The 116,762-nt window shown below is 47.3% G+C and overlaps 5 protein-coding genes across 7 annotated transcripts in view; 3 read left to right on the top strand and 2 right to left on the bottom strand.

Annotated features, from left to right (window-relative positions):
- Positions 1–8,127: 8,127 nt before the first annotated feature.
- Positions 8,128–42,953, top strand: AGPAT1 (1-acylglycerol-3-phosphate O-acyltransferase 1). The gene is made up of 7 exons (XM_044419392.1): positions 8,128–8,183; positions 32,387–32,576; positions 34,305–34,438; positions 35,271–35,446; positions 38,797–38,892; positions 40,137–40,209; positions 41,775–42,953. Exons 2-7 carry the CDS (start codon positions 32,392–32,394, stop codon positions 41,915–41,917), a joined length of 807 nt encoding a protein of 268 aa, XP_044275327.1. The 5' UTR covers positions 8,128–8,183; positions 32,387–32,391; the 3' UTR covers positions 41,918–42,953.
- EGFL8 (EGF like domain multiple 8) lies at positions 37,795–67,475 on the bottom strand. Of its 2 annotated transcripts, none has more exons than XM_044419389.1 (8): positions 67,354–67,475; positions 66,447–66,566; positions 63,210–63,322; positions 61,509–61,604; positions 59,118–59,282; positions 51,682–51,758; positions 50,874–51,015; positions 37,795–38,353 (listed from the first exon to the last, which is right to left on the bottom strand). In XM_044419389.1, the coding sequence occupies exons 1-8, from the start codon at positions 67,428–67,430 to the stop codon at positions 38,295–38,297; spliced, it is 849 nt and encodes a 282-aa protein (XP_044275324.1). In that variant the 5' UTR covers positions 67,431–67,475; the 3' UTR covers positions 37,795–38,294. The 2 variants fall into 2 exon arrangements, with proteins under 2 accessions (XP_044275324.1, XP_044275326.1); XM_044419391.1 differs by lacking the exon at positions 37,795–38,353 and adding an exon at positions 47,161–47,687.
- A 3,512-nt stretch (positions 67,476–70,987) lies between these two features.
- Positions 70,988–87,144, top strand: GPSM3 (G protein signaling modulator 3). 2 transcript variants are annotated; one of them, XM_044419397.1, is made up of 5 exons: positions 70,988–71,142; positions 75,206–75,355; positions 78,420–78,570; positions 82,155–82,330; positions 84,682–87,144. In XM_044419397.1, exons 2-5 carry the CDS (start codon positions 75,275–75,277, stop codon positions 84,859–84,861), a joined length of 588 nt encoding a protein of 195 aa, XP_044275332.1. In that variant the 5' UTR covers positions 70,988–71,142; positions 75,206–75,274; the 3' UTR covers positions 84,862–87,144. The 2 variants fall into 2 exon arrangements, with proteins under 2 accessions (XP_044275332.1, XP_044275331.1); XM_044419396.1 differs by having other exon boundaries at positions 75,203–75,355.
- A 4,394-nt stretch (positions 87,145–91,538) lies between these two features.
- Positions 91,539–98,911, top strand: LOC123017807 (vesicle-trafficking protein SEC22b-B-like). The gene is made up of 5 exons (XM_044419395.1): positions 91,539–91,678; positions 94,266–94,375; positions 95,373–95,533; positions 96,450–96,596; positions 98,512–98,911. The coding sequence occupies exons 1-5, from the start codon at positions 91,604–91,606 to the stop codon at positions 98,667–98,669; spliced, it is 651 nt and encodes a 216-aa protein (XP_044275330.1). The 5' UTR covers positions 91,539–91,603; the 3' UTR covers positions 98,670–98,911.
- A 2,428-nt stretch (positions 98,912–101,339) lies between these two features.
- Positions 101,340–116,762, bottom strand: part of NOTCH4 (notch receptor 4) — a 40,094-nt gene continuing 24,671 nt past the window's right edge. The window contains exons 15-26 of the mRNA XM_044419347.1: positions 116,270–116,503; positions 115,806–115,918; positions 114,217–114,635; positions 112,360–112,689; positions 110,270–110,433; positions 109,385–109,607; positions 107,678–107,768; positions 107,424–107,547; positions 106,858–107,099; positions 105,676–105,823; positions 103,446–103,543; positions 101,340–102,385 (exon numbers count right to left, since the gene is read on the bottom strand). Coding sequence (XP_044275282.1) covers positions 102,008–102,385; positions 103,446–103,543; positions 105,676–105,823; positions 106,858–107,099; positions 107,424–107,547; positions 107,678–107,768; positions 109,385–109,607; positions 110,270–110,433; positions 112,360–112,689; positions 114,217–114,635; positions 115,806–115,918; positions 116,270–116,503 — 2,564 coding nt within the window. The 3' untranslated portion in view covers positions 101,340–102,007. The remainder of the gene's footprint in view (positions 102,386–103,445; positions 103,544–105,675; positions 105,824–106,857; positions 107,100–107,423; positions 107,548–107,677; positions 107,769–109,384; positions 109,608–110,269; positions 110,434–112,359; positions 112,690–114,216; positions 114,636–115,805; positions 115,919–116,269; positions 116,504–116,762) is intronic.

The raw sequence follows: 116,762 nt of genomic DNA, 5'->3' as shown, positions 1-116,762 counted from the left end.
CTCAGCTTCCAGGAATGTTGTGGCCACCATGACAAGTCACACGTGCATCTGCCACTAGCATTCCAGCAACACACATTTCCCAACATCACTGCAACACGTTTTCATTCCCATCCCCCCAACGGCCACACAAAGGCTAGTCAGACATTACTACACACATCCACTGAAGTCTGTTAGGGTTGACTTGGTTAGATACTCTGCTAGACATACTTACTGGGAGCTTAAAACCAGTGAATTCAGTGAGATTTACTGCTGCCAGTTTTCCAATTGGCCTGTTAGAATGAGAATCATCCCTGCTATTGCCATGGCAACCCACAGCCATCCCACTTTATCAACTCTCCTTAGGCCAAGAGTGGAGGACGGAAGGGGTGAACATGCCTCCCTTCCTGTGTGCTCCTGAATCCTAAGAGAGCACAAGGCAGATCAATTGGTAACTCAGGGTAAGAGAGCCAGTGTGGTGCAGTGGTTAAGAGCATGGGACTGGGACTCAGGCGATCTGGGTTCTAGTCCCCGCTCAGCCATGGAGCCAACTGGGTGACTTTGGGCCAGTCACAGACTCTCAGCCCAACCTACCTCACAGGGTTGTTGTTGTGGGGATAAGATGGAGGAGGAGAATGATGTAAGCTGCCTTGAGTCCTTTGAGGAAAAAAGGCAGGATATAAATCAAAATAAATGAATAACTCAGACAAGGGCTGGGATGGAACAGTTGGTGCAAAACATATTGAGCACTGGAAAATGAGTCAGTCAGTTGCCTGTGGTGGCAGCTGGGGAGTGACAGCAAGGTGTTGCCAGAGAGATCTCGGGGGCCTGCCTCAGGCTTGTCACCTTCAGGTGTGATGGGGACACTGCCCCATCCCCATTAATGACTTAAAATTCAACTGCCAGTCCGAATGGCTTTTGTATATGGAATGAGTGGGCAAGTCATCTCTCTCTCTCTCTTTTTTAAACTTCAGGCAGCCAGTGACAGCCACAACTTAATTTCCCCGAATACCCCAGAATAAAACAAACCTGGCCATCATGGAAAATTGCAATAGCTGCTCTGTGCTGATCCCTAATGCTGTCACTACCAGTCAAACCAGGAGGGCACAGCAAATTAAGATGGGGGCCATGAGAGGGCACTTTGCAAATCTGGAACTAACTCTATTTTCATAAAATTTTATAATCTTTCTTCCCCTGTATCCATTACTGGATTGTAATTCTATACATACACAGCCATATCCAGTTGAAAATAAGGATATGGCTGGTATCCCACATACAATCAACAGTATAAGTTTACATGGAAGTTCTATTGAATTCAAAGGGTCCTGCATAAGTGTGCATAGGATTGCATTATTAAGCAATAGATGGGTAATCTTGCCTGAAGCACCCAGAGAGCTTTGACTCTCAGGCAGTCTAAAAATGTGTAAACAAATTAATAAATAGAAATGATCTTATGTACATGGACAGCCTGATTATGCAGAATTAAGTATGCTAAATCCAGTTATATTGCACTGCTAGTAATTAAGTCTGCTACACTGATTGGCTGAATATGAATGGATCTGTAAGTTTCTCAATGAACTAAACTCTAGTTCAATATTTGTAGGAGAAGGGAAGATTATTAGTTTGAGTAGGATGCAGATCCCACATAGAGCCAAGAGGAGGGCTGGAAAGAGGTGGTATGACTAGGTAGCCTACTTTCCTGAGGACAGCTCTTTATTTGGAGGATTGTCAGAGGATAGTCCTCTATTTGAAGGGATGTTAAGTCCAAGTCTGGTTTAAAGATAAACAACCATAAGAAGGGAGAGCTATAAGGACCTTGAGGCCAGCCATATACAGTACCTGCACAGTCAGACTAAGTAGGCATACAAGTCACTGGGTCACAGTCTGCTTCTCTACATTTAAATTCTGGTCAATTTGCTTAAGGAGCCCAGATCCCATCCATTTATACCAGCCTTCCCCAACCTTGTGCCTGCCAAACACGACCGGACTACAACACCCAGAATTCCGTCAATGGTCCTGCTGCATGGGAGTTCTGGGAGTTGCAGTCCAAATACTAAATGCACCAGGTTGGGGAAGGCTGATTTATACCAACTGGGAGGACTGCATGTCCATTGAAGAGCCTTGCTGGATCAGACTAAGGGTCCAACTGTTCATGGAATAGTCAACCAGCTGCCCATGGGAAACCCTCAGGGGCAGCATGTTAACCATAGGCAATTGGAACACCAAAGCAGAAAATAAAGCAAAATCAGATGTTGTGGGAAAACAGGGCCTGGGGTCAGAAGCAAGGCAAGAGAATGACTCACAGAACTGTGAAGGCAACCATCTGTTAATCACAAATATATCAGACAACCAATCTGATGACTGTACACATGGGAGAGCACCAGACAACCAGTATAGAAGTAAGTAAGAGGTGGGAAAGCTCCATTCTTGCTGCTAAAACAAGACTGGGAGCAGATTGTGGTAGTGACCCTGAACTATTATTATAAAAAAATCAGAGTAATGCTGAAAAAATTCTCTAAGAGAAACAGAGTATCAAAATACAATTTAAATGGCATTCCTGAGAAATGTAAAGCACACATAAAGATCAGCTTTGCATTACTAAACTCAATTGACTGTGAACCAGAAGAACCGTTGACTGAAACCAGTGGCAATATTAGGGAAGAATGTAAAAAGATAATTCCTGAAGCAAAAACGGAAGCAAAAAGCCTAGATGGATCAAAGAGAAATTCAAACCTCAGTTAGGGATGCTGAAAGACCAACAAGGGAACATACTATCTGACCAGGATAAAAGAAGGCGGAAATAATATTCAGAAAGACTATGCAGAAGAGATAAAAACATGGCTGGTTCCTTCAAAAATAACACCTATGAGGAAGAGCCTGCAATACTGAAGAGTGAAGTGAAAGCTATCTTGACAGGACTTGGAAGAAACAAACCACCTGGAGTAGGGAGGATGCCAAAAGAACTATTCCAAGCTGCAGAGACTGAACCAGTCCAAGTTCTTAAAAGGTTTTGCCAATGTGGAAAACAAAACCATGTTCCACAGGCTAAATACTTTTAACATACATTCCAATCCCCCAAAAAGGGCATGCTAAAGAGTGCAGCAACTATAGGGCCACTGCACGAATTTTCTATGCAAACATAGTGATGTTCAAGCTTAAAAACAAAGGTAAAAACAAATAATTTTACCCTATACAGAATGAAAAATGCCCTGATATTCAAGATTAATTCCTGAAAGGAAGAGGCACTCAAGATCATGTTGCAAATATACATTGACTACTGGAGCGCAGCAAAGCATTTCAGAAAATCAGTCTTTATATTATAGCAAAACCTGTGACTATGTGGACCACCACGTCCTGAAAGAAATGGGTGTGACTTGGTACTTGATTGTTCTGATGCAAAACCTGTACTGCGGACAAGAACCTACACTGAGGATGGAATATGAAGAAACAGAAGCAATGGTGTCAAGCAAGGGTGTATTTTATCTCATCTGCTCAATTTGTACACAGATCATACCATAAGAATAGGTGGATCTGGATCAGAGAAAGCAGGAATGAAAACTGGCAGAAGTTACTTCAATAATTTCAGATAGGCAGATGATACTATATTACTGGAAGAAAGTACCAATTAACTGAAAGGACTCCTGATAAAACTGAAAGTTCAAAAGCAGGAGTGCAACTGAACATTAAGAAAACAGAAACTACGAGTATGAAGAATTATAGAACTTTACTGTTAACAATAAAGAAATTGAAAAGATTTCACATACCTTGGCTCGTTCATCAATTCAAATGAAGAATACAGCCAAGAAGTTAGAAGATTGAGACTTGGAAAGGTAGCAATGAAGAAACTAGAAAAAACCAAGAGCAAGGTCATCCACAATATTTTATTGCCGATCACTATGTATGGGTGTGAAAGTCAGACAATGAAGAAAACAGACAGGGAAAAAATGATTGATTGATTGATTGGAGCATTGGAGAACTTTGTGAATACCCTGGACTGACAGAAAGATGAACAAGTGAGTGCTAGATCAAATCAAACCAGAACTTGTCCTGGAAGCAAAAATGATGCAACTGAAGCTCTGGTTCTATGGGCACATTGTGTGAAGTCAAAACTCATTGGAGAAGACAATAATGCTCTGAAAGTTGAAAAGGATGACTAAATACAAGATGGAACGATTCCACAAAGGAGGCCACAGCCTAAAGTTTACAAGAGCTGAGCAAGGCTGTAAATATAGGACATTCTGGAGGATGTTCATTCACAGGGTTGCCCTAAGTTGGAGATGACTTGATGGCACACGACACCAAACACATGAGATTCAGATGTGATAATTAGCATTGAAATATGAAATCCCTTATTTACCAGGCATTGGACATTCATTTTTAACGATGTATACTAATTCATGTTTCAACCCTATGCCTGCTTACTTAGGAAAAGATTCACTGAACTCCTTGAGTATCGTTCCAAATAAACACACATATTTTATTCGAAGCAAATGTCAAGAAAGTCTCTGGGCAGTTCAAAGAGGATATGAAGTTTATTGCAGCGTGAGCTTCCACAGACAAAGTAATCATTTTCATCAGAGGTCTCAAGGAAGTGTTAATACAACCATCCCCAACTTGGTGATCTTTGGATGGATTGGACAACATCCAACTTTGGATGGATTGGGCAAGACTGGGCATTGTAATTATAAATGCATAGAATAGATACCAAGTCACACCATCCCACTCAGATTCAGTTTTGCCTTGACCACCTCTCTTGGCAACTGGTTCCACTATCGTACCGCTCTGACAGCCAGGAAACTTTTCCTGATGTCTGGCCTGAATCTGGTGTGTTGCAGTTTAAGTTTGTTGTTCCATGTCCTACACTCATGGATGAGTGAGGGGTGAGTGAGAATATAACTTTTCCTTCCTCCTTGCCTTTGAGGTACTTGTAGAATGCTATCATATTGCCTCATAGCCTTCTCTTCTCAAGGCTAAACATGCCCAGCTCTGTCAGCCTCTCCTTGCAGGGCTGTTTCCAAATCCTGGATCATTTCTGTTTCTAAATCCTCTGAACTCTTTCTAGCTTTTCCTGCATCTTTTTCAAACCTGGGTGTTCAGAACTGAACATAGTATTCCAGATGAGGTCTGACTAGTGCATTGTAAAGAGGAATTAGTACTTCTCTTGTTCTGGAAGTTATGCTTTTATTTATGCATCCCAAAATAACATTTGCTCTTTTTGCAGCTGCGTTGCTGGCTCATGTTTAGCTTGTTGACTACAACTACTTTAAGGTCTTTTTGTTTTTTAGTGCCATTGAGCTGAGTATTCCCCATCTTGTATTGATGCATTTGGTTTTTCCCTCCTTGGCATTTGTCCCTGTTGAATTTAATTCTGTTGCATTCTGACCAATGTTCTGGGTTGTCTAGGGCATCCTGGATCTTCTTTTTGTCTTCAGGGTGTTAGCTATTCTGCCTAGTTTAGTGTTGTCTGCAAATTTAATTATTATTCCCTTGATTTCCTCATGTAGATAATTAAAGATGTTGAGGAGCACTGGTCCCAGGACTGAGCCCTGTGCAACCCCACTTGCTACTTCTCTCCAGCTTGAGAAGGTGCTGTTGATTCCTGTGCCTGATTTTGTAGCCAGTTGTGGATCCACCTAATAATAGTTTTGCTGAGCCCACTTTTTGCTAGTTTACTAATCAGGATGTCATTAAGCACTTTGTTGAATGCTTTGCTAAAGACTAGGTAAATAATGTCCATCGTATTTCCACTGTCCATTTGAGAGATTACCCAGTCAAAAAAAATAGTTAGTTTGGCATGACTTATTCTTAAGAAATCCATGTTGGCTTCTGTTCATCACTACATTTTCTTCAAGGTGCTTGAAGACTAATTTTTTAAATAATTTACTCCAGTATATTCCCAATGATTGATGTTAGACTGAGTGGTGTATAGTTCCCCAGTTTCTTTTTTCCCCTTTCTTGTAGATGCAGACAACATCAGCTCTACTCCAGTCATCCAGCACTTCCCATTTTCCAAGATTTCTCAAAGATTATAGATAGTGGTTCTGAGAGTTCTTCCACCTGTTCCTTTATGACTCTAGGATGGAGCTTGTCAGATCCTGGGGATGTGAATGCATTAAGCTCATTCAGATGATGAATGGTGCTCCTTGACCATTCATCTGTTCATCTTAGGCTGCCATCCGACCTTTCCTCTTGTACTTCCTCCTCTGTAGGCAGGTATTTTCTCATGTGGGAGAAGACTGAGCCAAAGGAGGAGTTAATGAACTCTACCTTTTCCTTGTCATCCGTTCTTTTTGCCACCCATGTCGAATTGTTGAGCTTCCCTCTCTTTTGTTTGTCTTTTGTTTTGGATGTAACTGAAGGAGACTTGTTTGGTTTTTAGCAAGCGTTGCTTGCTAGTTCATAACCTGCTTTAGCCTTTCTCACTCCGTCCCTGCAAGTCTTTGCTGTCTGTTTATACTCTTCTCTTGTGGCATGATCTCCCTTCCACTCCCTTTATTGTTTTCATGTTGTCTCTTAACTTTTTGTGGAGCCATGAGGGCTTCCTCTGTTGACTTTTCCACTTTTTGGGGTTGAAATTAGTCGTTGTTGTGCTTTGAGAATTTTTTTTTAAGATTCCCCATCCCTCTAGGAGTCCCTTTCCCTTTAGAGTGAGTTACCAGGGGATTTTAATTAACATTGATTTGAATTTCTTAAGGTTGGGCCTATTGAAGTCAAGGATACCTGTTTGGCTACAGTTGACTGTTATCTTCATAAATGAGAATTCAAGAATAGCATGGTCACTTTCCCCCAGGGAACCTGTGACTTCTACTCTGTCCACTAGATCCCCCCTATTAGTAAGACAGATCCATCCAGAATACGTCAGGTAGGAGAAGGCTGTGGTCAATTGAGCAACCCTGGTTGCCGGTAAAATCCAACTTGAGTCCTACTTAGAACAGTCCCATGAAATGAATGGGACATAAGTTACAACTAGGGTACAATAATTGAAATTAACATGCCTTCGATTAGTCATGACTAACTTAAGTCCCATTCATTTCAATGGCTCCACTCTTGAGTAGTCATATGTAAAGTGGGATTTTATCCTCGATGTCATTTATGTAGACTTAACCTGGCAGATTTAACCTTAACTCAAATACTTTAGCCACCTAATGAGAAGGATGGACTCCCTGGAGAAGACTCTAATGCTGGGAACAATAAGATGGCAAAAGAAGAAGGGGACGGCAGAGGATGAGGTGGCTGGATGGAGTCACTGAAGCAATCGGCGTGAGCCTAAGTGGCCTGCTGGGGAAGGTGGAGGACAGAAAGGCCTGGAGGAGTGTTGTCCTTGGGGTCGCGATGGGTTGGGCACGACTTCGCGACTAGCAACAACCTGGCAGCAAGCTCTTCTCCGGCTCGATGAGGGCGAGGGCTTTTACTTCCGAGTAGGCCAGTGGCTGTCGTGCGTTGTCTCTTCCATGCGCAGCTCCGTGCTTACCTCCACTGGAACAGAGAACCCGTGCCCAGTTCCACACGTACACGCCAAAAGGGCAACAACAACGCGGCCGCCTGTGCATTCTTTTCCTCGACGGAGGAGGAAGAGGAGGAGGGGAAGGCAACACACACAGAGAGAGCAGCCCCTGCCACGGCCGGATGGATAGCGGCAATGAATGAACGCGAATGAATGAACGACGCTCAGCGAAGGGGAGGAGGAAGAGGGCGAGGAGGAACAGAGAAGCGAGGCTGCGCGAGAGGCGCCAGCGGCAGAAGAAAAGCGGCGGTGCTGCTGAGTGAGCAGAGTGGTCACGGGGTGGGGGGGCAGAGCGCGCGCGAGGGAAAAAAAAGGAGGGAGCAGAGCCCGGCTGCCATTGGCGGCTGGGGCTGCCCATCAGCTGCCCCCTACTTCCTGCCTTTCTCCCCCAACCCCCGAGGAAGTGGCCCGCGCCGGTAGCGGCATCAGTTGCCAGCCAAGCTCGCGCATCCGACACCTGACCCTCCCCCTCCTCCCCCGCCGACCCCCCCTCCTCGGGAGCCTTTTCCTCCTCTCCTCTTTTTATTCCCCACCTTATTTTTTCCTCCTCTTGCAGCGCATCCCTACAGCAGCAGCAGCGGCAAACGCTGCACCACCATCTCCACCATCATGGCCTGGTCCAGGAGGCCCAGGGGGTAGCCGGGCGGGGGCCTTCAGGAGCCCCGCGCCCCGCGCCCCCAGCAAGGGGGCCCCGCGCAGCCAGGTGAGGCGAGGGGCCATTGTATTCACGCTGGGCGGGTTCGCTTGCGGGAGGAGGAAGGACGCTTCTGGGAGGCTTAATTTGGGGTGGGCTGAGGAGGGGCGCCTTCTAGGGTGTCGGGGTGGGAGCTTGAACTTGGGGCAGGTATCCTTGGTGGGGCTAGGCTACATTTTTTGGCCCGAAAGGGGCTCTCCCTCTTCAGATGGGAATGCGCGTTACTTGAATTACTTCTAGGGTGGGAAGGCAGCCCTGCCGTGTTTGGGAGCGGGGTGGGGCGGAGATGGCTTCCCCTCCTGGCCAGGCTGCCCCAAAGACCGACGCCGATGGCGCGACAGCTGCTGGGTTTTTTGGGAAAGCGGGAGTGGAATGAGAGGCCAGGGTCACTGAATGCTGCATGTGTCGGGTGGGGGTTGTTACAGTGATGCGGGGAAGGTAGGGATTTTTGGGGGGAAGAGTGGATGGGAAGGATGCTTGGGGGAAATCTCGGGTGGCTGTGATGGGGATGCTGGAGAGGTACAATGTGGGGTGCTTGTGGTGGAAGAGAGCTGCGAGGTCCAACTCGGAGGAAGGAGGAGGGCCTTGGATAGGGCCTGGAAAGTTAACGTGTATGGGGCGGCTGTGATGGAAAATACAGATTGGGGGTAATTTTCAGTGGGGAACAGCTTGGAGATAGGGTATGTGTTCATAGGGAAAGCAGGGTTTGGAATGATTCCTACTATGATGAATGCTACAATTTGTGGGAGGGAAAGAGGGGAGGGGGAGGTATAATTGCCGGTTGGGAGGAGGGAAGAAAATTGAGGTGCTGGCGGTGGTAGGGGTTTGCAGCATGGAGGAGCGCCCTGAGCTGCTTGTGATGGGTGAGAATTGGAAAGCATGACTGGATATGTGTGCTGCGAGAAGAGAGAATAGCCCCTGGGTGTTAAAGCTGGGCAAAAGCTATACAGGAAGGGATGTTTGACATATTGCTTTGGGTGGAACCTTTCCGGAAAGGACTTGTGATAGGAAAAGCTTGGGGGCTATGATTTTGAAAACTTATTTGGAAGATACGGGTTGAATGAAGGTGCTTGAGTCAGTGAAGGGTGTGAATGTGTAAATTTGTTCTGGGCTAATTTTTATAGCTGCTGTAGAAGGCAGGCCTCTGGTATTACTTTATTTTTTGTTTTAATGGTTGGGAGGGCTTGTAGCTCAGTAGCAGAGCAGCTGCTTTGCATACAGAAGGCCCCAACTTGGAGCCCCTGTTCTGAAACCCTGCAGAGCCACTGATAATCAGTGCTGGGTGGACCAAGGGCCTGTCTGCCCATCATTAGCATTGCACGGTGGTTATAACCCGCTTTTTCCTCTTGTGAGGAACCCACAGTGGCTTATATAGCTCCATTTTATCTTTACAACAACCACCCTACTGGCAAACTACCATGGATGAATTAACCTGGAGGGCTTTGTGACATATGCTAGCTGCCATTTTCAATATGCAAGCCACTGCAAACACATGTCTTATGGGTTGTTCCAGGGTTATACTAGAATTTTTAAAGCTTCCCATAACCCACTGTGCCTGTCTGCTGCGAATTACATATTCAAAATGGTGGTTGGAGCACTCTACCAGTCATTGGGACTTAAACAAGTCACAGTGGGGTGTGGTGATTGTACAAGGCATTTGTTTCTATGATGCTGCTGTATTGGGTATTTAAGTCTTGTGAATCCCATTGTATGGATGACAAAACTGAGGCTGAACTGTCGTGGCTGAAGAGGGGCTTCAATTCAGGGCAACTGGATTTATTCCTGTCCCTCCAACATGGGATATGTTCACATGTTGCACTAGCCCAATGGCAGTAAGCCACAATGGGTTGTTTCTGTATGAAACAGTCCACAGGGGTTTGTCAGACAATTGGGTTCCCTCACCCTCCTCCTCTCCCACCACAATCTTGACCTGTCTCACACATGCCATGGCTTTTTGTTCCCATTAAACTTTTTTTTCCAGGAGATCATGAAAGCTAACCATTACACCAACTGCTGTAATCCTTTTTTTAGCAGCAGGCAGTCCCTTCAAATTTGTGGTTGTCAAATATTCACTTAATTACTTTATACAAAATGTTTTTGCTTGAAACAGTTGCATTTTATTTTGTTTTTGTTTTAGGCACAATTGTGCAACTGCAGGGATTAGAAGCATCAGCTGAGGCAATGTCCTGGGAGGTGCCTGCTGGACAAATACAGAAGGTACAGTCTTGGACATTGCCCAAAAGAGGCTCCAATTGCTTTCCCCTCTTTTGGTTTGTCCAGACAGCTAACAAAAAAAAGAGCTTACCAAGAAAAGAAATGAGATGGATCATTGAATGGAAAAGGTTAGGATTTGGGATTCTTATCTCCGCCACATGTTATCTCCCATTATCTCCCTCTCTTGGTGCACTTCCAAGCCTTTAGGTGCTCTGAAAAGTGCAAAAGTGCACACTCCCTTTTTTAAGGGAAGACATTCTGACAGCTTTGACAGCTTGGAAGGATACCAGCCTTTTGTTTATATGAAGATTCTTCGTGCCTTTGGTTTCGCTTGATAGCCCATGTTTTACCAGCTCTCAAGAAATGGAAGCAGGGAGAAAAATATTTGGCGCTTCTCCTGGGTAATGACCATGGTCGACAGCAGACACCCACCATATCAGAGCTTCAGTTGAGACATGAAATCTGCACAGTTGTGCAACTGTGTATAATTTTTAGATGCAATGTTTTTCCACAAAACAATAATAGAAAAGTTTTGGCAACCACAACTACAACCACAAGCAACAGCTGTCTAACGCTGTCAAAATGAGGAGAAGAAGCTAGCTTAGAAGCTGACCTTTGTCATCTCTCCCTTGGAAACAGTTTAAAGAGAAAAAAACCTCAGGAGATTCACTGTTGCTCATAATTAAAATTGGGAGAAATGCAAGCTGGTGGGGGACATTTCATTTGGGTGCTTTGGGGACAACTGCAGTGGTGCGTGCCAAGAGGAGGTTGTCACTCGTGGCTTTGTGGCCAATTCCTAGATGACACAACAACCCATTGTGGGTACAGCAACCCTTGGAAGGGTAGGATCTTGCAAATATAATTAGAAGTGAAAAAATAGAGCAATATAGAAATGTAGGAATTGTGTATAGAACCTTTTCAACCCTGTTTTAGCAATATTTGGCCAGAGTGGGGGAAGAACCAGTAGACCAGAGTTAAGTAATCTTTTGGGGCTATGGACACAATTGGTAATTTGACAAGTGTCAAAATGGCTGCCATGGGAGGTGAGGCAAAGACAAGTAATCTCACAAGAGGAAAACAAGTAAGATATAGATGCAATAAGCTTCCCAGAACACTTGAATTACAAGGTAGGGAAAGGGTCTAGGACCCAGCAGCTGAGGCTAAACTAGTTTAATTCCTAGTTTCAGCACCAACAGAAACCTATTTCACAGCTAAATGTGTTTATTAAAAATAAATTAGGAGTTAAGGCACCCTAAGGGGGAGCATTGGTGCCCCTTGGGCGTTGCCAACCATTTGGTTTGGCTGGACTGCAAGGAGGGGGACAAAGTGGTTACGACAGTCAGCATTTTTATGCTAGTTTTTCAGGTCTTCAGTGTGCTTTGCCTACATATTTCAGTCATTCTTATGATACATAGGGGAATCCTGCTGCCCTTGTGCTACAGATGGGAACACCGAGGGTGAAGACCAGTAGGTCCCTGAAGCTGCAATCCTACACCCTCTTCACCTGCTTCTGAGTAAACACAGACTCAGCTGCATGGCATTTGTAGCTCAGGGCAGAATTTCAACAGGAGCCTTGAACTGGAATTTGCAGTGCAGCACAATGATGAATTAAGGTGGGAGGAATCCTTCAGAGATCACTTGAATGGAATAATGATAAGGAATATGAGCTGAAGTGACTGCTTAGATAGGTGGTATTGTAGGAGGCAGAAACTGGGCAGATTGCTAGTAAAGTAATACCTGGGCTCTAGAGCTCTTTGCATATGACTTTTAAGTAGATATGTTTGCACAAGGTGGTGTGAACAAATTCTCTGGATATATAAAGGGTTAGGTGAGAGGAGAAAACTGCAGAGAGAGGGCTTTCTGATTATTACCACAGGATTTATTTATGATTTATATCCTGTCTTTATTGTCCTCTTGCAAGGAACTCAAGGCTGCTAAGAGGACTCATCCTCCTCTCCATTTTATCCTCACTGTAACCTTGTGAACTAAGTCAGGCCGAGAGTCAGCAACTGTCCCAGAATTACCCAGGCAACTTCCTAGTCAAGTGGGGACTAGAACCTGGACCTTCCGGGGCTGTGTAGCCACTAGGTCGCACTGCATTTTTGTTTATTATTAATTTATTAGTTGCGGATAAGTGATTTCTCTCTGCAGTCCTCCACCAACCTTCAGGAGCAGTAGCAGACAACCACTGTACCGTAAATTGCTGCGTCAAGGGCAAACTCCTGTTGATAAGATCATGGCTGCAAAGAGCCCTGCTGGACTCGACCAAAGACCTGCATATTCTAGTGTACCCATTGTTCCGCTTTGGGTATTAGACGAGTGAGAGGAAAGTGTGTCTGCCTACTTTTTCCACATCTGTATCATGTTTCCCCTTACTTGCCTTTTCTTTAAGCTAGAGAACCCCAGCTGTGCTAAGCTTTCCTCATGGGGACTTGTCGCAGCCCCTTGATCGTCAGGGCCTGCCCCTTTCCACCTCTGCAATAACCATTTATAAATATGATCCCCCAAACCGTACACAGCATTCCCACAGTGCTCACACTGTAGATTTGTGTAAGGGTGGTATGATATTGGCAGGTTTTTCTTTATTCCTTTCCTAATTATGCCCAGTGTGTCAGTCTGTCTTTTCTACGCTGGTCGTGGAGGAGGCGGCGGCGGCGGCTTCCCTCTTCTGGCAGCAGCCTACTTGGCTTCTGTGCATGGTGCACGGGAGGGGCCGCATGCTCCGTTCTTTCTCTGGCAACCCACTCGTTTTGCAAGCCTTTTCTTGTCACCTGTGGCTATCAGACTAGCACTGGAAAACTCCTTTTAGGTACTAAATTGAGCAACATTAAAATAAAAATTTCATTATCCTTTAGCATACCCTTTCCAATAATATATGGCCTGATTTGAACCTTTGGACAGAGCAAAAGAAGGGTGGGAGGAAGGGGAAAATGTGCTTACATATCAAATACTCCAATAATCTCGTTGGGCTGGCTTCATGAGTTCTCTCATTCATATTTGACTGCCTAACTTCTGCTATATATACCCATGCAACCTCTAAGATCTTCCAAGGAGGTCTTATCAGTCATTCCACAGCCAGGTGTGTTCAGAAGAAACAGTACATGAGCAGGCTTTCTCAGCGGTTGCATCTGTGCTTTGTAACAACTCCCACACTTGTTTCAAGAGCAGAAAGTAAGTTGAGGTTTTAATTGACTCTGGAACTGCTGTGCTTTATGGTGGTCTTGCTTCAATGCTTTGAGGGATGTATTGCTCTCTCACTGTTTTGATGGTGGTTTTATGCTGTGTGTGTCTGTGGTGTGGGTTTAGGATATCAAGGGTGCAGTCCTCTGGCTTCCTGGCATTGCCAGGAGTGACGGTTGTAGGATTGCTCAGAGTTTGAGATCCTGCAATCTCAGCACTGGAACACTTGAAGGCCAAGCCCCTTTTCCAATTCCCTTGCATCCAGTGCAGAGCAGACCACACTGGCCACGCTCTCATACATTAAACTGGGCCTTGGAGAGAACAAAAAGGGTGTTCTTGGGGGCAGGGCAGGGAAGGGGTGAGGCTGGAGCCAAGAGTATACACTGTACCTACTGGGGTCCCAGCCTCCTTCCCTTCCCCACCTGGAAGCTTTGCTAGATAGCTGAAAACTACCATCTAGATAAAATACATGGTGCGAAGCACAGCGGCATCACAGACTTTCCACAGCAGCTTGTTCTAAGTTTGGAGGCTTATTAGAGGTGAGGGCACTGGGTTGCTCCATGAGTGATATAAAAGTAATGTAATAACATAAACAGAAAGATTTCTATACAACGCTTAAGCTTGCTGTCCTAGCCACAACATGGGTATAAAGGGGGAAAATCCTTTGAATGTTTTCTGTGGTGCTGTTGTCCTACTTGGGGTCTTCCTTCATGTGAATGTTTAGAAGCCTGGTTTAAATGGTAGGTTTTCCCTGCACAGCCCGCCCTCCGTTAGTTTTGCTCCAGGCCAGCAGTAGAAGAGACGGCTGTGCCTTGCCCAGTGACATATTGCCAAGTGCTCTTGCCAGATGATGCCTTCATTCATATCCATCTCTTTGGGGAGTTTGTGTGGCATAATTCAGGGGGACAGGATGTGACCCAGGGCTGGCAGTTCCTGACCACAGCTGACAGCAAACTGAGAAGGCCTCATCTGTGTTCGTGATGGTGGGGCAAAACCGCAGGATGGGTGCATTCTTCTGGATTGGTCGGCAGAGCCTTGGGAAGGCCTGAGTACGGTGCATCAGTCAGGCACCAGGCTGCAGTGGACTGTTGTTGACTGAGTATGCTTTCAAGCAGCCTTCCCCAACCTGGTGGCCTTTAGAGGCATTTGGACCACCACTCTCAGAATTCCCATCCAGCAGGGCCAGTGCCTGGGGATTCTGGGTGTTGCCGTCCAGATGTGTCGGGAAGGCTGCTTTAGACACTTCTGTGACACATAAATGTCCGACTCTGAAGCTAATTGGGCGAGCTTGGGCCAGATGCCATCTCTTAGCCAACCTCCCTTCTAGGCCGGTTATGAGGATCTGATAGGGCGCAGGGAGAGAACTTGGAGGAAGAGCAGGATAGAAATAATACACCAGTGTTGTGATAAAATGACAGATGGCATCTGAGTTCCAACATGCAAGGCCACTCCTTTGAACCCACCCTTTCTGACTCCAGCTTTCGTTCCAGAAGACCCAGCTGTTGGGCCTGAGGAACCTGGGACCCAGTGGCATAAATAAAGATGGTGCTGGAGGCAAGCGCTTGCACATGGCAGCCTCTGCATTGTTGCACCCAGAGAAATGTCTGCAGGCACATTGAAGCTAATGGGTGCCATGCTGGAGATTCTAATAGTAGTGATACTACCCATGCTAATAGTGACAATGGTGACATAGTAATAATGTGCATAATGACTATTATTGCTATTGTTTAAGTGGCTGAGTGCCCATCAATATGGAAGCCAAATAGAACCATTAATAATAGTATTATTGGGCTGTGTATAATTGTAGTACTTTCTAAATGTGCAGAAGTTTCCAAGTTTGTACATTTAAAAGAAGAAGCGTTTTATTTAAGTTTTTATTTTACTTTACTTTGAAGCTGCCTGGGTAGTTCACAAAACAAAACTTTAAACCATATAGTACTATAATAAGGTAAAACACAATATAAAAACCTTAAATTTAAAACAAAACAAAAGAGAAGACCAGTGTAAAAGCCTTGAAGTGCTAATGCAATTCTTAAACTAAAGGACTAAAAAGCCTGGAAAACAAGAATATATTTGCCTGGTATCAGAAAGATCTCGATGTTAGTGCCAGGTGAGCCACCCAGGAAGAGCATTGTATAGCTGGGGTACCACCACTTAAAAGACCCTCTCTTTAGTAGCCATCTGCTTCTTTTTGTGTGTGTGTGGGCGATACCCAGAGAAGGATATCTGAAGGTGATCTTGGGCTCCAAGCAGCTATATATGGGAAGAAACAGGTACATTCAGGTACATTGACCCCAAATTGTTTAAGGGTTTATGGGTTAATAGCAAAGCTTTGAACTGGGCCTGGAAACAGCTTGGGAGTAGTACAAAACTTAAAGCACTGGAGTAATATGATTGTGTTTTGGACCAGCAGAAGTTTCTGAACCACATCCAAAGGGCAATCCTGTGTATGATGCATTGTAATTCAAGCAACAAGGAACCAGAGTGTGGAAAACTGTAGCCAAGCGGCCTTGTTCAGGTAGGCTCACAGTGCTGGAGGGAAACATTCAGTTTTGCAGCATGCCAGCCTCTCAATTAAGAAAAATACTAAGAGTTGTTTTAAAAAGCCTGAGAAATAAAAATTGAGGGCAGGGAGCCTGGAGGACATGTCTGTATGTGGGGTCACAATGGTGCCTGCAGACTTGATGTTACAGATCTCAGCAATACTGGTATTGCCCAACAATTGATTCTGGATTTTTTCCTCCAGCATTGAGTAAATGGCCTTCAATCGAGGCCATCGTCTTATTCTTATTAACGTCATTATTGTGGTTGTTACTGTGATTGTCACTTGCAGTAACAGCCACTGAGGGCAGTAAAGATTTGTGCCATTGTGCACACATACATGTATACATACATGGATACATGATTTGTGCCACAACATACATTTGAACATGCCAGATGTTTGTATGCCTCTTTGCACCATAGCACCACATATCCCTATTCCCACTTTCGTAAGTTGGGAGGGTAAACCAGAGGGAAAGTTATGTTCTTGGGGCAGTTTCATTTGGAAGTGGTTGCACGAAGTGCCACAGAAGCTCCCAGATGAGAACTGCAGGGTGTTCTGGGCTGGCTTTTGCTGGGGGTGGAAAGGCTGTATCTGGGGTGTTTACCAGATACTAGTATAATTCATTTGGGATTGTGTCATCCTGAGATGAGTGTGAGTATTGGTGGCTGTGGGTGCACATACTGTGTACGTCTCCAAGCCAGATCTACAGAAGATAGTATTGCCTCCTTGAGAGATTTACATAAGGTCTGTCAGCTGGGATACGTGCACATCGTTATTACCACATGTGCCCTGGGTGCCTTTCCCCACAGGGCTTTTCAGGTCAGAACTGTCTTCTAACCAGCCATGGCCTGGCTGTCAAGCACTGAACTGGCCATTGACAAAGCTCCTCTTAGACATCATCTAAGCTTTTTGCGTAATTCCTGCTGGGGCAAATGGTCTGTCAAGGCTAGAAGCCAAGAAACTTGGTTAGGAGTGGACTTCTGTTTGTTTGTGGATTCAGCCTTGTAAGTAAGCCTGCAAAGATGACAAGTCCCTACTTCTCTTCTTATGAACCATCTTGGAGATGAGTAGTCCACATTCCTTTGTAGGCTGCAGAGGAAGAAAAACCCATTTTTGCAGCCAGCAAGCCTGGAAAGGGCTACTTCCCTTGTTAGTAGGTTAGTGAAAACAAATTGCCTTGTGCCAAGTAGACTGACAGAGAAGGGATAAAACAATTTGTTCCTTGCCCACTGCCTGCCCTTGATTGTCTTAACTTGGTTGTGGATCTCAGTAGATGACTTTGAGCGGGTCACTGATGTGCAGACTCACCTACCTCACAGTGTTTTTATGAGGTTGAAATGGAGAGGGGAAGGCATCTTATCCTTCCTGGAGGTAAAGGTGGGATGTGAATGTAACAACAACAAGAATGTAAATACTTCCATCCTGTTTGTGAAGGAAGAAACTTTCCTTCCTTTGCAGTTAACAGAAAGAGCAAGTTGGCTGGTGAAGGAGGAATGGAGTGATCTGTCTTTGTTCTGCCAGGCTGCTCACTTGCCTATGGGGAATTTCTGGTTGCCTCTGGTGACCTGGAGAATGTTATCAAATACAAGGCTGTGTGTTCTACCCTTTGTATGCATTGCTGCTTTTCTGCTAATGCACTTAAAATTTACAATGTATGATCTAACACTGATGTATAATCTGACAGACAGCATTAAAGGATTGGGAAGCAAAACAAACATAAGCAACTCTGAATACCAGTTGGCTACTCACTAGCATTTCTGGGAGATGGCAGTTGATCCCAGCCAGGCAGATGGGGTACAGTTGCTGTTTTACTTTCCCCCTCAGGTTAGCTAATGTTGTTGTGATTAGGTTAAAAATAACATTAGCCATAAAATCAGGTATCCAAAAGCATGATCAAAACATGGATGCAACTTACATAATAACATCAAAAACTGTATCAAAGAAAGAAATGATCCATTGCAGGAGTAGTTGAATTCAGAGGCCTGCTAAAAAACAGACTGGTTTTGAGTACATGAATACATAGAGAGCCTGATGGGTCACGTTGAATCATTGAAAAGGACCTCTGCCTCTCGTTCCATTTGGTTCTATCCAGTGCTTTTTTTGTAAAAAAAAAAAAAAAAAGTGCCAGAACTCACTTCTTGAAGTCACACTTTTACACTAAAAAAGATTTTCAATTCACCAACTTTTTTTGACATAAAGAACTTATTTACCTTTTGCACGTAGCCAGTCACTCTACACACACATAAACATAATGGTAGCCACCGGCAGTAAGCACTCAGTGCGCAACCACACCACCAATCCCAAGCTGAGCAGCGCCCTCACAATCAGCGCTGACACACAAGCAGCCCGCAGGCACTGTGTTAATGATTGTTGCCACCGACCTGCTAGCCCAACAGGGCTATTCACAATCACTTGAAAAAATCCGTCAAAAAACGGTGCCAGAATGCCCTTCCAGTGCATTCTATGACAAAAAAAAGCCCTGGTTGTGTCTCTACCGGTGGTTGGTGGATGGCAGCTGGGGGATGGTGAGGCTGGCCGTTTGCTGGCATATCAGAATGGCTGTGTCATCTCAGTAATGCCATCTCAGTGGCGCCATCAATTTTTAATTTTTTAAAAAAAGAATCTGCTTGTGACCTGCACTTCAGTAGCTGTTGTGGTTTATGTTCCAACTTCAAGATTTTATAACCTGCCCTGGATGTTATATGAAAATACAAGATTCAGTTTTTAAAAAATAATTACAAAAAGACTCTCATGGCACAACAAGAAAAATGGAAGTCATGTGAGTGCTCCTCATGTCATATGGTCCCCTTCCAGATTAAAGAGGTCCACTGTAAGGGTTGTGCTTGAAGATCCCCCCACCAAAACAAAACAAAAAAAGCTGAGCTCTAATGACGCAAATCCCACCTATTCTATGCATTTCATGGCATTGTGTTGGACAATTCTTTTAATTCCAGTCTTTGGCTGTTCTCATATGTAACATTAAGCCATGGTTTATGTTGGCCATGGCTTGTTGATTTAGCCATGAATGGTTTGGCATGCATACCAACAGATGCCTGCTTTGCCATGCACCTGCTCCTTTTTCCCCTCTCCTGCTCATTTTACCAGCCTTCAGAGCACTTTTATTTTCAGGCTGCTCTTTCCAAGTACCTCCATTTCAAGACAGACAGCTGTATGAACAGGGATAAGCCATGATAGTAAGTTCAGAAATAATGAGATGCCAGATCTTGTAAATCAACAACAAACCGTGGGTTCTGTTTCTGTAGCTGGTGACCAACCTGTTGCAATTATTACGGTGATGCAATAGGAGGACTTTCCTGTGAACACTTGCTGGAAATGTTGGAAGTCACAGTCCAGTATACTTGGGCAGCTGGGCTAGGTCTTAAGAGCAGCGGGGAGGATGGGTTAGAACTAAAGCTCAGGAGCTCTTTGGGGGAAGTGCAAAGGACCTTGTAAATGAGAACAAGAGCCCATGTGGGAACTTAGGGACTGGAATGTGTACTCTGCAGTGATGGGACTTACTCCCATGACTTGGAACAGTGGTGGGTAGAAGAAAGGTCTCCACAGGTTTGGGACTTCAACTCACAGCTAGCCATGCTGGCAGAAGCTTCTGAAAGTTGAAATGCAGAAGCATGTGGATTTCTTTCTGCCTGACCTAGAACATTGAGATTACTTGAAACCAAGGGCCACTTGACACATTTTAGAATCCCTCCATGCCACTTGAGCGCAAGGAGCAGTGTCTGATACTTGGGCAGATTGGTCCCCGCACGTGATGTTGACAGATGCACACATCATGTGCTGCCTACTGGCTCACTGTCGGCCTGGCACTCTTAACTGTAGGAAAATGCTGTGTGGAGTGGATGCTGCCTGGACAATGTAGGCTTGTGTTCCTGTCTGCTGCGTTGCACCCTGGGTGCCCGAGGCCATGGAGTTTCCCATTCTTGTGGCTTTGCCTCAGCTTGTAAACCATAATTCTTTTGTCTCTGTTGAATTACCTCTTTGATTGGGCGTTCGTGCATGCCTGGGCAGAGAGGGCTGGCACGGCATGATATGCGAATGAAACCAGCCCAGCCGCACAATGAATCTGAATCTAAGTGGCAGTGGCTGCTGTCTTGGAGTGGTGGGAGTTGTTTAGTTCAAGGAGGTCTGTTGGGACTGCTCTTCTGCAGCTGTGGCACTTAGACATTGCCACGGGGGCCTTCAGGTGAGGGCCAGGGATGCAGAAGAGCATGAAAAGCCGGATGGCCCACATACCCAGGGCCGCCAATCCTGCACTGTGCAAACCTGAGCTCTCTTCTCTGAAATCTGCCTTTCCCTGTATTGTTGTGAGTGAGTTTTCAAATCAGAAGAAAGCATATTAATGTAAACAGTGTTCTTTAAAAATCACTCTGTTGGAGAGCATTGCTTGTAAAGAAGTATAATAGTTAACATGCCTACAAAAAAGTGTGCATTAGCAGAAATGTGTGGCAAACTATTTATACATATTTGTCTTTTTTAACCTCTCAAGATTGGAATGAACAAAACTTCATGTTACATGCCATCCATCTCCAACTTAGAGCAGCGCTATGAAAGAATGTCCTCCAGAATATCCTGTCTCTGCTCAGCTCTTGTAAACACACCAGACTTAAGCCTGGAAAAATGAGCAATGGGAAGAGTCATCCATTTCTACTCTGAATAGCAGTTGTTGCCAGGGAGCAATGGCAGGAGAGACGGATTGTGTTCCTGTCCATCCCATCAGGCCATCTGCTTGGAAGCTGGGCTCCAGAGACATTTGGTCTTAACCAGGATGACTCTTGTTATGTTAACGAATGTGTCTTAGATACCCATAATCAGGATTTGAAACAAATGGCCCCCTCCCTCCTATTCCTCACCCACCCCAAACACCTCAGGGCTGCATTCCTGTTCTTCATCATTCATAACTTTGCATCTCCCATCACCAGTGGCCATGCTGGCTAGGGATAATGAAATTGTAGTCCCAAGACATTTAGAAGGAACCAAGCTGGAGAAGGCTGTTCCTTGTGCCTGCTTCCCTCTCTGCTTCTTTCTAAACTAAAAAGCTCCAGAAATTGGCTTTTCTTTGTACAGAAAGTGGTTCAAAACCCTGATAATTTTTCGTTACTCTCTTGTGCACCTCTTCCAGATCTGCAGCATGCATTACATACATTACAGGCTGTTTCATCCTGAATTCACATTCCCATTGTGTTATCCTGAGAGCTTTTCCCAATTCATAAGTAGAGTTAGGATTTCTCTGTCACCTACCCGTTTTTCTTTGTTCATGTGTTTACTTTTCCTTTAGTGATTCGGAAGGGTGGATGGTCTAAAGTCACCACTTGCTGCTAGCAGCGTGCGTTGCTGTAAGTCAGCGAGATCTGGCCACAAGCCTGTTTCTTGCCCTGTGGTTGCTGCCAGGCTCTCTTAAGGCAGTCTGATTGTCCTACATTGACCTTTTCCAAGCCCAGGGCATGTTTGGGCAAATTCATTGAAGATGCTTTTGCACTGAATCAGACAGCCAACCAGTCTGGCTAGCAAGGTCTCTTTTAGACAGAGTTTTCCTTATCCCCTCCTTTTAGTAACCTGAACCTTCTCACTGGATCTGCGGGTGGTAGAACTGGGGGCTTCACACCTCTTTCCTTGCAGACCTGTTACCACATCCAACTTTTAAGAGACCAGCTTTGTTTTCCCTGTCACTTGGCAACATCTCTTCAATTCTTCTCTCAGAAGGAGGCCCAGTTACAGCCAGAGAGAAGCAGTTTTCATTTTATAAAGTTTGTCAGGGTATTCAATAACAGCAATAAATAACTTCTAATAACCAGTACTTTCTGGATAGTTTGCAAAAGTTGTTGTTGTTGTGTGTCATCAAGTCATCTTCAACTTACGGCAACCCTATGAATGAGAGCCCTCAAAACGCCCTGTCCCTCACAGACCTGCTCAGCTCTTGTAAATTCAAGCCTGTGGCTTCCTTGATGGAGTCCATCCATTTCCTATTTGGTCTTCCTGTTCTTCTGCCTTCAGCTTTCCTTAGCATGATTGTCATCTTCTGTGAGTCTTGCCTTCTCATGATGTGCCCAAAGCATGACAGCTTACAGCGTGATAAAATCATAAAACAAAAATCATTTAAAGTTTAAAACAGAATAAAACCAGAATAAAATTTCAGGAGCAGGTGATGATCTAAAACACAGCAACATATTTAAAAATAAAAAGAACGAAAAATCTTGGAAAATAAAAAGGGTTTCACCTGGCACTAAGACGACCTCAGTGTAGGTAGTAAGCAAGCATTCCTGGAAAGGGCTTTCCACAAATTGTGTAATGGGGTACCATCACTGAAAAGGCCCTATTTTGACTGATCCCCTGCCTCTCCCCATTCAGCCAGGACGCCCAGAGGAGGGGCACCAAAAATGATCTTAGGGTCTGTGCAGGTATATGTAGGAGGAGACAATCATTCAAGTAATTTAGCCTGAGACTTTAAAAGTTAACGCCAACATATTTACTGCTCACTTGTATTGAGGGCAATTTCACTTATGAGCATAAACATCAAATCAGTTAATATACATCAAATTCAGAAATCTTCTGAACAAACACGAAGAGAAAAATGCAATCCATATTTTAACCAAAATATATGGATTATTTTCTTATTCTTATCAATGTTTTATCCATCAAAATTCTGTGGTTCAGGTTTATTTCCTGGTATTTGCTCTCAGTCTCCATAGTCCTGCATTTTTCATCCCAGGCTTGTTGAGCCATGCAGACTAATTAGTTTTTTCTTTTTTGCAACAGCCTTCAGGCCTTCAGGAATCAGTGTTTCCCATTTTCTCCATTGCACCTGTTGGAAGAGTGGAAAACTTACTCTGTAGCAAACTGCATGCAATTCTTCCTGTTATCATTAGTGAACAGCCTGATATCATTGGCCACTATCAATCTCCCATTTTGACAAGCTGGGGGGGGGGCGGGGGGAGCAGCTTATCGACAGCCATATGATGAGTCACAGCAAAAAGATTTGCGATATGAAATTAGGACCGCCCATATTTATATATTTCAAATGTTATGTTAGAGGGCTTGATAACGAAATTTTCTGGTCGATTTCCAAAGTAGAACAGGCTCTCCCAGCTTAGATGAAGGGACAGATGGTAGAAAACGGTGAGGAAGAGCAGAACACTTGTTAGATGGGAGTAGAATGCAAAATGGCATTGACAGAATGGGAAATGGCTGAAACAAAAGCATTCTGGCTGGGTTGCAAGGAGGAGATTGATTGATTGATTGATTGATTGATTGATTGAATTTGTATGCTACCCCTTAGCTTGAGGATTCTTTGGGTAACTCACAGGAAGACATGAACAGCAACATAACATGGCTGTAATAAAATAAGGACAATAACATCTAAAATCACGTAAAATCCAGTTAATGTAATGTGCAAAACAGGAAGATAATATAAGCAACAATAAAAGCAACAATAAAACTTGCAGCAAAAATAATGAAACCATAATTCTTAAAGCAAGTACTAAATTTAAAAAGTCTTTACTTGGCGGCACAAAACAGAATAACGAGAGTGCCAGTTGCACCTCTTTAGGAAGAGAATTCCAGAGTTGAGGTGTGGTAATGGAGAAGACCCCCTTTTCTTGCCAGTTCCCCCTCATATCATTTGAGATGGGCTTATGTAGAAGGGCCTCTGTTGAAGACCTAAGTGTTCTGGTAGGGATATATGGGGACAGGTGTTCCTTTAGATATCCTGGTCCCAAGCCATTTAGTCCCCAAGTTGTGTTTCTCCTGATGATTTTCCCTTCTACAGCTGTCACCATCCCTAGGCAGCACTGCCAGTGGTGAAAACTCATGGGAGTCTTGACTAAAACCCTTGCAGGGGCCACAAGTTGCTCGCCTCTAATTAAGGCAATGAATAAACAGACAAAAGTAAAATGCAGAGGGCCATGAAAGGGGGCGTTTAGCTTGACAGCAGCACATGTAAAAAGATTGGAGGGTTCTGGCTGATTGCAAGCAGAAAACAAGAAAGTATGATTAAGCAGCCAAAAGGGCAAATGCAATTGTCGGTTGTATTAATATTCATCATTTCCGAGTCATGAGAAGTAATCACTGCACTCTCTTCTGTGCTAGTCAGGCTTCACCTGCAGTACGGTGTCCTGTTCCGGGTGCTGTGTTTTGAGAGGATACTGAGCAGCCTCTTCCAACCTCACAATAGTCTGTTGTGTTGGACTCTGACTTCTGTCATTCCCAGCCCAATGCCCCCGAGATGTGTTAGATGACAATTCCATCAAGCCTAGCCAGCACAACCGATAGCTTTGTAGACTGGAGCTGGTGGGAGATGTAGTGCAAGATGTCTGGAGGTTACAGTTTGTTGGACTGATAGAGACAGACCAGAACATTTTCAAGAAGGTGTTTGTGGTGTGACCATTCTAAGATAGGAGGGAACTTCGAATTTGGGCAGGACTAAGGCACCACAGAGCCTTTCTAAATTGGCACATAGTCAGAGGAAGACAATGAAGATGGCACGAAAAACAAAGCCTACGAGGAAACGTTGAAACAAATGCGTTATGTGTAGCCTGGACAAGATATTTATTTATATATTTACAGTATTTCTTCCACTGTTCAGTCAGAAAAGGCTTCCAGAGCAGGTTAAACAGGTGCATAATGGAAACCTTCCTTGCCCTCAGGCTTACAAACTAAAAAAAAACCATGACATGAAAGGAAAAGGAATTATGAAGGAACAGGGATAGAAGCAAAATGCAGGCATCCCAATGCTTAATTTCTCAATTCTAAATGTTCTTTCTGGCATGGAAGGGTAAAAACAAGCTTTCTGCTGCTGTATCTTCTCTGGCTGATGTGTGGGCCTAGGCTGGCCTCACCATTGCATTAAGAAGTGAACCCAACAAATTGCTTACACAACCCTTCCTGGGTGCAATTCACAGGAAGAATGCAATGGACTGTCCTTACAAGTAAAAGGCAAAAAAGTGCAACGAGGAAATGTATGTAAGAGTGCAGGATGCTTCTGATCTTAATTTGTGGGGTCGTGGGAGTGGAATTGCTAAGCTGCAAGTACTTACATTTAAAGGATGCTGTTCAAACTTCTAAAACTGGGTATATCAAGAAATGTCTTGGTGATCCTTAAATTGTCTCTTTGTTGTTGACATTCTCAGTACTGCTTCTTTTTCTCACTCTTGTGTGCACACTGCTGTCCCAAAATTCAGGGAAATACCTTTGCTCCATTGTGCCAAGCCCTTCTTTTAAAAGCAGTCTGAGCTAGGGACGATTTCCGCATCATCTGGGGGTAAATTCTTCCAGTTGTAATTGTAAGTACCTTCCTTCTGCTTCTTACATCTTGCCCAGAGCACTGATTTTTCCACTCATCTGTCTGCATTTTTCTCCCTCCCTGCACCACCCCCACCCCGCCAGTCTGCACCATTCCCCAGGTCACATGAATCCACCCCTTTCTCTCAGCAGCTTTTGAACTTTTGAGTATTTGCTCTTGCAAGCCATGGCTTCCTTTTCTGTATCTGGTTTCAGCTGAGGACTGTTTGGAGAGGCAGGTCCTTTGTGACTGCAGTCACCTTGTTGTTTGGAAACCACTCTCAGGAATTTGATCAAACAGGTCTGGCCTTTCCTGGACTTACGCAGGAAAACAAGGGCTGCTTCCGCCTGACACACTATGGAATTAACCTAATGGGACAAGTCAATTCCTCTCTGCAGCTTTCCCCACCCCCGGTTCCCCAGCAAGCTTTGGAGTGGAGCTAAAAAGTTCTGTCTGTAGGAGACGTGGGTGAGGAATTGAAGCCAGGGACCCCATTCACACGGCTACTCTCCCACACTGAATTCCCCACTCCGACAGCCAAAGGATCCTTGGCATGGCCCCCTGTTTTGAAATGGCTTAGCTCAGCGGCAAAGATGATTTCGGTGCATTTAAGCACAGAGCATCTCCTGCAGCAGTCACAATGACACTGTGTATTCAGAAGTAAGCTCAGTGGAAACTGTTCTGAAATACACCATCCTTCCCCAACTAGCTGCCTCCCAGAAGGCCTGGACTGCAGGTCCCATCATCCCCTGGGACTTCTGGGAGGCAGCTACTTGGGGAGGGACCATGTGTAGAACTACAACCTTAAAGGATGTCTTCTCCCCGCCACCCTAACCATGTTTCATTCTTCCTGATAAGGGAAGGTACAAATCAAAAAAGTAACTAACCCGTAGGTCTGCTGCATTTCACTAGGAAATCAGACTAGGTCTGATTTTGACAGAGGGGTTATTTAGAGAGGAGAAGCCCCCCCGTTTTTTTTGAGCACTCATCTCTCAGTTTAGGGCAAAGGCCAAATGGAGGGTGTGCTCTGACTTGGGTCAGGGCAGTGTTTTCCTTCTCTTCGCTGCCCCATCCCAGTCAGGTTCCAAAAGTGGCAGTAGGGTCTCGGGGGCACAGTGATTTGGAAGGAACCGGTGAGTCCTGGGAGGTTGCGCACTCGGTCCTCTTGCTTATAGATTCTCCCTTGCAGAGCCTCTCCTGTTCTTGCGTCAGCCCGAGAGGTTGCTGTGTCCTCCAAGCTTGCAAGTTCAGGCTGGACTGCCCAGGAGTTGTGGGCTGCCTCACTGTTGGCCTCCCTTTCCTGTCTTTTGCAGGGGAGGACAGGACAGCTGGCATCGCCATGTGGTGGCTTCAGCTGCCTGGGAAGCCAGATGTGGCAGCCTCAGGTCATGCCCATCTGTTCTGCCAAGTCGGGTGGCGGGCAACCAGTAGGGAGAAGTTGGAAGACAGAATACCCTGCGTATACCCTATGGCCTGCCTTGGCCCCCACAAGCTGCCTGTCTGCCCTGAGGTACTGTGCAGGATACTGCCCTCATACCCAGCCTCTTAAAACTCAACTGCCAAGCCGGTTGATTTTTATGTGTCGAGTGGTCTTTGCCTCAGGTACCAAACCTCTTCAGCTGTGCCACAAGCAAAGTCCTTGGGGCTGGCAGTCGTGAACTACCAGCTGCGCTGCTTGCATGGTGACCAGGCTGGAAAAAGAAGGCTGTCAAACTAGTGACTGCTCCTCTTGTCTGCCGCCCGGGCACTTTGATGGGGCTGTCACTAGCTGTCAAACTGGAGATCATGGAAAGTGATACCTGGAAAAGCAAAATAAGAGGGTCAGGAAGCTGTGACGAGTGCCAAAGTGCTTGTTGTCATGTGGGAATCACGGAGCCTTGGAGTGGTGGTCACCCCACGGTACTGCTCAGATACTGGTGGGGAGGCAGCCGCCACTGGCGGTGTGTGGCAGGGGTGCCAACAGGGTTTTGCCGCTCTTGCCAAGAGGCTTCTCGGCATTTCTTGACACCCACAATGGTTCTGGCGAGGGAGCGCTGCTGTCATGCCCCCTTGCCTAAAGGATGGTACGCTTTTTCTGTCTGGGATGGTCATCCTTTTTTACCAAGTGCGCAGTTTCAGGAGGGATGCATATGGAGTGGTGAGGGAGGAAGGGGACCCCTGCCTGGCCACATCAGGGTGATGAGCAGGGTGACAGATGTCGCAGCCAGATCACCCTCACATCCATACCCACAGTGGTGTCAGTTGCCTCAGGCAACACGACCACCCATTGTGGGAACAACTACTCCTAGAATAAGCCATGGATTGCCAAGGAGGCCTGATGCCTATGAACAAGCTTTTCTGTAGGAAATGCTCTGGGTTCACATGATGCAATGACTCACCAGGGTTCAACATCCGCTGTAGGTTGTGATGGCACGCAAAGCAGGCCATTGAGGGTGTCTTGTGCAAAGGCCTTAAACTCAGAGCAGCACCGGGTCTTCCCTTAAACTTTGCTCTTCAACTGTTAGCAAGTGACTCGAAGCAGCCAGAAGGCAGGAAGTGATAGGGCAGAATAGCACAACCCTGAAATAGCCAAGCATCTCTTCCGGATGTCCCAGCCAAGTGTGTGAGAAGTGGTGGTGGTGCTTTTTCTTTCTCGCTGTTGCCTCCCAGCATCCTTCCAGGGAAAGATTGCTACATGTTTGCACAAGCGAAAAGGCAGGAGATGGGCCTCAGCCACAGAGGTCAAGACTCCTAGGGTGGGTGTGCAAGGACCCTCTGGGTCTTGCTTCAGAGCCCTGCCTGTCCAGTTCCTTCCTGAGCCTGGCCCTGCCCTCCCCGAATCCCAGAGCCATGGCAACCCTGCCTCCTGCAGCAGATGATTTATTCTTCAGACTTGTTGACCTGGGGGAAGTCATCCAGTGGTTTGGACTGAATCATTTGTGGACACACATTCTCCTCAGCTTCTGGTTTCTGTTCGTGCATCCCAGGAAGGCAGTGGAACCAGCATTTGTAGCCAGTATTAAGATGGGTGAGGGGGAAGCATCTGCAACTTAGTTCCAGCAAGGTGGAGGTACTGTGGGTTGGGAAACCTACCACTCTAGGTGGGAGCATTAGACTTCCAGAACTCCTCCTGGAAGAGCCCAGCACATGGGTTGGGGGTCCTGTTGGACTCGGCACTAATGGAGGAAGCTCGGGTGACTACAGTGTCCAGGAAGGCGTTTTGCCAGCCTAGGCTGCCGTGCCAGTCATGGTCTAGTCTGGTGAGGATGGCTTTGGCTCGGTCGTCCATGCAATAGGTACACTGCGTTACAGTAGTCCAGCCCAAAGGCATGTGAGCCTGCCTTTGAAGTCTGCCCAGAAACTTTGGCCAGCAAAGAAAGCAACTTCTCCAGTGTTGGTGAGAGCCAAGTGATGCCTAAGCTGCACCTGCTTTGCTGTTTACTGGTATGTTGCCAGCCTTGCATGCCTTGAATGAGAGTGTGTTTCTCACTTGCCTTGTTTGGAGGACATTTAGGTGGCTAATAAGTACACAAGGGAGGGCCTTTTCTGCTGTGGCTTCACATCTCTGGAATGGGTTGCCATCCAGGGTCCATCATTTAATAGTCTTCTTGGGTTCTTTCCTGATTGTGTTTTATTGAACTGTTCTGATTTTTAGTTTTAGTCATGTTCTCAGCTTCAGTACTGTCTGGCTAGATGGTCTATTGTTGATTTTATTGTTGCTTTGTTATAATTACATAGGTTCTTATTGTATAAGCCAGTGCATATGAGCATGGTGGCTCTTCTCTTAAAGGCAGCTGAGAAGTATTTAAAATAAAATGGAAAGCTGCTGCACCACATGTCTTCTGCTCAGCAGATCCTCTGATTGTCCATTTATTCTTAGCCACTTATTTATGGAAGTGGCTGGGCTTGGGGAATATGCCTGAATGGTTATAAAGGATTATCCAGTTACTTGAAATGTTGGGGTCCCACCCAAACCTGTCCATCTCTGGCATCAGATTCCAAGCTTATTTTATTGTACTGATCTTATTTTCCCCCTACTGTTTGCTTTGTGTTCAATCGCACTGTGTTAGCTGCTTTGGGCTTTTTTTTCCCTTTCTGAAGGAAAAGCCAGTACAGATGTGAAATGGTATAAATGGAAACGGCTACGTGACTGTAGGAGGCAGTGCTCAGCCTTAATGCCTGGAAAAACATTTGCACATAAGGGTCAAAGCAGGCATTGCTTTGAGCCTGTGCCTAGCAGCTGCATCTCCCCACCCCATTTTTATCTAGTGTGGATGTGGGGTCATGCTCCAGATCAGAAATGTCCCCCCCTTCACCATGCTGGAGTCCTAGTCAGTGGCCCTGCACCTCCCCTAGAGTAAAAGTGAAAAAAGTCACAGCTGCTAGACACAGATTTAAAGTATCGCCTGGTTTGAGCCTGAGAGACAGCGATGGAGACAAAGCACACCAAAGAATGTTGGGGAGAATCAGACTGACCTCCTCCCAACACAGTTGGGTCACCAGGCTGAAGGCTGGAAAAATACTTTAAATTCCTAGATGCAGCTATGCAAAACCTCTCAGCTCCCAGGCAGCTGGGCAGCTTGCCAGCAGCCATGAGTTTTCCCCTCAGTCATATCAAAGATTGTACCTATTTCCATGCCCTTTCATTGTTCATTGAGCTTGACTTAACGTGATGGCCAGGCCCAAGTGTATTACGCTGTGGAACGAACAGAGATGGGTTTCTTTTCCTTCTTCCCTTTGCAAAGGATTATGAGGCTGGAGAGTCACTGGAAATGTGCCTGGGGAACTTCCAAGCTGCATGCATATACCTGTGTGTTGCTTCAGGCTATGACCTAATAACCACGCCTTCCTCAAGCTGTTTTCCTGTAGGTGTGTTGGATTACAACTCCCATCACCCCCCATCCAGCATGCCACAGACACAGCAGTGGGGTGTAGTGGTTAGAGTGTTGTACTGGGCGGGGCTGGAATCAGTTCCCCTGGCTTTGGGCCAGTCGCTGGCTCTCAGTCTAGCCTGCCTCACAGAGTTGCAAGGATAAAATGGAGAGGAGGGTTGTGTATGTGTGCCTTAGAGGATGAGGCGGGGTGTAAATGTAGCCCCAGTTCTTCCTCGTGTGCTGCTGCTGATGCCCACTGAACTTACTGGAGAAGCCTTCCTGGAACCAAGTTGACGACAGAGGATTGCACCACTGGACCTGCATGGGCTGCTTGCAGTAGGAGGAGGCGCTGTGCAAAGCTGCACAGACCGCCCTGCATGCTTAGCCAGACAGGCCTTGGGTTCTCCCCAGAGAGGGAAGGCTGATGATCGACAGCCGGCCAGCCATGGACAGCTGCGGTCCAGGCCTGTAAAGCCCTCCATCGCTTGGGGCCAGCCTATCAGCAGGAGTGCCACCTCCTGTGACCTGGCGTGAGCGACCAGTGCCATCGGGCGGTGCCAGTGCGCACCGCACCTGATGTGCAAGGGGGTATGTAGATATGCCGGTGCAGAACCTCTTTCAGCTGGAGGGCTGTGTCCCACATCAGGGACGCCTTTGGACCACCTTCCAGTGGTGGGCAGGGCCGAAACATCAACCCATAACTCAACCTTCGGAGACGATTTCCACCTTAGAAAAGGTGGGCAGAAACTCCACAAAGAGACCAGATGATTGGTGATTTGAGGATATGGCAGGGTCATTTGAACAGGATGTAGCCATCTGGGGAATGCTGAGCGGGTGGTATCTGGCTTGTGGGCCTGAGGTTTGGCACCCTCATGTTAGGAGGTGGATGTGCCCAGTTCAGATCCCCCGGTAGAGCTGTGGCTAACCAAGCCCCTATTCCCATGGGGTACTTTCCCAGCAATGGTAAGACCAAGCTGAGAAGTAAAGTGGGAAGCTCCTTGTAAGTAAAGCACTTATCCTGGCAGGGTTGGGGCCTTGGGCACAATGGCCGGGCTGGCCCAAGCCATTTGCCAAGCGAGGCAGAAGCTCCCCTCCCGCTCTTTACAGGGAAGCTGGCTGAAGTGCAGCTGCCTTTTACCTCAGTGACGGTGACAGGGCAGCATCTTCCCCTGCCACCTCTGAGAATACTGCCAATATCAGTCTGCCCTTACAGGAGTTCGCAGTACAGCCATACTGGGAACATGTGTGCCGTTCTCATCATGGCACTTAAATAAGGAAATTGTAGAACTGGGAAAAATGCAGGAAAGGGCAACTGAAATGGTCAAGGGGCAGGAGCAACCCCCCCCCATGAGGAATGATTACAGTAGCTGGGATTGTTTAGTTTAGGAAGAAGTCAAGTAGGGAGAGACGTGAGAGAGGAGTACAGAGTTATGCCTGATGTGTACAGAGTGGATGAGAAGACATTTCCTTTTTGCTCTCATAATTCCCGCACCCAGAGGGGTCAGCCCATGCAGTGGATTGGTGGGAAATTCAAGTCAGAGGAAAGGAAGGAGTTCTTCACACAGTGCCGAATTAAGCTGTGGCATTTATTTCCAGATGATACAGTGATGGCCTCCAGTTTGGACTGGTTTAAAAAGGGAGAAAATTCCTAGAGAAGACTATCAATGACCACTAGCCCCCATGTTTATATGCTGCCTGCAGTATCAGAGAAGGTGTGCCTAAGTCCACCCATTGCTGGGGAACATGGGTGGGAGGGTGCCCTTGCACTCCTGTCCTGCTTGTGGGTTTCCTGTGGCATCTAGATGGCAATGGATAGAGTGAATAGAAAGCTGGGCTAGATGGATCCTTGTCTGATCCAGTAGAGTTTTCCTTTTATTCTTAAACCACAGGGAAGAACTCAGTGGGAGATTAGAACTGCCTTGATGGGAAGGGTGGCTTGACAGGGGAACTGGTTACCTAGAAGTAATTCCAGTAGAGGCTGCCCAGCGACCTGCTGTGGGTAACTCTAGCTCTGAACTTCCTGCACCAATGCAGAGGATGGGCAAAAGGGTTTGCATGGTTCTTAGGCCAAGAAAGGGGACATTTTGCGATCGCACGCCTCCCTTCTCGCTCTGCTCCCCGACCACAGGGACCATGGAGATCTCGCTGGGGCAGTGGCTCCTCATCCTGTTCCTCGTGGTGGTCCCGCTTCTGTATGAATGGAGTGCCACCTTCAAATACTTCTGCAAGATGGCTTTCTACAACGGCTACATCCTCTTCCTGGCCATCCTTGTCATCCCTGTCTGCGCTGTGCGGGGACGCAATGTGGAAAACATGAAGTAAGTAAGTGGGCGCCCGTGGGCTGGGCCGCGCCCCTTGGGCGCATGCAGCTTTGCGATTTGTGCACAGCAGTGTGTGCGCTTGAGCTGGGGCCGGGCTGCGGGCCGATGGATGCTTTTCCGTGTTGCCCATGCAGGCAGCAGGGGTGGGGATCCTGTCTTCTTCCGAGGGCCACATTCGCTTGGGGTTGGTCTAGCGGGATGTCTGCTGGGGTGCGTGAGGTCAGAGCCACGAGTGGGCTTGGCCACCGGTCCTCATACTTTGGGTGCCCTTTCCCTTTCTTGCTTACCCCTTCCTTCCCCCACCAGCAACTGGTCATCCTCTTTCACTTTTTCTCTCTGTTTCTCAATGACCGGCTCCTTTTTGCACCTTCCTCCCTGCTCAGGAGGCTTTCGGGAGAGGAGAGGGACAGCTCTGTCTCATCAGGTGTTGTGTGACTTTAAAAAGTCAAGTTCGTCTCCCTCTCTAATAATAATAGTCCTCCAATGAAGTTGAATTATGAGAAATTCAGGACTGATAAAAAGAAAGACTTCTTCATGCAGCACTTAATCGAACTGTGAAATCTGCTACCTCAGTAAATCAAGATGACCACCAATTTGGATGGCTTTAAAAGGCAACTAGACAAAAAGGTATTCAGAGTTGTACCACTTGGGTGAGGAGGTGGCAGCCAGAGCGTTCTGTGGCTTTTGCCCTGTGCAAAACCCGGTTCCACAAAGTGTGATGATGGCCAACAGCTTAGACAGCTTTAAGGGGGGATTAGATAAATTCCTGGCAAAGGCTGTCGGGGCCTGAAGACCCTGATGTCTGTGTATTGCCACCGTTATTAGTGGCAGCACCCCTCAAACCCAGTAGCGGCCTATGGGGGTGCCATTGCACTCGTGTTCTGCCTGTGGGCATCTTACAGGCAGCTGGTTGGCCTTTGTGTGAGCCACGTGGACTGGCTCACGGGTCTGCCTGGCCCCGTGTCCTGCTCACACAGTGGCCAACAGGCTGTCCACGGGGAGCCCACAAACAAGGAGGGAAGGGGCTGCTTTGGGTTTTGGGTGCTTTGTTTTGTTTTCTTTCTGGAGAAGTAGCGTGGACACCAGAACCACAATAGTAGTGGTTGAAAGAAATTTGGGATGTGTTTTGAAAAAAGGGAGAGCCTTAATGGTAGCAAAGAACTGGGAAGCAAAATTTGATTATCAGTTACATGATTGGTCTAGAGAAGTTTCTGGCGGTTCTGGAAGGGGAGTGGGACTGCCTGAGAGTGCAAGTGATCAATCATGTAACCAGTGGAAGAATGCGCTGTCTTTGTTATTGTATAGTTTTGTTTAAAAAAAATCCTCCTCACACAAAAATAGTTAACAATAAAAGTATGTTAGGAATTCTTTGTTTTTGTTTTTAATAGATTTAATAAAGATATTTTTAATGTAAAAAAGAAAAAAGAGAGAGCCACAGCAACAGTGAATTGTGAGTCTTCCCCCTCCTTGAAAAGTGTCAGGCATGCTTTTAGGAGGCAGTTCTAGAATTAAACAGTGCTCCTTTCTGGACATGAAAACTTTACTGTGTGCCACTAGGGGGAGCCCTGGCGCTCCAGACATCCTGGTGCCTCAAACGTGGCTGCTTACAGCACATGGGCAGGCAGTGCTTGTGACTCTTCAGTGGCTGCAGTTTGACGAGGCGTAGAAGTCCGAGGCTAATCACATTCCTCCATTCTCCCCCACCCCCTTCTTCAATCTCTCTAGGATAATTCGTTTCATGATGCTGCATGTGAAATATCTCTACGGTATAAAGATTGAGGTGCGGGGGATAGAGAACTTCAACATCAAGGAGCCTTACGTGATTGTATCCAACCACCAGAGCTCCCTTGACTTACTCGGTATGACTGGAGGAAGGGGCTGGGAGGCCGGAGGGTGGGCAGAATACTGGCTTTCGTCCATTGGCTGGCATCCCTGAGCCTCCTGGAAGTTGTAGTCCAAACACTTCTGGAAACATCTGCTTGAGGAGGGTAGATGTCCAGGCACATGGGTAGGAATGGAAGGCGGGGCCATATTCTAGGTCCAACTATTTTTCCATCTAGCCCTGTTTTGTTGTCTTCTACTCCTGACTAGCGGTGTCTACCCAACTTTTTGAGCAAGAATATTCTTCCTAACCACCCGCAACCTGATCCTTTTATTTACCTGGAGACAGTGCTGGGGATTGGACCTTGGATCACGGATTTTCTACATGTAGCTACAGAGAAGTTTGGTCATGGTGCCTTTATGTACATGTTTCTCTTTTGCGTTTATGTTGGCATCACCTTCTGGCACTTGGGCTTAGGTATCCATTTTGCTCATCGATCCTGCTGTGGTCTCCTCCAACAGACAGTCTCAGGCAGAGAGGGGTCCTTCTCAGTGCCGAGGACACAACGGGCACAACTGGAAAATATCGAGAGAAATTTCCCCCCAATTTTTCCAAAAATACCTGGGGAACCTCCCATTGTCTCTCTCGTCCCCTCATTTTTTCTCTGATGCCCCCCCCATTTTTTCCCCTCTGATTTCCTGCCCCATTTTGTTTCCTCTGATTCACTTTCACTCCACCCAAACTTTCCTGTTTGCTTTTTCCCCAAGGCTTCCACATCTCTGGAGCTTCTGCCACTGATTTGAGTCCCATCCTGTTCTGACAGACACCCCGATGCTCCCGCCAACCTCTGTTTTCCTTTCCCTCCGCAGGGTTGATGGAGGTGTTGCCGGGCCGGTGTGTGCCAATTGCCAAGAAAGAGCTGATGTACATGGGCACCGTGGGGCTGGCCTGCTGGTTGGGGGGCATCATCTTTATCAACCGCAAGAAAACGGATGATGCCATCAGTGTCATGTCGGAGGCTGCCCAGACCATGCTGAGCAAAGATGTGAGTCCTGCTGGGGTGGTGGGTGGGAATCCTGGAAGGGCTGGAAGTGGGTAGCGGGAGAGAGGAGTGGATGATGGAGCCCGTAATGCCACCAGGGCTGGCCTGGGGGCCTGACTCCAGGGTCTCCTGGTCCCAGCGGCCCCAGATGGACCACCCAGCAAGTGGCAGGGCATGGGCTGGTGGTGGGTTGCCACAAGTACTTCCTCCTGTTGTTAAAAAAAACCTGCTGTATTCAAGGAGGCAGACAATCAGGCTTGAGCATGGTTAAAAATACTAATTCTTGTTACTTTTACTTTAATATGTCAAGTCTCTTTCTATAGCAAAGTGGTGCTTATTCTCAACCCAGCATGTTTAGCATCAGGGCAGCAGAAGCAAACTCCATTTTATGCTGTTGTGACTTAAGCGAGTTTAAAGGGCAAAATTGCCCTTGCTCAGAATGGGTCAGTTTGCCTGTCTTTCTCTTCCTCCCTTCCTTGGTCAATAAACAGGTTCTGTGTTATTTTACTCCAGTGTATCAGAAGCTGTAAAGTACAGACTGTTAGTGGGGCAGAGTTTCATTCTGTGGCCACCTAACACCCCCTGCCTCTGTAAGTGCCGCATCAAAAATTGCATAGCTGCCTGTGCAATGGCTTGGCTACTAACTGAGGTGCCAGATGTTGGACTACAACTCCCATCATTGACCAGGCAGCTAGGGCTGACAGCAACATCATCCCCAGCCCTAGGAACCAGGATGGAGTACAACATAGTGAAATATACAGTGGCACCTTGGCTCACAAACCTAATCTGTTCCAGGACTCTGGTCGTGACTCAAACTGGTTGTTAGCCAAGTCAAATTTCCCCATAAAGTTCAATGTAAATAAGGTTAATTCATTCTGTAACTTTTTTTTATCACAAAAATTTGAAGCAAAGTGACAAAGAACAACAAAGATCGTGACCATCTCCCCCCCCCCCGCCCCCAGCATGACTGCGATCAGGCCCATGTTCCCTGCCCAAGTGTGACCATGATTGCGGCCATAGGCGGGCGCGGGCGCGCTTGGGCAGGGAACACGAGTGCAATCCCCCCGCCCCTGAGCACGACCGTGGCCATCTCCCCCCCCACCCTGTGATTGCAGTCGCACTCGTGCGGGGAAGATGGGCGTGATTGCGGTCGTCACCTGATGCGGGGTTCACGACCTGAGGCAATTTTTTTCTGAAATTTCTGTTTGCGACCCGATTTGGTCATGAACTGAGGCGTTTGTGAGCCGAGGGACCACTGTACTAAACTCAGTGCACTAAAATGAAAAATATTACAAGAGCCTTTGGAACTTGTGCCTTGCTCTTGAGATTTTAAGCCCAGCCAGAAGCCAGTGCCAATTTATTGGTACAGTTTCCCTGGCCGCGGGCGAGGGAAGATGAGTGGTAGCAAAGCGCGTCTCCCCCAAGGTCTCTCTGCAGAACAAAGCACAGGCACTGCAGGGATGGCAGGGAGGACGCTTTCCACACCCACCGCTTTCTCCCTGCTCATGCCTTGTCGAGTTGGTAGGGGGCCAACAAGACAGGAATCGTGCGAGTTTGAGTAAGGTCTGTACTACCTGCTCCCGTGGGTGATGTAGTTAAACTTTTCACAGTGTGTGAGTTGGCTCATTCCTGTGTTTGGGACACTCCCATTCCCACATGATAACGGAATGGTATTTGTAGCTCAGATAGGGACTGGCCATGTGGGAAGGGGAGGCAGAACTCTGCGTCTGCTGGAGGACAGGATTCGGCTCCCAGCTGGCATCCTGGATTCATCCCGTATCCTTTGTGCAAGGGAAGCCTCCGTTTCATCTCAGACACCACCCAGCAGTCATCGTGGCATCTTCATTTCTGTCCCTGCCTGGCGCTGTGCAAGATCATGGCAAGTGCCTTTGAGCTGGGCCTGACGCCCCCAAGCCAGCACCGTGGGGCACGAGCTGGGGCGCGGCGTCTGCGCTGCTGCTGCTGCTGCTGCAGCAGTGGACACATCGCCGTGTGGATGGCCGAGGAGTCAGGCAGAGCACCGGGTCCGTTTTGCACGCAGCGGCTGGCCTTGCGCTGTTGCCCTGATGGTCTCCCCCTCGAGGTGCACAAGCCAGGGAAGGGGTGTTGCCGTGCGTGAAATGGCACTGGGTGGTGCAGCCCACACACCAACCAGTTCATCATCTTACTTCAAGTATTTTATCCTGTTCCTCAGCCAGAAAAGGCTCCTGGCACAGCTTCCAGTGAGCCAGCAGAAAGACAGCCTCTGCTGACAGGCCAACAAACCTAAAAGGACACGATGCACAAGGAAAAGGGGATGGGGAAGGAAGAGGAAAACATTACGTAGATGGTCAGCAAGTTTGCGGGGGGAACAAGTGGCAAGGAGGGGCACAGAGAGTAGCTATCCCACTCCCCCTCTGAACTGGAAGCTAGGAGTGCCCTGAATGCATGCAGAATGCCCAGCCTTTTTTTTTTTTGGCAAAATAAACTCCACAAGTAAATTAAATGAATTCATAAATACAAAGACATCAAGACCCATTTGAGTAACAGTGAGTTCTTATAGCATCATTAGGTCATATGCAAAAATGTTAATAGTCCTGCATTTCATTCAGTTAAGTCAGTAGCTCACACATTGTGAAAATTAAAGGTATCCACCCATCTTTTCCCATGAGTTGCCGGCTGCCGCCTTTCCTCCTCACTCTGCTGTACGTAACTTACGAGGCAAAACTGTATGGCAGCAAATGAGACAGTTTCCTTTTATCTTCTTGGACACTTTAATTTAGCTGTAAGAATGTTCTCCCAAAGCAAAAGTTCACCAGTCTTGTCTTTGGCCCATTTGTCTCTGGTATCTCTTTCCCCCTAATTCTGTGTGTCAGCCCATTGCTGTCATAAGCAGAATTGCTTCTTTATGCGGGACAGGCATATTTTCACCTGCAAATACAAGAAGTAAAGACAGGTCAGGATCCGTTTTCCTCTTAACTTTTGTGGTTCGAGTGCGTTCTTTAAATTCTTGCAAACCCCCCCCCCCATTTCTTAAGGGTGCACTTAATCTGTAACATTGTGAGCATCCCTCCTTTGCCACTGAGCGACCTGCATCGCACATTCTCACTCCCTGAGCAGAGGCTTCCAGTACAGGGAGCTGAGACATCTGCAGGGCTTTGAGGTTGGGCAGGGGGACCTCCTAAGGGGCTGAAGCAAGTCCTTGGGAGAGGTTTGCTTGATGGGCTCGGCACTAGTCTCTAACCACCATTGGAAAAAGCTTTTTAAGGGAGGGAGGGAGGGAGGGAGGGAGAATGCGCCAATGGAATGAGTGCAGCTCCTAGATTTCCTCAGGCAAGGAGTTAATTCTTCCTTTCCTTTGCACCCCTTTGCAGGTTCGGGTCTGGGTGTTTCCAGAGGGCACCAGGAATCACAATGGCTCCATGCTACCCTTCAAACGGGGTGCCTTCCATTTGGCTGTGCAAGCCAAGGTAAGAGCTTTCTTGCCCTCTCTGTGCTTCTAAGGCAGAGGTGGGCCACCCCAGGAGGTTTGGAGGCCAGCTAAGCTCTCCCCGTGGACTTCCTCCATGGGCTGCACTCCATGCTAATATTGACAGCCACCTGCCTCCACCAACTGGCCTCCAATTTTGGGTGCAATACGAGTACACAATGCTTCAGTAGCCAAACTTCACCAAACAGAAATGACATGAGGCAGTTCGAGCCTTCCACAGGAGTTTGTCACCCATTTTCAGCGGAAATTGATGTTTTATTTATGTTTTGCTGCCTTGCATGTTGGCAGTGGCGAGAGGCTGTGCTCCTGGGGCTGCAAGTTTCACACCTGTGCTCAAAGGAAAAGGGTTTTCTCTGCATGAAGTGCTGGCTGTTCTGTGCTCCAAGTTAATGTCTGTGAGTAGCAAGGGGTGAAAAATGAGAAGGTTGCACTTCATGGTGGAGTTACTGAATTCACACTCGCTGAACAGAAAGATGGATCAGAACACAGATTGACATTGAAATCTGAACTTTGTGATGCAGTTCACAAAATAGGCACACGAAAATGTGTATGTCTAAAGCCTGCATGCCTTGCAGAAATGCTCAGAAATAAAGAACAGTGGAGACTGAAGACTAAGGAGTGAATCACAAATTTATTAACAGCTGCAAGATTAATGATAGCAAAGAATTGGAAAGTAAAACATGCTTATCAGTTGGGCAGCTGGCACAGAGAAGTTTGGAATATATCCATTACTTAATTAACTTGTGATAATCAAAATTAAAAAATGCATTGGAAAAAGGGCACACAAAACACATACCTTGGGGAGAGGTTTGTTTGTTTGTTTGTTTTTAAGTTGTACTTTTCCCTGCCAAGCCAAGCCTCCAAAGTTCTTGTTCCAGACTGGCTGGAGCCTTGAACTGGAACATTTCTTCAGGAATATCAGGAGCAGCTTGGACCTCCATCTGGCCCAGTGGGCTCGGCACAGTGGCATCGGCTCTGCAGGAGGCTTTCCTGGCCGACCTGGAGATGCCGGGACATCGGCGGGAGACCTTCTGCATGCAGAGCTGGGGCTCTGCCACTGAACTGCAGTTCCTCAGATGGAGCTAGAGCCCCTTCGTGCGGCTCGCTGCTCTCAGCTGGAATGCTAAAGGCGTGTGTATTTGGTTGGGGGCTGCTTAGCAGCTTGCACTTCCCTGGGTTTAGTTTTCTCTTTGTCTCTCCCTCTCTGTTTTTCTGCCTCTCCAGGTTCCTATCATCCCGGTCGTGATCTCATCGTATCGGGATTTCTACAGTAAGAAGGAAAGACGCTTCACCACAGGTCAGTCCAGTTTTGGTGCCCCCACCCCTCTGGGATGGCTAAGGAGGGGGTGGTGCAGTCAGCCACTGCGGCGGAGCAGCATCAGTGCTGCGTTCAGAAGCGCTCAGGTTCGATCGCTGGCATCTACCTGTAGGGTTGGGAAAAAGAGTGTCCCTCCTGCCGGGAAGCAAGGTGCTCTGCTGACAGCACTGGCCTAGGGGCGCCCTTGGTCTGGATCAGCATATTGCAGCTTTCTGTGTTTGCAGAGCAAATAGTTACAGCAGCAGAGGGGAAATGGGGGCCCTCAGCCTACTGTGAAAAGCCCTCTGCGTGCAGTCAGTTCAGGCCTCTCTAGTGAGAGCAGTCTGTCCCTTTCTTGGGTTGTCATGAAGAAGAGGGCTTCCAAAAACCCCGAGCAGCCTGAAGTGGCCTCCAGCCTGTGGACCTGCCCGCCCAGGGCTCCCAGCAAGCATGGCGCTTCCACCTGCTTCTCCAGCCTGACTGGCCCTCTTGGATTCAAGAGCCATTGCAACTCACATCAACGGCGGTGGCAGGGGGCGGGGAACGAAAGGGTGGGGACAAGCTCTCCCAGTGGCAGGACACTGCTGTGGGCCAGCGCCAGAGCTGCTGGAGGCCAGGAAAAGCAACTTACGCAGGAACCCACACACAGCGTAGAGTGAGGCTGCCTGCCAGAACACAAAACCGCTGTTGCCTTCAAATAAAGACGGTGCTGGAGGGCAGCCCTTTGCTTTGCAGCATGGCAGCCTCCGTTTTCTTTCTTTGTTTTCTTTTTAATATCTTAAGAAATACCATAAGAATCAGCAGGAGCAGAAAGTCTGGTGGGTGCTGAGGAAAGGGGGTCTGTGGGCACCCTGGAGCTGGGTGGTGACACACTGGAGACCCCAGCAAGAGGCCCAGCCTTTGTTAACCAGGGAAGGAAGGGGAGAAGGAAGGCACCATGAGACACCTGAACTGGGTTGGAGAGCCCAAGAGGGCCCTCCCAAAGGACAGCTGGCCCAAGATGCTGTATAAGGGTGAGGGTCCTGGAGTCTTGAGCTCAAATCCTTCCTCTCCTATGAACCTTAGTGGCTGATCTTCAGCCGGTCACGATTTCTCAGCCCAATTTCAAGCCTAGAACTGGAAGAAGGGGAGAACCAGGTTCACTGCTCTGGGTATTTCAAGGAATGTGGGATATCACTGTGATAAATGCAGTATCTTTGTGGTGGCAAGATGTCAAGCAGTAGAAAACAGGAGGTGCAGAAAGGAGCTGCTCTAGTTCGTGGGTGGGTCGCTTTGCAAACTGTGCTCCTGGAATTTGCTGGGGGCCACATCCAGGCTGCATTTTAGCACCACTGATTTAATTCGCTTTCCCCTGTTTGAGTGGTGGTGGCAGCCGTCAGGTGTGGAACTGGCGGGTGTGCCCTTCTGCCCTGCCTTTACACAGCCCCTGCCCTTAATGGTTGGTCGGTCTCTCTCTCTCTCTCTCTCTCCCCCCCTCTCCCTCTCCCTCTCCCTCTCCCGCTTGCCTTTTAATCTGAGAACGCTCTTGCCCACCCCCGCTCTGTTTGCCTTCCCTTTTGATGCAGGGCGCTGCACCGTCCAGATCCTGCCTGCCATGTCCACGAAGGGGCTGGGTGCCGAAGACGTGCCGGCCCTGACAGATCGCGTGCGCCAGGCCATGCTCATTGCCTTCGAGGGGCTCTCGGTGGAGCTGGGTGCCCCACAGTGACCCCCCACAATACTTCTTTCCCCCAACTTCCAGCCCTAGAGAGCTGCACAGGGTGGGACTGGGAGCAGCGGATGCCCACGAGAGCCACTGAGACGGAGCCAGGGCAGGAGAGGGCAGCCCTTGTCCCAACAGTGAAGTCAGGCCCAGGCGCGGCCCAGGCAGTGGCGGGAGCGGCCACCCCACAGCCGAGCAAGGGGGCGACTGGGTGGCAGCCGGCGGGTGGGGCTGAGCTCGGCCGAGCCCCCCAGGAGCATCTGAGCGAGGTGGTCCCAGCCACGCCCATTGCCACCCTCAGCTTTGGACCAGAACTCCAGCCTCCTCTCCCCTCCTCTCCTTCCCTTCCCGCCCCACACTCAACTATGTGGTACCGTCTTTCCAAGTCCCCTCCTTCCCTTCTTCTGTTTTGTTGACGTGACCAGTTCCACCTGAGCTTCTTGGACTCAACCATTCCAGTCCCCATTCCGGGAGCATACTATGGGCCAGTCCACAGGGATCTTATAAACTGAACCCCTCCTCGGATCCAGCCGAGGAACCTGCGGACCAGATCCATCCCAGCCTCTTGCAGAGGATGAGAAGGAGCAGGGGAGCTGCCGTGAACTTCAGGCTGTGTAATGGAGCAATGGCGCGGCGGGGCAGCCCTCGCCTCTCACCCAAGCGCATGTTCCAGGGGTGCGGAGGAAGTGGTGCCGCCGCTGCTGCTGCTGGAGCGGCTCGCCATTGACTGCAGTGGGAACAGGGTCAGAAGGACCCCCTTGCAAAGGAGCAAGCCACGGACCGACGCCCCTGCAGCTCTGAAGGGGGTGGGGGTCCAGCGCTGTGCTCCAAGGCCTTGCTTAGGTGGACGGACGGACTGGCTCTGAAATCATGGACCAACATGCCTCTCTCTGTGAAAGGGCACGGCAGAGACTGGGAGGCAAGCTGAGAGAATGTGGGTATATCTTGGCTCTGTTCCTTCGCCTGGTGGCAAGAAGGGAACAAAAGAGCAACTATCTTGGGCATTGCGGGGCAAGATCATGTGGACTTCCCCAACTGAACATTGTTGGCTGGGGGTGGGGGGTAAGCCTTGGCCTGTTGGGCGTGTGAAGGAATGGGGGAATGAAACTGTGAATCTGGGGGAGGGGAGGGGAGAGGGTGTTCTCTCTTGCACGCTCTCTGGGTGAAATACAAACCCAGAACCCTCAGAAGGGAGAGGCAAGAAAAGGTGCCTTATTCCAAGGCAAACATGAGTTGGGTCAGTGTAGCAAAACCTCTTGCCTGACCCAAGCGAGGGCAAGAGGGTGCTGGAATCCCTGCCTGTTGTTCTCTGTCCAGAAGGAAGCACCAGGGATCCGGCGCTTCCTTTTGGGCAGTGAACAACAGGCAGAGGGCAGGAAGGCAGAAGTATTTCAGTGATGCTAGGAGGAAAGAGTTGGAGAAGGGCAAGCAGTGTCTGGGTTGCGGGGGAATCATTGGGCCAAATTTAGGTGGGTGCATTAGGGACACACATTAGTAACATGAAAACGGTGGGCTTGGGCTGCCCAACTTGCCTCTTGTTTTTGTTTAAGTGATGGAGCAAAAGAGGCAGCAAATACTCGATGTAGGTAATGCCCACGGAAGCCCGCCTGCCTGCTGGCGTGGGCAGAGCCAGAGTCTGCAGGTACTGAATGGGGGGGGGCTATGGGGATTGAAGGGGGGGTGACAACTGGCTGTGGGAGGAAGGAGAGGAAACATCTGCCCGTTATGGGGAGGCGGGAGTACTTGGGAAGGTGGTTTTGGGGACAGGGCTGTGCTTATTCATGGGATGGAGAGCGTTGTGGTTTTGCCAAATACTCCCTATGGTGGCAGGAGGGAGGGAAGCTGCCTTCCCTCTCCTGCCTTTTGGGGAGTTCCCCTTGATATTTCTGTCTGTCTGGTTGGAGACCTGTTTGCATGTCCTCCCACCAGTTGCTCTTCCTTGGGGGAAAGGGGAGAGCATTGATGTGGGCAGGGGGAGATGATGAGTGAAGGGGGCATCACCACATCTGTGTTCCTAATACCTTCCTGCTTTTAATAAAGACCCTCGAAGAAAGTCCCCTGCCTCTTCCTCCATCTCCGCAGCAGAAAGGGATGGTGCTGTGGGGTCTGTCACTTCCTCCCCCTCTGGTACCTCTTTACGGGTGGTTTGGGAAGCTGGGGTGGTGCTGGAAGTTGAGCTAGAGGTCAGCCTTCGTGTGACTCTGCTTCTGAAGTTGGCAGAATTGAGGGACTCTTCCAGCAGCAGCATTTGGAAACCAGTTGCCCCGAGGCTGCTGTTCCTGGTAGGTGAAGTTTAGTGTTGTGAGAGATCAAGCGATACAGAGTTGTACATCTTTGTTAAGAACGCAAGGGCTCGCTGGATCTGTCCAGGGTCCTCCTGTTCCACTATTCTGTTCCCACACTGGCTGAACAGCTACCCCAGAGGGAAGCCCACAAGCAGGAACAGGAGTACAGCAGCACCCTCTTGCCCGTGTTCCCCAGCAACAGGTGTACCTAGGCATAGTGACTCTGATAGAGTCAGCACACAGCTGTCAGGGCTAATAGCCATTGGTGGCCCTGTCCGCCATGAATTTTCCAGTCCCCCTTTAAAGCTTCCCAGTTGGCCATCACCACAGTCCCTGTGGAAGTAGATTCCATTACTCAACTGTGCATTGTTTTGTTGGCTGGTTGTGGGACCTTTTGATGTGAGAACAAATTTTAATTCTGTTTTCACAAAAAAGCTCCTACCACCTGCAGCAGTTGTGGAAAAGGAACAGGAGCCAGTGTGGTGGAGTGGTTAAGAGCCTGGGACTGGGACTCAGGCGATCTGGGTTCTAGTCCCCGCTCAGCCATGGAGCCAACTGGGTGACTTTGGGCCAGTCACAGACTCTCAGCCCAACCTACTTCACAGGGTTGTTGTTGTGGGGATAAGGTGGAGGAGGAGAATGATGTAAGCTGCCTTGAGCCCTTTGAGGAAAAAGGCAGGATATAAATCGAAAACAAACAAAACAAACAGTAACTGATTATTAGTTTTGTTTAAAGACAGTTTTGCTTTCCATGTGCAATTACCTATGAGCTGCGAGTGGCCTACAGGAACCACTGGTCACAGAAGTTAGGTTAGACCTGCTGCTTAATAATGATGGATACCTTGCAAAGGGTGACCTCCTGAGATACTACTATGTGCCCCAGGTTTTCCTCTAAGGAACTCAGTGTGGTGTGCATGGTGCTCTTATGCGCTTGCGCTCTCACACAATCTTCACAACAAACATGCAGGTTAGTTGGTGGCTGGCCCAACGCCAGGCAGCAAGCTGATGTTTCAGTCGGGATTCAGACCTGGGTCTCTCCACAGCCTAGTCCAGGGGTCGGCAACCTTTAACACTCAAAGAGCCATTTGGACCCGTTTCCCACACAAAAGAAAACACCGGGAGCCGCAAAGCCCTTTTGACATCTAAAATGAAGATAACACTGCATATATCGTTTTTTACCTTGATGCTATGTGTATCTTCATTATGATTTAGCTGCAGCTCTTGTTCAGTCACTAAAAATTATTTTTAATCTTACATTATAAACTAGTAGGATGCCTTTCATATATTTTGAATAGGAGAACAGCTTTCTGCAGAGTCAAAGTCAGTGCTAAAGGGCTGCATGCATTAAACAGCAAACCCCGTAAGTTCGTCAGCAGTAAAAGCAAATGAATCTACCCACCTACCCACGTTTGGTTTTCTTCGGAAACTTTTCAATTTATCCATGGCTGGCCTACTGGAGGAAGTCCCAGATATAGGTGTGTTTAGTGACTGATTAGCAGATAAAAGGTCAAGTGATGTGAATTGTGACAGGTCCCAAGGCAGCTTTTATCATTCAGAGGAAGGAGATTACATTGGGATAAAGAGAACCTTTTCATGTAACATGAGAGCCTGCAGGAAGCTTGCTCCACTCTTTCCCTGCACAATAGCAGAGGAATGTAGCAATTTACTTAACCTGCTAGTGCTAGCCAGCCTTCCTGACTGGATGCCACATCATCACCTATTGGTATTTTGTAACTCGGAGCCTCAGTCGCAGATCGGGCGGCTGTGCTGGCACATGTTTTGAGCGATGGAGCCGCAGCAGAGGGATTCAAGAGCCACGTGCGGCTCTGGAGCCGTGGGTTGCCGACCCCTGGCCTAGTCCAACACTCTTAATTGCTGGGCTTCACACACCGGCTGTTTAAAACCTGCAGTGATCAAAGTACCATACAGAGGAGGCCTTCCCAATCTGGCACACTTCCAACTGTGTCGAACTACAGCTCTGGAAAGGCAGGCTGGGGAAGGCTGTATATAGAACATGGAAATGACAACCCTTCGGGTTGCCAGCTTTTTTTCTTCAATGACTGCTTTGGGAATCAATTCGGTGCTAGAGAGTAATTGAATCTCCTGATTCCCACCATCCCAAGTGGATTGCTGGCAAGTCCTTGGCCACAAGGGTTCAGTCATGCAATTTTGAAGGTCAGATTTTGACCAACAGCCTCTTGCTGACGATCCATGGTTTGCAATCTACAATGTGGACTGGAAAAAAGGATTGGGAGAGGCAGTAAGTCATGGGAACTAGAACAAGTAAAAACAGTTTGCAAAAGCTGAAGGACTTAAGGGAGAAGCAATTGCCTTTGTGAATCCAGAAAGTTAAAAGTTTGTTGCCTGCTGTTCTGTCCAGCCTAGCCAGGAAGCTCACAAGCATTTATGTTCCTTGTCTGTCCTTCCAGCATCTTTGGAAGATGGATATGCAGTTTCCAGTTATTGTACCTTTAAAAGGGAAGCTTGGCCCCCTTCATCAGCATAGTCCCTTCTATCTGGCTCCAAAAATGATCTTGGGTGAACAATCACAATAGCTATGCCAATTCTATAAAGCATCCAAATTACACCACTCCCAAACCAACAGCTGTTCAAAATGTTGATAAGTGACCTTGTTAGAAAATGCAGATTGTGTGTCACATCCACCTTCTCTAGTACTCCCAGTCCAGCAACACAGCTTACTTTGAATAAAAAAAGAAATCTGGCACAAGTTTACCTGAGCCGCTGGAAAGCTCCTCACAGGAGCCGGGGGATAGGTCTCTGTCCTCCAGATGGGTTACCATGCACCACCTATAGTCTGATCATTTGCCTTGCTGACTAGGGCTCATGGGAATTGTTGCTCAAAATGACTGAAGGGCACCAGGTCTGCCATAGTTGGGATTCTCTGTAATTTGGTAAAAGCCATCTAAGCATGGCTACTGGTATTTCACGAAAACAACAGCGACAAATTCTATAAGTTATTTATGTGTGGCTGGGAGAAAGAAACGCTCAGTTACAGGGAAACAACTTTGGGTACAATTCAAAGGTACATAAATTAATAGATAAAAAAGTTCGAAGGTGGAAAGTTAATAGTTTTGAGTGCTTTTCAAACTAAAGGTATGGAGGTGGTTAAAGGGGAGCTGTGGGTGTGAAGTTACTGTTTGGCTGTGTCACAGACACTGGTTCAGTTTGCACAACTCATCAGAGGCAATGATACAAAAACTGAGCAACAATCATGGGGGAATGGAGGGAGAAAGATTGTCAAAGGAATATAAATTAGTGATTACACTCCAGCAGGAAATACAGGCAAGAAAAAGGCACTAGTGTCTACCCACTAGTATAAATAAGGGAGAAATTACTAATTTGTGTTTCAAAGAGCAGCTGCCACCAGCATGGAGTTAGGAGTCAGCAGACCGGCTGGATTCCATATTCTGGGTGCAGGCATCACCGAGCGATGTCATAGCCAAAGCCATTTTTACCATTCTGACAAGCACCTAGGAGCAAAGATGCATAAGGAAAGGATGAGGTTTAAAGCCAGCCCTGGCATCAATGACAGGCATGGTGAGGCAGTTGCTGAGAGCAAGGCCCACTGAAAAGAACCCCCTTCCACGTCATTGCAACTACTTATTGGCTTGCCCTTTGCTCAGACCCAGGCAACATGGGTGGGTGCTGCCACCAGCAGTCCTGCCTCTCTACTGGAAAATGAGAAGAAGCAATAGCAGGTGGTGGTGGTGATGATGAAAGGCGGGATTCCAGAGGGAGAAGCCGAATGAGGGTCTTGTTCCAGAGCTCTCAAAAACATTGCAAAGTTGTATCTAGTAGTATGGAAAAATATTAGAGGTGCTAGAGATAATGCCAACCATTGCTCTTGCTAGCAATATGGTAGGAAAAAATGCTTAAGAACAAAAGAGTGACTCTTCTGAATCAGACCAAAGGCCCTTATCTATTTGTAGTTTAGCATCCTGCCTCTGATACCAGAGGTAGCATGTAACCCTCATGCTCTTCCAAGTCAGTATCCTTCATGGATTTGTCTAATCCCCCTTTAGAGCTACTTAAAGCTGTGCACATCAACACCTAGTTTGCATGTAACATCACTGAGTATGGGTGGTTGTTGAATTGTGGGGGGATGTTTTCTGACAGGTTTCATTCTAACCGTGGTTGTGGATTCTGAGTTGTTCACAGTTAACAATTCATAGTTAAACCATAGTGCAGATTTGCATGTCACAACAATCTACAATAACCCATACTCAACCTGTATCCTGAGTTTTCTTTCTGTGCAAATCAGATCTCATCCCTGGGTAATGAATTACATAATTTAAGTGATGCATAAAGAAGTGCTTCCTTTCCTCTGTCCTGAATCTTCTGCCAGCCAACTTCATGGGGTAACTTACTTGTAGGAATAGGCAAGGATGAGAAAAAACTCCTTATTCGCTATGAACGGTGCTGTAGATCTCTGTCATGTCTCCCTGTGTGACCTGTTTTTAAGCCAGCCTCTCTTGATTAGAGAGCCTTGACTGCACCAGCTGTATTTCAAAGGAAACGGCCCTGCACATTTGGCAGAACAGTGATAAAGAGCCTGGTGGCACCTAAGGACAAATTAAATCTATTGTAGCAGAAGCTCTTATGGACTAGTCTCACGTCATCAGACATGTGAAGTGTTAACCTCAGTCAGACTGGTGTGCACATGTGTGAGAGAAGGATTAAACAATATGCTTAATTTACTCTTCTCTTGTGAATGTTACTGCACTAAAATTCTTTTCTTTAAAATATTTTGGGCTGCCTTTTAGTGTGCAAAATCCTCTTGGTGCAGGTTTCAAGATAAAGGCCTGCAACCCATGCAAAAACAAAAGCCAAGAGCAATCGCAGTCAAGGCCATCAGCGGTCCTGTGAGTGTGTTTGACGTTTGCATGATTGCATGAGTCAAGTGTCACAAGTGGCCTTGCATATTCTTTTGGTTCCACCTACCCAACACGGAGGCCTACTTCAGATCTCCTACTTGAGGGTAATGTTTTGTTACTTGATAAATTGTGCTCTGGTTTGCAAAAGCTTCTGCCACAAATTCATGTGAGTGTACTACAGTTCCCTCTATTCCTTCATCAGCAGGTGATGGGAGTTGTAGTCAAGCAGCACCTGCCAGGCACCAGGTTCACCATCCTTCATCTGGAAGTGAATTGAACCTGCAACCTTCTGAAGTCAGAGTCACTGATAGAGGTTCACCAGTGATCAGGTTCACTGATAGAGCTAACAAAGCACACTGCCCCAAGTTATATGTGGAAGTGGAACCTACACTTTTAGCAGCATATCCAGACAAAAATCTGCATTTCCAGCTCAAAAGTCATGCTCTTTTACCCCCACCAATCTGGCCAGATTAAGAGCCTTTTGTTTAGCCCTTAATTAGAGCTGAGTTCACATCTCATGACAAGCCACCCTGCATGGTTGCCATGGTTTCCTTTTTTACCTTGACTTGCCTGACCATCAGGCTCCTGCGAAGTCTCTTTCCCGCCATCTCTTTCCCTCTCAGTCCTCCAGGCAGTATCCCAGGAGACACTGCAAAGAGGAATGAAGCTCCTCTCTTTGACAGGCATGACTGTGAGCCCTGTTTGCTTTGCCAAGACTGTCAGATTGGTTCTGTTGTGCAAGCAGGGCTCGTGTCCTGAGGCGCAGCAGCAGGAGGAGGGAGCTGATCAGCCACTTGCCTCCTGCTGCAGAGGGGCCCACTGGATCCACCCTCCGCACAAGTGGGGGAGCTCAGCCAGGTGGTACTGTGGACAGGAGCAGCGGCACACAGCTGAGTTTCCCGTGCTCCCCATTGTTACTCCCACTTGCCAGAAAGACATCCTGGCAGGAGGCAGGCAGAACAGGGATGCTTCTGACAGTGGCACAAGATGCCTGCTGTTAGTGGTGCTGTACGGAAGCTGTGTGGCAGAAAGCTCTTGCCAAACGTCTCTGATTCTGGCTTTTGCACTGCAGTGAGTTGTGTTTTCCAGGTTCTGATGACCCAGCATGCATCATGGTACAGTGGTACCTCGGCTCACAAATGCTTCAGTTCACGACCAAATCGGGTCGCGAACAGAAATTTCAGAAAAAATTTGCCTCAGGTCGCAAACTCCGCATCGGGTGACGATCATGATTGCGCCCATCTTCCCTGCACGAGTGCGACCGCGATTGCGCTGGGGGTGGGGGGGGGAGGCAGGGAGATGGCTGCGATCATGCTCGGGGGGAGGGGGGGAGATGGCTGTGATCTTTGTTGTTGTCACTTTGTTTCAAATTTTTGTGCTTAAAAAATAGTTACAGAATGGATTAACCTTATTTACATTGAACCTTACTGGGAAATTTGACTTGGCTTGCGACCAATTTGGGTCACAAACAGAGTCGTGGAATGGAATAATTTTGTGAGCCAATATACCACTGTACCAAGAAACCACAGAACAGACTGTTGCTTCTGTCCATGCTTTCTAAGGTCCAAACGTACCAGCCTATAATACCATGATGGGGTTCAGAAAATAAAACCCACTGAGACTTGTCATGATTTGTGAACTCACCCTATTTCTTGCTAAGTAGCATTATCGCTCTAACATAGGATTAAAGATGTAGATGTGGAGGGATATTTTGCCAGGCCCCCAAGGACTGGCCTATTTATTTCTGGGAGAGGTATAAGGTGTGCTTCTTCTGATACTCACAGTCTCCAAGTTTTTCTTCAAGAAAAAGGAGCTGATCACTCAGTGATTCCACCTGGTCCAGGTAGCGAAGCCGACTCCACAGCTCTTTCAACTGGCTTGGTTCAAGGGGTGATGGCAAGACAGAAATGGCACGCTCCAGGCGCTGCAGCGATGGTGTGGAAGGGGCGGGAGTAGGGGAGGGATGGAGAGGGCTGCTGTGAAGGAAATGCTTGTTTCCTGTCGACCGGTTTCCCACATTCTCCTGTGCCCTGCTCACCACACACTCCTCCTATGGGAAACTAAACATTGGAAAGGGGGTGCCAGCCATGCTGGACAAGGATGGTGGGAATTATAGTTCAACCATCTTTGGGGCAGGCTGAAGCTCATGTGATGACACACAGTCCTCTCGCTGCTTTCCTCACCTCTTGAAGAGACTGCCTCCATGGATAAACATGCTCTTTTTCACTGTGATGATAGGAAAAAGAGGGGGAACGCTCCCACACCTGCCAGCTTCAACAACTGCCTCCCACATGTGTTTTTGCAGTACTTCTGCCTTTTCATCCCTCTTAAAATGGAGTAACTTGCTCTGCAGGAATCTCCCACAGGCCATAGGAGAGCACTGCATGAGAACATCACGCCGTCAAATGAAAACATGATATATTGCTGATTTTGTAGCACATCCCTCTTCCCCAAATGTACTGTTTGTGGTAACAAAACAAGGAGAGGATAATGTGCTTTATCCCTGAAATAATGGGAACAGCAATCCTTATGTTACAGGAACAGTCCCTGGCCCCAGGCCCCTTAAAAATGCTTTGAGACATATTCTCACCTCTTCCAGACGCTCCACTTTTGCTTGAAGCTCCTGGATCTCATTGGGAATCTTCTCCTGAGTATTTAAAGTTTGCACTGGGAAGGTAGGGGTGGGAAGGGAAAGGAAGTGCAAGCAAGAATGCATCAATGGGTATGTGGAGACTCACATCCACAGAAGTTGACAGATTTGGCCTAGAGTTCTAGGAGTGTGCAATGCAGTCCTATGTGTATTGAACTGCAAGTAAATCCCCCAATCAATGGAACTTGTTAGTCCCTTGGAAGGATGCTTGGGGTCACTATCACAGTACCATCATCCTGCCTGATTTACAGAATTTTACGAGGTGTATGTATGTGTGGACACCATTTCCTTCCATACAGAACTCTCTTGAGTTTTCTTAGCACTTCTTTTGCCACAGAAAATCCATTTAGGAGAAAACAACAAGATAGTAGTACAATGCCTTCTCAGTGACAGTACTCAAAACCCTCTGTCTGGAAGCACACTAGCTCTTTCTGAGGGCTGTCATCAATGTGAGCTAGAAGTCCGTAGGTGGATTTGTGTGTGAGTGCACACATCCTGCGACACCTGTGTGTGAGTACACAAATATGTACATACATCCTGCGACACTTCAGAGCCAGAGCTCTGGAGGGGGGCCATTTAACCACTGCTTCCTCAATGGAAATCCCCAACTGCTAGTAGCCTAGGCAGGAAAGAAGGCAGGTGCTCATATTGTTGTTGGCTTACCAGACACTCTCTCCACATGCACACATGGGTGTGCACACACACAGAGAGAGCTAACAGCAAAAGCAGGCATTTACACTACAATCCTATCATTTAATGATATTTGCTTCCAGATTGTGCAATTGCGTGTGCAAAGCCATTCTGCCTCAGACACACTGTACTACACCGTACCAACCAGCAGCATTGCCAAAGCAGACAGCTTTATGCAGCTATTTCATCTCCCGCTACCCCTTCAGGCAAGGAAAATGAGAGTCAAAGGAGCAGGGAAACATGGGAAGGTAGTAACTGGGAGATGACATCTGGATTCTCCTGCAAACGAGGTGGGGCAACAGCATTTAGAAGCACCCTTTGCCGTCCGCTCTTAACCTTTTGGTGTTTCCCCATGGTTTTGGCAGACATTTTCCTTCTTGCTGCCACACGCTGTCAAGTAAACTCTGACTTAAGGGGATCCTGTGCATGAATGCCCACCAGAAGATCCTGTCCTTGGCAGACCTCTCAGCCCTTGTAAACTCAAGGCTGTAGTTTCTTTTATGGAATCAATCCATCTGCTATTTCGTTTTTTTGTCTTCTGCCTTCAACTTTCTTTAGCACAATGTCTTGTCCAGTGAGTCTTGCCTTCTCAGTTTTATCATTTTTATTTCAGGGAAAGTTCATCTGATTTGAACTGATCTAGGACTCACTCGTTCATCTTTAGGGCATCCACAAAGCTCTCCTCCAGCACCATATTTCAAACACATCCATTTTCTTCCAGTCAGCTTTCCACACCGTCCAGCTTTCAGACCCATACATGGCAGTTGGGAATACAATAGCGTAGTTGACTTGCACATGGTGGGCATGTCATGAGCGGAGCTGGCTGGTGCCGGAGGTCAGACTAGATGGCCCGGGAGACCCCTTCTGTCTCGCTCTGTTTCTATGATCTTAGCCTTGGTCTCCACTAAAATATCTTTACACTTGAATATATTTTCTAGTTCTTCATTGCTGCCCTTCCTAGTCTCAGTTTTTCCTCTGAGGGGGGACACAATATCCCTCTACAAGTACCTCAAAGGCTTTCACAAAGAGGAAGGTCAGGATCTCTTCTCATTGATAGAAGTGTAGGACATGGAATAATCAAGTGAAGCTGCAACAACCCTGATTCAGGCTAGATAGCAGGAAAAGTTTCCTCACTGTTAGAGCAATACGACAGTGGAACCTGTTGCCTAGAAAGGTTGTGGGCTCTCACGCACTAGAGACAGTCAAAAAGAAACTGAGTGGGATTGTGTAAATTGGTGTCCTGCAACAGCAGGGGGGTAGGACATAATGGCCTTCACAGCCCCTTCCAACTCTACTATTCTGTGATTCTATGATTCTAATTTCTTGTCTGAAGTCTTTGTATGAATCGATGATTGGGCAAAGGTATACAAAATCTATTTCAATTTCTTCATTGTTAACAGTAACTTTCTGTAATTCTTCATACTCAGGATTTCTGTTTTCTGTTTTCTTAATGTTCAGCTGCACTCCTGGTTTTGAACTTTCAATTTAATCAAGAGTCCTTTCAGTTCATTGCTACTTTCTTCCAGTAATATACGTAGTATCACCTGCCTATCTTAAATTACTGAAGTAACTCCCGCCAGTTTTCACTCCTGCTTCCTCTGATCCAGTTCCAGCTTTCCTTCCTATCTGATCTGTGTGCAAACTGAACAGATAAGGAGATAAAATGTGACTGACAGTGTTGCTTATTGGAAACCATTCTGTTTCTCCATATTTCATCCTCACCGTAGCTTCTTGTCCACCATACAGGTTACGCAGCAGAACAACCAAGTGCTGAGGCACACCTATTTCTTTCAGGACCATCCACAGTTTTGTGTGATCCACACAGTCAAAGGTTTTGCTGTAGTCTGTAAAGCATAGAGTGATCTTCTGAAATGCTCTTGTGTGTCCCAGTAGCCAACGTATATTTGCAATATGATCACGAATGCCTTTTTTGGACTTCACCTTGAACATCAAGCATTTCTCACTCCATATAGGGTAAAATTCTTTGTTGTAACACCTTGTCCAACACCTTCTTGCACTTTGTTGTAACACCTTGAGCAGTGGTCCTATAGTTGCTGCACTCCTCTGCTCTCTTTTCTTGGGGCTCAAAGCTTCATTAAGACTTGGACTGGTTCAGTCTCTCAAGTTTGGAATAGTTCTTTTGGTACTCCAGGTGCTTTGTTCCTTCCAAGTATTATCAAAGCAGTTTTCACATTCAGAGACTGCAAGCTCTTCCTCATAGGCTTGCTTGTTATGTTTTCATCTCTTCTGTATAGTCCTTCTGGATATTATTTCCACTTTCTCCTCCTTTTATTATGTTCCCTTGTTGGTCCTTCTTGGCATCCCTAACCGAGGTTTTAATTTCTCTTTGATTCATCTAGGCTTTTTGCTTCCTTCCTTCCTTCCTTCCTTCCTTCCTTCCTTCCTTCCTTCCTTCCTTCTTTTCTTTTGCATTCTTCCCTAATATTGCTGCTGGTTTCAGTCAACGGTTCTTCTGGTTTGCAGTCAATTGAGTTCAGTAATGAAAATCTGTTCTTTGTGTGGGCTTTAAATTCTTCAGGAACGTTATTTAAATTGCATTTTGATACTCTGCTTTGCTTAGAGACGTTTTTCAGCATTACTCCGATTTTAAATATCCATAGTTCAGGGTCACTACCACAATCTGCTTCTGGTCTTGTCTCAGCAGCAAGGATACAGCTTTGCCATTTCCTGCTTCAAAGTTATGTAGTCCCATTTTATTTCTGTATTGGCCGTCTGGTGATCTCCCGTTATTTACAGTCATCCAACGGTTGTCTGATATATTTGTGATGCACAGACGGTTGGCTTCACAGAATTATATGAGACATTCTCCTCCTTTGTTTCTGACCCCTTGGCCATATTTTCTCACAACATTTGCTTTATTTTCTACTTGTGTGTTCTAGTTGCCTATGATTATCAACGTGACTTTTTTCAGTGTGTTATCAATTTCCTGTTTGATGCTTGCATTAAAATTTTCAATTTCTTCTTTGGCATCTTGTGGAAGCATAGACTTGAATTATTGTTATGTTGATAGGTTTTCTGAGAATTCTAATTGATATAATTCAGCTGGACTTTCCATTATAGCCCTTTCCTGCCTGTGTTACTCCTTGCCTCAGTATTAGAGCCACTCCCTTTCTTCTGCATTTGTCATTTCCAGAGTAAAACATTGTATTTCTGTAACTGAAAATGTCCCATTCAAGTCCACTTTCGTTCATTCACACTAACTTCTGCAATGTTTAACCATTCCATTTCTTGCTTTATGGTTTCCAGTTAGTCCTTATTCATACTTCTTAAGCTCCCTACTCCAATCATATTTCTTGTGCAGTACTGGACTTTCCTTTCACCTTTGAGCATATCAGCCACTAGACTTCCTTTGGTTTTTATCTAGTTGCATCATTAATAACAGTGCTATTCATACTCTTCCTTTGTTCTTCCCTAGTAGCTGGTTAAGCGCCTTTCAGTCTGGGAGTCTCACTTCCTGGATTATTTTATTTTTAAGTTTATGATGTAAGAAATGATCAGAAGAAGTAGGTTACCACTGCCTTCTTTGGCACAGTAGCAACCAGAATTAACTTAAGTATTACCACTATTGTTTGTGAAAGACCATCCACCAGTGTTGCTTTTAATGTCTGCCACAGTCAGGAGCTGCCCTTCAGGAGTTTCTCCATTCTCTTCAGATATCCATTCTCTTCTGCTGATGTGACCATTACTCCTTAAGAGAGTGGATGCACCTTAGTCTTATTGCACCAATGTAATGCAATAATAATCATAATAATAGGCATGCCTAACTAAAGCAAGATTCTGTACCACGTGATAAAGGGCAGGGAAATAGAATCTGAAAAGTTTGCATTAACTGTGCACAGCCAGCACATTTACATATGCATTTGCTGGTGGTTTTGTTTTTGTTTAATTTACTCTGCTCCTTATGTGTTGGGCAATCAAAGCTGGACAGTCTAAATGCGCAAAATATTGCTGAGCTATCTTCTGGCCTCTAAACTTGCTCAGATCCCTATCAGTACTTTCTTGGCAACTTTGAGGTTAGAAACCTGTTTTTTTCAAGGGAAAACTGAGATACTCAATTTTGAGCTCAGCAGTCAGATTCAAAACTCCGTCCAGCACCATTGCAAAATACACACATCCCTAATAACATCAGGCCATAATTTCTGACACTTAGCTCTACAGCCCAAGAACAGCAGACCCATTTTCAGGAAGAGACAAGGAAGTTGTGCAACAGAATACACCACCCTTTCCACTCCCACATGCCTTTTGAAGTAAGATCCCATCTACAAATGCACCCTCATGACCCACAAAAATGAACAAGTAAACAAAAAGGAACAAGTCCTCAACGATCGTCACATTTCTGTCAAATAGGCAAAGGATGTTGAGACAGCTGTATATTTAAAAGGGTCTCAAAACACGCATGTTGAGAATACGTTTCAAAACATCCTCAGCCAAACTGGGGTCCTCCGCTACAACTCCCACTGTGGTCCAATGCAACTGGAGGGCCCCAGGTCAGGGGAAGGCTGTGTGTGCCTGCATGTGAGACATAACTGCAACAAATCAAAAGCGGCCATGCTGCCGTCCTGTGGCTGCAACCTCTTGAGCATGAAGCACCACCAGAGCTGGTTGCCCAAGACAGGAGAAGCTCATGGCTGAAGATGAGTCAGTGCCGGCAAGTAAGGGGCTTCCTGCGTGAAAAGGTGACTGCAACAACAAGGAAGGGCAGCAAAATGGCCGAAGGCCTGCAACCTTTGACTGTCCTTGTGAATAAAATGCAACCTCCAAATGCACTTACAGCACTTTTGAAATGCATGCTCACGTTAGCTGTTCATGACTCGAACAAAGAAGACAAGGTTCAGGGGAAGGCCAAGCCCGTACTGACTAAACCAGAATGATGGGGGGGGGGAAGAAAGCAGAGATTTGGGGTCTCCTACTGAATTGCTGTTAGGTCTGCAAATATTTTGCAGCCTCACAGACTGTTAATGTTCCCACTGAACTGAGCAAAGAAGGCATTTTCTCCAGAGTTGCCATGTGCACAGGTCCTTTGGCTGCCCTGGCTTCCCAGCCCTCCAAACATCACTCGCCGCTCTGCGATACGGGACCCTCTTGTGAGGGGTTCCAGCTGCAACCTGCATTAGCCCTAATCAGCACTGCTAACGGAGAGTTCCCATCCGGCAGGGCCACAAATGGCACACCCAGCCTCCAACCCGGCTTTCCCTAACCTGGCGTCCTCCGGGTGAGTTGGTCTAAGGCTTGCAGCTTGTCCCACTGGGCATGATCCCAGCATTGCTGGCTGGGTCACGGGCCAACACATTCGGAGGGTACGAGGTTGGGGAAGGGTGCTGTCGTCCAAGACCTTGACCAGGTGGGGTCTGGCTATCTCAAGCTGTTCATACGATTTCTTCCTTTTCTTTCAGCTTTAAGACCAAGAGAGCACCTTCTTTGATTATGCCATCTGAAGGCCAAGGGTGAGCAGCAAATATGTTCAAATAGGCTTTCATTCATGGTAAGTTAGATGACAGGAAACAAGTGAGAGCGAGATTTGTGATATCAGAGCTAGACTCTTTTTAAAAGACAGCACATGCTACAGTGAAGCCACAACCCAGCAGACATTCCCCTGGGAGCAAGTGCTACTGAGCACAGTGGGTCTCATTTCCAGGTCGACAGGCACAGGATTACGCGGATATGTTTACAATGCCACCAGATCCCTTGATAATGACAATGCCCATGAACATGTTGGATCGTCACTGCAGCTCAACCAGTCATATAATGAAAGAGGTAGAAGTTACTTCCAAGATCATGTAATCCAGCTCCCAACGGATAAAAGAAATCCGCTGCAGCGGTGTCCCAGATACATGGCCATTCAGCCTCTTAACAACTTTTTAAACAAGGAAATCCACCACTTCTGAGGAAGACAATTACACTGTTAAACAGCTTTCCGGAAATTCCTTCTCGGGTTTAGTCAAAATTATTTTTCTTGTAATGTGAAGGCTCAGGTCTGGAGCGACAGAGAACAATTCCTTCATTGTCTGTGTGACAGCTCAATAAATATTATAAGATGGTTCTCATATTGCTTCTGCATTGTTTCTTCTCCACATGACACATAACAATTCCTTCAACTTGCCCTCATTGGGCTTCCCTCATAAATTCCACACCCCACCCTCTCCACTTTTGTCACCTTGCTCTTCCAGGTCTGTTGCAGACTGGGTCCAAAACAGTACCTGAATAATGATTATCATGACAATATGCAAGAAAGCGCCATTGCTAAGATATGATAAAATATTGATGATAACGACATGAATCCAGGCACAGCTGCACAACCCCAGGCCTGCAGGACTATCCCAGCCTGGCTGGGACCCCAAATCAGCCCTCCATGTTCCCTGGGTGCCATGCCCTCTTTCCCTCACTTTACCACCTTTCCCCTGACCATTGATGGTTTCCCAGTCTTTGTACTGGCTTGCTCCCATTCTTAAAGGTTGGACAGCCTCTCTTAAGGCTTAGCTGCTGGCAGTAAGGCCTTCATGCTCCTGAAATATGCCAGTATATCTGGCATTTTGTCCTTTGGTCCCACCCACCACTGGAATGTGGCCCCCGAGAGCTTCTCCAAAGCAGAATATGATCCTCAGGCTGACAGAGAGGTAACAAGCCTGCACCTGAGCAGAAAGAAACCCCAGCACTGTAGTACATACCTTTGCTGCCAAGCAAAGGGGCTGCCTGGGCTGTGGGAAGTAAGCGGCAGTTCTTGCCATCTGGCTCCAGGGCATAGCCAGAGTCACACTGGCACTGGTAGCTCCCTGCAGTGTTCAGGCAGCGCTGTGCACAGAAAGCAATCGGCGCACGACACTCGTCCACATCTAAGGAAAAGGAGAGGCACACACGGTGGCTTTAGGACTCTTTGGCTCTGGGTTTTACTGCAGATCCTAAGGAGACGAAGGAGCAGCGGATATAGCAGGCACCTGCAAGTCTTGGGGAACCTCAAACGCAAGTTCCTGATGATGAAGAGCTTTAGCGAAGCATGTGCTCATCTGAGGAAAATCTTGGGAAATCCAGCATTCAGTGAAAAACGCCCCACTGGAAAGGCACTTTCCACTGAGTGAGGTGGGCAGTTTAACGTCCTCGGTTAAAAATGCAGAGGGCAGCCTGATCCTTGACCATGCTGGCTGGGGCTGAGGGAAGCTGAAGCCTAAAGCATCAGTAGGGCACCTAGTTGTGGAAGGTTATCCTGAGACATGGTGTTTTAGGAGTTGCAGAAAATAAGAATTTGGTTCAGGAAGAAAGATACAATTTAGTGGCTGGGGGAAGGCAGTTGTGCCAGCTGTATTAGGGCTACATAAGGATGGGTTAGGTTGAAACATATGACTACTTTTAAGCACCGTTATCTGAATTAAGAGGTCATGTGTGCATTTGCACATACTTTAAAAGAGCACAGATTACAATGCCAGGGATCAGCAACTGATGGCCCTTGAGTTAACTCTACCCATTAACGGCATTCTGGGCCTAACCACCAATGCCAGAGGTGGCCAGAATGGAACATCTGTGGACCCCACAGCAAGGGGTATACTGTGGTATGATAGGTCTTGCACCTCTACCCAAGGAAGGAGCCATGGTATTTTGACCAGGTCATTCCCTCGTTCAAGCAGCCCTCCCAAATTACACACTAACCAGGATTAAATGGATAGGGCAGAGCAACTGGAGATGGTAAGAAAGGGATGTACTGCCTTGCAAGTCCCAGGTGCTCCACCCCTTGAGCACAGCTAGTTTTTCACAGATCCTGCTGCCTGGCATTTTCACACATGCCCCTACGACTGTAAATGTTTAAAGTCATGAGAACCTACAAAGAGTCCTTCTGGGTCAGACCGAGATCCATCTAGTTCAGCACACAGTGACGAACCAGTTGCCCCAGTGGAAAACTCACATACAGGGCGTGTGCAACAGTGCCCTCCTGCACAAGTTACTGGCATACCTGGACATATTGCCATTTGGATTGGTAGCCTCAATAGCTTTCTCCTCCTCCCCGAAATCCTGGCTGTTAGAGCAGTGCAGCAATGGAACCAGTGACTCTCCCACACTGGAGGCATTCAAGATGCAGCTGGACAGCCCTCTGAGATGGATGGCTTTACTGGGAGCCTTGCACTGAGCAGGGGGTTGGACCTGATGGCCTGAAGGCCCCTTCCAGTTCTACTATTCTATGAGTTTATAATTAATTTGTCCAATCCCCTTTTAAAGCCATCCAGATTGGTGGCCATAACTCCTTTTTATTGGATGTGAATTCCATCATTTAACTTTGCATTATATAGAAGTCTTCCATTTTGTGTGTCCTGAATTCCCCAAGAGCCAGATTTGCCTGCTTCTTCACTTGATTGATTAAAGATTTCATTTTATCAAGTTTTAATATTATTTGTCAGATTCCAGCTGCCTTACTTATTTACTTATGTTGACATTTGTAAGTAAATAAGGCCTCATAGCACAAATGTTTTCGCGCAGTGGCTTACAATAAACAAACAATATGAACATAAAACAGAACATAAAACCATACTTTAAAAGGCAACTTACAACTTGAACCACTCTGGGAGGGCTGTTCCATAAGTGGGATATTGCAACCAAAAATACCCTATTCTTGGCTTAGTCCATTTGTCAGGGGTCCTTGAAATAGAGCACAATATAGAACTGTAGATGCAAGAGCTCCGTCCAGGCCACCTGGGGTCCTCCTCTGAGGTTTGTCAGATGGCCTGGTCAATTCCCTTGGCCAGACCCCCTTTTCCCAACCACCAAAGCCAGTTGAAACAGATGCATCTTCAAAGCCCTTTGGTGGCTTCCAGGTTCTGTGCAGTTTCGCTCTATCCTGAATGGTCGAAATGTCTCCCACAGACTTAATTACTGACATTGGAGATGTAAACTAGAATGGGCTGGTATTTTGTCCCTGCTGCCTTCACCTGCTGCTCTGCCCCCAAAGAAGATCTTAAGGTTTGAGTAAGCCCATAAGAATATAAATTCTACTTGGTTATCAGCCTTGTGAGAAGGAAGATTCTGTGGAGGAAGGCACAGGAGATAGAGTTCACAAAGCCCCAGATTCCACTCACCAACATGGCAGTACCGTCCACCCCAGCCTGGTTGGCACTGGCACTGGTTGGGCTGGACACAGATTCCTCCATTTTGGCATGGCTTGTGGCAAATAGCTGGTGAAAGAAAGAAGACGCAAGAATAAGGCATCTTCAGCACATTTATTTTGCGAAATGTTTCACTAATGATAGGAAAGGCGTTCTGAAGTGGCATTGGTAAAAATGGTGAATGCGTGGAGGACAGAATTTTTAAAAATTTTTTACAAAAATTAGTGGTATGCTACATGAGCTAATCTAATCCCATTCCCAACGTACAACACGCACACACCTGGGGCATTGCTAGGTGTTTAAATTGTTTGGGAGGCCCACAAGACACAATTAATTAAAAGCACCATATGCTGATATATATGGTAATGGATGAATGTGTTATAGGCTACTCTGTGCAAATGTAGAAACAATTATCAATTTGTGGTGAAAAACACTCAAGGTTTAAGAGCTTTAAGTGGCTTGATCATTTGCTCAGTGGGGAAGGCATGTTTATGCACACAGTGCATTGTAATTCCTGAAGACCTTTCAACAGTCACACTGTGCCACTCGCCCAAGACAGCAAAGCAGGGCGGCAATGCACCCCTTTCACAGAGGACCCTCCTGTCTTGGCAGCTGTCTTGTTCAACTCCACTTTCAAGATGAAGACCCATAAGAACTGTGGCCATCAGCCATTCGCAGGTCACATGGATTGCCTAGTCACAGTCACTATGGTGAGAGATGTGGTAGGTATGACATTAAATCCACTCATCTCCAATCCTTAGCTGAAGGAGCCAGCGTTTGTAAATAGATAGTTTCTGTGGCCGGCATGACTAAATGCGAGGCACATGGAATGATGTTACCTTCCCACCCAAGTGGTGCCTTTTTATCTATTCACATCTGCAAGCTTTTGAACTGTTAGATTGGCAGGAGCTGGGACAAAGCAAAGGGGGATCAGCCCATTGCACAGATCTGAGCTGCCAACCTTTCGACCGGCAAGTCCAGATCAACCCGCATCCCAAAATATATGGTAAAAAGGTAAAGGTAAAGGTTTCCCCTTGACACTAAGTCCAGTCATGCCTGACTCTAGGGAGTGGTGCTCATCTCCATTTCCTAGCCAAGGGAGCCAGCGTTTGTCCGCAGACGGTCTCCATGGTCATGTGGCCGGCATGACTAACACTGAGGTGCACAGAACACTGTTACCTGCCCACCGAAGGGGTACCTTTTTATCTACTTGCATTTGCATGCTTTCGAACTGCAAGGTTGGCAGGAGCTGGGACGGAGCAACAGGAACTCACCCCGTTGTGCAGATTCGAACCGGCGACTTTTGATCAACCAGCCCAGCAGCACAGCGGTTTAAACCACTGCGCCACCTGCAGTCCCCTAAAATATATGGTACTTCTAGTTAAATCATTATTATTATTTCTAAATTCATACCTAGATGTATAAATTAACAGGTGCACATTTCATGTCAATCAGTATTCTCTCTTGCCCCTTTTCTGGCAATCCATACAAGGCAACCCTAAATCAAGGAGAAGGGCTCTCTGGCCAGACCAACTGTGTTATGGCGAGCTCCCATTAGAATTGCCCCAAGATGTTTTTCTGCTTGAGGCAAAGGACAAAAAGCAGTAAGGTAGGGCTAGCCCTGGGCTCCCATGGCGCTCTATGGCACAAACTGGCTACAAGTTAAGAACTCACCTTCCTCGCACTTAATGTCTCCCAGGTGCCGTTTCTTCCAACCTTGGCAACAGATGACATTGGTCTGCAGAATCTCTTTCCGCACCTGCCGCATGGCCACCTGATAGCTAGTCCTAGAGGAGAGAACCCAGGTATCCTCTTGGCAACTACAGTTTACCAGAATCATAGTCTCACTTTTTAACTTTTTATTTTAAACATTTTAGACTGCTTTTCAGGGCCTGTGGGCCTGTCTTCTTAAGACAGCTCACAATAAACATAAAACCATGAAATTCAATCTTCGGTTTTTTAATGTGACGGGACTGAAATGCATTGCAAGGAAAAAGTAACATAAAAACAACACAAAATTAAAAATTAACTTTATAAAATGAAAAAGAGCAGCCACCATTTAAAAATAAAAAACACCACTCCGATTATCAGCACAACCCTAATCAGTACCTCAGCCCACAAGCCAGGGCTGCAGGATGTGTGGCTCCCACCCCCGTCCTGGCACAAGTGCAACTGGTCTGCCCTGGCCAGCACAGCTAACAGTGACGGGCTACATCTGGAGGGCTACATGTGACCCACCACCGCCATCAGCAGCATGTCTAATGTCCCATAAAATTACTTCAGTGGCTTCAAAGCCACTGGAAACAGATGCATCTTCAAAGCCCTTTTAAATGCCAAGACTGATATCTTAAGTCACAGAAGAAGGGGATAGTAATCCTTTATTCAGCTATCAGTCTTCAGTATCTGGTAATAACTGACATACTGCCACTGAACATGGAGGTTCTACTCTCAGCTACTATGGGTAGTAGTAATAAAGGCCATTAAGATAATATTTATATATAAACTTGTTTACCACTGTATACAGCTTAAAACATTTCAGAATGAAATAAAATGCAATAAAGATCAAAATGAGGGCAAAAGCAGCCACTATTAAACCAGACAGCTATTAATAGCAAAGAATTGCCAATCCCCTCCCCCTGCAAAAAAAAAATCTTGCTTAAATAAATTGCTTTCACCTAAAATCAGTCAGTATAGGGCACCTCTTGCTTCCTGCAATTTCTTTGCTGCCTGCCAGCCTGCAAGCACACTTCCTTTGGAGATGACCCAGAAAGATAGGTATTCTTTCTTACTGCCTGCCTTATCTCAGTCTTTAGTAAGCTCATACAGTTGAGGAGTCAGGAGAGCCTAAAATGGAAACAAGGTCCTCTGCAGGAAATATCACCCATACATTTGACTTTAAAGCTAGTTTATTTCCGTTGGCCACAAGTTCCTGCTCTGGTGTGTTACCTTCTTTCTCTCCCGGCTGTCCTCTCTCGGCTGTCCTCACTCGCTCTCACTCTCTCGCATGCACAGACACATACTACTCCCTCTCATGCATATGTGCATGCACACCATTTACTGCCCTTTTCCTTTTGCACTGAATCTGATTTCCAAGTACCTTGTTTAGTCCACTAGACCCCACTCTCCTCCCAAGAATCCAGCCCTCTGAGCTCCCAGGCCTCCCCCTCTGTTCTCAGGGCTCTCCTCTCCAGCTGGATCAGAGTCCTTCCAGTTCTTAAGTCCTCAAGGAGAGTGGAAAATGACATTTGGCAGCCTCCTGCTTTTCAGCTTTGTTGTGTTTTTTAATTTCAGATTTGGAGGTGCCCTTTTGACTCAGGAACTTTGCAATGCTTTCAGAATTCCCGTTTGGAGCTTGACAGTGCTCCAATGTTTTAAGATGTTTAGCAATGTTTTGGCTCCAGTCCTCTGTATGTTGATTTAGAACATGTCAGAGATAGTATCTCAGTAATCTTTACAATGATTTTGCAAGGTATTACAGTTTACCACATCAAAGGAGCAGCTTGTGTGCCTGTCTGCCAGTACAATTCAGCCGGTGGGCATGAATGATGTGGTCTTCTCAGTAGTGGCCCACCTGCTTGTGGAACTCCACCATGCCCACATCATTACAAGCCTTCAAGTGGGCCACAAATACTTATTTACATTGGCCTATAACTGAGTCAGGACTTTACTGCGGTGCGACTTTATGGTGTTTTAATGGTGATTTAATAGTTAATTTTGGTATAATTGTTTCACAGTGGTACCTTGGCTCACGAACTTAATCGGTTCCAGGACTCTGATCGCGACCCAAATTGGTCATGAGCCAAGTTAAATTTCCCCATAAGGTTCAATGTAAATAAGGTTAATCTGTTCTGTAACCATTTTTTAAATGGTTAAAAAATGGTTACAGAAAGGTTAAAGGCGCTGCTGCTGCAGGAAAGACGGGAGCAGCAAAGCAGAGCTGTGGGGGAGATGGCCGAGATTCCGCACATCTTTCCTGCAGCAGCGCTCCTCTGACCCCGCATGCCTTCCCTGCACAAACGGAACTGGGATCGTGGCCATCTCCCCACTGGGAGGGCGGAGGGGAATGGCTACGATCTTGGTCACCACCCAAAGCGGTGTTTGCGACCCAAGTCAAAATTTTTGAGAAATTTTTGTTCGTGACCCGATCTGTTCGTGAACCAAGGCATTCGTGAGCCAAGGTACCACTGTATTTTTTATCATTGCTCTAAGTTGGGAACGTTGTAACTGCCCTAGAAGGTTTTTCCTCAAAAAGCATTTTATAAATCTTTCAAAGAAATCAATAAGGAAGACCACACTTCTCTCCCTCATATTACAACTGAAGAGCTGTGGCAACATCCTACACCATCTAAAGCGTTTGTGGCTTAGTTTAATGTGTTTTGAAATGTTACTTTGCTATTATTTGTATTGTGTTTTGCTTTTGCTTTGTATTTTATAGGATCATGAGTAGTTTTTGTTGTTGAAAAGCTGTAAAAGTTACATAAAAATTATTATGATCAACGTGTTCCTGGTTGAGATGAAATTTGAACTTCACATAATTTCAGACATTATATTATGCTAGATTTACTAGGCCTCATTTCTTCCTTTCCAAGAAAACTCAGAAATCAAGAGGAAATCACCAGCAGCCATTCCAGTAGTTTGTACAGAGACAAATTAAAGGAGTAGTTTGGCTCAGTTGAAGACCAAATTTTTCCTCTTCCCTTCCTATCTTTGTATCCATGTGTGTCCTATCTTTTTAGCTTGTAAACTTGCAAACAGAAGGTGTCTTGTTTTACTGATAGCAGATAAATCACTCTGGGAGACGTTTTCTAGCTGGGGGGCAGAATAACCATGCTTTGTAGGAATTAGTAATTCACACTCCCTGCCTGCACACCATGCTTGTCCTTGTGCCATACAAAGGGAGCCTTCACATACCTGTAGGTGCTGCATACCCGCCGTCCAGGGCACAACGTCAAGTAGGGCTGGTGCTGGGGTTTCATGTAGGTCTCATTGTAGATTAATGGGATGCGCAATATGTTACGGGCACAGATGTGGCTGTGGGAAGTAAAGGACAAAACATTTAGGGGGAAAATGTTCTTTCAATATCTAGAGCATGAATAGCCCAGACATGGTGTTTGGAATCTACAAAGCAGTGTAGATATCTGAATTCTGTCACAGCACTAATCTGTATTATATCTGTAATCATTTTAAAACAATATGTACAAATAGGCCAGCTACTTAAGCAATGCCCAAAAAGATAACATTTTTTGGGTGCTTTTTTCCCCTGACATGCAACCTGAGTTGCTTTAGTGAGGTTAAACCTGGGGATTTCTGTGTGCAAAACATGAAGAGCCAGAAAGAATCTTAAACATTAAAATTTATCTTAGGATTCTGGCCTCGATGCCAGGCAGCATCCTTGGGTATCCACAAATGGCAAGAATTAAATAGAATGGCCAGGTGTCCTCTCTTTGAAGGGCTACCAGTTAACTGTCCTTCCTTTGGAAGATGTCCTGTCTTTGAAGGACTGCCTTGTCAAGTCAACTTGGAAAATTAAAAAAAAAAAAAATCAGAAGGAAGCGCTGGGTGTTGAAGTTGTCTGTCAATGGCCCCTGAAAGGCAATCTCAGTGAGATACACAGGTGACCTGGTTACAGCCTCCCAGGTTGTGGTGAGCTATCTTGTATTTTTATTTAAAGTATAAGAATTATTTTTAACTGTGCATCTCTATATGCAAATGTGGCACACCTATGTCCTCTGTTTTGGTGATCTAGGTTCTCTCTTGTGGCAATCCAAACAGTGGTCACCCTTATACCTGAATTTCCTTCCTGGCCTTCTCTCCTTACCTTTCAGGTTGTTTGCCCTGCCCAAATGTTTGCCATAGGAGCGAGACAATAAGAAGTCCCCCACAGAGGAAGGCCATGGGAGCAACTCCTATAACAGGATGGGCAGGAAGGAGTTCAAAATCAAAGACCTGTGGGAGAGAAGAGGAAGTTTCAAGTCTGATAATGATAGCAGCACAGAAAGCAGTAAAGCCATATTCCCAGCTCCCTCCCTCTCATTCACACACGTGCAATTAAGGAAAGACATCCTAGATTCCCCCGGTCTTTTTCTGAAGACTTCCCATTTCCCCTCCATTTCTTTAAAACAGGAACATACAACAGAATTTCAACATGTGGAACACAACACACATTACAGGAAAATGAATGAGAAACGTTCTGTCAACTCTAGTGACAGAGTTTAGCCTCAGCAGATTCCCTGCTCTACTTAAATCCACATTAGTTGATAGAGCTGAGAGAGAAAACCTTCCCTTTCATGTAAACTGTCCCAGACCGCTCTGACGGTTTGCCACGTTTTTATTGCCTGGAGGGGCTGATGGATGCAGAGAGTTATGTGGCAGCCCAAGCACACATCACACACTACCTGATTCTTTGCGCTGCCTTTCTCAGCCTCAGGGCTTCTCGCTGGCTGAGAGCTGCTGGCTCCAGCCGCCTGCTCCAGCGAAGCTGGGAGTGTGTGAGAGAGACACAGAGAGTTTGCCTTGGCTGAGTCCCCACCTCTCTTGGACTGCATCCACACACCCCTGCAGCCATGGCGGCAGCAAAGCTGATGCCCCCTGGCATTTCATCCCCTGGCATGAGTCATGCCCCCCCCCCGACCCCCGGCCCGCCAACAAGGCGAGTGGCCCAGACAGGGCCTTATTGTCCCCTCCACCCTCTGTGGATTCCTCACCCCCCATAGAACAAGCCGGTTCATTGTCGGCTCTCAGGGTCCCTGAGATGGAGAGGAGAAGCATTATGGGGGAGAGGGCCCCACCCCTCAAAATGGGGCTGGGATATTTGGGGGTGTGGGGAGGAGGAGTGCCGCTGGCAGGAGGGAGCATGCCGTTTGGGCCTTGTGGGGTGGGGGCATCAGGCTGCCTCAATAGGACAAAGGCAGGAACTGGTTCCAGGCTGTGACGGAAAATATCGCCCACAGATGTCGGCCTTTAAAACAAACCAACTGGCTACAGCCACACACATTGTCTCCCGCAGCCCCTTTGGAGGAAGGGGCCGGCTGGGTGTCTGGGTGGGCCCAGCAGCTGAGGCGATGACCCTTCCCAGGCACACCACCGTCTGCTCGAGGCCGCTGGGCCTGCTCTCGCCAAGACAAGGCTGCCTTATCGCTGAGCGCAGGATCCAAGTCCCACCAGGCAGAAATGCAGTGAAACCCACCAGTGAAAGCCAAAGCCAAGAGGCCATGACAGGAAATAGTTTCCCATACTCATTTTTTCCACAGGTCTTGTGGGTTTGTGCCCATTTTGTATAGTCCTTTATTATAACATTTGTATGCTCCCCCTTTGCCTCTCAGCAAAGGTGACTTTCATGGCTCCCTACCTCTCCATTTTTATCCCCACAGCAACCCTGTGAGGTTGGCTATGTGACCTGCAACTAATTTTCTGCTGCTATAGATATATAGTGAATCTTGAAACAGCACTGAAAAGAACAGGTTTTAGGGGTAAGGTCTGGTTTGGATTTGCTCCCACTGAGTGCTGTATCAGGGCCCTCTTTTCTCTCCCTGAGGAGAGAGAAGGGTGCTGTCAAATCCAACCAAGGGTGCTGAGGAAAAAAAAAATCCCCAGCTTGGCCTGGTTTTGACCTCTGAGCCAGTCACCAGAATATTTTGTATGAAAGCCAGGATTAAGCTGTGTTAGCCCACACATTCACACTAAAGCTGCAGGCTTGGGGTCCAGCAGTGTGTGCACAGTTGCACATGCCGGTGCACATGATTCTACAGGGCACATATGTGAAGTGTGTCCATGGTCATTCCCCCACCCACATGCACAGAAAGGGGAAACATGCTTTAGGGACTGCTCTCACACGTGCTGCCCAAGGGCTTGTCCCTTCTGAGCTGCCTCCTAGTCTTACCCGGTATCAGAGCATTAAAAATAAAAACAGTGTTAATTGCAGAATGCCTCTAAATACCAGTATCAAAAGCAATACCAGTATCTGTATACTGACTGCTGGGGCAAACAAGTGTGTGTGTGTGTGGGGGGGTACACACTCATGTCTTACTTGTGGGTTTCCTAGAGGCAGCTTGTTGGACCCTGTGGGAATTGGAAGCTGGACTATTTGTGCTGTTGGCCTGATCCAGCCTGGCTCTTGTTATGTTCTTAACACTCTGGGGAAATGGGGAAGGCTGTGAGAAAGGAACGCCCTGTATGGATTAATTCATGAGGATCAGTCAACTGTCTCTGTGATTCCCCCCCAACCCTTGCTTTTTAGAGCAATTGCAGAGCAACTATTTTTAATGTGGTCATTTCCAGATTTAGTCCCTGGGGACTCATATTAAAAGGACCAGTCACAGGTTAGGATGGCCACTAAAGTGTTGTGAAATCAGAGGACCTACATCACCCAAAAGGAGGACAGAAGAGGATACTGATTGGCATGATCTTATTGCATGTTTTTATTTAGACATACAGATACAGATTTAGAAATACTGTAATTTATACAGAAATACAGTACATGTCACCATGATGGCGAAGAGTGTGGGCAGGTGATTGGCCTGCTCTGCCAGCCGTTGTCCAGAAACTAACTGTGGATGGGTAGCTTCAAAGCCCTCAGCCTGTGCCACTTCCCTTTTATAGTTCTTTAGCTTTAAAGTGGAATTGGACCAGACAGCACTTCAGCTAGACAATGCCTTCAAATGGAGGAGTGTCCTCTGGAAACGAGGGCACCCTATTGCAGGTACTGCTGGAGGAGACCCTGCATGGCTGCAGCTAGGGCCAGCCCTGTATTAGCCAAGCAAAGTAGATGCTCCAGCCATCAGTTTCAGGTGTCAGGAAAAGGCAGCAAGTGGCTCTTTATTTTGACTGTGTTTTTTCTTCCAGGGAGAGGTTCTTATGGAATTTTTGCCTCAGGTGCTAAAACAATTTGGGTGGCCTTATTTACTATGCACCTTGAATTGAAAGCGGGGTACAGTTTGCTCCTTTTCCTCTGGGACTGAGATAGCAGAGTAGGAAGTCTAAGAAGACAGTGCAAAGCTAGATCAGACAGATTGTGGGGCCTAGCGGAAAGGCTGCATCCAAGAGCCAATGCTAAAATTGAGTTTAATCCTCTTTCTTTCTTGCCACATCTGATGCGGAGGATGAAAGCCTTCCAAATTCAAATAACATCAAGTACTTCTTGATTGCAGAAATGCAGTGGAGTAAAGAACTAGGCCCCAAAAAAGCACTCCTTTCTCAGCATGTCTTCTAGCGTTTTCAGGGAGGGGAAGCGGTTTCAGAAAGCAAAACATTGAGCAAGTACAGGGAAGAGAAGGCTGTTTGCAGCTGTCCCCTTCTTGAGTTGACTATACTGGGTCAGGGAGTGGGTGGATGGGTGAGGAGATAAAACGAAGGTTGACGTGAGAAAAGCTCTGTTAGGGTTTGCAAGCCAAGCAGCAGCAGCAGCAAGAACAGGAAGTGGTGGTTTCCCGTGTAGAAATAGGGGCGTAGCCAGGCAGAGCAGAGAGGCAGACGAAGGAGCTGGAGAAGCAGCAGCCGTCCAAGTGGGTTGGGATGCAAGAGCCTGAACCAGCAGCAAAGCAAGAGAGAGGAAGATGGGGACTTGGCACGCCCGGCAACTGTGGGAGTAAAACCGAAGGGAGCAAAAAGGGTGAGCACAAAACAGCAAGTGACAGGAGTGTGAAGACTGTCGAGATGTCCCCAGGAGGAAGGGTTCCTCATGAGTTATGGGTTTCCCAGGTGCAAGTGGCCGGGTAGGAAAGGGTATCTCAAACAGCTTGGAGGTTCTTGAAGGGTGGGCAGCTCTCTGCCTGAAGCAGAGGTGAACAAGGGTGGGTAACCTGTGGCCCTCCAAATATGTTTTGACTTGCAATTCTCATCATCTTCCTTGCTATTGGCTGTGGTGGCATGGTCTGAGGGATGTTGTAGACCAAAAGCGCGGGAGGGCTACGTGGCCCACCCTGGCTGTACAGAGCTGCTGCCAGTTGATGTAGGCAATAGTGGCCTAGGTTAACCTTACCATAAAGTAGCATCAGCATCAATTTGTTTGTGTGACATTCTGACATATTTTCCCAAGTACATGCAGAGCCAAACGAGGCATTTTAGTGATATTATTTGGCCTTGCATCATTTTTTGTTCACTGGGGAAAGAGTTGGATTGGGAGCATTTACCCTAGTAATCCCAACTGGATTTGAGCCCTTCCCAGCTATTTGCAGTGGGAGGAAAATGTGCATTGGCACCAACAAGAACTTTCTTCCCATTGTGAATAGCAACTCTATGGAATGTATTTCACTGAGATCAGAAGCGCAGGTGTAGGGGAAAGTCAAAGCTCCTTCTTCGTACCTACAAGGTGATTTGGTGTGGGAACTACACCTACTTTTTATAACCCCACCACCACTGTGAAAAGCAAAATTAGACAGTGTCAATGGCATATTTGTATACAAATGTCACTTTACAATTTTCAGTAGACGTTTATGTAGCTTCCTGTGCAGGGTTAATTGTCTGCGCAAGAAGTGCTCGGTGGCAATTGAAAAGGTGAAGTGATTTCCCTTCAGTGTCCCATGACTGGAAGATTTTCATGTAAACATTCCGCTGGTTGTGCAATTCTTAAATAAGCAGGAGCATTGAAGATTTGATATTAGTGAAAGAGGAAAACTAGTGTTGCTGACTTTTGAGACTCCTAATTCTGACCATTTAAGTCAAATGCCAGCTGCAAAGTATCTCCATCCACTCTGAAGGGAGTATTTGTTTGTTAAGGCTAAAGTGATTCTGAGCATATTCAGAGTGCTGCTCTCTAAAAGGTGCCAGTGTAAACAAAGTATATATACAAATGCTTCCAGACAGATGATTAAACAGTGGCTGGCTGAGAAATCCTAAGGAAATCTCAAGGGTCATGTGTAATAAAACTTAGTCTATTTAACTAGGAGACACATTCTCTGCATTTGTATCCTTATGTGAACAAAATGGCTCAATTCAGGAGGTGACACCAGGTTGGGGGGGAAATCTAAGTGCTGAGGAAGGGCAAATAAAGGTGGCCCATCCCCCCAAACTGCCCAATGAGGACTGAGCATGCTCAGTGGACACCACAAGGAAAAACAACTTAGGGGTAAAGCATGCCTGGCCGACACCCTCAACAGGGACACTTTGCTACAACTTTCCATACTGCAACATTTACTATGTGTGAGTCTCACTTGGGTCACACGTACCTCAACTACACCCAGTTACTTCCATAGACAAGAGCAAGAAAAAGCAGCACAGCTAACTTTGTGCATTTGCAGGAACACTCATTTTCACAGAACTGTGGTGATGTGTAGAACATGTTCCATAGCTGCATCCTAGCGTTAAAAGAAAAGCATGTATGTGTGGAGGAGGTGAGCTTGCATGGCAATTTCTGTAACTTGTGGTTCAACCTGGAATTTGGAGAGGAAGTTGCAAACAAACTGTTTTATCTGTCACCAGTGGAAGGGAGGGGAGGCAGAGCAGGAAATTAAGTAGTTGGTCATGCAAGCTCCATATTCTGAAATACCTCCTTCTTCTTATCTCTTCACTGGCCTAGCAGGAAAGCAAGTGAGATTGCCACCTGCTTTTTCCAGTCAGGACTTCTGTGTGTTCAGCAGTTGCATATCAACAGAAATTCAAAAGGTGAAGTTAGGCTCCCCCCCCCCCCCAGGGAGCGGGGAGCTGGTAATATAGCTGGAAAAGGTCACATCTCAAAATTCTGCCAGTTGTACAGCATTTCAAAAATGAGTCAGGAGCATGAGAGCCTCTTTTGGAAGCCCTAACAAAAAACCACAGGGAGAGTCATTATGCTAAAACCATTCAGTTTTATTTTCACACCCAATTTCTCTCAACAAGTTCTTCCCCTGAAGGCCCATCAGTTAGGGGGGTGAGATTCAAGCAGATTAAGCCTGCCATCTGAAGTTTGCTTACTTAGAAATGACCCACTGAAATCAATGGCACTTACTTGCAAGTAAACAAATTTAGAACATGTCCTTTAAAGCTCTTTTACATAATTTCACACAATCTCCCTTGCTGCCCTTATTATGCCCTTCCAAACCACCTCCAAATCCTTCAAAATCTCTTAAAATCCATGATTTGTGGAGAGTTTTTGGTTCAGTCTCTTGGCCCTCATTCCTAACTGAATGTAGGGATGCCACATTGCAAAAAGGGGTCTGCTCCTTTGCCATTAACAGCAGCCCGACATCGACAAAAATTGACCAGAGGACACAGGCGTGTGGGTGTCACTATTAATCTCCATGTCAGGCAAAAAGTTCTTTGCCTGTGGACTAGCATGGCATCATGTTTTCAACCTGCCCAGTTTCTCTAGCTCTCCAGCTACTGTTAAAGGCACAGGTGCAGGACCAGCCAAAACAAGAAGCTGCAACTGATTGAAATGAAAACCATATTTGCATACCTATATTTGCTCACTTTCATCTCTGATTGCCCGCTTTTGGCTACCAGCATCTGCTCCTGTGCTTTTAACACCAATGTGAACTGCCAACTGTGTCAGGCACTGAGGATTACCGCCATGTCTCAAAAAACTTCCCTTTATTTGCCAGTGTGGGCAAGTTGTAGCCCTCCGGGGGATGTTGGATTGCAGTACCCTCATCCTTTACTATTAGCTATGCTGATGAGGACTAATGAGAATAGCAGCTAACTTTTGAAGGGACAGATGTTCCTCATCCTTGCTTTATTTTTTGTGCCCAGATGTAGGGTGGTGTATTTAAAACATTATTGTGATTTTTGCTTTCTTTTAAAAGCACATACACTCCAGCCTGGTTTTAGACCCTGGTTGCTGGGTACAAACAAGTGTGCTTCTGCTTGCTGCCTGCTCATTCCCACTGCAAGTGGGAGCTGTCGAACAACCCAGGAATGCTTTTGCCTGGCTTGTTTGCCATGATGTTCAACCTGCCCAGTTTCTCTAGCTCTCCAGCTACTGTTAAAGGCACAGGTGCAGGACCAGCCAAAACAAGAAGCTGCAACTGATTGAAATGAAAACCATATTTGCATGCCTATATTTGCTCACTTTCATCTCTGATTGCCCGCTTTTGGCTACCAGCATCTGCTCCTGTGCTTTTAACACCAGTGTGAACTGCCAACTGTGTCAGGCACTGAGGATTACCACCATGTCTCAAAAAACTTCCCTTTATTTGCCAGTGTGGGCAAGTTGTAGCCCTCCAGGGGATGTTGGATTGCAGTACCCTCATCCTTTACTATTAGCTATGCTGATGAGGACTAATGAGAATAGCAGCTAACTTTTGAAGGGACAGATGTTCCTCATCCTTGCTTTATTTTTTTGTGCCCAGATGTAGGGTGGTGTATTTAAAACATTATTGTGATTTTTGCTTTCTTTTAAAAGCACATACACTCCAGCCTGGTTTTAGACCCTGGTTGCTGGGTACAAACAAGTGTGCTTCTGCTTGCTGCCTGCTCATTCCCACTGCAAGTGGGAGCTGCCGAACAACCCAGGAATGCTTTTTCCCTGGCTTGTTTGCCATGATGTGCAAACCAAGAGATCTCACCTTTGGTTCTCCAGACAAACCAGATTTGAAACCCAAAGTTTACCAGCACAGGAATCAAACTCAAGCATATACAGTTTTGATTGCTACATGCACCCCTCTTCTGTTTCATCTTCTTCTTGGAAAGCAGGAACTGCTCCATTCTGATATAAATATCTGATCTGCATGGAATTTGTTTCTTCTTTTATGCAGCAGACCTCCCAGATTTTCTGTACATTCTACTTTGAGAGTATCTAGCCAGTGGGTCAGGAGCAAGCAAAGAATATGGAGCAGGAAGTGGATTTGATGGAAGAACGAGAAATGCTGGTGGGTGGTGATCCTGGTGCAACAGTTTCACAAGAACAGGTAAGCGGCATTCCTCTTTGCACTTGCCACCCAAAACAGTGACAGTATCATAGCATGCTCAGTAGTCTGAGTGGCAACAGGATTTGAGCTAAGAAAGGACAGAAAGGTAAGAGCTTCCCGGGATGAGCTCTGAGGAAGGCAGGAGAACAAATTAAAGCGAGACTCAACACCCCCATCCAAATGACCCTACAAGGACTGGCATCCAAGAGCCATAAGATATTGGGTGTCAGTTGAGGAAAAGTGGTTTGTGTGAGAAATTAGCCTTCCCAAACCCTTAACAAGCTTTTAAAATTTAGGTGGAAGAAGGTAAGAAATAATAAAAACAAGTAGCAATAGCATTGCTATGACACAGTTCAGTACTTAGGAGGGTCATGGTAGAGGAACTGCAGGAACTCTTGGAAGACACTGATGATCTTTTCAGCCTGGGGTTCAACCTGCTTATGAGACGGCATCAGTTTTGGTTGCCTTGTTGGATGACCTTTACTAGGAGAGGGACAGCAGGAGAGCAGCTCTGTAATTGGCTTTTCAGACTGCTCTCCACAGTGCCCTCCTAGATGAACCCTGTGGGTTAGATACTCTGTTAGATAGTCTCACCTGTAGGGTCAATTTCAGAAAGTAAGATTGTCAGTTGAGCCATGGGGTCCTGCAGGGTACCATCCTATTTCCCCCATAGCTTCATATGTATATGAAGCTTCTGGAAGCAGCCATGGGTGTGGGGGCAGGTGCAGAGGCAAGGGTTATCACTGTGCCCACCTCCCTGTGGCAACTGAGTCAGGAGGGTCTATGTAAGTCCTTGTTCGGTGTTTGGATTCAGTGATGAGCCGGATGAAGGCAACAATCTGAAGTTGAATCCTGGCAAGATGGAAGTCCAGTGGGAAAGTAGTTCCCAAGCCTGGGAGATAGGCCCATTACCTGTCCTGGTTGGGCTCACACTCCCTCCAAAAGGTCAGGTCCGAGGTAGGGGGTCCTCCTGGATGCATTGCTTCTGCTGCAGACCCAAGTGGCTGGTGGCTCTGAGTGGCTTCTACACTCTTCAAGTTGTATTTCAATGTATTTTATTGTGTTGTAAGCTGCCCCGAGGCTTCTGCAAGGGGCGGCATAGAAATGTTATAATAATAATAATAATAATAATAATAATAATAATAATAATAATAGTAATAATGCACCAGCTATAGTCTCTCTTGGGCAGGAATACAGTGGTACCTTGGGTCATGAATGCCTCAGTTCACGACCAAATCGGATCGCGAACAGAAATTTCAGAAAAAAATTGCCTCAGGTCGCAGACTCCGTATCAGGTGATGACCACGATCACAGCCCTGTTCCCACATGAACATGATTGTGATCGCACCCATCTTCCCTGTACAAGCACAATCGCAATCGTGGCCATCTCCCCACCCACCCCTGCACAAGCACTATCGCACGATTATTGTTTGGACTCTCCCTCCAAACAATAACCTCTCCCCCACTTAAGTTAGTGTTCTCTACTCTACTATACTTTGTTACTTTGTTGTTGATACTTTGTTTCAAATTTTGTGATTAAAAAAATATTTACAGAACAGATTAACCTTATTTACATTGAACCTTATGGGGGAATTTGACGTGGCTCATGACCAATTTGGGCTGTGACCAGAGTCCTGGAACAGATTCAGTTCATGAGCCAAGGTACCACTGTCGCTTGGCCATAGGAATACAGGTGCTGCTAAGACTAGATTACTGCATTGTGCTCTGTGTGGGGCTGCCCTTAAGGCTGCTGCAGAAGCTGGAGCTAGTGCAAAAGGCAGCAGCTTTGCTATTGCCTTTTTTTGGCATGCTGCTTCTTTGCCGAAGGAACTGCAGGGGCTACCTATTTGCTACTGGGCAGGTTTAAGGTTCTAGTACTAGTGTACAAAGCCCTGAACAGCTTGGGGCCAAAGCACCCGAGAAAGTGCCTTCTTGCTTACCAACTTGCCCATTCACGGAGGTCATTGACGGACTTCCCCTGGTGGTTCCACACAGACCCGTGACCTGATGGGAGTCTGCCAGGGAAAGAGCTTTCACAGTGGCACCAACTCTGTGTTGCTGTCAAAACCTGCTAAAGACAGCCATGCTCCTGGAAGCCTTTCTTGCTGACAAGACACGGCCTTAATATTACCTTGTTTTCAATATAGTGTCATCTTTATTCCTTTATTTCTTTTGACCTTGAACTGGGCCAGTGCCCTGGAACCTGCTTGATATGGTGTGGTATGCAGATGTTATAAGTTAATGCAATAAACATGAATTAATGGTTCATACATGCATTGTCTCAATAATCCTTGCAACAACTCGGCATAGTAGGCTGCTATTATTTCCCCTCATATCAAAGATGGAAGAACTGAGGCTGTACCCAGCCCTTCTGTCTTTGATGTGGCCAAAAGAAGTGTACAAATTACTCTGGAAAGCACCTGTTTCTTTCACAGCAGTTTTGTAGGCAAACATTCTGCTGGTGTCATGCTGTACCCTTGGGGCAGTTCCTCATAGCTTGAATCTTGACTTCAGGAATGGGACACCTGTGGATCAGCATCTGCAGCCAGCTTAGCCAGTGGATAGGGATTGCAGGAATGGAGCTAGGTGAAGCTGGGGGTCAGGCTAGATGGCCCAGGAGACCCCTTCTGACTCACTTTGCTTCTGTGCTTCTATGGATGGGAGCTGGAGCCCAATAACTCCTGGAAAAGTCCTGCCAGTGGACAGTAGTAGCTGAATGCACCATTCTCTCTTTGCCGAGGACCCTGCACTGCCTGCACTAAATACTATTCCTACATTTTCCTACTGTTCCTCTAAGGAACTCCAACCCCTGTTAGTCTCCATTGGAGACACAACTTTGTCTGCAACCCAAGAGAGCCATTGCCGATCAGTGTAAACAAGTCTTGCCCAACTTAGTTTCTGTTCCAGGTACAGGAGCCTTGCCAGAAAGACAGTGACACCAAAAATATACCTTCTCCTAAATTTCCTACTGCTCATTTTCAGTTACTTCAGTAGATTGAGCCTTGCCCTGCCCACCCTCCAAATATCCTGTTCCTAACTTGCCTTATTTTCCTTCCCACTTCAGATCCAGCCTTCCTGTCAAGATGACCTCAGCATCCAGCCAAGCCAGAGTGTTCCGTTGCGTTTGAGGCAGCGAACTCGGCAGCATGATCCTGTCCGGCCCTGGAAGTCTCTTCCAGCCACCCCTACGGGGGACCTGGAGACTGATCCAGCAGGTAAGACATGCCTGTCTACCTGATGTCTCTTCCTGAACCTGTTTCTCTCAAAAGTCAGACGCATTCCTGTTTCTTTAGAAATAGTTTGATCCACAGCAATCTTTTTCAAACTGGTGCCCTGCGGATGTTTTGGACTAGGATAATGTATGGTCACTTGCCATGATGGGTAGGGCTGATGGGATGTTGTGGAACTGGAATGGGTGCAGTAAAGGACAACTCAAATGATCAAAGGGCTGAAGAATATGCCCTGCACAGAAATGTTACGATCCCTGGGACTGTGTAAGATAAAAATGTACAGAATTATGCATGGTATGGAGAAAGTGGATAGAGAGACATTTTCCCCTCTTTCTCATAATACGAGAAACCAAAGCAGTCATCCTATGAAGCTGAAGGTAGGAGATTCAAAACAGATAAAAGGATGTACTTTTTATGTGAGGCATTATTAAACTATGGGATTGTCTGCTTTTACTTCCTTGATTTTCATTGGCTGTGTTCTGGCATCAAGACTATGGTTTATCATGATATGAATGAGCTTCTATCCCCACTCCCCAGACTTGCACTATCCCCTCTGCTTCTCTGGAGCAGCCATAAGGAGAAGGCCTCCTGCAATTTCAGTTAACCACCATTTAGCACATCCAAATGGTAGTTAATTTTAACAGTTGTTTATTGAAACAAGCTAGTTTTGTAAACTGTAGTTTGAAGTTTGCTTGTTTTGAACAAACCATGATTAAGATAAGCCACAGTTTGTTGGGCTCATACAACACAACAGCCTGCACTTAGCTGAAAAATCTTCCAAACTGAACCTGCCCCACTGCTTTTCGGGGCCTCTTCTCATTCAACTGAATGGAGGCTTTGCACATCTGCCCCAGATTCCAGCCCTATGTATGTACTGTTGCCTCCAAAATACACACACAGCAGCACAAGAGCTTTTCACATGCTAAATAAAGAAATTTGACCTGCAATCTATAAAAGAAAATGGTTCATTGGTTTTACTGGTGAAATTAGGTGCATTTTCAGCTCCATTTTCCCATCTAAACCCACAAAACCTGAAAGGGCAAAACTGTAGCTTTTAGCAATGGTTTGGCTTTGCATACTAGGATTAGGGAGACCCAGGAGAAAACACCCAGCCATCCATGAAACTCAGTGGATTGAGCCAATTCTTATCTTCAAGCTAACGTACCTTGGAGGTTTGTTGTGAGGATAAATTTCAAGGAACAATTATCTGGGGGCAAAGGAGAACTTTGTAGATTGCTCTGAACTTGTTGGAGGAAAGCAAGACAAAATGCAAAATACATTTTCTTTGGTCAGATTTTGCTCTTAGACTATTTTTGTACTTGTGCATGACAGAAGAGTGAAACCTAATGTGTGACAAATAAGCCGCAGCTATTTTTTTAAACTTCCTAATTATAACATCAGCTTTTTGTGTGTTTTTAACCTCTGAGTAACCCTTGCTTATTATGTATTAAACATCCAAATAATCTTCTGAAATGAAAATGATACCAGTTACTTAGTTCAAGGTGGTTGTATTTAATTTCCACCTGAGAGGAATTTCTTATTTATTTATTTATTTATTTATTTATTTAAAACATTTCTATGCTGCCCCCATCGCAACAAAGCCTCGGGGTGGCTCGCAGCATAATTAAAACATATAAATAACAATTAATACAGTTAAAAATTAAAAAGCCCGGTAACATCTCGGCTAAAAAATTTAAAATCCTATAAATACATAATAAGTTAGCAATTCAAATAAGTTTTAAATAAAAAGGTCTTAGCCTGGCGCCGAAAAATAAATATCAACGGCACCAGGCGGACCTCTCTGGGAAGCGCATTCCATCGGTGGGCTGTTGAAACCCATCTGCAAACGTGTTCTTTTTGCATGATGTAGTGATGTTAAGGATGATTTTAATGGTAGGTAAAAGCTTCTGAACTTTAAAAAATGCCATCATCTTTCTGGTATGAAACAATTCAAAGATTGTTGCCCTGAGACATTGTGAATGGAAGGATATAAGAACTTTAAATAAATAAACCAATAGGAGAAACCATTGGACTTGGTGATAATTTACAGTCTGTTGAGGATAAAGAAATTGCTACAAATCAACCTTTCCCAATCTGGTGCTTGCCAGATGGGTTGGCCTACAACTCCTTCATTCTGGCGCTGCTGGCTGCGAATTGCAGACCAAACCATCGGAAGGGCATCAGGTTGAAAAAAGCTGCTAAAGACGCTGAGGATGAGTTAGTTGCCTGGGTGAGTTTCATTGACTTGGTAATGTTAGAGCATGTGGCCCAGAATTCATCTGGTCCAGCATTCTGTCCAGACAGTGGCCAACCAACCGTGCATGGCAATCCACAAGCAAGACATGAGGGCAACTTGTCCAGTGTTGGAAAGAAAAAAAGTTCTTTTCTTTCGTCCACAAAAGAAAAACATTTCTGTCCCTTGCCTTAATCCATTCAACCTTTTGTTTCCCATCTCATGTGCCTTCGCAAACTGCCTACCTATTATAACTGCCTATTCTGTACAGTTGAATTCTTCATAGACAGACTTTTCTCTAGCTACCTTACATGCGTGTAATTTCCCTGTTTGTCTGAATAAACTAATGTTATTTTGAGTGTACACCCCCAGCAGACCTGTGTTCATTGTCTCCTGACACCAGCAACCAGTGTACATAGGCACACCACTTCTAATACCAAAAGTAGCACATAAACTTCAGGACTAGCAACTGTGGAATTCATTTACACTACTGGTGTAAATGAATTCCACAGATGATCTAGTTGCTGTGATGTGGCCCAAGGAAAGTGGTTGAAAGTGAAAGAATGGCAATTCTGATCAACTCAGGCTAATATATTGAGTCATGTCAGCAATCCTTCAAAATAGAAGCTGTGATTTATCTGGGATAGTTATAGAAAATTTTAAAAAATGAACCATATGCATTGATTTTATTTATATCCCAGCTTTCTGACAAAAAAGATGCTTTATTTTTATTTGTATTTCACATTGCACTGTGAGCTGCCCAGAGAGCCTTCAGCTATGGGGTGGCATACAAAGGTGATAAATAAATAAATAGCACAAGCATAATTAAAAGATAACCACTGAAATCAGATTTCCCTCCTGGATGCTGGTGGCAAGATTTACTCTCCTATTTAAAATTGGACTTCATCCCTAATCGCTTTACTGCCCCCTGCAGGACCAGCCTGCAAATGCATTTATAATCCCATGGCACCTCCATGTTGGGGTGGACAGAAAGTTCCTTTCCACATGTTTGGACTTCAGTTCCCAGCATTCCTGAGCATTGACCATGCTAACAGAGACTGCTAGGAATTCAAGTCCAAAACATCTGGATGTCTCCCTCCTGCGCACCTCTGATCTATATTATAAAACTTGGGAGTTCAGCAGGTACATCACCCACACATTTCCAAACTCTGCTCTGTAGTAATGAAGACTAGAAAATTATTTCAAACATATTAAAACTTCATTTGGGTGGGTGGAGGGTTGATGATCAGTGTCTGGCATTCTCTGTTGTTCTTCTTTGATCATTCTCTGTGGTTGTCCTTGATGCAATCTTCTGTTTTCTGTCATCTTTTTTCAGTCTTCTTTTCCTCCCTGACGTCTCTTCAGGCAGAGGAATTTTTTGATATGGTGGCCACGGTCCAAGCTCGGAGGCTTAATGATCAGCGTGCTGATTTTGCAGGGGCTGAAAACACAAGTGCAGAGAACTCAGGGGTCTCCGAAGAGCAACTCTATGACACTATTTTAGCTCATCAAGTGAGTATCCTGGTCCACACAGCAAGTCCAATGGGGTGCAAGCACTGACCTTTTCATGATTATCTTCATTCCCTCTGCATCCAGACTGTGAGTGTTGATCCTTATGTAGCAAAAACAGCACAACCCACACAAAAGTGAGAAGTGCCAGGAGGCTTGTAGGAATGCCAAGACTTGCAGGAAGATGTACAGAACAATTCCTTAAGGGAGAACCCCCCCCCCCCCAAAGATCCCCAAAATGGTCCAGTGAAAACTGAGCATGCACTGATGGCAGAATGCTGCCTGTCGAGGTGGCAAGGAGTGGCTGGAATCCTAAACAGGGGTGATCCACTCTCTGACATTTTGCTGCATATCCCACTTCCTAAACCAGCCTTCCCCAGCTGGGACCGCAACTCCCAGAATTCCCATCCAGCAGGGCCATTGACTGAGGAGTCTGGTGTTGCAGTCCAAGCATGTCTGGAAGGCTGTCCTAAACTGCCAGGCCCTTTGGCCATGCTCTGAGTACAACTGTAATACTACATAGTTGCTTATAGGTGCTAGTTTGGGTAGAAAAAAACGCCTGCATAGTTGCCCGACACATCTCCTGAACTTTGAAAATCTGGGAGACAGGTTGCCACTGACCTGCCTCATACACAGATTTTTGTGGGCTGGGGGTCCAGACATCTTCCATTTGTAACCCTCCCATCAGGGGTATTGTTAGGCACTGAAAATATTGAGGGCCTAGCTTCATAAGACACAAACCTGCATATGGTTTTCATGTGCCTGCCTGCCTGCGTGCATATAGACATTTAGAAATAATTACTGTGATTTGTTTATTTAAATTGCTTGGAAGGCAAAGCCGGCCATTTAATTTCTCTTTCAAACCTTCCATTAAAAGAATTATGGAATTAATTTGCAGCCCATCTCACCTCAGGTCATTCAAGTGCACTAGTTCATTTCCCTTACACTTCTTTCACTTTCCCTCATGTAGGAAAGTTGCCTCCACCTGAATAAATTCTTTGACTGGCACCAAGAGTAGTTTTTTTCTATGCTAAATCACCATGCTGGACAGGGGCTTTTGAGCAGGACACAGCATGCAGGGAGGGGAGTGTTAAATTATGCCACTTGAGCTCAGAAAAAAACACAACACTTTAGCTTTAGTGGAAGGCTTTTTATAAGCTTAATTGCTCTGCTGCATGGGGAGCTGGGGGTGTTGCAGTGTTAACCTTTCCCTCCCCAGCTGCAGTCCCCCTTGAACATTCCCCCCCCCCCACACACACACACATAGCAGTTAAGTTAGGAGGGAAAAACCTCTTCCATTGGCATTAATGGAAACTCAGGGCTCTGGAGAAATAGAATCAAGGGACCCATGGCCCAAGTCTTGCAGCCCCCTGCCTCCTGAGTTGCCCCCATGCGGCTTCTGTCTTTTTCTTTACCTCAGAAAATCCATTAAGGACAGCAGGTGGACTTTCAGCACAGTGCCTTCTGATTGGTAGCACTGCAAGCCATGGTTTTCTCCCTGCACCCAGTCTGGAAGGACCAAATCTTCTTCCCCCATGATCATACCCCTGTCTGCACTATTTGATCTGAAGACCAAAATAATCCATATAGGTGTCTCACTTGCTTTCCTTGGGATTGGACTCCAGCATTCTGTCAAAAGCAGAACAAGAACTATTGAAAGCCTTTCTGGTCCTTTCTTCAAGCCAAAAGTATACAACGTGGCTGCCTTTTCCTATTGCCATTTCCAGAGATCTCTTGTTTCGCTCTGCCACTCTTCAGTCTTCTAGGAACATCCAGTAACTTCCCATTCCACCTCAAGTCAAAATGTCATTTCCCTATTTCCAAACAGTTTGGGGTGGTGGGCAAAAGTTCCTCTGCCACCTTTGGGAACCATATCCAGTAAGCCAAACTATTTCCTCTGACTGTGGGAAACAGCTGTTTTCATCCCCAACTCCAAGTTCAAATACCATCACTCTTCTAGTCATGGAGTTGAATCACCTTCTCCTTTGCCTCCTTCCGTTCCTCAGGACTTGCATGATGATGGAAGCAATGGTGGTGAGGACATCCTGGTAGAGGTCTCTGCAAAAGGCCACCTGGAGATTAGAATGCTGCCATGGAAGGGGATATGGAGATGCAGTTCCCCAGGATCCCACTCCGGATCAGTCGATGCAGTCTAACTGGGAGGATTTGGGGGTAGAAATGTAGTTTGGTTTAAACTGGGACAGGCTCTGTGCCCTGGACAAATCAATATTTTAGGTCAGATAAATAAAGATGTTGATGCCCCCTGCAACAGTCAGCATCCCCCTTTCCCCACAGCAACAGTATTTCTCTTGTACCCTGGCCACCCATGGCCACTAATGTGTCTTTCCTTGCAGAGCCAGCGTCTTGAGGACCAGCGCACTGAGCCCCCCATCCCAGTAGGAGTTCAAGGACTGCTGGATTTGCTGCTCAGAGCCCAGGGGACCCGTATGGAAGATCAGCGCTCACCTCTTCCTCCTGGTCTTGCTGCGCCATCCTTGTTAACAAGACAACCCCCTTTCCTACACAGTGTGTGAATCTCGATGCCTCCTTTCTGCAATTGTGGTTCTTGAGATACCGCACCAAGCTGTGAAGCTTTATATGAGCCTTCTAACCCACCACTTCACCAAGGCTTCTGTTTCCAGATTTTGGGGGATTGAGACTGGATCCTCTACTTCCTTTCCCCCGTTCCAGGTTTTGTTTTCTGCTGCCTTTCTACTTACTGTTGCATTACCTAGCCTCTAGGTGGCACTGGGAGCTAGCGGAACGGAGAGCCCGCTCACTGGGGCTTCCTTCCCCATTACATGGGACTTTCGCAGATCAAAAGACGTGCCACAGCAATGGTTGCAAAGAACATGAGAGGGACCACAGAAAGAAGACATCGTGCTTCTGCTTCATTTCTGTGACTGAGAAATTGTGAGTGTGCAATACATGCCTTGAGTAAAGGAGCTCCTAAATTAAAGGTACTCGGGACTGAGAAACCAAACTCTGTTGAGTCAAAGGCACTGCACCATGTTGCAAAAATAGACAAAACTATGGCTGGCTTTCTCCGGACACAGAACCTCAAATTGCTAATTAATGGCTTCCCCATCAAGATTTCCTACCCTTCAGCAGCATTGCTTTCCACCTGGTGGCAGCAGCAGCAAGTAGCAGGATGTGTTTATTAAAAGTGCGTGTATTACAGTAGCCCGTGTGGTGCAGCTGTCAGAAGGCTGCACTGGGAGATTCAGCTTCTAGTCCCCACTCAGCCACGAAGCTCGCTGGGTGAATGTGAGCCAGTCACATCCTCTCAGCCTAACCTGCCCCGAGGGGGTGATTCTGAGGTAAAATGGAAAAGAGGAGTGTTTAAGCCCTCCTGGGCTCCTTGCTAGAGGAGTGATACTTATAAAATTAATACATAATATTAAGAGCTATGAACAGAAAAAAGAGCATTTCTTTACTTTCAAAGAATTTGAATTTCACATTAAACCAAAGAAAAATTATTATTTTGTTAAGCAATGTGGCTGCAATATATGACCATCTTAAGATGGTGACTTTTCCACTACTTGTCAGGCTAATTAAGCTGGCATATGGACAGGTAGCATTGCACTAGGATTCAGGTTGCAGGGACCCTCGGGGTCCTCTTCCTACAAAATGTATGAGCACCTCCTTCCCATCTTCCCTTATGCCTCTGAGTCTGAGAGGGGAGAGTCCAGGACAGTAACGGAGGTCACTCTGTTTCCTCTCTGGTCATGGCTCACAGAGGGCAGGTGAAGAAGACAGGCAGCAAAGAGAAAGAGCAGCAGGACCAGGAGGCTGTAAGAGCTGGCAGTGGGACCCTGCTGGTGCATAAAAATGGCTACTCCGGTGCCAGTCCTGTAGTCCAGCTCCAGGTTTTTGAGATCCATTGGGCAAGAGACTCCCTGTGGGCCCCATGCCTCGGCGAGTGTCCTTTCACGCTGGTGGCGTCACCAGCTATCCTTGCTCCCATTCCTCTTTCCATCTGTCGCTTGGTGGCAAGCGGAGAATCGGTGCGCAGTTGCCAGTGGCATCTTCGTGCACCACTGTTGCCAGGAATAAGTGGGTGGCGAGCAGGTGATGAGAAGAGTAACTCCATGGGCCTCTGCCTGGCTAAGGACCCTTGGCAGATGCTCAGCCAAGCTGAACCTTGACACCAGTCCCACAGCTTTACCAGGCTGGACCAGCTAGCAGATAATCTCAAGTTCTAAAGTTAGGACTAGATCTGAGCTGGAAAAAATGAAATGTAAATTATTCAAATGTGCTTGTAAAAAACCAGCTTCAAATGCACCTAATTTAAAGCTTTTCAGATCCTGTTTTATTTAGGCACGTCTGTGCTACAAAGTTACCACATTTCCAAATGCCTGGAAGTGGAATGGAAGCTGTCATTCCGGAGACAGGGCTGGTTTTCCTGCTAACCTCCTGCAGTCTCTGTCCAGGCAGCAACTTCCTACATCTGTGGCAAACAGGACAGGCACCTATGTGAAGTATTAGGGCTGGTCGCCCTCCTCACCTAGAATGCTGTCCATGAAAGCATCACTGCTCAACAGAGCTCTGCGCAATCATGTCTTTCAAAGTCAAAACACAGACCAAGGAATTTCATTGTAATAAGGAATGCATCCAGCTGGACTACTACCTACCCACAAACTCAGCATGGACATGGCTGTTATTTCCAGCTAAACTGTTCCAGAGATGAAGAAAACGACAGCAATCCACCACCATGGCAAAAGTGTTGTCGTGTATACACAATTGCACTTTAATGCAATCATAGTAAACTTTGTTGTTGAGCTACTGTCCTGTGCAAATAAATGCATTTCTAAAAATGGTTCATGCTAATGGCAGGAAGGGGCCATGCATGGCAAACGTGCGAGCAAGTTAGGCATGGATGTTGAACCTCTTTCAGATTCTATGTTGGAGAATTTCTTAGCGGTGGCATTCCAATAGTAGGTGAAGCCAAAAGGACAGCATCCAATCCCCACTCAAATGCTGATATATTTTACTTTAAATCTCTTACCGCAAGTAACTAAACCTTTGGAGAGGTATCTCAACCTTTTAGAATAGGAATAAAATGTACAAAGGCCAGGGAACCATCAAAACAATTGGTGAATGGGGGAAAGGTGAACTGGCCATGTGGGAAACTTTGGAAGCCTGGATGTGGCATCTGGGCCTCTCTTGAAATAATGCAACGAAGAATCAGCATTGTGGGAAAAGACGATCATGCTCGCATGGGATGATGGGCAAGGATTCTTGGGTAGCTGGAACAAGCTCTGATAGGGTGTGGAGCCTGTTGGTTCCCGCTTGTTCCTTCCCTTGGAGATGGACAAGCTGCTTACTATTTCCTTAGTGTTACAGCTGAGCCCTATCCATGCTGAAATGGAATCAACAGAAGTCCTTCAAATATTCCTTTATTCACATGTTTGGAAGTTGGAAATGGGAGAGGACATTTTCAGTGGTGGTTCCTCAGCTTCAGGGTGGACTATTTAGTTCTTTCGTTTTTATACTGCTCATTAGCCAAAGCTCCCTGGAAGATGAACCAAGTTAAAAATAAGAAAGACATAAAACAGTAAGACCACAGCAATGGTGATCAAATCAGCACAGAGCTATAGTAGCAGTACAGGATAAAATGCAATATTGAACACTAAAGTTAAAAAGTTATCCATTAAAATACTGGATGAATAAAAAGGTTTTCACCTGGCACTAAAATAATAAAGAGTAGATGCCAGGTACACCTCTTTGAGAAGCTCATTCCAGAGCTGGGGTGCCACAACCGAAAAGGCCCTTCTGGTGGCTACCCTAACTCCCTTTGGAGGGTGCTCCCAGAGAAGGACCCCTGAAGAAGGCCACAGGGTCTGGGTAGGTACATCTAGGACAAGGTGTCCCTTCAGATAACCTGGCCCCAGGCCATTTAGGGCTTTGAATGTTAATACTGGCACTTTGAATCAGGCCTGGACTTCAACTGGCAGCAAATGGAATTGGAAGAGGACAGGCATAACATGTTCTTGTGGGCCAGTCCCCATTAACAGTCTAGCTGCCCCGTTTTGGATCTGTTGCAGTCTCTGGACCATTTTCAAAGGCAGCCCCATGCAGAGTGCATTTCAATAGTCCAAACGAGAGGTTGCCAGAGTGTGGATTACTGTAACCAGGCTCTGCCTGTCCAGGAAGCATCCTAGCTGATACATCAGCTTAAGCTACTAAAAGGTCAATGCCACTGAATACACTCCTAACCATACTCAATGTCTTTCCAGTGCCAGGTTAAGAATTTTCTGTACTCCCAGGCTTTACAATTTTAAAACTATTTTTTGTCTTCAAAACAGAGTATTTTAGTCCTTGCATGATGATGCTGCATCCATCATGACAGGCTCCATAGCCACCCTGCAATGAGTGTAGAAAAGTTCAGGATGTTGTGTTGACTGTGATCTTGGCAAGGATGGGTTGTTAGGTCCGGTGACAAGCCACCCTAAAGCATGCCATAGATTCTGGTTGTCTTGCCAATCAGCAGAACAACCTACCCTTGCCAGGTTCACACAGCATGAGACACTACAGCACACATCTGCCACCGCTCAAATATTCGAAAGGGCAACCAAAGACCCCACAGGGAAATTCAGCCGCGGTGGCCTCTCACCACGGCAATCAGGATTACAAGCACTCAAGGATGGCCTCTGTGGCGATCCGACACTGCAAGATGCAGGCAGGTGATTTTGACCATCGAAGTCCTTTGCCCATGCTTGTGAGGGGGAGGGGCTGAGGCACAGCCAGGTTTTCTCTATCCTGGCGGACCCCACTCCTGGACTGACCCCTGGAACGCTGCTCTCTGCTCTGGCTCAAGTTGCACTGCCTTTTCGGAGCCCATGCAGGAAGGACTGTGCCAGCTGAAAGGCCGGGGGGGTGGGGTGGGGGGCACTGCCAGATCAAGGCCTGAGCTTGGACCGTGCAATGCATTCCTGAAGGTGGAGCTGGCACTCCCACCTATCCAGTGGCTATCTCAATGCCGTAGGATTTGACCCTCATGTATTTGAACTGATACCCTACCCTTCCACAAATCGTGTCTTGAGGCAGCTCACACTAAATTATGGGTACACTAAAAATCATCATTACAGTAGAAATAGAGCACACAAATGGCACCCACTAAATCAAAATCTTCCTCAACAAAATTTGAGCAAATGGCTGGCTGGGGAATGCACACCCCTATGTGCTTCTGATAATGGGGACAGAGAGAGAAGGCTTTCCTGAGGATCTTAAAATCCAAGCAACTTCACGTGGCAGAATGCAGCCTTCCAAGAGCCTGTTACCAAGCAATATAAAGCTGAGCAGCATTTTGAATTGGCCCTGAAAGGAACCAGCAGTCAGTGAAACTGTTGTGACTTTCTTCTTATAAAATAAGTCGGGTTCCTGGGTAGAGTGAAACCCTAAGCAAAGAGTTTCTGGCCTGTTGAGTCACTCATGTGAGTAAGAGGTTCAAAGTGGAAGCGAACAAGGGTACAAGTAAGCCATGCCTTCAGGGTAAACCCGTGGTCCAGGCTGATCAGAAATACTGTGCCGATGAAGTAATTAATTGGTTATGTCATAGAAAGGTCCTCTGTGGAAGGCAAGACCATTGAGCTGCGTCACCTTGCACAGTGTCTATGCTGTTTCAAGCTGAAAAACTGTTGCAAAAGAGCATCAAGAATGCAGTGGCTGAGTCAGGAGCAGTGCCTGGAGTTGCAAGAATGACTGACTGAGAGAAAGGTGTCAATTCCAGGGAAAATGGATAGTGCGGGAGTCAAAATGGAGCAGGCAGCTCAATCCTATGGCCGCTGGACAGCCTCTCGACTGGGAGTTGGAGCGCAGAGCACCTTCCCCAGACTCACCGCCAACACAGGCAGAACTGCACTGGCTCCTTCTGCAAGGCTGCGAACCAACCTCGGAGGAGGGGTTGAGTGGCCACTCTGGGGCGACAGGAAAAGGAGGAGACCAGCAGTGCTGCCATATGAGGCATCCCAGCAGCACCTCAGCCTTCTAGCCTCGCACTCCAGGGTGCCACTTGTAGAGAACTGAAGTTGGCTGCCTGGGCGCTTCGAAGGAACACGGAAGCAACCTCTGCTTCTGCACTTCTACCCCGCATCATAGGACCCTTTGCAAGCAAGGGTCCAGAACTCTGGCCTTTGGCAGCCTTTGACTGATGGGCTTCTATGATCTGTCAAAAGGGGGTGGGGGCAAAAGACGATTTAACTTCCCTGCACCCTGGGGGCAGGACAGCTGAATAGGAGAGGTTCCTACTGCACTTAACCCGCAGGCACGCCACCTGCTGAATACCCAACAACTTCCCTGTTGCTCTTCCTGCAATCGTATGCAGCTGCAAAAAGGGTAATGCCAAAAATAAAATAATAAAAAATATTTGCAATTGATTTGAAAAGGGGTGTGTGCGTGAAAACATTCTCATGGGAGAAGGCAATCATGCAGGAGGAAGCTGAAGGCAGAAGAAGAGGCAGACCAGCTATGAGGTGGGTTGACTGCAGAAAGGAAGCCATAGCTGCGAACTAAGAAGAGCCGAGCAGGGCTGTGGAGGACGGGGCTCCCCTTCGTAGGGCCTCCCTAAGTCAGAGATGACTTAATGGCACGTAAGCAATAGCAACAGCCATGCGGCTCACTGGATGCTTTTGGACCAATCACTCTTATTCTAACCTACCTTGCAGGGTCGTTCTGAAGATCAGAAGGAAAGGAGGTGGATTGGGTAAGCTGCCTCTGGGACTTTGCAGTAAGAAAGGTGGGATATAACAATAACAACAACAACAGCCACAACAACAAAAATCGGCGTTTGAGTATCATAATATTTCAATGACAATATGTATTAAAAATGTTTAAATAATTACAAATTATTGCTATTTATTTTTTTCTTTTCCAAAAAGTCATTGCTCAGCATAGCAAACAGAGCAGCTTTCCCTCACTTTTAGCCCCCATTATCCCCAGCCACCACGGCTGGTTGGGTGGGGATGCTGGGACTCGTAGTCCAACCCGTCAAGCGCCGCAGGTTGGCGAAGTTTGCCGTCGAGCCCGGCCGGACTGGCCGAGACCTCCGAAGAGGAGGAGCCGTCTTTCGGCGGGGAAAGGAAGAGGCGCTGCGGCCGCCTTGGCTGTTTGTTTGTTTCTCGCAGGAGTGACTTCTCGGCCGCCTCGCTCCGCCCCGGCGGCCCAGAGTGGCATCCAACCCATCAGCCACGTCAGCCGGGAAGCCGGCAGCCCTGGCCGTGGGCGGGCGGGCAGGAGATCGCCCCGACGGCGGGACCCTCCTCAGCGGCCGCGACCATGGTTCTGCTGACGATGATCAGCCGGGTGCAGGACGGGCTCCTCCTGGCAGCGTCGATGCAAGAATCGGAGCAGGTAAACGGGGAGCCGGAGGACCGGGCGTCCGGGGCGCGCGCAGCTCCGCCGGCCCCTCCACCCCCGTCTCCAACCACTAGGCCGGCCTTCCTTTCCCCTGCAGGCCCACCTCTGCAGCCTCTTTTTACAACCCTCAGCTTTAGTTTTTAGCTGCCCCCGGATTGGTTTTTGACAACCCTAAGAGCAGTGTGAGGGGGAACTTTACAACTGTTTATCCTCACTTCTTCTTTTCTTAAAAAAACAGCTAATGGGTTTATGGATTGTTTTGAAGTGGCAAGACCCCATTCCAGGCACCAACTTCAGTAAGGCTTACCTCCGATTAAATAGGCAAAATATTGTCTCAATTTTTAAAAATCTCTCTGCACACCCCAATTTCATTTGGAGGGGTTCTTTGCTAACTTTTTAACATGTGTGCAGTAAGCAGGTTTTTGTGTTAAAAGTTCCCCTGCAGTTTTCACCTGCTTCCCTATTAGGGGCCCTCCAGATGCGTTGGACTACAACCCCAAGCATCCCCCAGCCTTTGACTGCAGGATGCTGGGAATTGCAGTCTAACACATCTTGAGCGTCCCAAGTTGGGGCAGGTTTTTATTAAAGAACAGAAGTTCTTTTCCTGGCCGCTTGGACTCACTGAATCTTGCCCAGTCCTCCCCAACCTGGTGCCTATAACAGCTGTTGTGGTCCAGGGTATGATGAGGAAGACTTGGGTTTGCCTCCAGGGCTGGCACTGTACCATCTTGCATAGAAAGGACATGCCAGATGTTTGCTGTGGGTCCAGCTTTAAAAGCATCAGCTCAGAGCTGCAATAGCCCCTATGCAGGTGTCACAGCTGGAACAGATGCACCCCCCAAATGGCAGAAACTGGGAGCAAATCGCTGGCTTCATGGCCAGGGCTATGGAGTCAGAGTCAGAAGCAGTTCTTGGGTTACTGGGGTCAGAGTTGGTAAAAATGTACTGACTCCAACTCATAATAAATGTAAATTGTAATAGAAATAATGTTAAAATTTCCAATTGCACAGATAATTGCACAATAATATTTATTTATTTTATTCTTTGGCCAGGGTGACTTAATTTATACTGTTAAATTATATTGTTTTATAGGATGCTATTTATTTACGTTTGTGAGCCGCCCCGAGGCTTCGGCGAATGGGGCAGCATAGAAGTTCTCTAAATAAATAAATAAATAATAAATTCCACACAGGATCTATTTTAACAGGTCAGGGCTCTGAAAAGTAGCCTGCTAATTCATGCTGGGAGTGATGAAACGTCTTGTAGGTCGAGTGCTTGCAATTAGTATAGGAAATTAATTAGTATAGCAATTTCCTATATTGATGTAGAAATACAGGAGCTGGAGTCAAAGGTTTCATGTGTCAGCTCCACAGCCCTGTTCATGGCCCAGTTTCTGAGCTTCCCAAGGGTATTTGGTGGGCCCAAGTGGAAAATAAGGTCTGTATCCCACTAGGCAATTCTTATGCTCCCTTTAGCCATCTCAAAAGTAGGTATGCTTTGCCACTGGTGAATGGACTGCCCTACTGGAACTGGTTTACTGCGGAACTTCAGTCCCCATCTTTGGTATGACGAAAATAAAATTAGCCTACCTTGCAAAGCTGTTGTAGGGATTATTGTGGTTATGTGTATTTGTGAACTACTGAACACCTGGAGCATGCAATGCTGTTTCTAGCTTCAGTGGTCACGCTATGAGTGTGAGCTTTTGAGTTCTGCAGAACATTGATCTAGGATAACCTTTCCCAACCTGCTGCCTTCCAGAAGTCTTGGACCGTGACTCCCAGCATTCCCACTCCTCTGGAGGACACCAGGGGGGGAAGGCTGGACGAAATAGCACAAAGACGTCCAAAGTTCTGGCCAGAAATCTTGGCCACGAGGTCTACCGTTTAGTTTCCAAATGGAGATGCGCCTCCGGAATGATTCAGGGCACAATTCTGTGGCAATGCCTGTAAGTCCCCAGACTTGAGGGCTTGTAGTCCCCCATTGCAGAGGCAGAGGGGCAGGTGAGGCAGCCCTCACCTTCCTGGCCTCTCGCCCTGCCTGCTTCTAGTGGAGCGTCTGGCAGAGCATTTTGGAGGGGAATGGAAGGAGGCCGGGACAGTTTCAGAATATCTCATCTCCTGACCTCTTTAGTGTGCTCCTCTCCCTACCCCTGAACCCCCCATCCCCGATCTCCAAGGTCACTTTTCCAACCTCAAGAGCACACCCAGCACTGTTCTTTCCACGCCAGCTGCAATGGGGCAGATTCGGTAACCTAGGAAGAGAACCTTTTTGGCTAACGGGGTGGGATGTAAATCCAATGAATAAATGAATGAATGAACCCCCAAAGCAAGAGTACTGCCTCAGACATCAGATCTGGGAATCTGCCTTAGCCCAGGACTCCACAGATGCTGTCTAGGGATACAGAACGGCTCCTCAGTCACTGGTGGGTGTTGCAGGTATCAGTGGCCGTACGATGGTACCAGCCACGCTCTGGGCTTTATTTCTTTCCCATCCATCTTTCCTATGGTGTAACCCCTTTTGCAAGCTTTCTGAAAAAAACAGAGCTCTTGCACAGTGCAACACAGAGATCTTTCCTCTGCAGTCGAACCGGAACTTCCAAGAATATCACAACCAAGCCAAGCAGCTTTTCCGTAAACTTGGGGACCATTCGCCAAACCGGTGCTCCCTGGAAGCTGGATCAATGACTTTTCAGTAAGTGCCCGCAATGCCTTGGAGGAGAGAAGGGATGGGATCCCAGCATCCCACCACTCTTAGAGTTCATTGCATGCACCTTGTGTTTTCATTAGTGGCATCAAAGTAAGGAATCCCCTAATGAAATCCACAAGCCCCATGCTGAATTCCCAGTATATTGCCCCTGTGGGGGATGTGAACCCTCATCTCTCTCTATAATATGAATATAATGTGTTTTAGGGAGAAATCTTAATGCATGTTAGCCTGAAAATATCCTACCACCCCAGCATTCCCCAGTCTGCATAGCACTGTCAGAGTTTTTTCTCTGCAAATCGGTATAGAATTGCACCCTTATGCAGGGTGGGGAAATAATACAGTCTCCTGTAGAGATCCTTGGCTTTTATTGTTCTAGCCTGTGAAACCGTAAATAAAATCATATATTGTTAAAACCAGGGAATCAGGAAACCTTTGCCAACTAGGGCATAGCTGCTGCTTTTGGTATTTCAGGGTATCCAGACACCACAAAAGATACACACAGGCAGGTATGTGGGGCCAACTAAAATCTTATGGACTAGCAGCATTCTCTGAAGTTGTTTGCAAGGCTGCTACTACTAGGGTTGGGACAGATTCTAGTGGAGTCGGTCCCTCTAGCATTTCATTGACTTCCTCTGATTCTCAGCCTGGTCTCAAGCTGAGAAGAAGTCCACGAACGCTCGCAGAATGAAGGTTGCGCATCTGGCAACCTTCTTCTGTGTTGGATGCAGCAGCAAAAAGGTTGCTGCAGCTCGTGCAGAAGAGAAACGCTGTTTGCGTAGGGCATGGGGCTTGATTCCTAGCCAATGTCCCGAGAATGCTGGCACGCTTGCCACGAACTCAGACTCCGGGCCGCTGGAGAGCCAAGCCCAGGGAATCGAATGGATTCCCACTCCCAGATGCAGTCCTAGCTCCTGCTCACTTATCCCTGGACTGAAGAGATGAAACACAAAACATTTCCCTTTTTGTGTTCTCTGCATTGCAGTTATCTGATCAGCCAAGGCATTTGCTATCTGACGCTGTGCGAAGCTTCCTACTCGAAGAAGCTGGCCTTCTCCTTCCTGGAGGAGCTGCAGGCTGAATTCTGGGAGCTGTATGGGAAGAAAGTGTCCTCTGTTTCGCGACCTTATGCCTTCATTGAGTTTGGTATGTGCTACAGTGAGGGGAGCACGCACTCCGCTGCCCAGCCCATCACCACGCTAGACCTCATGGTGTAATCCAGCTTCCCCACTTGATGTCCTCCAGATGTTTTGACTGCAACTCTCAGCATTTCTGGCCTTTGCTGCCTGTGGATGATGGGAGTTACACTGAAAACATTCAAAGGGCACCAGGTAAGGGATTATATCTTTATTGGGTAATGCACATTTCTTTTTTTGAGAGATGCTGAACCTCTTTTAACCAGAAGGCTGCATATAGTTTCAGATTAAAGCTCCAGGGAGGTGGGCTTGAAGATAAAAGGGGCTGAGGCCACAGCAAAAGGGCAGGAGCAACGCGACTTTTGTTTAAGCTCTTAGTGCCAGTAACTAATCCTTAGGATAAGCACTGAAACTTTTTATGATGGGAAAACAAATCCATTCAAAAGCCGATGATTGGCGGTCAGGGGAAAGCGCCAGACTGGAGCACCGAGTGTCCCCTGAGCTGGCCCACTGGCCCGCAGTTCAACACCCCTGGTTTATTCCACAAGCTTGTTGCCCTAGTCACTTCTGCATGTGAACGGAGATATTTTTTCTCCTGCTCTGTAATTCTGAGGTTCAGGGCTGCCCAATGACATGGATTTGGGAGAAACAAAAGAAAGTGTTCACGCGATGGTCTCTTTGTGTACAAAATCTGACGACGAGGGACCCACTGATGGCAAGTGGGTTGATGGCTTTAAAGGGGGATTTGCCAAATTCACGGAGGAGGGTGAGAGCTCTGTCTGGACTGCAGGAAGATGCCAGGACTCTTGGTCTCCAAAGGGCCCAGTGGCTTTGTTGGAGAGGAATGGTGGTGGTCCAGCACTCCTGAAGGGGAAGGCTACCTAGAACACAGTCAGTCCCAGAACTGATGAACTCCTCTTTTCCAGACCTTTATATCCAGAAGCTGAAGAAATCATATCTGGATACCTGGTCAAAGCGCCACCTGAGCAGCATCAACGTGGAGCTACAAGATGTCCAGAAGATCATGGTCACCAACATCGAAGAGGTGCTCCAGCGCGGGGAAGCCTTATCAGGTACTGGCTTGGAGGAAATGAGGAAGTCGGCAAATCTCTATATTGCATGTGTGGTGTAGTTTTGGGGGGCAGGGTATTATTTCAGGAGCAAAGCTCCCAACTCTCAGGAAATGGAGTAGACTAAAGCAATTGGATGGTTGTGGAGGTGTCTGTGACCTTGCGCGTCCTTGTAAATATGAGGATGGGTCGGAGTAATAACACAGGAATCTGCTCTATATCTGATCCACCCCACATGGGTTCTTTTGTACATGAGAGATGCAGCACCTCAGGCTCAGGGCCCACACCTTCCCCTCTGGGGTCCTTTAGATCAGGGTTCTCAACCCTTTTTTTGCTCATGACCCCCTTCGGAGCCTCATATACCTCTGCAACCCGCCTCACAGTCACTCTTAGCTGGAAAAAGGGTACTTTACCATCTGCACTGTGGTCTTCTAGAAATGCAACACTTAACTGTGCCTCCCTAGAAATACCGCACCCCTCCCCCCCGTGGGGCGGGGACATACGACCCACTGCCTTAGATGGCCATCCTACCTTCGCTGGCCCTGCCTCATTTCCCCAAAGTGCTGACGGTTTGGTGATTTCAAGGCTCATGCAGTTTTCCCCCATTCTAAACCGTTGCAATGCCTAAGGCTTAGTTCCCGCCAGTTTAGAGCTTTAAGCCAAAACTCCTGGATTTTTTTTCCCGTATTTCACATCATTCCTTTTGCTCTTTCTGTCATCAGCATTGTCCACCATGGGAATCTGAACCTCAAGAGCTTGTTCAAAAGGAGTTTGGCGGAGTTTCTGCATCCTTGCCTTACTCTAACAAAGAGCACTACTCCAGCAGCTCAGACACAGACCTAACCAAAGTAGAGGTGGACATACCAATCTGGTTCACTTTCTTCTTTGTTGTCGTTAGTCGCGAAGTTGTGTCCGACCCATCCCAACCACATGGACAACATTCCTCCCGGCCTTCCTGTCCTCCACCATCCCCCGGAGTCCACTCAAGCTTACACCAACTGCTTCAGTGACTCCATCTAACCACCTCATTCTCTGCCGTCCCCTCCTTCTTTTGCCCTCAATCGTTCCCAGCATTAGGCTCTTCTCCAGGGAGTCCTTCCTTCTCATTAGGTGGCCAAAGTATTTGAGTTTCATCTTCAGTTCCTGGCCTTCTAAAGAGCAGTCAGGGTTGATCTCATCTAGGACTGACTGGTTTGATCGCCTTGCGGTCCAAGGGACTCGCAGGAGTCTCCTTCAGCCCCACAATTCAAAGGCCCCAATCCTTCAGCGCTCAGCCTTCCTTATGGTCCAGCTTTCACAGCCATACATTGCATGCTTTCTTCTACATTCAGTTATTTACAACCTCAAGTACTTTTTGCCCCATATGTGAAGAAATTAAAAATTTTAACATTCTTATTTTCAAATAACAGATGGAAACAATATTCTTCCCCATCTGCACCAGCCAATTCTACTTGTTCCAGCAACACCCAGCCTGCCTGGATGCCACCTGTCTATCATATGAGGAGCCCGCTAGGGCAAAAAGACAGCCATGCTTGTGAACCCATCCACAAGCATGGTTGACAGAGAGATTCAAAGCCAGACTTGTGAGAGCTACGCATCCAAAGTCCTGGGTCTGGATGGACAGATCTGTCAGTTCCCCCCACATTTCTTTCAATCTCAAGCTCTTTCTGTCCTCTTTATGAGGAAATGTGCTTGTCTGGTTAGTTTCTTATTCAAACAAACTGAACAAAATTCTCGCCTACCCCATGTGAGCTCTAGCTTGGTCCATCTGGCTCAGCCTTGTTGTTGGGCATCAGCTCTTCTGAAGGTGTGTTGAGTGAAACTTTGGTGTCTTGAATATGCATTTTTGGAAATACATTAGGAAACCTCATCTTTGTTTTTCTTTTTTTCCCTCTTCCCCCCATATCTCTGCTATCAGCTCTGGATTCCAAAGCCAGCAACTTGTCGACTCTCTCCAAGAAATACCGTCAGGATGCCAGGCTCCTCAACAGCCGCTCTGCTTATGCCAAAGCTGCCGCCTCTGGCCTGATTTTTGTGGTACTTATGCTCTATGTACGCTTTTGGTGGCTTGTGTGACTGTGCGGCCTTCCCTCTTGCCACCCTCCGCCCCATCTCTTCGGTCCTGCCTCATTTGGGACACCTGAAGCAAAAAGGGCATGTGTTCCCAGCCATCTCGTCCGAGGCAGAACCAAGATAAGCAGTGCCCTCTCCAGGAGAAATGTGAACTATGATTTTTTTCCGAGAAAGTGTTCAACTTGTTATAAAGAGATGATTTTCAATACAGCATTTTTGGCCACCTTGTGGCCAAAACTAAAACGATGGTTTAGAAGTCTGGTGGAATGAAGACTTATTTAAAATTGCTAAAGATTTTGTTGTGCATTGAATGCATAAAGTGTTTGACACTATCTTCTGCCTTCAGTAAAAAGAGGGACGGTGGCAAGGAGAGGAAAAGAGTTCCTAAGAAGAGCCTCCATACTGAAAGAGCCTGTGGCACCACTGACAGATTTATCATGTCACAGCTTTCTGCCACAATAACTCTGTACATTCTTAAGATCCACCAGTCTGTGTGTCTTTAGTGGAAAAGACTAGAACACTGCTCCCTCAAAAGCAATCTTATGCATAAAAAGTTGGGTGTCTTGTGCCTCTCCCCACCCCTGATTTTTTTTGCAGCTGGACTCCTTTGACGGTAGACATTCAACTGGTCAAGCTGCTGTAGCTGCATCTCCATGCTGGAAACAAGCCGGCCTTTGGTCAGCTTAACAATTGTTAAAGCTACTGAGCTTCACCCGAAAGAAAGCTAGCAGTCTCATGCGTGAGCATGGGGACTCCAGAATAGGTGGCTTTCAAGATATGTTGGACTGGAAATCCCATCATCCCTCGCCATTGGCTCTGCCGGCAAGGGCTGGTGGGAGTTGCGGTCCACCATCCCTGCTTTGTTGCTACATCCATTCTGCGCCACCAGGCGGGATGAAGTGCAGTTGCCATATTAGCTCAGGGCAACAGCTCATCAGGGTTGTGACAATACGCAGCAAAAGCGAGAGGAGTTGTTAAGGCCCCAGCAGTACCTGGGGCTGGACTGCACTTGGCCTGGATGCTTCGCTATAGAGGTACAACAAAATTCTGAGCCTGGCGCCCTGCAGGTGTGTTGGATGCAAACTCCCATAATTCCCAGGCCACATGGCCGTGCTAGCAGGGAATTTCGGAAGTTGCAAGGCAGCCAATCTGCAGGGCGCCAGGGAGGGGTAGCTACAGCTCTTGTGTTTCTCGACATACATTTTAAATCTGCTGAATGCCTGCCCTTTGCCAAGTTGCTACAGGCATGGGAGCACCGCTTACAGGGAAGGACCATCGCAGCTGGAAAGAATTGTGATTCCATGAAATGTACACCGTCCAGAGGGCCCTAACAGGGCTACCAGTGTGGTCTATAAATTTAATAAATAAACCGGAGGGTGGGGTTGATGTTTGTTTTAATCAAGATAATGGTGTTTTTTCAATAAATATTATTTTTCAGGAAACTTGAGTTGGATGACTTGACAAGAAAAAATGCCCTTTAGGAAAAACAATCGCCACATTAAAAAAAAAAAAAAGGGATTAAAAAGTGATTATTTTAAGAGTGTATTTTCTAATGTTCAGGGCTTAATTGGTCCAATATTTTTTGTAAGTGTCAGTTCTAGAAGCAATTCTCAACTCTAAGACATGTGATTTATACACACACACACACACACACACACACACACACACAGTGTGAATTTATATAATGATCCAGTGTGGCAGTTAGAATGTTGGGCTGGGAGGGCAGGTGATCTGGGTTCAAGTCCCCACTCAGCCATGAAGCTCATCACCTGACTGGGCCAATCACAGACTCTCAGCCCAACCTACCTCACAGGGTTGTTGTACCGATAAAATGGAGCCATGTAAGAGGGAAAAAAGTGGCATATAAATGCAATATAATGGTAATATTTTATAATATAGAACAATATATAATAAATATGATTAATGATATCTATTATCATACTATAATAAACTATCAGCTATAGACTATAGTATAATATAGTATAATATATACTATATTATACTAATATATCAGCAGTGGCCTACCCAGGACGCCAGTGGTTTTGCAGTGGCAGGGTTACGGGGAATAGATGCTGTGCGTTCTCAAAGATGCTTTACCCTTTTCTTACATGCCGTGGGCTTGTTTGCTCCAATTAAACCCGGAGCCTGAAGGAGAGGATGCTGAATCAAGGAGAAAAGGACAAAACAAATGCTCCTGAAGTCTGATAGCTAGGATAGTATAATCCTGTGCCATACTGACTCAGAACTATGCCCCACTGACTACTGGCCTTTACTCCCAGGAAAATGTGCATAGGATTACCTGAACCATAGAGAGTGACCCTGAGTATACTGCAGCCTTTGGCAAGTGGGCACCTCACAGATGTCCTGGACCAAAAGTCCCAGCATCCCCAATCATTGGTCACACTGATTGGGGCTGTGGATTTTGTAGTCAAAACACCTAGAAGGCTGGTATGCAGCATATCCACCGATGGGGCTGCTAGCAACAGAAGGGAATGCCTCCCCGCTTCTCTTGATCTTCTTGCACTTGCTTTTCTCAAATTATTCTTGGCTGGCTCTGCTTGATTACAGAGGGGAAGGCTTCCTTGTTGCAGGTGTTATGGGGGCTGAAGGATGTGGCTCATCCTTTGGGAGTTCCTCATTTTGTGAGGACTGAGGAGAGAGCCTCACAAGCTGCCTGCGCTTTCCCCCTGCCTCAGGCAAGGAGGCAGTGGGTGGGGAAGATTAGCCTCAAAGGAGCCACATTGAGCACTGTAGCCATACTTACTGATAGGGAGGGAACCTTCACAGTTCTGGAAACTGAAAACAGGCTGCCTCTTTCAGCATGTACGTACTTCCTAGGCCTGGCTTGCTTAGGCTCAGCTTAGATAGGCCTAGACTCCCTTGCTGTCTGACACGGCGCCAGTAGAAAAGCAAAGTCAAGTCTAATGATAACAGTGTAGAGAGGGGAATTGCAAGTCAGAAAAGTGTCAGTAGGACACGCTGCTGGAAGAACCTTGGCCTTCGGCTTGTAACAAGCCCTGATGCAGGCGGCTCTGTAGGCCTCAGGCTGTGTGAAGCAGAGTCACTGCTGACCCAGGTCATCATCCTGCTGTGTGACAGCAACCTCAGACATGCTCTCAGGCAACCTCTGACATCCCACGTGGGGCACCGTCATGCTTCCGTGCAGAGCACCGGATCCGCTCGCAGGCACTGCTCGCCTCCAGTCAGCTTCCAGGCAACTCCCCGCAGCACCACCGTTCTGGCCCGCACGACCTCAGCAGGCTGCCCCACTTCATGGCTGCAGGCGCCATCTTGGACTCACAGGCTGGCATCTGTCCAATTCTCACCCAGAGGGGGCGGAGTCAGTCAGCAGGGGGCCCCACGACATCTCCTGACGGGCCAGCAGGCAGCTTGGGAGAGGGGTGATTGGCAGGGCCTTCCTGCTCCGGGACGGGAGTTAGCCGTGGCTGGTTGCTGGGCTGCCAGGGCAACCTGCCTAGGCCGGCAGCAGCCCGATGGGCCTGTGGCCGCGGCCTGTGTGGTGAAGGGTGGCCAGCCCCTCGGGAGGGGCAGGAATGGTCCAGGAGGGACAGGATGTCATGGTGGAGTCGCTCTTTGGCCACGTCCTTCGGGAGGCGGCCCATGTGGTCACGGAGGGTCTGCTTGGCCCCATGTTGGAGGAGAATGCAGGCCACTTTGTAACTTCCCTCTTGGGCTGCCAGGAACAACGGCGTCTGTGCCTACGAGCAGAACAAGACGTTGAAATCGCCAGATGTGGCGGCATCGCTCAAGGCTGGCCCCAGCTACCTCCTGGTTCATTAGCCACCTTTTGTGGCTTGCCAGAGACTTGACTGGGTGCACTGAACTTCAAGGCTTCTATTTAGTGTGTCTTTCTCACTCATTCCTCCCCCATGTATTATTTTTTGGGTTTAATATTGATTTGAGGTGGGGGAAGCTTGTTTGCTAAATTATCTTGTTTGCTAAATTTGACCCTTTTAGTACTCCTTACTGCTATGGAGGCCACCTTTTCTGCAAAAAACAAACAAAATGTAATTCCTTTTTCAGGTCAGCCAACAGACTCTGGCCCATGGGTGGTGCAGTGTCTAGGGCTGAAAATGGTCCCAGGACCTCCTGAAGCTACCCACGCCTGCTCTGCGTGCCTGGCTAATTCTTAAGAATACCTTCCACGCAGAAGCAGCCAGGACAGATGCGGATGACAAACATCAAAAGCTTTTCATACATAGTAAGAAATACTTCCTCTCATCCTTCCTTCCGAGCTTGCTGATAATTGTTTTTAAACTATGTTATCAATGGATACCAGCTTCTATCAGGAATTGGACAATGACAGTTCTCTCGCTCTCTCTCTCTCTCTCCCACTGTACCCATATTATTTGTAATTTTGCAAGCCTTACCCATCGTCAGCAATATCCAGGTTTCCAGCTAGTCCCCGCTTTCCTCAGTTAAAAGCAGGGTCTAGAAATTCCCTGTCTCAATCCCCAGAGGAACTGCTGCCAGCCAGTTCTCCCCTACCGGGGACCCTACAGATGCTCCGGACTACATTTCCCATCATCCCCAGTCAGCACAGCCACCGAAGGGAGCGGGTTTGGGGGGAAACTCGTCTAGCCAATATTAAGCCAGACTGAGAAATAATCCGACCCAGGGCCAGGCAGCTTCCCTCGTGCCTGGCCTCTTAACTCTCACCCCATGCGGAAACGCGCTTGCCCTCTGGACGCATTTCAGCGGCCTGCGCGGGCATCTTCTGCCGCTCTCCTCCCTCCTCCGGCGAGGAACAGGCCTTACCCGATTGTCCTGCGCGTCGCAGTCGGCTCCGTTTCTGAGCAGGACGAGGGCGGCGCGGATGTTGTTCACCGCCGCAGCCCAGTGGAGGGCGCTCTTCCCTGCAGGCAGCAAGAAGCAGACGCCTGGGTGTCTGGATCCTGGAGGGTAGGGCCATGCAGGCCGCTGTGCCTCACGCCACCCCGTCCCCCGCTAGAGGGTTTCCATTCCTCTGGTGAAGAAAGATCTCCCGGGTTAAGCAAGTGGGTGCCTTCCAGATATTTCGGGCTCCCTTAAGACTGTGCAGCCTGGGGCTGCGGAGAGCGCTAGCTCAGGACATCCTGGGGCACCGGGTGCCCAGCCCTGCCCTGCAGGATCTCAAGGGCAGTGTGTCTCTACTGAGGGGATCGCCAAAGAGGCCCGCAGCAGCCTCTCAACCATTCAGGCTGGGGCCCCAAATCTTTCCTTGGAAGAGCCAGACTCATGGGAGGCCCGCTGCCCCCTCCCCCACTGTCCAGGTACACTTGCTGAAAGAAAGGTACAGGGGCAGGTGATCTCCCTGCATCAGATCACCGCTGGATTAACTGGCTTTTTGCCCAGCGGTGCTTCACCTCCTGCTCCAGCCCCTGATTGGCAGTCTGAGGTTCCCCCCTTCAGATCAAATACTTTCCTTTCCCCTGTGCAGGCATCCCTTCTCACAAATAGGGCTACCTTTAGGGGTCCTTTGCACAACCGTACACACTGACAGAGCATATTAAAGTGTGTGTGTGTGCGTGCGTGTGTACACACTGCGGGCACTGAGTCCAGGAAGATGGTGATGAGTTCGGTGCCTTACAGCATCTTACCCCTTCTGTGGTTGCACAGAAGTACTTAGAGACCAGCTCCTGCATCTGAAATTGGCAGCCAGAATTTAGAAAACTAATAGGAAAGGGCCAGGCAGGGGAGATCCAAGTTTGACGTATCAAGAGTCTCTGCTGAATCGGAAACAAAGCTTCTGATTTGCACAGAACAGCTCAGCGTCTTGCTTTCTGCTCTCTCAGAGGGCAGGATGAAATCTATTAAGTTTAAGTTACAGCAGGAGTCCTCAAACATTTTGGATTGGAAAGCAACTTTGGAATTTTGAGTATTGTAGGTGCTTCCACAAAATGGCTTACAGAGAGGGGCAGGCAGAAAAGAGTTGGAAAAACAATAAGCAAAATGGCTCTCGAGTCACCTCCTTGGTACAGGAATAAAAGTGTGCAACAGCAGCTTTGCAAACTTGTTCCAAAAGTTACTAGTCCATAAGGTAGGGCTAGTTTGCCTGCATGGATGTATCTGTGAAAGTCATTTGTAAACCATCCTGAGATGTCTCAGTATGGGACGGTATAGAAAAGTTTCTAATAATAATGATAATGATAATAATTTAATTTGTGGTGCTTGGATATTCTGGAAGAAGCAGCCCTTCTCTAATTGGCAAACGTTTTAGTAACTGGGTGATCAGCTAGTAATACATAAATTTATTTAATGTTTCACCATTTCCATCAACCGCCTTAAACTTTTTGGATTGGTGGGCACATTTGAAATTTTGAGAAGGAGTCACAGCCAATGGCTGCCATGCTGGGCATGGCCAATTGCAAAATATTTCCTTCCAAAAACAGCCAAGTGGGGAGGCTACAGAAGAATAACCTTCTCAAGAATCGTAAGCATAAGGCAGAGGTGGGGGCTGAGCTTCCAAATACTAAACCACCCTTCCGTACCCAAATGAAAATGGTTCTGCAGTTCATTTTTTAAAAGATGAAACGCCACTTAAATAAAATACAAATCAGGAGGGGTAGGGAGCCCCACGGGTGCCGAGAGAGGTGCCTGCTGGACCCTGGTGCCCACGGGTGACATATGGGACATTCCAGAGTGGCAGGAGAGGAGATACATTGCCTGACCCTCCCGAGAACAACCTTGACATTGAAGCAGTCGGTGGAGGGATGTCTTTGTGGGGCTCTCCCTCCCTGGAGGCCTTCAGGGAGATGTGGGGGTCGGGCTAGATGGCCTCTTATGACTGCCACTCATCCAGCATCCTGCTTCCACACGGGCCCAGCACCTGGCCTCCAGGAGGCATACAGGTGGGCCAAGAAGGTGGTCCTTTCCCTCTGCAGGGCAGCCGATGACAGGCCCCAGGGCTGCCTCATTCCTGTATTGTGTATTATTTTTTAAAATTATGTTGTATTTTATTTTTTCAGCCGTCATGCACTGCCAGCCCTGTAACGCCAAGCATGCCCACCTCTCTTGTCTACAGCCCTGATATCCGCATGGCTTCCCACCAGCTCCTCCACCATGTTTTCAACCCCGAGTCGTGTGGCAAGAATTAGTGGGGTGCAGCCATCGTGTGCTGATGCATCCAAGTCCGTCTGCCTGTCCCGGAGAAGGATCTGTTGGGAGACAACCCTGAGATCAGCCAGTGTCAGAGGGAAAGGGAACAGCCAGACGGCAGAAATTTTGAAGGGGAACGTCACCAGCAGATTTCGGATACTCTCCTTGTACAAACTCACTAGGGCCATTAAGCAGTGGCATAACGTTAAATTCTAAAGCTCAGGCATTTGTCATTAAACTCCCATAGTCACACCCCAAAGAGAGTCCGAAAATGCTCGTTGCTGATTTTTTTTTCATATTAACAAACTAGTCTGAGCCATTTTCATGTCCAGAGGAGCAGGACTTTAGTAAAGTTAATGGGCAGAGTGAGCAAAAAGTCACAGTGGGTTAGCAGATCTGTGAACAACCCGCAGTGTACCCAACAGACAGCACACTGGGCTCACTGCGGGTTGTTTGCTGCCTCCCTCTCCGTCCTTCACCTTCAGTGTTCCCAATGGTATCTGAGGGGGCACCATGGCAAGACTGATTGTTCCCCCCTCCCCACCATAATTTGAGCTGTTTTCAGCTCATTGTGTGGGTCCCCCACCACTGCCCGTTTTTCCTGAGAATGTCCAAACCATCTTTTTTGTTTGTTTATTTAATTCCATTTCTATGCTGCCCCATAACCCAAAGGTTCTCTGGGCAGCTTAGAGTGCTAGACCATCCTGACAGCGGTCAAGCAAAAGCAAGGTACAGAATAACCCCATTAGAAGCCTCTTCAGGTTCATATGGAGGGTTGCTGCCTGGAGCGCTACACGCCCCCCCTCGGACATTGGGGCACTCAAGGTGTCAAATTTCTGCACATTGTGGACTGGTGCAGTTTTGCAAACACACCTAAAAAAAATCAAACCGCACAATCACAATTTAAAACTCATATTTGTGTAGAGTTTCCCAGGTGCTGCCCAGGAGGTCTTCTCCATTCTCTGAGCCACTGTATCAAACAGATAATGGCCACACCTGAGACAGCTTTTCTTCCTCCCCGGAGTCCTCATCACAGGAAGGCCCTGTACTATGGACTACGCAACTGCGCTCCATCCCCCTCTCCGTCCCTCACCTGGAAAACGCCCAGCGCATCGGCTGCAATGGCAGTGTGCAGGGGAGTCCGTCCCCACTGGTCACGCGCATTGACATCAGCAGCTGATGCCAAGAGTCGCCGGGCAGCATCCGCACGGGAATATCGGGCTGCTAAGTGGAGCGGCGTCTCCCCGGAGCTTCCCATTGGCTGGTCTGTCCAGGATTCTTCTGATTCCAACCCAGGAGAATGGGCCAAAGGCATCAGTGGTGTCAAGCCACAAACTGGAGAAGGAAACAAGGGCATGGAGTGAGTGGGAGATACAACTTCCAGTACTGCCACACAGAAAGGCAGGACTTTGTATTTCAGCCACTTCTGCTAGGCAGAACTTCCCAGGGTTCCTCTGACTAGCCTGGGAGGGCTGGGCCCTGACTGCCTTGTGCCTGCAGCTAAAGCTGCCCTGTGACCACCAGAGGAGGTCGCTGAAGCAGGGTACCATAGGACATTTTTAGTTGCCTAGCATCGCTGGATTCCCTCCTCGCTCGTTCTTCTGCAGGGACAGGACCTCCTGCTCATGGTTTCTCCAGGAGTTATGCTTCTCTTTTTACCTGGCTCTTGCTTTTTGGCTGCCTTTGGGTTGGCATCCTTCTCTTGGGTTGGGTGGCTGAACTGAACCTTCTGCTTTGGCTTAAACTGGTCTTGCTCTGGTACCGAGATGGCATCGGGGTCTCCCTGTATACAAGAAGCCATGAAACACAACAAATCCAGCAAAGATTCAGCTCAGCAACAAGAGTGGCTCCTCACAGAGCATGTGCAATGTTTCATACTGTCCTCAAAACTTCTCCTCCCTGTGTACAAATACCTTCATATCTTTGGTGTTCAGGGGTCCATCAAAGTGGGGGCTGGCACACATATCCAAGTCTTCCACAAATTCAGCACCTGGCTTCATTGGCCTGCATTTTGGAAGAGGTTAAAAAAAAAAGGTTGAGGGAAGTGCTGATCCAAAATACTGCTATTTTCTTAACAGGGAGGAACAGAGAAGCAGCGTTAAAGCAGGTCAAACTATGTATTCATCTGTCCATATCAATTCCTCCATGGCTGTTGAAATTCTTTCAGACCAAGGGCCAAATTCTACTTCAGATAAACTCTTGGGGGCTGGGTGGGTCAAAGGCAAAAAGGGTGAGGCTAAAATGCAACCTCTCCCAGCATATTTTAGCTTGACCTTCTTAGTGCCCCTCACTATTATGAAGGGAAAAGAGGCATCACAGTCTATGAAATTTGGGAAGGCCAGGTAGAACCTCAGGTGGGCCAGGTCTGGGTCTGCACCCTCGTCTGCCTTGACGGGGTACAGGTCTCCAGGATTACAGACAGGCGGCTCTCTCGTCACTGGCTGTCAAATCCTTTTAAACAAACGCACTCAAGACTTGCAGGCAAATCACGGGCCCTTCCACTGACTTATGGTCCATCTTGTACCATTCTAAATCAGATGTTCCCAGCATCTCTTCAGTTTGGCCACCAAGCCTCTTCCTCTTCCCTTTCTGTGGCTGCTCTCATGAATATTATGCTTTGCCTGTGAGGCCTTTCTCCAAACTTTCTCACCTTCAGATGTTGAAGTAAATGGTGAAAGACCCTTTTCAGGAGCACCACTCGGGCTGTGGGGTGTTTTTGCCTGGGAGTCCTGATAATGTGCTTTGCAGTCCAGCTAAAACACTATTAGGGTGTAATCCTATGTACTAGGTGAGACACAGAACTAACTGGATTGTGCTTAGGGCTTTCCTGGAAAATTGTCTGGAGGTTGGCTAGACATACATCATAGAACTGTATCTCCTCCTATACACCCTCTCAAGCCGCCTACCAGCTAGGTATAATCCTATGAATAGCCCGGTCAGTATTCAAACTACACTTGGTACACTTGGTGTTGCTGTGATAACGTTGTGGGGGAAAATCAAACAGCGAATCAACATCATACTCCTGCGCACAATGCTTTTTCTGTAAAGCAGTTTTTGAGTGGAAGAAACATTCCTGTCCTCGATCATCCTCCTTATTCACCCGATTTAGCTCCCTGTGATTTTGACTTGTTCCCAAAAATCAAAAGTGACCTGAAGGGAACACGTTTTGCGTGAATGGATGAAGTGAAGACAAAAACGGCAAGCCTGTTGAAGAGCCTCATGCAAGAAGACTTCCAGCACTGTTTCAATCAATGGAAAATATGTATGGAGTGGTGTAGAGATCAGGAGGGGGAGTATATAGAAGGTGACAATGTTTAGAATGCTGTAATTCATCAATAATTTTTTTTTATTACTAATCCTGTTATTTTTGTGTCACACCTCATATACTTAAACAGAGAAAAGCCCTAGCCAGCCATTGCTCTGCCAAGGCTTTTTATTTCACCACCATTTAAAACAGGTTTTTAATTTGCCTGTGGAATGGGTTTATCTTTTTATTCTGCTGCTGGTTTAAACTATTTGCAAGTTGTTTGGACGTATTTATGCTTGCAAGCGGCTTGGAGTACAGAGCAGGCTAGAAACTTGGAAAGTAAATACTTAGCTGCCTTTCTTCCCATACTCACTTTAGTCCAATCGCATCTTCCCCCACAGGTTCCCTCCGGCAGCGACGTTTCTTGCCTTGGTGCGGAGCAAATCCAGGTGGGAACCAGAGGGACCCGTGTTCACGGTGCTGGGGCCGGCGGATCCTCCACAGCCCGAAAAAGATCAGCACGGCTATTATCACAGCTCCGGCTCCCACACTGTAAATGAGGGGCCCAGAAAAATGGGAAACAGAGGCCTCGGGATCTGATTGTGAGAAGAAAAGAGCTTATGAAACAGCAGCTTTGCCCTTCTGTCATCGGGCCCAATTTAAAAATAGGCTTCTCAATCCCAGATTAATTATTGAGGGTTCCCCCAGCTTTTTCTGAGTTACAGACTCACAAACTTTTTTAAAAATGTAATTTTTAAAAATGTTACGTTTAAAAAATGGTTGGAGTTTGCACATCTGTGCATTAACATCAGTATGCAATGGAGCAAATGCTCTGAGAAATTCCTAAAGTGCTTTACCTGCCAGTCAAATCTGTCAGAATAGCTTACCATATATGCATTTAAGCTTACCATATATGCATCTGTCAATCTTGACGTTAATTGACTTGGTTTTAATCTGGTAGGTGCTGTTATTTCTTTCTTACTGATGCATTTTTATTTGATCTATTTTAATAAGTTTATTTTATGCAATGGGTTTTTAATGATGAAGTACAACTTTGCTATTTTATCCGATTTTATTAAAAATCACCTTGAGCAGAATTTAGTGGAATGACGGGTTATAATTATAATGAATTTTTAAAATGCAACCACTTGATCATCTATCTTAGACCAGTTTTGGAAATCCCACTCAGTTCTCATCAGGTAGCCAAGCCCACTTTTGTCTCAGACTCTCAGAAATTCTTCCTAAATGTACACTGTACCGTTATCTATTGGTTCAAGCCAGGCAGCTACTATTGGGTATGGGATCAGGGATTCAAGGGTTTCTTTGGCGGATAGGGCACCCAAGAAATTCAGCACAGATTTGGAGGATGTGGGACACAGCCTGGAGCACTTCTTCCCATCCACGATCAGGAAGATGGTCCACCTGCAACGAAAACAAGAGCAAACAATAACATGGGAATTGATTATGTCCGGGATGTCCAGCATGGTTGCTGCCTGGGGCACTTCTCTTGGCACTTGCTGGGCTGCCTGCCTCTGATTTGCATTTAATCCTTTGGCTTCTGGATGCCCTCCAAAGGACCACACGGCTGCAGCCTGAATGCACATAAGATATTGCAATCACAGGCATAAATGCGCCCAGCAGCAATCTCCACCACCAGTCATACCTTTTATCTAGACAGCTATTTTCAACCATGTAGTTAAAGTGCTGGGGAGGGGGAAGAAAGAGGCTGTGGGGCCAAGAGGAGCCGGCACAGCTAGATGGCCTTGGTCTCCTCCCCTCCCGGTCTTTTCTCCCTCTCCAAGGTGCTTTTCCGTTCTCGGAGGGGCAGCCATGTGGTTCCTTCCTCACTGGTGGTGGGGCGTGGGGGGGGGGATGGGGGCTTGGGCAATGGAGTCTGTGGCCAGAGAACCCCTGTGGCTTCCCATATTCATCCATGTGCCCCCGCCTCCCACTGCGGCCCTTTCATCTGTGCTGCAGCCCATGGATTTCTGTTTGGTGGCACATGGTGACAGGGATGTCTGCCCTGCACAATGATCTCCCCAGCAGCCTAAGCCAGGGCTCAGTGCAGGCATGTTTTAGGCATTTACCAGAGATGTATCTGCTTGCTTTGTCTTTCTCCCAGCCATAAGCTACCCTCAACCATTAAGACCTTCCATATAGCCTGAAGTGCCTGATCCTGCCTGATCTTGGAAGCTATGCAGGGTCAGACCTGGCTGAAATCTGGAGGGGTGACTTAATGTTGTGAACGGTTTAGAAAGCTTTGGTTACAGGTGGTATTGCAATGATGATGATCCAATCTTCTGTGTGTGCATCTTGTGCCCACACATGCTATTTTTGTTCGTTTGCTTTTATTATTCTAAAACTTGCTTCAGGATTACTTACAAATGAGGAGTGGTATATAAACGTTCCCAATAGTTAAACAAATTAACAATGCCACCCCAAGGAAAATTTGCCTGCTACTGTTATCTTTCCAGCACCAAGCTGACTTTCTTGTTCCCCCACACGTTTAGCATCATCTCAGTCTTTAAAAATATTTCAGTCTTTTTGTACTCTGTTATCTCAGTCCCAGCTTTGTTGTCTTTTCTCTGTAGTCCCTGCAATGTGAAATCGCATTTTATATTGCCCTAGCACATTTATCAGTTTGATTTTGTTCAGTTTTTATTGTGATTATATGTGCATTTTATCATTATTGGAAAGGAAGTTATTTCATGATGCCTTAATCTAACCGAGAAATGCATCAATATTAATAAAGATGTAAAAGGCTATAAAACGGAAGTTCTTGTACTTTGGGCACATCATGAGAAGGTGAGAGTCACTGAAGAAGACAGCTATACTAGGGAAAGTTGAAGGCAGAAGATCCATGGTGGTGCCCAGATGACGGCATGCGCTCCCCAGAGAGGTTCGCCTGGTGCCGAGTTTATATTCTTTTCGGCACCAGGTTAAAACCTTTTTATTTAACTGTGATTTTAAAAACTAATTTAAATTTTAATGTTTAACAATTGCTTTATTTATTTAATTTGCGTGTTTCGGATTAATCGCTACTAATCGCTGTTTTATTGTGGTTGTTTTAATGATTGTAAGGCATCCTGAGATGCCGTGCATAAGGGACGGCACGCAAAAGCTTTAAATAAATAAATCAATAAATAAAATTGAAGATGGGGAAATTCCCTAAAGGAAGCCACAGCCTTGAGTTAACAAGAGCTGAGCAGGGCTGCCAAGGGAAACATATCATGGTGGGGGGGGGGGGTGTTCAGTCGTGGGGTCACCATAAGCCAGAAAGGACTCGATGGCGCATAACGGCAACGAGACCAACCAAGTGTTTGCTCAGGGAAACAGAGACTCTCTTACCCAATGGTCTCTGCAGAAGCCTTTAACTGAGCTCCCGTCCAGTTGCTCCCGCTCCCAAACTTTTCCTTTCCACTGTAGGAATAGATCCTCTTTTTGCCCTGGGAGTCTCGCTGGATCTGAAGCGCCGCCTGCACAGCAGTGGCCAGGGAGCGCAGGAACCGAAGCAGAGCTTCCTGGGGCAGCAGGACGGCCAAGCCCATTGCGGAGTCTCCCCGGGGGACAGGATCAGACAAGCAGTCCCCCCCATCCCAGCCGCAGGAGGGGACGTTGCAGCCCGCGTCACAGTGTCCGTCAGCGAAGCGGTCCCAGCAATAGGGTGCATACGAAGGGCTGAGGAGAAGAGGGTCATGGCATCGTATTGGGGGTACAGGCAATGGACAAAGAATTCCCCAGCCTCCTCCGCTGGCACTGGAGCACAGGGCAGTGGTGCGGTCAGGCCTGGCCTTGGGGCAAACGTCAGGGCCCTCCACTGCAGAATGAGCAGGCCCTGCTCGCCACCTGAGGAAATGTGACCTGAAATAATGGACACTACCGGGCAGCAGTTCTCACCCGGGTGTGCTCCTGTCGTGCCTAATGACTCGGGGGAGGCCAGAAGCCCCCAGCGAGGATGAGGCTTTAGAGCAGGGAGATTTATACTTGGTGCCCACGGCACAAACAGCCCACCCCCCGCCACCTCACTCTGAAGTTTTTGAGGGAGTTCCCGGAGATCAGGAAGGGGGCTCGGTTGTCATGGAGAATGCCCAGGGAAGGAGGAGAATTCCAATTACAACAGAGAAGGAGAGAAAGAAGTTTGTCCAACCCCTGTGGAGAGGGATGTATCAGGAGACTGAGGTCCACGTGACAAATCTCAGAGAGGTCAGAAAGGAGGGGGCAACTGTGTTGCTTGGAGCTCTCTACGGTAGCTCCTCCACTATCTGCCGTAAACATAAATCTTGCAGTCGTTTGGAATAAAGGTCTTTAGTTTCTATTGCCAGCATCTGTGTGAGTAATTGGGGACATGAGTTACGACCTCACGACAGCTCCAGATGTGTGGGGTTGCAACTCCCAGCATCCCCGCACCAACTGAGAGTTGTTCGCCAACACACCCGGAGAGCACCTTGCTGAGGAAGGCCGATTCATTATCAAGGCCGGCTCAGTGAAGCTGACTGGCAAGAGGACTGACAGCCCCTTGTTCTAGTATGGTTTTCACTAACCTAACATACTGGGCTGGCACTTGGACATATTCACAGAGGACGAGAGCTGTACGCAAGAGGGTCAGACCAAAAGGCTGCATGGTTGCTAAATGCAATCAGCCAGATCAGGGACAGCATACCTGTGACTCCCAGGTGCGGAGGACAAGCACTAGGGAAGAGCCACCCAAGTGGAGGGGTCTCGCTGGAGTGCACTGCTTTCCCTTCACGTCCAGCCAGCAGCTGGGCTTCCCGGAAGGAATCGGGTTGGCCTCAAGGGGAAAGGCGACGCTGGACTTCAATGGCGCTTTGGTCTATGCCGATCTGGCACACATGCTTAAGGACCCCTCCAGCACCCTGAAATGCTCCACAGAGGGCGGGGTGCCCTCTCAATGGGGTGAGCTGTGTGGGGGAGGAGAGATCTCCAGAAATCAGGCGGAGGCACCTTCCATCCATGCAGGGCAGTTCCTGGATCCAACCCCTGAACTGTGGCAAAATCTTCCATACCGTTTGGATGGAATGAGACAGACCACTAAGCCACTCTGGGTTGGGAAGACTGAACCCCACACAGACTGGGTGCCTAAATGGGCTCAGACCATGGCTGCGGCGGTGCGTGCCCACCCGCCAACGAGGCGCCCGCTGCTCCCTGCAGCCGCCTCCTTTGGGGTGCCCCGGGGTGGCGACTCACTTGCACTCCTTCTGCTGGGCACAGTCCAGTCCGTCGAACAGGCACTCCTCGCTGTTGCAGTGGGGCTGGCAGCGCCCATCCCGGAAAGCCCCTCGGCACAGCTCCTGCTTCGGGCAGTTCTTCCAAGGGTTCGGCAGCCCCAGGGAACAGTCAGCCCCGTCCCAGTGGGTCTCGGGCGAGCTGCAGGCTCGGTCGCAGTGCGTGTCCCCTGCCACCCGCTGGCAATCCAGGAGCGCAGTATCATTGGCAGCAGGGCAGGGACCCGGAGAGCACAGTGGACGGAGGCATTCCGGCCCGGAAAACCCTGCCACGCAGAAGCACTGAGGGCCGGAGGCGTGGGTGATGCAGACCCCTCCGTTGTGGCAGTAGAAGGACCCGCAGGGAGGCAGGGGCAGGTCACAGGTCGCGCCATCATAACCCTAGATGTGGGGCACGGGGACAAGAAGATCCTTTTTTTAAGAACTCCAAAGGCGCCTTTCATTTTGATCCTGCCACAGCTGGGAGCACCTCTGCTTTGCTCCCCCATGGACCACGGATTCATCCAGCCTGATACTTTCTCCTCCAGCCTACCCCAACTCGGTGCCCTCCAGACGTGCTGGTTCCTAACTCCCAGCACCCCCCAGGACAACTCAGGATGATGGGAGTTGTGGTCCAAAGCACCTTGAGGGCACCAGGGTGCCTACCAACTACTTCGCCTCCATATGGGGCAGCATCTTCTTACACCCTATAAATATGTAACTATAGAATCCGCAGTGCAGCTGACTGGGAAAGGACTGTGTGGGGCAAGCGCTCCCATCATCCTCAGTCAGCACGGCTTCATCCAACACATCTGGCAGGCAGCAGGTTGAAGGAGGTGTGCATGACACTGAGCCAAACAGGCCAGTGGTCAGACTTGACACAAGCAAGTGTCCTGCAACTGCAGAGCCCTGTTTCCCAGCCAGCAAGAGAAAGCGCCGCCCTACTTTAAGACTTCAGGGCAGAAGCTGTGATATTCAGGCACATGGATGATCCAGAAACTCTCCTGTTTAGGTACTTATGTACTAACTTATATTCCATTTTCTGCCTAAAACAGCATTCAGAGCAGCTAACCATGAAGCACAGATTGAAAACGGAATCTTAATTAAACCGTGACCAAAGGAAATGGAGCCAGGGCAGCAGGGCATGGGCCCCTCTGACTGGACAAGGGCTTCTCTGTTCCCAGCAGCCCTCCGGTGGGAGTGGCTGCTCCTTGGGGACATGGTTAAGGGGAGGATCACACTGAGCGTCTGCACGTCAATATTTGCCACCACGCCGCTGGGCCTGCCTGAATAAGTCTGCCAGCTTAAGGACAGCAGAAAGGGGACCGGCCAGTCTCCCTCGACCCGGAGTTGCTGGGCAGCAGCTCTCAAGAAGGTCTTGCCTTGACGCCAAACATCCTCTGATGGCAGTGGGACCTAGAGAACAGCCTCTCCTGAAGATCTTAAAACCTGGTAGGCTTTAAGGGAGGGAGGGAGGGAGGGAGGGTGGTCTTTCAGATCATGGCTGCCACGCCACCCTGCCATCTGGTCACTGCCCCAGCTCCTTTCCCACTTGCTGAACTCCCTCCATACCTGAGGACAGTGGCAGGTGAATTCCAGCGGCTTGCTAGGCACCATGCCGCAGCTTCCCCCATTGAGGCAGGGATTCGATTGACAACTGTCAATCACAGATTCACACAGAAGCCCTGTAGAAGAAAGAAAGAAGTGGAGAAGGAGTGAGTACTCCTCCATCCTTAATAGAAAGATGGCTTTTACATTTTTGCGCTTTTTCTTAACAGCAGAGCAAAACGGAAATGGGGAAAAACTGACTTATGACTGAAGCCGCTTAAATGTGACTCAGACTTTAAATGCATCCCTGTGCTTTACCCTGCTCGTTTGTGGTTTTGAGGCTTTGGTAAGAAAGCAGGTGCTAAATCTTGCAAACCCATAAACATCTCTTGTGCGCCTGTTAAGAATGCGTGTGCGGCAGCTGTGCGACAGAAAGCCACCTCCTCATCCCATCGCCCTCTTGGCTGCCCTCTCTCTCCATCCCTTACCTGTGTATCCTGGCAAGCACGAACACCGGAAGCCGTGCTCATGGGTCTGGCACTCCTGGGTCCCAAGTAGATGGCAAGGCTGGGAGAAGCAGGCGTCCACCACCCCCTGGCACCGCTCACCGACATACCCAGGGGGGCAGATGCAAGAGAATCCATCGGGCTGAGCCACACAAGTCCCCCCATAGTAGCACTGGGGGCCAGGAAGGGAACAGGGGTCCACATCACATTTGGGACCTGGAAGATGGGAGGTAGAGTATGTCCAGATTAGGGAGGTACAGATCTTGATCCCAGTGATCTTCTTCAAAGTTCATGTCAAAGCTCAGTCCAACTTGGAGGCGTATCAAAGTGTGAGCTTTGTTTTGTTCTTTTCACAGGAAAATGCACGTGTGCTTTCGTGCACATCGTTCCAAATGTACTCAGGAATTCTGGGCATGCCGGAAACACGTGTGTGCTCTCATTGATTAAAGTGTCTCTTTGCACATGTTCCAAAAGG

The sequence above is a fragment of the Varanus komodoensis genome, unplaced genomic scaffold (genome assembly GCF_004798865.1).
Source record: "Varanus komodoensis strain SLA01 unplaced genomic scaffold, ASM479886v1 scaffold102, whole genome shotgun sequence".
In the NCBI taxonomy this organism is placed as follows: domain Eukaryota; kingdom Metazoa; phylum Chordata; class Lepidosauria; order Squamata; family Varanidae; genus Varanus; species Varanus komodoensis.
Note: the sequence above shows the minus strand (reverse complement) of the source record. Positions and strands in the feature narration are given on the sequence as shown.

What these genes read in the sequence shown, in the direction of transcription:
- AGPAT1 (XM_044419392.1), top strand. Translation starts at nt 32,392, where the DNA reads ATGGAGATCTCGCTGGGGCAGTGGCTCCTCATCCTGTTCCTCGTGGTG. An exon ending in ATTTGGCTGTGCAAGCCAAG is followed by an intron (nt 38,893 to 40,136) that starts GTAAGAGCTTTC and finishes CTGCCTCTCCAG; the next exon opens with GTTCCTATCATCCCGGTCGT. An exon ending in GGAAAGACGCTTCACCACAG is followed by an intron (nt 40,210 to 41,774) that starts GTCAGTCCAGTT and finishes CTTTTGATGCAG; the next exon opens with GGCGCTGCACCGTCCAGATC.
- EGFL8 (XM_044419389.1), bottom strand. Translation starts at nt 67,430, where the DNA reads ATGGCCTTCCTCTGTGGGGGACTTCTTATTGTCTCGCTCCTATGGCAA. An exon ending in AGACATTAAGTGCGAGGAAG is followed by an intron (nt 61,605 to 63,209) that starts GTGAGTTCTTAA and finishes TTCTTTCACCAG; the next exon opens with CTATTTGCCACAAGCCATGC. An exon ending in AAGTGGAGCGTCTGGAAGAG is followed by an intron (nt 51,016 to 51,681) that starts GTGAGAATATGT and finishes CCATCGCTGCAG; the next exon opens with CGCCTGGAGCGTGCCATTTC.
- GPSM3 (XM_044419397.1), top strand. Translation starts at nt 75,275, where the DNA reads ATGGAGCAGGAAGTGGATTTGATGGAAGAACGAGAAATGCTGGTGGGT. An exon ending in CAACAGTTTCACAAGAACAG is followed by an intron (nt 75,356 to 78,419) that starts GTAAGCGGCATT and finishes TTCCCACTTCAG; the next exon opens with ATCCAGCCTTCCTGTCAAGA. An exon ending in ACACTATTTTAGCTCATCAA is followed by an intron (nt 82,331 to 84,681) that starts GTGAGTATCCTG and finishes CTTTCCTTGCAG; the next exon opens with AGCCAGCGTCTTGAGGACCA.
- LOC123017807 (XM_044419395.1), top strand. Translation starts at nt 91,604, where the DNA reads ATGGTTCTGCTGACGATGATCAGCCGGGTGCAGGACGGGCTCCTCCTG. An exon ending in GCTGGATCAATGACTTTTCA is followed by an intron (nt 94,376 to 95,372) that starts GTAAGTGCCCGC and finishes TCTGCATTGCAG; the next exon opens with TTATCTGATCAGCCAAGGCA. An exon ending in GCGCGGGGAAGCCTTATCAG is followed by an intron (nt 96,597 to 98,511) that starts GTACTGGCTTGG and finishes CTCTGCTATCAG; the next exon opens with CTCTGGATTCCAAAGCCAGC.